The following is a 123,520-nucleotide window of genomic DNA, read 5'->3' as shown; positions in this document are numbered from 1 at the left end:
CCTACTAAAGAATTTAGTGTTTACCTTAGTGGCTGCACTGCCTCTGCTTGTAGCTTGTTTTATTTTCCGCCATATTACCCATAGAAAAGAGAGTATTTAATATAGTACCATTGGTACCGCACAATAGATTGTTACGTGGCATTGTGAACAAAAGTAATTTTGTATTTGTGGTAAAATTAATACTGCTTGCTATTAGCATTTTGATATTTTTGAATGAAGTTGTGCTACGGCACCGGTTAACCCTAGTATTTATAATATGGCGGGATGCGGTGACAAGAATAAGACTTACAAACAATTGTTTCTGCAGTCGTACTGTGCAGACTTCCCTTGGTCAGTACGTTCGCAAAAAGGTGAGAATTTTGCGAAATGTGTAGTGTGCAAGTGCGACGCAAATATTGGGCATGGTGGAAGGAGTGATTTAAAATTGCACGCAAAGTCATTGAAGCACAAAAACAATGAACTAGCTGAAGCTCAAGCCAACTCAAGTAATATAAAAACTTTTTCAGTGTTCCGAATGATGATTTGAGTGTAATTCGGGCAGAATGCTACTTCACTGCATTCATTATTGAGCATAATTTACCTGTTTCTTACCTGTTTCTGTTGCGGATCATGCCGGACATTTGTTTCGGATAATGTTTACAAAATGTGAAGTTGCAAGACGGTATGGTTGTGGATGCACAAAGACAACAGCAATTATAGGCAAAATGGCAAAACAACATGAAACGAGTGTATCAGATTTGTTAAAAACTGTTCCTTTTTCGGTGGCAACAGATGACAGCAATGATGAATCGAAGCTGTACCCAATAGTTGTGACCTATTACAGCAGTGAACTTTCAATTGTGAATTGTGTTTGGCTATCAGTCAAGTCGTTGAAGGGTTCTTCCACAGGTAAGAACATAGGGGAGAAGATTATAGCTACAGGTACAGATGGTAACATACCATTGGAAAATTGTATTGCTCTAGGATCTGACAATGCAGCAGTCATGACTGGTTCAAAAAATGGGGTTGAAGCTGTATTAAAACATCATCAGAAAAATGTCATAGTCTTAGGTTGTGCCTGTCATTTGTTGCATTTGGCTGCAGAGAAGGGGTCGAAGGGTCTTAAAATGAATGTGGACGAGATTCTGGTAGATATAACATATACCATTATTTAGACAAAAGCAGCAAACGGAAAGACAGACTGAAAGAGTTTCAAAAACTTTACGACACTGATGTCAAAAAGGTGCTGAAACATGTATGTACGCGCTGGCTTTCACTGGGTGTATGCTTGAAACAGCTAGTGGATTTATGGCAGCCTTTAGTTAAATTCATCAAGGAAGAAATTGCTGCTCAGGTAGCATCTAGTTCTGGTTCTTTAAGTAGCTACAGGATACCAAAAAAACTAGAAAAACAAACTGATTATGTATCGGCTAGTAGTTGTCAGGCCAGTACCAGCAGCCAGTCAGAAGTCAAGTCGGGGAAAAACAATATGCTTGATAATGTCTCTTCAAAATGGCCTTCACAAAAAGACCCTGTTTCTAAGAAGAAAAAACTACACGTGGATCAAGAACAGAAGAAACTTCTCAGATACTTTCACGGCAGGAAAGTGTGTTTATGTTTCTTACGGATGATGTGAACAAAGTCTGTTATTTCCTGTTACATGTAATACCACTTTTCGATACAGTAAATGTTGCACTGCAGTCAAGAGAGCCCCAAATTCACAAATTAAGAAATATGCTTTCTCAACTGTTGAAAGATTTTCTCATCAAGTTTGTTAAACCATTAGTTATCAAGTCAACCCCTGTGCATGATGTTAAGTAAGTAATACATCAGTAAATCAGAAGAATGATGTGGATATTGTTGTAGGTAGCAGTGGATTACAGGTTGTCTCTACATTGAAACCGGCAGAAAAAGTGGTATTCTACAGTTCTGTGAGAAAGTTTTTTCAGCTGTCATGTGATAATATTTTTTTTAAGTTTCCCTTAGAGAATGAAACTTTGATACATGCTGAAGTCGCAGACTTGAAAAATATTGAATCTGCTTCCTTTTCACATGTCAAGTTCTTTGTTGATAAGTTTCCTTTTATGTTGCTTGTGAAATGAGAAGAATCACGTGAAGAGGCAAATGATTTGCTCCAGGAACAATTCTGTGCTCTGCAAATAGAAAATGATCTTCCGACTAACCATTTTGATAGGATGGATGTTCAGTGGTCCACAATCGGCAAAATTGAAGGACTTTATGGTTGCCGCAAATTTTATAGACTAGCTTTCACTATGCTGTCAATTAAGTGGGGTAAAGAAAACTAGAACCACCTTCAGGGCATCTATGTAAGATGAGATTTTAAATAATATTCTTTTGGTAAAGTATCAGGCAGCCCAACAGAAGTGCTATGAACAAGATTTCAATGTTGATTTTTTAAAGAAGGCAAAATCCGCAATTCGTTTGTCTTTGCAGAAGGATCAGCATCATAATGACAGCTGTTAAATCTTTGTCACATAAAATATTGGTACTTTTTTTTAAATTGTTCTAATTTCTGTTTTTTGAGGTTGGCAGGTATGGATATTTTACACCCGTGCCCTTTGGTTTTCTATGAGGATAACATATTCCCAATACTATTGATTTCTAGCATCACTTTTCAGTTCTATGCAGTTTTATTGATAGTTGTTTCATGAGGTGAGGTTTCTGTTTTCATCTTGTGAGAGACAAGCATACAAAAAATTAATATTTTACAAAGAACAATAAACCTGAGTTGATGATATTGCAGTACGTACACTCTGCACCATACCTAAAGGATTGCTCCCAAAAAAAAATTATAATGAAAATTTTTTAGGGCCAGTTTTTTAAGTTTATTGAATTCACCAAATCATCATGTATTGTGTTCAACTGTGCCCCTAGATTTTTCTTCCCTCAAGATATTTGAAATAACAGTCCCCATGTAATTGCAGTGACAAACTCTAGTTCACCCTTAACTTTGTGTATTTTTATTGCAGTATTTCTTATCGTAAATGAATGGCACAGCCGAAAAGGGCCTCAGTTCAAGTAACCTAGTTTTGAGAAAAATGAATAAATCTGTCTCTAAGCAACCCGTTTAGCGTACCTACATTAATAATTCCTTAGCTAATATTAGCTAAACTGCTCGTGTGACTCAATCCCTTTTAGCATAGATAGTTGAAGCAATCCTATAACATGTGATTTTCATGCTTAACTCACTTTGCCAATTTTTTTGTGACAGGCCCTTTTAGCATGTGCCGATTCAAATAATCTTCCATCAGTTTATTTTAAAGAGGGAGCCTGTTAACACACCACTGGGAGCAACAACTAAGTACAATTTCTATCACCGCTGATATAGTAATAGCAGTACGTGATTGATGCACTGTGAAACAAATATTTTTAAAACATGTGACAACAGCTTGACAAAATTTTCAGGTGCTCCAGACTTCCCAATTAAAAATAAAAAAATTTCTAAATGTTGCTAGTGTGATGTAACTGCAATAAATATCAGAATTTTGTTTCTTATTGGTGGTTTGGTAATATTATAAATATATTTAGTTTATTTTTGAGGTTTCATTTAATAAATAGTAGTATGTATTGCAGATGAAACGTCAAAAAATATTTTATATTCTGTTGTTTCTTTGGTTTGTTTAGAGATTAAAAACTGCATATTCACAATGCAATACTTTGCTGTTGCATTGTGTTTTTCATGTTGCCTCGGTCATGCTATTTCGATTCCAGAATGACAGCCAGGCGTGGTAGGTGGCCATCATTGTCTTACTGTATATCTTCCAACTGAACTGTCAAACTCAACGGATGTCAACAAAGCCATGTGGGGTTTGTTTACTAATGGAATATCAACAACTATTTATTTTATAGATCTCTTCAATGATGCCTTTTGATAGTTATATTGGCAAATAACCTGTTTAATGATGGACTCAACAATTTTCTACAACACATCTTGGGCATGTAGTTTTTGTCCACATTCATTATCATTATCACTGTCTTGTCAGCAAGTTTTATTGTCATTGCTTATATATGATGCTAACTGCAAGGAGCAGTATGTGACAACCCAAAAGCCCAAGATGGTGAAATCTTATTGTTACAAGTGGGAAAGGCAGGTAAGAAGGATATTCCAATTAATTAAATACTTTTATTGATCTACTAATATTTACACAATTAATTTACAACAATATAAATATCTGCCAACAAATTAATGACACCTTCGTACGTCCACTGTTTACTGACCACACAGCTGCTTGGCTCGACAGTGGCTTTCTCTATTGTTTGTGACCATGAACCTCGTTCCCAACTCAGTGCTCGCTCCTTTGCCACACTGCAATACCGTCCCCTGATGCTCTGATCTTCACCCACTTAAGCTGTCGCTTGTTGCCAACTATCATTTCCAAAGGGGTCACTCAACCACTTCACTTCTCTCATAGCTCCAAGTATTCACCAGAATTGCACTCTCACCGGTATCCCCACCAGGCTCAGTCACTCAATCTCCAACCGGAGGTCAGCTACGTCTTATATACCTGGGAAGATTCGCCCTGGAAAGGTCTTGTAACCCATAGAAGTGTCGCGTCATCATACTAGTTAATGACTTAATGCGTTCAAATTGTGAATACAATTGAAATAGCATAAACAGAATGGGTCCAAAATTCCTTTCATGTACTTCTTTCCTTATAATTGTCAGGCCGGTCTGCATCTACAAATAACTTGGCTATAGTTAGTAAAAAGATGAAAGAGGAAGTCATTACACCTTCAATCTCTATGACATTCTTAACTTCTTGGTTAAAAAGAATGACTCAGTGTAATTTACGCTTGTGCACATCTTTCAGCCTCTGAATCATAAAATTGTAGATGACTGTTTTTCCTTGATTATAGAGAGCCCTTGCAACTACTCGGAAAACTAAATTATTTTACATGTTTGACCTTGGTGTCTGCTTTCAATAAGCATGCCATCTTTCATCAGATTGATTGCATCTTGACTTGCAAATACACTGCATTTTCCACCCATGGGTTAAGTTCCAATTTAAGCACATTCTGATGGGTGTCAGTTTTATTAGCTTAGCCCTGAGTAGAATGCTTGGCCACTTTCTGGGTAATATTGAATTTAAGTTCGTTTTCAATTCATGACAATTGTGTACAACTCGAGATGTTAGAAGCACCTAGGTAATTTGTGTAAGGTATTTAGTCATCTGAATACTTCCGAACATAGTTTTACAAGTGCGGGAGACAAGGCCGCGACGTGTGCCAGGTACTGGAGCAACTGGCGGCCCTGATTGGCCACTTACGTCACGCAAGCATACCTTCAGGGATTAGAGCTGGCCGGCCTCTGTCACCCCCCCCCCCCCCCGCCCCTCACGCCATGCCATAGGCATCCACCATCTGCATTGTTATATATCGCTGAGTGGCCTGGGAATTTCGCGAGTTTACTGGAGCCGCCGTGTGGAGTGGCGTGAATTAGCGCAGACACTTCAGGTCCTACTAGGATATAAACTGTGTTTGTAGCCTCATTTTTCCGCTGTTTGTTCCTCAAATTTCCGTATAAAAAAAAGTGAGTTTTTGTTGAATGAGGAACAGGAAATGGCTTGACATCGTCCCCGTTGCCTCTTTATAATTAATGAATTTAAATTTGAGGAATTTAGAATGTTACTCGAGGGCGGGGTTCTTTTCCTCGTGGCTGCAGGCAGGGACGCGTCGACAAATGACTGCCCGGGCTGTTTAGGCCACCCAGGACCCCATAACGATTAAAAGAACACGTTAATATAACTTGATTTATTAACACGTCACCTGATACAGTACGCCGTCACGTAACTGGCCGTATCATCGTCTTCCTTCTCATCTCCGCACACACAGACCTTGAATGGCGGTACTGATTCACGGTTTGCGGAATTCCCTAGAAATACCCCACCGAGGGTTGCAGGTTACCCTGAGAGTAGTAGTAGAAGTGATGAAGGCGCGTGGTGGGTCTGGAGGTTGTGGATAATGATACTCCGAACGGTGAAACAAAGGAATACTTCAATTAATTAATTAATGACCTAGTGGAAACACTGGAACTATCCAAATATACGTGCCTGAGGGCTGAGAACTAATGCTAACATTGATACCGGGGAAAAGAGTCTGACATGGAATTGTTCTTTAGGTCGGGAGAATCTGATACAGGTACACTGCTCAGATTAAATTAATATAGTTACCGAGAGTCCATCCTCGTAGTGGCGTGGGGGCACGTAAAGCTGGGCGCGGGCACGGAAACTCACTCGCAAGCGCGGCACGTCCCAGGAACTTATTTGTTATTAAGTCACTGTTCGCGTTTGACACAATGCTGCCCCACGGGGGTGAAGTTCAATCTCCTGACTGAGGAATACGGCGTGAAGCGCGGGCGCATCGGTGTGCTGCCCAAAATAATAAAAATTACGTATTACGCGAGACGACTCATGGCTGAGTCACACACAATTAATAAATAATCGCAGGACACGTCGTACGGTCGATTTAGGGCCAGCCGTGGAGCAGATGAAAACGGATTGCAATTTTTACCTATGGAAGCTACATGTTGGTTTTGGCGTGAAGATTGGAGGCTTCACGTGCGCGGAGCTGCCAACCCTGGTGAGTGCTAGATTGCGACTGACGACTCTCCCTGGCAACCCGGCTAGAAAGGGCTCGATTTCCCGCAGGAAGATGGTGCAGGCCAGTTTTGTGACACAAAAGCATATATCAATGAACATGTGATAATTATTCATGAATATTAAATACATAAAAAGTTTTAGTTGCCCAGGAAATAGTCCCGTAGGTGGGTCGGGGCTTGACGGGTGCGGCTGGGCCGGTCGTGGGTAGAGAGGGGTTCTTCCTCGTGCGTGCGGCTCCTATTGGGGGCCCTTGTCTACCTGTCACTGCTCGCCCCCCGGGGGGCCTGGGTGACAGTCGTGCAGGTGGGCGGGCGGTCGGCGGTCCCTACTCGGGCGGGCCATACCCATGTTGACATGCCCGTCCGGGGCCCCTGTGTCCCAGTTGTCCCCGTGTGACAGGTCCTGAGGGTCGGCTGACCCGTCTCTTCCTTCCCCTGATGACGGCGCTCCTGTGCAGCACGTGCGTTGTAACAACTGCCGCTTCTGGCGCGGGTACCTCCTTGAAGCTTCTCCCTCCCCCGTTTCTGTCTCCGGCTCCTCTATTGTTACCCTGAATGTGGACACGCTGAGGTCCATGTCCGGCAGCAACCAAGGTTCGTCGTGTTCGTCGGACTCAGGTGTGGGTGCCTCGTCGTCCGGGTGCCTCCTGTCATATATATTCATCTTGTCTATTTTTTAATTGAATTGTATTTTTTTTTAATTTGGTATAATTAATTGATTCCAGTCACTAATTTTTTTTGCTTAATTGTGTTCATAATTACTAAAATATTATGGCATTTTTTTGTTGCTTTTGTGCCCCTCTTCATTATTTACTTGCTTAAAATAATAATTTTACTGATGTCATAACTTGCATAGCTGCTGATGCAATGCCAGCACGTACCTCGACACATGTACCTCTCTCAACGCCACTACCCCTGATTTTGCCTCCCCGAGCTGCCCCATAGGGTGCTGGTGTGGCATCGGGCTGTATTACAGTCGCTCCGCCGAATATTTTGGCTAACCAGCACCCCGACCCCTCTTTCAAGCCAATCGGGGTGGGGAAGGGCCGCCTCTAAAGACTCGTCAGGTTGATCGTATGTTGGTGTTTTGTCCGGGCTAGCCGGACTGAAGTTGCTGTTCGTGGGACCAGAAGGGGGTGAGTCGCCCGGGTGCCCCTTCCCTGACTCGCTGGTCGATGTGACGGGGGGCGGCCCCGACCTTGGTGTTACTCTGCTGCCTGGCGTAGGGGGCCCCGCGTTCCTGGTCACGTCCCTGCTGAGTCTGGGATTGGGGGCTGGTGGCGGATTCGGGGTTGTGACCATTCGTAGGTTTTCCCAGTGTACTTTGGCCACTCGGGGTACGGACGGCGTAGGTGGAGGGCCCTGTCTTTCATAGGATCTGCCGTGGCGGTGACCACTTGGGGGCCAGCCCGGCGCAGAAATTTCTGGTCCCTGCCGAGAGGTGGTGCTGCCACACATAAACCCACTGTCTGGGGTGAGGGGGGCAGGTGCGTGTGTGGTTGGGGGTGTCGTGTGTGAGGAAATAAGCCTGCTCTCGCGACTGCTCCCGCATGGCCGCGATTTGTGGCCGTAGCTCATTCCCCCACAAATCCTTCGTGGCTGTGTTTGCTACGCGGCATTCCCCCAGGAGTGCCAGTTTCTGCCCCTGCACAAGCTCCACGGGCGAGTGTCCGGTGACGGCGTTAGTGCGCCGCCGCAGGCAGTACAATATTTTGGGCAGGTGCACATCCCACTTGGTGTGGTCGTCCCCCAGACGCAGCCTGAGTTGGGCCTTTATCTCTTGATTTCGCCTCTCCGTGGGGTTTATCGGGGGTGGTACGTGGGTGTTGTGTGGTGGGTGATGCCCTAGTGACGGCAGTCAGCTTGCCACCGCCTCCCCATTAACTGGCTCCCGTTGTCCGTTAGGAGGACCTTCGGGAATCCGTAGTGCGAATATACCTCCCCTTCAAGCAAGCTGGTGATGGTCCTGGCCCGGACATTGGACACCGGAAACACTTCCACCCAGCGCGTAAAGAGATCGGTGATGACCACGAGGAAGCGCTTCCCCCTGGGTGTCCGCGGGTAGGTCCCATGATGTCCAGGGCCAGGGTATGGAAGGGCTCGTGTGGTCTGCGGGGTTGTTGCTGCTCGACTCTGTCAGCCCTGAGGGCCTTGCACTGTTGGCTTAACTGGCATCCCCTCACATAGTCTCGTACATCACGAGCTACGCTTGGCCAGAGGAAAGTGTGGCATAGCGCCTCCTTCGTCTGCTCCGCCCCCGGGTGCCCGGCCAAGTCGTGGTAGTGAAAGAAATGCAGCACGGCCGGACAGGCGGCACCGGTCCCGTGAGTCCGCCAGGTCTCCATGTCGCCTGGGGCACGTGTTTGCAGCCCCCTCCAGATACCACTGAAAGGAACGGTGCCCCATCCCACATGCGGCCACGTCGGCGCGCGACATACTACCTGGACGAGACTGGCGAGGTTGTCCAGCCTGTCGACTTTAGGTCTCGTGGCAGGTTGGGTGGCATACAGGGTGGCGGTTCCCTCCCCTTAGAGGTGGTCTGGGGGGTTCCCCAGTGGTGGCAACAACGCCTCCCAAGTGCCCTCGTCTTCGAATTCGGTGCCCGGGTCGGGGTGATGCGACAGCTTGTCTGCCAGCTGGTTCTCCCGACCCGGCATGTGTTCTACATGGAAGTCAAACGTTTGTATGGTGAGTGCCCATCGGGTGAATTTGGACTTGCGCCCCTGTACCGAGTCCAGCCACTTGAGACACTGGCTGTCCGTTCTGAGGGTGAATAGCCTGCCCTCCAGGTGGTGTTGGTACCGGCCCATGGCCCACACAATCACAAGACACTCCTGTTCATTTTCGTGGTAGCGGCGTGCCGCCAGCCCAAACTTGGCACTGGGGTACTCCACGACGCGCCACTCCCCGTCGAGACCCAGCTAGTACAAGACTGCACCCATGCCCTCCTGGCTGGCGTCAGTCTGGAGATAGATGTGCTCTGCAGGCTGCAGGCGGGCAAGGGTGTGGCATTCCCTGAACAGGCGCTTTATGGTGTCTAGGGCGTGGTCGGCCTGGGGGGTCCACCTGAACCGGAACTTTGGCGACAGGAGGTCTGTCATGGGGCAGTGACGACTGAGAAATTGGAGGTGAAGCTCCGGAGTCAATTGAGCAGCCCCACCATTTGTTGTAGCTGCTTCCGGGTACGTGGGGGAGGTTTGTCCTCGATCAGGTCGAGCTGGGCTGGCAAGGGGCGGCACCCATCTGCGCTCACCATGTGTCCCAGGTAGGCTAGTTCCAAGGCGCCTACATGGCACTTGAGGGGCGTGCAGGTCAGTCCATGGCGGGCCAACAGTTCGAGGACCATGGCAAGGTGTTGCGCATGCTCATCCCATGTCCGCGACCAGATGATGACATCGTCCAGGTAGGCTGCGGCACACTTGCCCATGAACCCGTCCAGGATGTGCACCATCATGGCTTGGAAGTTCGCGGGGGCGTCCATCAGCCCGAACGGCATGGCGCAGAACTGAAACCTGTGACCGTCAGGCACGGTGAAGGCAGTCTTCGGCCGGTCCGCGGGGCAGACTGGCACCTGCCAATACCCCGATTTGAGATCCAGGGACTTGAAGATACCGGCCTCCCCCAACCCGGCTAGGGCGTCTGTGATGTTGATAGGTGGGGGTGGTGCGGGGATGGTGACTGTGTTGGGTTAAAATTCACGCAGAACCGCAGTGAGCCATCTTTTTTCTTGTCAATTACTAGCAGGCAATTGTAGGGCGACTCACTCAGCTCAATGATTCTGTTCCACAGCATCTTTGCGATCTGGACTTGTATCGCCTCCTGCTCCCTGGGGCCAAAGCTGAATGGCTTGACAAAGTGGGGCTCATGGGGCTGTGTTTGGATGGTGTGCTGTGTCACCGTGGTGCGGCACAGCATGTCCGTGGCGGCGAAAACCTGGAGTTGCTGGGTCAAAACTTCATTGAACAGGCCTGTGAACTCTGGGGGAACATTGTTACATAGGTCGGCTAGAGTGATGACAGGAGTCAGTGGTGGTGCCCTGCCCTCACTGATGCTGTACAGTGTCCTCCACCCCTGACAGCCTGTGTGTAGCCTGCCCTCACCTACGTAAATGGTGGCATCGTCCTGGACGAGCCATGGCAGGCCCAGGATCAGGTCGTCCCTCAGCTCCAGCATCACCAGGGCTGTTGTCTGACTGCACAGTCGTGAGCACACAAGCTCCTCGGGTGGCCAGCTGGACTCCTTCCTCTCCCTGCTCCAGGTCCGCCTCGGGCACCAGGTGGGCCGCGATGTTAGTGTGGCTAGCCTCGGTGACCACCAGGGCGTGGACTGGGTGGCCATTGAGCAGGACAGGCACCCGCATCAGCGTTCCCGCGTCGTCACCCGCTTGCCCCAGCCGCGGTGGTGCATAGTCAGGCCCCGCAGGTAAAGCCGGGGACGTCGAGGGCGCCAGTGGTGCGGCATCGCCCGCCGATGACCCGGTGTGGGGCGCTGATGGGTGGTGTGTGGCACCACCGCCTCGTCTGACAGAGGGCGATGGTGCACGGTCGGGCCCCGCAGGTGGTGCCGGGTGCACCGGTGGCACGGCACAACACACCGAACACCCGGTGCGGGGCGCTGACGGTTGGTGCGTCGCACCACCGCTGGTCTGACAGCTGGCGACGATGTGTGGGCTGACCTTGCGGGTGGTGCGGAGGCCATAATCCAGGAGCAGTAGCCCGCCGGTATCCTGCTCCATAATTGGCGTTTCCCGGCAGCATCCCGCCCGGCCGGCGGTTCTGCCACAGCGTGGCCCGGGTGGGGCACACCTCATGCCAGTGATACGCCTCTTCTCGGCAGTACCGGCATCGAGGGGCCCTGTCCTGCTGTCCATCCACGCATGGGTTGGGGCGCTCCGTCCGCTGGTTGGCGGCGTTGGCCGGACTCGAGGCGGGTTGAGTCGCGACCCCACGGTCTCGCGCCTCGCCCCCCAGACGGGTGGTTTGGGAAGGGGAGGGGTGTTCATGTGTGGCACCACTGCCCAGGCCTCCTCTGGTGCCGCCGTTCATGGTGGGGATTTCCCCTGCCGTCGGGCCGCGGCGTCCCGCGGGAGCAGTGACAGGTGCATGTACCTCTCGATCTCCTTCGCCAGCTACACGAAGTCTTCGAGCTCCCTGTCGACAGCTCCCCTCAGGTGCGGGAATAGCTCCTGCTGCATCAGCTCCACCGCTATGTCCAGCGGTGCGTTGGTCTGTCCGCCTGCGTCCAGATGCCGGTGTAGCCGCACTTTGGACCTGATGAATGCCTCTACGTCCTCCTCCACTCTGAGGCTCGCAGAATAATGTGCGCTGGCATTGGGCGCGCACAGGCGGCATTGAAACGGGCTTTAAGGCATGGCGCGACATCTCCCTACTCCACGTCATACTCGCCGGTCATGGTCCACCAGTCCAGGGCGGGTCCACTTAGTTGCTCAGTGACGCGCTCTGTCCACTCCTTCTTCGGGACGCCATGACTGGCCAGGCGGGCCTGGCATGCCCGGGTGAACTTTTCCGGGTCCTCGTACGTGTGCCCTGAGAACTCTGGCAGCTTGACCCTGATGTCCCGCCGTACCTCACTCACTACTGTCACTGGCGCGGGCGCGTTCACTCTGTCCTCGCAGGCTGCACACACGAATAAGCCATCGCGGAACTTCAGGAATTCGCCTGCCTCTGTGCATGTGCGGTGTCTCGTGGTGCGGCACTGGTGGCAGTAGGCCACTTCGTCTGCCTGGCGGTGGCACCCCACGGCGTGGCAGCGGCATGCCGACGTTACTCTGCCTTCCTCCTTGACCTGGACCCGTTTCTCCTGCGCACCGCACTGGTGTGTTGCATGTGTGTCGGCTAGCACGGTCCCCTCTGTTCCGCCTATCAATAGGCCAGTGTCCCACAAATCATCCATGTCAATCGCAACGTCTCTTCTTTGCATCGCGACGCGGCAGGCCGACCAGGGCGACGGGTCATGACGTCGCTGACAGGGCGTGAGCAGGTAGGGGGTTCGCCACCCCTCACACCCAGTTGGTGTTCGTGCTCGCTCGCTTCCTGCCTCGTGGGAGCCCATGGCGGTGTGGCTGCATGACGTGTCTCTGTTGACAGCTGATGCGGGGGTGGAGTGCGGAGGGGGTGTTGGCTGGTACGGCCTGGCTAACCTGGCCAGCGCGGCGCCGCTCTGTCGCACGGTGTTGCCAAGTGGCACGTTGTTGCGCCTTATCATACGCGAGCCCTTTGTCTGCTAATTTACACTTTTGTTTTCCGTGATTTTTGTAGTAGTCCATTCAAAGTTTGGCCACACAATTTATGCGACAATTTGATGCCGTCCCCGTTGCCTGTTTAGAATTAATGAATTTAAATTTGAGAAATTTCAAATGTTACTCGAAGACGGGGTTCTTTGCCTCGTGATTGCAGGCAGGAACGCATCGACAAAGGACTCCCTGTGCTGTTTAGGCCACCCAGGACGCCATAACGATTAAAAGAACATGTAAATATAACTTGATTTATTAACACGTCACACTGTACATTATGTCACCTGATACAGTACGCCGTCACGTAACTGGCGGTATCATCGTCTACCTTCTCATCTCCACACGCACAGACCTCGAATGGCGGTACTGATTCACGGTTTTCGGAATTCCCTAGAAATACCCCACCGAGGGTTTCAGGCTACCCTGAGAGTAGTAGTAGAGGCGATGAAGGCGCGTGGTGGATCTGGAGGTTGTGGAGAATTATACGCTGGACGGTAAAACAAAGGAATACTTCAATTAATTAATTAATGACCTATTGGAAACACTGGAATTATCCATATATATGTGGCTGAGGGCTGAAAACTAATGCTAACATCGATACCGGGGAAAAGACTCTGACATGGAATTGTTCTGTAGGTCGGGAGAATCTGATACAGGTACACTGCTCAGATTAAATTAATATAGTTACCGAGAGTCCATCCTCGTAGTGGCGTGGGGGCACGTAAAGCTGGGCGTGGGCGCGGCGGTACCAGGGCACGGAAACTCACTCGCAAGTGCGGCACGTCCCAGGAACTTATTCGTTATTAAGTCACTGTTCGCGTTTGGCCAAATGCTGCCCCACGGGGGTGAAGTTCAATCTCCTGACTGAGGAATACGGCGTGAAGCGCGGGCGCATCGGCATGCTGCCCAAAATAATAAAAATTACGTATTACGCGAGACGACTCATGGCTGAGTCACACACAATTAATAAATAATCGCAGGACACGTCGTACGGTCGATTTAGGGCCAGCCGTGGAACAGATGACAACGGATTGCAATTTTTACCTATGGAAGCTACATGTTGGTTTTGGCGTGAAGATTGAAGGCTTCACGTGCGCGGAGCTGCCGACCCTGGTGAGTGCTAGATTGCGACTGACGACTCTCCCTGGCAACCCGGCCAGGGAGGGCTCGATTTCTCGTGAAAAGTTACGGAGCGCAGGTAGATGGTGACGGCCAGTTTTGTGACACAAAAGCATATAAGTATCAATCAACATGTGATAATTATTCATGAATATTAAATACATAAAATGTTTTAGTTAATTCTCTTAATTATAATTGCATGTGCACTATGTTCATGTTGCGCATTGCCACTCCCGGCCGGGCACTCGCGCAACACAGCCGGCCGTGACTAAAGTGTCACGTCGTTCGGTGCACTACCCTACCCTACTCTACTTGGCACGCGCGGGCGTGTACGTTACTCTTGTCCTAATTCAGGTGTTGAGGACACATAACAGCATGTGGTCTCAGAGGGAGCACCGACGGCGGCATCAGACGTTCATTGCCTTAAAGGGGTTATTGTCTTCGCCGCTTGTTTAATCCTACCTGACTTTGATAAGAGTATAGTTTACAGGTTGATGCTGTATCTATGGCCGAGAAGCTATTTGTCAATTTGAAAAGGACTTTAAAGACATAATCTTTGTATTTGAACTTTTACCGAGACTGAACACCGTATAGAGACGTAGAAAATGAGGCGTTGGCTTGACTTTTTTCTGAATAGAGAAATTTGAATCTTACCTTGATTGCAACGAGTTAGATTTGTTTACCGACAATCGGGCATTAAATTGGTTCTACACCAACTTGTAAAATTAGAAATATGGACTTTGACTGTGCCGTATTCGTTTTTATAATCCATCACGTTAAGAGTATTGACAATGTAGACTCGTTATCCCAGATATTAAATCCAGGTTAGATCGCAGCCAACGAGCCTTTGCCCGTTTTTATAGGGTTTGTGTAGAAATGCGTGACTCGAACGAGTGCTGCGTTGAGCAAGATGGTGCAACTGGTGTAACTACACGTACGATGACTTCCGCCGGCGCGGCGGTTCGATAGTCGCTGCGCGCATCACGTAGCTCAACTATCGTTCTCTACTCTCTAGATAATTTTGCACACGAAGATGACATCTAGTGGGCACTCACCATTATGGGAATATCCAGTTTAAAACCTGCACCGCGCCATGGTTGTGGTTTGTAAAGTGTTTTTATAGTCTTGCATCAAATTAATAGGGTCGATGTGAGACTAGCTGTGTGAAAACATAAGGAACGACCTGAAATACCTTAAGGCCATGTGTATTACCTGGAATATTTTATTTAAAAGCATAAACGGTTTGATACACAAGGCCCCTGTATCTGCTGTGTTACATCCTGTGGTACTGCGTTTATCTCCGCGCCTCTTTAAGCAGATACTTTGATGTCGAAATTTCATTCTAAAAGATGGCCTCTTATCTGACATGGCCGTCACTGCGTGAGGACATGCGTAACTTTCCTTGCGTTCATGTCGAAACTGTCAACCCCGCAGGGTGCATAGTGAGGCAGGTACGTGGATGTTCCGCCCGTTGCACTGTGACATGTGGTCCATATCTTCGTCCCCCTTATATCCTGACCCTATCACAGAGAGTCAAACTTTGCATTTTAGTGGTATCAGATATGCCCCATTAATTATTTTGGTTCTATTACAGTTATTATTTTAAAGAAAATGTGTCATAATAAAAATATATAGCTGAATTAGCTAGCATTTTTAACCATGTGAAACTGCTACATTTGTGTAAGCGGCATATCGTGAAACATCTTTAACGAAGCAAAAATTATAATTCTCCACATATTGAAGTCTTTGATTAGTGGACAAACTGAATATTGTTGGCAGACCATGTGCAATAGAAAAATAATCCATAATGTCACATTCGTGTTTCGTGCTCTCCAGTGCCTTCATATTAAAAAACACATAAGAGAGAAATTAAATTTAGCCAATAACATTTTTACAAGTTAATAGTTCACAATGTAACATTACAAATTAATATAAATAAAATATGACCATTTTTAAAGTTGTGGGTGTAAATTTATTGAGATTAAAAGACTAAGAACAAAATTGTAAGAATAAAGATATGAAGGTAGAGCCTTTACAAATTTAAAATAATATTACATTAAATAAGATTAAAAATCAGTTGAATGATGCCCACAGCCAATAACCAGGAAGTCGTTTGTCCTGAAATTTTTGGTCACAAAGTCATTTGTCATTTGTCTTAAACTCGTTTGTCTTAAAGTCGTTTGTCCTAATGTTTTTGATTCAAAGTCGTTTGTCCTAAAGTAATTTGTCCTAAACTCGTTTGACTTAATGTCGTTCATCTAAAATAGTTAGTCCGAATATCGTTTGTCTTCAAATATTTGTTTCTGACGTCGTCCGACCGAAGGCCGCCTTAAGCCCGACCTGCAACCGCCAGCATCTGACCCTGGTAACGAAACGCATTCCTAGCCAAACCAACCCGAGTCAGGAAAGGCTCCTAACTCTAAGGTAAAACTGTTGCCACGACACTTAACCACCACACCGCTTGACCCCCACACCTAATTATTAGACGCCACTCACCAGTGATTTTTATATAATTTCCCAACCCCATCTGGGGAAAGTGCGACACAAGGGTGCCTGGATCACTCCTGCGGGAACGTGTTAATCTATGAGCGTGAGTGTCCCCCTTGCGGCCTTCCACCTTAATCAAGTGTAGTGTTATGTCTACCAAATTAGGCCTTCACATTTTTACGCATAAGCAATCACTAGAGTAGTCAACAAGTGACGAACATTCTCTAGCGTGACTTTGGATTTTCAAACATAATTTTATGTAAATTTCTTTAGCATAATTATTATAGGCCTTCTGTCGCCTAATTTGCCTATAAATAATTATTAATAGAATTTGTTTACAATCACAACTTACTCATGTTTCATATTTTTCGAATAACGGCACTTTAGGAACCTTGGCACGAGAGAGCGCTCACCCCTTCCCTCGCGCTAGGATCGTGCGAATCGCGAACCGGGGCGGACCTAGTGTTACACGGGGAGCTACATTTTCGTCTTCGCTGAACTGTTCATTCTAGTAACTATTAACTCATCGTCCTAACCCTTTTTATTAAATACCCCCCACGTCCTTTTACGGTGCAAGGCATAGCCAGGCCACAGGTGAGCCCGGCGGCTTGTAATTTACGGGATCGGCCGCCTCCAATCGCCACCCCAACCGAACTGGCGTTGACGCCGACCGCCGGTGCTCCCTCTGGTTCTCGCAGGCCATTATGTCACAACAACACTTACTCTTAAGTGCGCCGATCACGCCCGAGCGTGATGTCCGCCGAGTGTGTGAAAGTGCGCCGCGACGAACACCAAAGCGACGTCAGCGCCCGTCCGGGTGTGGCAATGCGCCTAATTAATTATATAATTATTCTGTCAAATTAAAAAAACTAAATTAATAACAATTTAAAAGAGGATTCATGTAAGGGAAATTATGTCTAATTGTCTTATAAGCATATATTGTGTAACTTGTCTTTAAGTCCAAAACTAGCCGGGTCGGTTTTCCCGCGATCCACGTGGTTAGGCGCGAGGCCGCAGGGTGGTCTCGCGCTCAGTTACCGTCGGGAGCTCGCAGGGGTCGGGTGCTCCGCGAACGTCGGGCCATCAACTTTCGCACTACATCCTCATATCAGCAATAGTGTAAGTCTTTAAAAATCCTTTAATCAGCTCGGCGCCGACCCCACTCAGTCGCACAATATTTCGTGCGACTCGTAACTTATTAATTTTTATCCCAACAGGGAATTTCACATATTTTACGTAATTCCATGTCCAACTTAAGGACAGCGTAATAGTGTTACGCAGTTTCGGCTTCATGGCCAATTAATTGTTATCATCGAAGACTTTTTGTAACGAGTGTCGAATGCTCACTGACTTACTTTCGCCTTTTAATTTTCACCATCTTCAACGTGTAATTTGTAACGTGTAATCTAACCGAATAACTTTCAATTCCAAAAGAGACTATAACGTGTACGTCTCCAGCTAGCGTATCTACGTAATTTTCGAGACATTAATATTTCGCCGCAGGTTAGATTGCAAACAATCCTGAACATAGGTATTTCTCTTTGTGTTAACGTGTCTGCATAAGTTGTTGCAACACAGAAGTTCAGCGACTATCCGCCAAATCCTTCATAGGGACAAGTAACCACTGTATCAGTTTGTAGATATTACTTTGCGACCTATCCTGGTCGCGCGCACTGTTTACGTTCAGAGATACGCGTGTCGCAGCGGTCAGACAACGGACGCGGCCAGTACCGGGACCAATAAGTGTATCGATACTGAATAAAGTGCAGTGTCCTGTTAATTCGTTTACCAGTTATTTACAAGGCGTCCTGGGTGGCCTGAACAGCCCAGGTAGGTTCCGAACCATGACGCGCTCCTGCCTGCAGCCACGAGGCCGAATCCCCGTTAAAACCCCTGAGATCTTTTTCCACGCTAATATTTCATTAAAAACTTAGACAGGCAGCGGGAGTGGTGTCAGCGTTAGGGTATCACGTAGGAAGCAGTGCCTTTCAACCTACGTAGTTGTACAGTGTAATGCAAGGGCGCCCATACCCGGGGGCAGGGGGGGGCCGTGGCCCCCCCCTAGCTTTCAGGGAAGGAAAAAAATATAGTGTAGTCAGGTGTTTTACTTTAAAGAAAATTATTTAAATTCGGTATTATGTAGAAGTGATTCAACACGAAGATATTATTGTATATCGTTTTTTACATGTCTATTTCATTTGTTATGTTAGTTCAAGCATTAGTTTCTGCTGCTGCGATATAAGGTGTTGTGTACAGGGAGAAAACGCTGTTCAAGCGCAACGCCCGTGGCGAGTCATTCCCCTTCGTATTCCTACCCAAGCTCGCGCGATAACACAACACAACAGATTTAGACCAGTCAGAGTTAGACGACGCGACAGTTGACATGTGCTTGTAGACGGCGAAATGTTTTGCTACTTTTTCGTCATAATAATGTGTATGTTCACAAATAACATCTCAAAACAGAGATTTTTCAATAGTCTTTAGGTCTACCTACAGTTTTATGCATCTGGTCTAGATTTAGTTTAGTGTATTCAGTCAGTATAAATAACTTAAGTGCAAATAAATAAGTGAAAAGTGTAAAGATAAAAACCATTGTTATTATGTAGTGTTTCTTAGTTTTCCTCATTCGTCACATCCGCTCAGAATATTCACAATTTTTAAGGTAAGCTAACACCTTTAAAGTTACTCAAATAAGAATTATTGTTCAGAAAAGTCTACAACGTAAAATTTATGTTGGAATTTTTAATTTAGAGGAAAACCACTTTTTCCCTTCAAAAGTGTTTAAAGGGATAAGGATTCCGCTACCTTCAGTAGACTCGAAAGCAATTTACACTGGAATCTCGATTTTACGTATGCTCACAGTCGCTTGGATTGCATTCGTAAAATCGTTATCTTCATAAAATTTCAAACACCCCACCCTGTGAAGATACATGTTATAATTTATTGAACGGAATATATATAATATTAAATAGTAAAAACAATGACTGCTGTCTGCCCTCTGCCCTCCCCTTATTTTTTTTTTAACATTCCACAACTTGCTTCATTGCACGAGTGATATAAAAGCGACATCACAGCGACTAAACACAGTTGCACCACGCATTGCATCATGTTAACTTTTGTGTGGTGACAGTAGGTTGTCCGACATGCCTTTCTTGGATATCTTTCCTTTTCGTAAGACGCGTGTTACTAAAATAAATTTATATTTGAGTTTGCAAACTTGTCCACTCCTTGCCAGAGACGACTGAACACAGACGAGACTATCCAGGGTCGGGTTGATGAGCTGGAAGAATTCCCTGCCTTGCATTTTTATGGACTTCACCTTATCATATTTATCAGTTAATCTTTAACAAATCAGCTTGAAAAATATTAATGAACGCACTTTTAGTAACATAATCGAGGAGAACAAGCACACAGTTCAGTGTACACCTGTACTGTTTCATAAAAGTGATCATAGGTAGGGACTGGAAAAATTCGCGGTTTCAATGACCACTAGGATAGACTAAACGATTCTCCTATGTACTCTGGCAACTATCACATGGTCATTGGCTACCGACTCGGGGAAACTGTTTACTGCGATTCTTATGATTCGATACTTCTTTTGTTGAGTGTTTGCCATTGGCTCAGAGTCCTTCAGGTAAATTGCGGTCCAATCACTGACGCAGCATTAAGCTAAACGAGTTTGGATTTCAGCCTGTCTCGAAAGGAATCCGCGAATTTTTACGGTCTTTAATCATAGGCTTATTTGGTGAAAAAAAACGCTGCTCTTTAACGACAGACATTCATTAAAAACACAGTACATTTTAGTGCGAGAAGCCCTTGAATTTGTGATAGCCATAGGGAATTATTTGTTTGTATAGTAAGTTAAAAAAAAGCTTAGTTGAAAATCCGCTCGTCACGTCTACTTGCTGCGTCACTTATACCATTTTTGAGCGTTTTTTACTGGGAAACCGATGCAGCGAAGGTAATTAATGCGAAAATTGTCAAGATAATGCCTAATGGCTTGGGTTGCTGGATATTAGCGGAAAGGAGAGGAAGTAGCTACTCAATATCGTTTCTTTCTCTCACGCTTCTCAAGGTTTCAAGCTCAGTTGCTATGTTCACGAGCTGGAAATGTTGGAATGGGTAAGGAATGTTGAGTATAGTTCATTTGCGGTAAAATAAATATTTTTACAGCCTTGGCATAATTTTTCAATCTAAGAAATTTCGAACTTTGCGACAAATAAAGTGTACCTAGTCCATTTTTTCTTTTCGATTTTGAGTTTGATGCCGCAATAACTTATACAATATTCACTAACGGTAAATGGCTGTTGTATTAGCTTTAAAATATGAATACGCTGTGCATTAAAAATTAATATCTTTATATGTTTTCATAGTGTTTTTTTAATTTTTTTAAAAATATATTTTGGTGTCAAATTTTCCGAATTTTAGATGGTTCCTGAAAAAAATGTATTCGTAAAATCGCGGCTTCGTTCAGTCCGGGCTCCGTAAAATCGAGGTTCTAATGTACTCTTAATTCTGAAGTTAAGTTCTGAACATGTTATTTAAGGGTTTATCAATGCCGTATTTACGCGCAGGCTATCTAGGCTGTAGCCTATGGGCCCGCACCACAAATGGGGGCCCGCACCACACGACACGAAAAAAAAAAATTATACTGCGATGTGGATCTTCTTATATTCTTAAAATACGCGTCGACATAGTATGTCCAGTTGTTTTGTGTGGATTAATTGCGCCGAACTAAACTCTTCTGTGGAAAGCTGATATATGAGTTATGTCAGCATTTAGAAATTTTCGATTATTTTCATTGGTTTTGGTGTCACTTAATTCCTTAACATCTAAATACTGTTTGGTTAAATAGTCTAGTTTAATAATAAACTAATTTTTTCTGTGCTTTACTACTGAATCCATCTGTGCTAATTTTAAATGATAAGCAATTATGATTCATATCGAAACATAGTAATATTCATTTAATTGTGAAACAATTTTTGACTGTAATTATAAGCGTAGTTCAGGTGTTACATTTAAAAACAACTGTTTTCTGACTGTGATAACATACTCAAATCGTTTCTCTCCCAAAGTTGAATCTTTTGATCAACACGTTTTAAACTTTATAATTATTTTAATTTAATTTGTACGCGACATTTATTTAGGGGTAAAGAGAGCAATTAGTTGAAGGACTGTATTCTTGATATCCGTGTACCCGAGACGCTTCAAAAGTATAAGGACTCTATTCCTGCATTTGTGTTTCTAAAAATTCATTTGTTTCAATAAAATAGTTAATATTTAATTAATAAAGTAGCCAATAAAGATTTTTTTATGGCGAATGAGTACTGTGGTCTATTATTTTAGTAACAGGACAAAAAATTTTAACAGGGTCAGAACTGGAACTATTTTATGGCTAGTAACAAGCCGCAGTTAAGTCTTCCAAAATATTAAAAATACTTCATACCCCTAAGTCTGGCCCCCCCCCTACAAATTATCATATGGGCGCCCTTGGTGTAATGTGTCGTGTAACTTCCTTTGTAAAATGTCGTGTCACTTCGTATGTAATTGCAAACATTCGTACATTGCAGGCTATGCCCAATTAGTGCGCGCTGCGCAATTAAAAGACGTCTCAGAAAACCAGTGTACATTATTTGTAGTAAGTACCGCCGACGATCCTAGTAGACCACGCAAGGGGCGAAACACCCACACCCACATCATGTTTAGAGCAGTTAGCCTGGCGCCCACCTGGAGAAACACCGAAAAGCCACATATCTGCTAGGACACATGCCCGGTCTCGAGCACGAGACCCCGGGCGACGGCATTATAAAGTCGTTCGACCTAAAATCATTTTATTTTAATGTCTTTTGCCCTCATTTTTAGGACAAACGACCAACCCTTTGTTGCTTTGGGGATGCCAATTTTGTGCTCACTCACCCATGGCACTGTAAAGTCATTCGGGCTGCGTGGGGTTGCATCGACCCCGAATGTGTTCGCTGCAGCTCGTGGAGCTAACATCCACCAGTAGACGACACGTGCTTACAATCACTGGTAACGAGCCGGGCTTGCTCGTGACTACACACCTGCATATCATGCGCCATGAGACTAGTGCCACCCGCAGACTTATCTACAATAGAGCAGTGAAGCAACATTATTACCAGTGACGTGTGCTACAATTCCATTATTACTTATCGGTGGGTGTTCAGTCACATAGGGCGCCCAACACAGTCTTATAAGTGACCGATGGCATGCTTTGAAAACACTCAATGACTGTTCTCGTGTTAGCTTCAACTAAACTTAAAAAAAAATTCATAATATCAGCATGCAAACATTTCATTTCAAGGAATATATTAAAAATATTTCGTTGTAAAACTGAAAATTGCTAGAAAACATAACACAAATGAATGAGAAACCTTAAATGTATTTAATTCAAGATATAAAAATTAAACTTTTGAAACTATACTTATGTTAAATTTCTTTAAATAATTATTCATATATTATAGTACTTTTATATACATTGTTCAAATTAATCGTTGAGTTGTTCAACTTTAAATTTAATTGTTATTATTATTATTTCAAATGGTTGATTGGTTCGAATTGGCATATTCATCTGACAAACATTCATAAGTGGACATTTCGTAAGCAACATTAAGGCCTACAATGTATATCACACCAGCAATTCGTTTTGGTTTAGGTACGTGAGTTGAATTTTACAGATGATTTGAAGTAATTAAAAGTTTAAAGAAATTGGTTCCAACTGCACAGAGAAATAAATCAAAGAGAATTATATAAATTATCAATAAACATGAACAAATATTTTCTGCGAAACAGGTTAACATTAATTTTCATAGCAAATAATTACATGAATTGTAATTATTTTAACTGGTTATTTAATCATATGATGATAAGAAAATATTGTTACAAACGCGAGAGACCAGACCGCGATGCCATGTTCGGAGCTGGCTGGCGGCCTTGGCAGGCCACTGGCATCACACGCCGGGTCACATGCGTTCCACTGACAATAGGCATGCCACGCGCGCATGCCCGGATTACAAGGGTCGTCGCTACTCCCCTCCTCCCTTCGCAAAAGCACGTCGTCCTGCCTCGGCGCCATAATCTATCGCTGAGCGGCCTTGGGAATTCCGCGGGCCGCCGCGCGAAGTGGCGTGAGTGCCGAGTTCCGAGCGGATTTCAAGCGAAGGGAGGTGCAACGTCGACGAAGAGGGAGAGAGAACCTACCTCCCTCCCACTTGAGAGTGTTGCTATCCGGAGTTCGGCTGGATCGTGAGAATGCAGCAACTGAGTGGCGCGAGATTGTTTGTGAGGACAGGTGTGTGGTTAGGGGTGAACCACTGTTTAGCTTAGCTCCAGTGAGGAGTGCAAACTGCAGAACTTGACAGACATTGAGTGACTTGAGGATAAACATTTTTAATTGCCAGTGATTTGAGATCGGACATTTTTTAGTAAAATTAATTAGTAATAATGTAAATGTTAGTAATCAATAAAACCTAATTGGTCTATCCCTTACAAACCCAGTTTTCCTTCATTATAAGTCAATATACAGGTTGTATCAAAATTCATGTTACAACGCTTGAGAGTAGAAAGCTTTTATTATTTGCAAGCATTTTTGACAATAAACATGTTGCCAGAAATGCGTAGTTATGGCCCTTTAGCCCCAGAAAGAGTCAGCGTAGGCAACTCGTAGAGTGTTATGTTGTGGATGTGTGGGCGTTCGAGTAGAGATATAACCTTTTTAATCGTGGCACAGATTTTAATTTCACTCTGAAATTAATCACAGCTTCGACTTTGTTTCACAACATTGATATTGTTGCATATGTTTTAACGATGTGACAGCCTAAAGCAACAGCTTAAAAAACACGCCCACCTTGAGCGACACAGAGGTGGCAACGGCGAATCATGTTTTCACGGATAGACTGGAGCATGTGTAGAGTCGACCTTATGATTTAGAACGCTTCAATGATTCGCTGTGTAAGCTCTTCTACCATTTCTACTGGTGTAGCGTAGATAAGCCCTTTTACGTAACCCCACAGAAAGAAATCTAACGGGGTTAGGTCCGGTTTCCTTGGCGGCCATGCGACAGGGCCCACTCGTCCAATCCATCGGTTTGGAAATGTTTGGTTTAAATACTCTCCCACTTGCAGGGAAAAATGAGGTGGTGCCCCGTCATGTTGGTACCACATCACATGTCGGACATGCAATGGAACCTCTTCAAGAATACCTGGTAGTTCGTTCTGAAGGAAGTGGAGGTATCCAGCGACGGTAAGTCGTGGCGGAAGAAAAAAAGGCCCGATGAGTACGCCGTCAACAATACCGGCCCACACATTAAGTGAAAAACGTTCCTGGTGAGCTGTAACACACGTTGCATGCAAATTGCCAACATTTCAAACATGAATGTTGTGCGAATTGAGAATAGCATCTTGAGTGAACTTAGCTTCATCGCTGAATAAAACCGCTACCTCGGGGTTCCTCAATACTCTTAGAATGTACCAATGAGAAAAGGTCATGCGACGACCTGCGAGCCTGCCGGACCCGTGTGTTGCAATTTTTGAAGGTGGTACGGGTACAAGAGTTGCTCATGAAGAACTCGCCAAACAGCCATTTTGTCAGCGTCCATATCGGAACCTTCTGCCCTTGTGCTTGTATCCGGACTCTCCTCAAATCTCTGAAGTACATCTTCAAAACTGGGAGTACGAACCCTGCGTGGAGCACCAGCATTTGGTCTTGTGACGGCACATGTACCAGTATCACGCATTCGTTGAGTAAGTCCTGCAAACATGGTGTGAGCTAGAATCCTACGACCCGGATATCGTTCTTCGTTCAGACGACGGGCGGCTCGTCCATTTTGTCTAGCTTCCCCCGTAAACAAGCAGCATGTCTGTGTACTCACTAAAAGTGTACTCCATTGAGCTCCACTAAAACGTCGCCCTTTTCAGAACCACAGCGAAAGAAATGACACCACGAGTTTGCTTGTACGACAGAACAGTCAACGACAGACCACCAGTGATATCAAAACACACTGCGACACTGCGGTGTCACGCTGCGCAGTGCTATGGCACGGCATGAACGGAAGAAAATAGGTGAGGGCGCCATCAACGGAAGTAAAAAGGGGCGGGGGTCAGCATTCGACATCGTACAGTCCTCTCGAGCGCTGCCCGGCGTCGTAAACACGTAATTCACCACAGCATCGTCTGTCTCGCACAAAGCCCAACGGGTTGCTTACGCTGACTCTTTCTAGGGCTACAGGGGCTTAACTACATGTTTCCGGCAACATGTTTATTGGCAAAAATGGTTGCAAATAATAAGAGCTTTCTACCCTCAAGCGTTGTAACATGAATTTTGATACATACTGTATTATTAAAATAAAATATGTTTTGCCGTCACCCGACCTCTGTGAAAGGTCCGGGGGGTACCTGACGGGCGCTACGGGCGTCGCGATGCTCTTGTTGTCCGGAGGGGCACCAGGCTAGCGGACTGCTAGGCCGTTGGTGTGGGGTCGTGGGTACTCTGCCCCCGCTTGCTGCGCCAGGTACACGGCTTGAATGTAACCTGAATGGTTCTACCTTGACTGTGAAGGCCGCTCGGCCGTGTGGAGGACGGGGAATTACGGAAAATGATATACGAGTTGGCGAGAATACATTTAATTTGGGAGTTTCACCGGGGGTCCATGTGGGTACACGGTACACTCTACAAGTCCGCTCCGCGGTTCAGTCCCGCTACAAAAATTCTCACCAACACTAAACACAACACTACGTGACAATGGTTACCGCGGCAGTCTCGCGGGACGTGGGTCGATGCTCGCTGGAGACGGCCAGCGCCGAAATTTAACGGGTGCAGGGGGGGGGGGGGGGGGTTGGTGGTCGATGAGCGGGCTCCTAAGTTCGGTGAAACACTTACGTGAGTGATACGATCTGCAGCAGCGCGGTATCACGATGAAGACGGTCGGGATAGGCCCGGTTCCGTAAAATACGCGCCGAGTCGACGTGGGCAGCTATGAATTAATAAAAGGTTTAAATTTAAAGATTTAGTACAGAATAAAATAATCAAAGAAAGAAAACTTGGATGCTGCCCACGGACACACGTCTGTTCCCGGCGCGGAGTGGTTCGAGACTGCCGAACATGGCCGCCTCGCAAGGAAGAGAAACTTTCTCTTCTTTGTGAGTCGGCGTCAAAAAACTTATATTAATTGAATTTACTCTATGACCAGTTAAAACATGTTCCAGGTGCCCAATTAAAATGTAGCACCTGGTAATTGGGTGCTTAAGGCTTAACAATGATTTAATGTATTTAATTATTTAAATTGTGACATTAAGTTGGCGACTGTAAATTTACTAACATATTGTCCCACTGTGAATTGTTTTAGAGGGATTTCTCCTATTCTGCCTTGATCATAGTCACGGCCATTTTAATTAAGGCCAGTGGCCGCGGTGACTGTTAATGAGGTTTGTTGTCTATTGGGGTCACGCCCGAGGCGCTCGCCTGACTCAATCCGGCTGGGCAAGGGGCGCGCTCCGAAAACGGGATACGGTACTGGCGGTGCGGAGCACGGGCTTAAAGGCCATGGTCGGTACGACGTCAGTTTAAATGGAAATTATTATATATTTAATTTTATTGACTAAAGAATAAGCATATTCGTCTCGGAAAGAAAAATTATATTTAATAGTTACCAGATTTTTAAGTCAGATTTATATTACAGAAACAATTTAAAAAACGAAGTAATGGTATGCCTTACATTCCCAAAATAATTTCATTTAAATCGATTAAAAGTATGTGCAAATTTTGAAAGTAAAATATAATCTGACAAGAATGTTGGTAATTACTCAACTTGCCCTGACTGTAGAAAATTAAATACTTTGGCTCTGACATTGTACCTCCTTGCCTCTTAATTAAAGCCTGGTTCCCAGCCCTGTCCGCAGCTCGCCATAGTAGTATTTGTAATGTCATCTCTGTTCCATGGCATTCTGGCATCCTGTCTTCAGTCCCGCCCGGGCCATCACTGAGGCACTCCATTGCAAATATCTCTTTTATTTCCATTTTACTGTTTATTCTCTTTTGTATCATTAGTGTATTTTGTAGCGAATTGTCACTGTATTCCTCTGCTACTAAATCTGCCTGCCTCCTATTTGCCTTATTGTCATGCACAGGACCCCAACACGTGCACCAACTTGTAGTGCACTAAGTTTTCACTGCAGAGTTCTCCGCGCGGGTGATGTCCTCGGTCAGCAACACTGGGCCAGACAGTCCACTCCAGCCTCAGAGCAAGAGGCTCCTATTTCCACCGAGCTGGCCCCAGGCAAGCAAACATCCAATTATAAATCACACAGGGCCGTGTGTTGTACGTGAATACGTGTATGTAACAGGTAATATTTCTTTAAAAAATATCAAATACGCTATTTTATGTATGTTATAATCATGTTTGAACACTAACAAGTTGCGTATAGGACATTATATATTATTGAATATATATTTTAACATCATATATATTCACTGTAACTATTTTGCAGTAATGTTTTATATATGCAATCGATAGATTTTGACGAGAGCTGACGATTTAAATCCAAACGAATGTCGTAGCTTCTCCGAGTCAAAAGTTATACTAAAAGTAAATATATAAACGTAGCAAAAAGACCTCAAAATGGCGGCACTTCCCTCTCTACAGCGCGCGATGCGTCAAAGTCCTCACATAGCATAACGAATTTTTTGATCCTTTTGCTATCTAGTGGTGTAATTAAATTTTGGAAGGAGATGATAGATATGTAGCTGCAATATCAAACTGTATCCCCCGAATTTGTTATCATTCGTTTTTTGAATTGCCTTCCACTATGGAAGCAATTTTAAAGACGTATTCGCGTCAAAAATTCGGCTAATTATAATCTATGTTAGATTAAAACCTTAACTTATAATTGCGGCAAAGTTAAAAGTTATTTCTGTGTATTCAAACCTTACAAAGTTTCCAAATAATTTTAAAAATCCTAATTTTTACCTGACGTTTAAAATGAATCTGTTTATTTAAATATACTTACTTTTATTGGAAACTCCCATTTAATCCAATGCTAATGAGGGAGACACCTACTACTTGCACCGTAAGTTTGCAGGCCGCCGTGTGTTTCACTAAGCCGACGAAACACACCAAGGAAAAGGATAGGAATTTGCCACACCTATCTAAATGACCAGCCGACCTCTGTAGCGCAGTCGGATACAAACCGGCTTACAGTACGAAGGTTTTTGTTTTTGATTCCTGGGTAAGTCATGGGTGTAACATATTGCCGTCGTCCGGGGTCTCGGGCTCGAGTCCCGGTGTGGCTCCTAGTGGGAAAAGGCGGTTCTTGATACGTATGGTCCGGGTGGGCGCCAGACTAGCTCGGTTCTAGTCGTGAATTTGGGGTCGTGGATGTATGTGCCCCTGCGTGGCCCACTAGGGCCGGCGGCGGTGTTGCGTGAGATGATGTTTAAATAAGAGACGTGGAGTTGAGGTGGCGGTGTCGTACCTTTTATTCATAGGAGCGAGTCGTACACAATACAACACTCTACAGAGGTCCCCGGGGGGGGGGGGGGGTTTACTCGTTATTCCGTGGCGCCGTATTGTTTGTGTTCCGCGTTACGTGGGCCTCGGCCGCTGTTACGTCTCGTACGTCTCACTGGTTACGCGGGTAACGTAATTTCGTAACACAAAGGGGGGACACAAAAGTACACTGAATTAAGGGGGTGCGCACAAGTTACGTGGCACTCGTTACTCGGGTAACGTAAGCTAGTAATACAAAATACGGGACACAGAAATACACTGAATTAAGGGGGCGCGCACAAATTACGTGGCACTCGTTACTCGGGTAACGTAAGTTAGTAATACAAAATACGGGACACAAAAATACACTGAATTAAGGGGGCGCGCACAAATTACGTGGCACTCGTTACTCGGGTAACGTAAGTTAGTAATACAAAATACGGGACACAAAAATACACTGAATTAAGGGGGCGCGCACAAATTACGTGGCACTCGTTACTCGGGTAACGTAAGTTAGTAATACAAAATACGGGACACAAAAATACACTGAATTAAGGGGTGGATGGTTGGAGACGGCCAATCCCGTATACGAATGTCTCTGCGCGGGTGTTGTGCCCACTGTGGGGAAACACGCACCGCAATTAAAGTTGTCCAAGCTCCCTTGCGGGTTTGTGGTCAGCGCCGTGCGCGTGGCCTTAAGTAAAGTTCTGTGAGTTGCGGGAGGCGGCCCGTGCTGTATACTGAAGATCAACCCCGCTGACCAAGTGTGGTGCGGGGTGTCTTTAAACTGATGCGGTCGGATTAGGTCCTGGACCGAAAAGGGGGACCGGGTACTCACGGAGAGGTTAAGTAAAAAAATGGGTTCTGTTAATTAGTGACTATATTTACCGGACGTTACTTTCGATCAAGACAAAGGCTATTGCCCCTCCGTGGGACGTAGGTCCGCCCCGGTCCGTGAGCTGTGCTGAACTGCTGAACTGGCATGGCGTCCGAGGGAGGCTCGGCCTCTCTTGCGCCAGGTTTGACCTCATTACGCTAGACTCTAAATGGGTGTGTCTGGAAGAGACTTTATTGTCGCTAAAATCCTAATTTAATGTTCCAGGAGGAATGGGTATGGTTCTTCTCTTGTCTACTCAGGTTTTCGCGGGTTTGCCTTAAATCGCTGTTCGGCTCGCCTGACTCGGGTGGGCCATGGCCAGGGGTGTGTTCCGTTAGCGGGAGCGTATACTGGCAGGTGCAGGTTGGGCTCTGGGGTGGTCGTCGGCCGGACGACGTCAATATTATACATAATTATATTTGATTACTATATTATGATAACGAAATTTGAACGAGGATAAATTGACTCTTTGGCTGTTGGTGACAAATTGTAGACAACTTAGCAGAAAAAAACTATCTATATGACTGTGGTCTATATCCTTATCTTGTCTATGGCTTAATTTGTTCGAAGTTGAATGTTTTTTTTTGTTGTAAGCCATGGTAGAGTTTTTTTTTTGTTTATTTATGAAATATTGAGTGTTTGTTTGTTAACTCAATTTATGTCGAAAATGTTTGGTGTCAAGCAGGTACAATTAATTTGATCGTAAAAGAGTATTTTTTGTAATAAATGTAGTAAATTTGTCGTTTAGTCTTAATTTATTTCTTAATCATTGTCAAATTACTTTAAATATTCGTAATTTTTCCTTTCAAATTGTGTAATTATTGAGAAAGGCGCACCCGAATAGACGCCAACAAAAAAAATAATTCTAATATAATATTAATATCTTGACATTTTTGGTTATTGTGAAAACGGCATTGTGGCATGTCAAGTTGTTTACTGGTAATTTTTTTCCCTTCAATTTTAAGTATTAATTTAGCCAACTTAACCTAACCCACCTTTGTTAAAAATATGGGTAAATCTGTATTGTACGGATTAGCGCCAAAAAAATCGTACAAATATGAAATAACTTTCATTATATGCTCTTTTACGTCCTCTTTTCAAAACCGCCTGCGGAGATTAAAAATTCCAATTACTTTTGGAGATATCGCCGTTCTTATTTTGCAATACAAGCCCTATGTAATCATTCAACAGACGCCATTTTATATTTTGCCGTGTGTGCGTGAATGCCTAAATAACAGAAATTTTCCATTAGGTAAGGTTAGTTACATTTAAAATACTTCAAAATAAACGGAAATTAAAAATACCTAATATCAATTAATTTTACTTGTATAGATTTAAGTATTTATAATGTAACTGACCTGACCTAACAAAACGGGACAAAGGTAGATTAGGTCCGGTCAGCTACAGTATAAATACTTTGAAACTGAACGGACATTAAAAATAATAAAAATTAATTTTAATGGTTGTTTAGTTTTAAAGTATTTATAATGTAGCTGACCTGACCTAACAAACCGGGAAAAAGGATGAACAGTAGGAACTCACGTAATTTTCATTTTACGTGATGTAGTCGTTCAACTACGTCGCGAAAAAAAAAAAATCATACTTGTAAACAAGCAACAATGGTGAACGCGGGAAGCCTACGATTCACTCATCTTTCTGGACATACCCGAATACTCACGTTGGCAAGCCTTCTTTCAACAGACGAGAGGCAAACACCCGATCGTGCATCTTCGGTTTTTTTTTTGTTTATTGTAAATAAATATGCAACTCATGAAAACTAATGGTCAATTAGGTTTTGTTAGCTACATTATAAATACTTCAAAACATTGTGGATGGTTGATTTGGTTAGGATAGCTACATTAAAAATACTGTGAAACCATGTAAACGGTTTCGTAGCGCTGGATAGCTACATATTAAAAAGTTATTTGCTAAGCAACCATAAAATGATTTTACAGTTTTTTTAATGTAGCTATACTTACCTATTATAACCAACCATCCACAGCGTTTTAAAGTATTTTTAATTACTTCTTGCTAATTTTAAGAAAAGAAGGCTTGCCAACGTGAGTATTCGGGTATGTCCAGAAGGATGTGTGAATCGTAGGCTTCCCGCCAAACGCCGCATCAGTGCACATCATGAAAATTAAAAAATTCCATATCTCCTAAAGTATTTGGAATTTCTGATCTCCGCCGGGTTTAATGAAAAGAGGAAGTTAAAGAGCACAGAATAAAGGTATTTTCGGATTTTTAAAATTTTTTTTTAAAAAAATCGCCAAAAAATGAATATTAAAAAATTCGATATCTCCAAAAGTAATTGGAATTTTTTATCTCCGCAGGCGGTTCTGAAAAGAGGACGTAAGATAGCATATAATGAAAGTTATTTCATATTTGTACGATTTTTTTTGGCGCTAATCCGTACAATACAGATTTACCAAAATATGTAGTTGGGCGGTATTTGCGAAAAAAAATGTTAAAAATACGAAAATACTTTATTCTATGCTCTTTAACTTCCTCTTTTCATTAAAACCGGCGGAGGTAAGAAATTCCAAATACTTTAGGAGATATTGAATTTTTTAATTTCATCATATGTAGTTAAGCAGTATTTGCGAAAAAAAAATGTTAAAAATCTGAAAATACCTTTAGTAGATGCTCTTAAACTTCCTCTTTTCATTAAAAGCGGCGGAGATAAGATATTCCAAATGGTTTAGGAGATATCAAATTTTTAAATTTCATCACAATTATACCAGTGCATTCATGTGGCATTCCGCATTGTTTATTGTTTACGAGAATCTATTTTTTTATTGGATAATGATGTCACGTGTTTGATCGTGATAGGCGAGAATTTAAATGAACCAATACGTGATTATTTAGTTCATTTATTGTTTTAAAACGGTGTTTAATTACCGCCTCCAACTTAGGCGAGTTTTTAATGTTTCTAATTTTAAAGTTTTTTTTTATTGTTGCACAAGTAATAAGTAACAAAAAAATTTTACGTGAGTTGTTACTGTTCATCCTTTGTCCTGGTTTGTTAGGTCAGGTCAGTTACATTGTAAATACTTTAAAACTAAAGAACCATTGAAATAATTTCATATTATTTTTTAATGTACGCTTAGTTTCAAAGTATTTATAATGTAACTGACCTGACCTAATCGACCATTTTCATTAATTAGGCATTCACAAACACACGGCAAAATAAAAAAATGGCGACGGTCGAATGATAAACACAGGTCTTGTATGCATAATAAGAACGGCGATATCTCCTAAAGTATTTGGAATTTCTTATCTCCGCCGCTTTGAATGAAAAGAGGAAGTTGAACAGCATCTAATAAAGGTATTTTCGGACTTTTAACATTTTTTTTCGCAAATACCGCTCAACTACATATGATGAAATTTAAAAATTCGATATCTCCTAAAGTATTTGGAATTTCTTACCTCCGCCGCTTTTAATGAAAAGAGGAAGTTGAAGAGCGTCTAATAAAGGTATTTTCGGATTTTTAACACTTTTTTTTTGCAAATACCGCTAAACTACATATTTCCCCCACCTTTCACTTTGTTATATTTGCCTTATATCGTAGAAGCAGCTACTAGGTTTTAAGAGAGCGGAACAAGAGGAAATAGCAGATGTGCATACTTGCTTTTTCACTTAAATTTTAAAAAATTTCTTCAAGCGTTGTGACCCCTCGCGAACAAGCAGACGGCAAAAGAGTATTAAGGACCTGACACAGTGAGCCGATGAGCTGCTGTGCTGACCATCTGTTGGTGATTTGGCCTCTAAACTGCATGTCACGTGACTGCAGATTGGCAGTGCAGAGCCATGTCAACGTATTTTGTTAAATTTAATCCAGTCAGCCGACGATCACACTTTGTACCCTTATGGTCATTATAAATGACTGGAACCGATCAATTATGTGTGTAGGTACAGAAATAAATCTAAGTTGATAATTATTTTTAATGAAATAGTTTTTGATATGGTAGTAATAAAATACAGAAAAACATTCACTAATAAACTTCAGAAAAAATTTGTGAGCGAGTCTTTCAGTACTTGCAAGATATTTGTAACTCTAACCTCGGTAACGAGCAAATTCATGTGTTCTCATCTTACAAATACACTTCTAGTACAAAACTCAGGCACAAAACGTAATGTAGAATTATTTGCTGTAACTGCTACATTGAGTATTGAATCATTTGATTTGGCAGATCTAAATTTTACACTACCTATATATTAAAACAAATCTTATAAAAGCGAAAATGGCTAGAAGAAATACTAATTCCAAACTTTGGACCTGATTTTCGACAAAGAATTTTTATTTAAATACTGCCCTTCTTGTTAAAATTCATTAAACTATAAGTTGGCTTTTTGAACTTTGGTTAGCGCCATCATCCACAGATGGCAGCACCATGGTTACACATTTCTGTACAATGTGACTTCTGTTCCATTCATGCAACTACTCCTACTAAATGCTATGTAACGAATACTAAGATGTTACACACAAAAAATTCTAATGCAATGCCTACAGTGATAATCACTCTACCACCAATTGTATGCCAGTTGTACGGTGATCTAGGTCTTTAATCATCGTTCTATGTTTCAGCACATTCTGTCCTTTCGCACCAATCTCATTTGGATTTATTCTGGTGGTCCGGCTGTTAACCGTGGCTGCCAGTTCATATTACTGTGCTGTCAGTGGTTTAATTTCACTCAGAGTTTATCATTACTGTCAGTTTTCATGTATATACAGTCTTTCTTTTTTTCTAGCAGGTGACATATCATCACTTTTTCGCTCATTCTTCATTAAAGACCGTCATTGTACTAAGCTCATTGGCAGAGCATGAGGAGTTAAATTATGCCATGAGAAGCTGTGAGGATGGAATTGGTGATTGGCAACAGCACGGTGGCTAGCAGGCTCATGGGCTCATTGTGCTAGGGGCTTTAATGTCTGTATATCCCAGGCCCACACAGACTAACAATGGTAAAAACAGTTGCTTGTCATAAACGACTTGTACATTTAGGTATATTAAAACCATATTCAAGTAGACATTTTTTTTTGTTAAAATCATTAAATTTAAAGTCGTTATTTGATATACTTGACAGAATATTTTTGTGTACTGGACACAAAAAAAATTAAACTTTGTTTTCACAGATTCCACATTGTATGTATTGCCTTCTTAAGTTGACTGGGCATGCTAACATGCTTTTAATGTGTTTCAGCTGAGTCAGCAAGGATGGCGCTGCCTGCGTTGTCTAGTTCAGCAGCGATCCCTGTCGTGCAGTCGTAGTCTGCAAGGCATCTACGAGCCTGATTACCTGGATGTGAGAACACTTGGATATCCGTCTAAAAATGTTGTTGTCTTTTGAGATTGCTTAGAGGGCAGCACACACATTGCAAAACCCTACCAGAATTGTATTTTCAGTTTACAAGTTCTCATATATAAGAATAAGACTTCATTTCTTATAAGCTACTACTAACAGGCTAACACCAAGACATATGGTAATATAATCTGTCAAAATTGCTAAGCTGGCATGACCATGGTCCTAAACGTTCTGTATTAAAGGTTGTACTAAACTTCTAAACTTGTAGGCAGAGCAATTATAGGAGTTTAGTTATGCAGTGAGAAGCAGTTGGTGTAAGTTTTTTAATACACAAACTATTTTTTTTCTATGTCCCCTGTTGAAAAATAAATTTGTTCTGTCCGGCTCCGCCCATTTTTATAAATTTCTCTATGAAAATCTGGAATTTGGCAAATACTATAAAAATGCAACTTGGTTGGTGGGTCAGAGCCTTAAAATGACAAATTTAAACATGACTTATAAACAGGGGTTATGTGGTCACATGTAGTCATTGGACTTAAGATAACACTGCTTTCTCGCAAGGGTGTGATTTTTTTCTTGTAGAAATTGAAACCAGACATCCCAGTGTACAACGCACTGAACATACAGATGAAAGGCTATGACTTTCCGGTGTTGGAGAACTACCAGAAGTTTGTGCACAGCATCGCAGAGTCTATGGATATAGAGGTGGAAGACAGGTGAGCACTCTATTCTTCTAGTGACTAATGACAGAGATGTGGATTTTCATGTTTTCGATAACACAAATTTTTATTCAAATTTTAGTGTGTTTATGATAACACATTTTTTCACTTCTTAGAAAATACTAAGATTCCACTTCCAAAAACTAATAATACCAAAAACGTTACGTTCAAGAATAAACTTACATATTTTATGTGATGGATGGGTTCCGAGATTTGCAAGAATATTGATTAATGTCTGCATGCATGGTTTTTCCAACCAGTGTTAGGTTTTTATCCTTCCGTATCATGTGTTTTAAAACAACGAACCATCATTACAGATAGTAAGCTTCAGTTAGGGATGGGTAATATTTCTGTCACTGAGACTTTGTCACATTTACAACGCTGTTATAGGGACGAGCCATGACAGTCTTCGAAGTCATTGCTTCGACTTGTTGCTCCTTCACGAGCAGATGGGCGTTGAAAATTACATACTTAATAGTTCAGATGGTGTTTTGAGTTCTCTATGTGGCATATTGTTTGTGATGAACAATTTGGGTGATAAGTCTGCTGCTGTGATAATTTTTTTCTTATTTTTGGGCATGTTGTTTGTTTACATGTTGTAAGATTTTTATTACGTTTATGAATAACTGCACACATGTGATCTACTAATGTGATGTCATTCAGATTTAATAAGCAAGTACTTATAATTGCAAAACATTGAGATTTTTCTATTATCTTTAAATTTAATATACCGTATTTACTCGTGTATAGCGCGCCCTCGTGTATAGCGCGCACCACGATTTTTGCAACAAATTCCAAAGAAAAAAATTTTTTTTCCCCATAAATAAATTTTACTAACATTTTGTGGTACCTGTACGTGTGAAACAAATTAATAATTTAAATTAATGTGTGGTGATGCGTCAGGAAAATACTTAAACTCTGCTGTGTAGACGGAAGATAATGAAGCGCTGTATCGTCACAACTGGTAAGTGGACTGTAGAGATGGAGGGAGGGAGGCATGAACGTGACGCGGAGGACTAGATGACTCACCGGTAGCAGCTGCGACGAGGAAGCGAAGGAAGTGGGAGGGGGAATGGCGACAACATTCTCTCTCTCTCTCTCTCTTTTATTTTACTAGCTGCGCTGGCTTTCTGTAGAGGGGGAGGTCTAAAAATAAACAAGAGACGTGCGAGCTTGCGCGCGCACGTGTGTGTGTGTGTGTGTGTGTGTGTGTGTGTGTGTGTGCTGTGAGCGTTATTGTGTGCGAGAGACCAGGTTGCGTGCCTGCGCGCGTGCGTGTGTGTGTGTGTGAGAGGCCTTGTTGCTTGTGCGTATGTGTGGGGGCTGGCCAGAAACGTCACCCGTCACCCGGCAGTTAACGACTTCCACTCCTCCTCCCCGCCACACCCCCTCATTTTTTTTTTCCGTGTATAGCGCGCATCCTTATTTTTTTCCTTTACTTGAGGGGAAAAAAGGGCGCGCTATACACAAGTATATACGGTAAATGTATTCCAGAAAATGATCTACATAAATAATAGTGAACATTGGGTAGTGTAGAAGAAGTAAGCGAAAAAATAAACAGATGGGATAGCAACTTTGTTTTATACTATTTAGAGAAAATAATTATTAATTACATTTATATCGTAACCAAGGGGAAAAAGTGATAGATTGAGCAGTGATATTTTCTTTATTCTAGTAGATGTTTAAAAATTACGAAATATGGAACCTCTAAAGTTGCAGGATCATAGAGCAGGTAAAACTAATTATCATCTTCTATTGCAAAATTTAGTCTTAGTTTCTGTTAACAATCCTCCATAAAAAACACTTGTTAAAATTTGTCCCTTTAAGTTTTTATTATACTCATGTTTTGCTGTTTTGCATTTCTAGCAGTTCTGTGAGGCCAGGAAAGTGTCTCACGGTCACTGTATTTGCGTTGCAGTTGGGCCTTGCCTCCGCAGCACCTCCAGATACAGAGGTACAAGCCACAGAGCTCCATAGTGGACAGCGAGTACAAGCTGCTGGTCTACGAGAGGAACGTGCAGGTGAGCTAGTTCCCAACATTAGTGACATACCAGTGTAGTTGTTTCAGTATCAGCAGCGGAGTTCTGATTTAATTGTTTCCTGTCGGTACTTAAAAAACTGATACCCCATGGAAAAAGTATAATCATTTCATCCATTCAGGTGTCACACATACATAGGTATTTACTATTTATATTTACCTGTTTATTTCATAGTCATCTTTTACTCCAATGTTGCTGTAATTTAAAGCTATAATTGAATATTGGGTTTTTTATTTTGTCAAATGAATAATGTGTATTTTTTTGCTATGCACAAATTTTATGTATTAAAATACTTTTTTTTTGTCATCCATGAAAAATCTTTGTAATAAATAATTGACTAATTGTATTAAGGTACTGACTTATTAGTTTATTACTTAAAAATATAGGATTTCTAGACTTGCACCGTAATTATTTTTACAAAAGGTATTGAATTGGTCTTGCATCAACGACGAGGTTGTTAACAGACAAATGCAGCCAACGACTTCGTAGGAAAAGCGGGAAAGTAATCAACCTCGGACTAACTAGGTAACTAGGTGTGTGCCAGAGAAAACACTGAACAGGAGTTGAAAAGTGTGGAGTGTAGCTGGAACGTGCTGTGGCGCAGGTGACGGACCTGCCCTCGACAGTGGCGGCCGTGTTCCTGGAGGTGATCCAGGCCGTGCTGCCGGAGGGCGTGAGCCTCAGCGTCCACGAGCACCTCAGGGAGCACGAGGAGGCGAGGTTCGTGCCCGACCAGCAGCTCAAGGAGCTCAAGACCGAGCTGGACTCGCTGGGTGGCCCGGTCGCCAAGAAGAAGTAGCGGCAGCGTCCAATGTCGTTGAGATGTTTGCAAGACGATCCGTGGTTTGGTGGTGAAGTATTGTTCCTTACTGGTCGTAACTGCCGCGACCGCAGGAAGCTCTTGATGAGACCAGCGGTACAAAACCTGTGGCACGGTGATGGCCAACTTCAATGTATTGGAGAGCCAGGTATATTTTTTTTGCAGTAACTTGAGGGGCAAAACACACATTATTTGCTATTAATTTTTTTGTATGTGTGTTTTATAATGTGTAATTATCCTGTAGGAAAACATAAGTGATTAAATAAGAGTAATAAATGAGAACTTCGGAGCCTGCGTGCTAAGTCTACCATTTTATTGTTAGGTCTCTGTGTATGTCAGGTTTAGCTACATGAAGGATATGTGTCAGCACAGCATTGGAAAGTATATTCCTTGTCTTAGATATTCTGTTTCATTGATTAAGTAGTTTCGCAAATTTACGTATATGCATGAATTGAACGTATAATCTGTGCCAATTCTTTAAAAATTGATAAGGTTTTTGGCAAAGCAGCTTTTAGAACTCAATATGAACTCTCAATAGTCACACTTCAGTTCACAGAGTAAGTAACCTATTGATTTTTTAAGTAATATGGTTGACATTTCTCTATGGATGTTCTGCACAAAATGACCTTTTTTTTTTTAACATCTTGCATATTGGAAAGTAAGAGAAGCCCTTTAGTTCCAATGCAGATTTAAATCTACTAGGAAATTTTATTTTCAAACAAAAAATCTGATTCTTATTGAACAATTTCACATACAGCATATTCTGACTGAAGCAATGTAAAGAGGGGAGATTGTTTATTCAACTTTAAAATTTTAACAAAATATAATATAGACTTACCCCTAACATTTCTTTAAAATTGTAAGTAACTTTATTGTTTATATTTTGGTTGATATTTTGATATTTAGTGCCAACTGAATTTATTTTGAGGCAAAATTAACACTGAGATTTAGCATATATTGAGTATAAGAACTATAAGTTAAGAGTTCTCATTTTTTTTGTAAGCACAATTTACACTATTTACCATACTTTTAAAACTTGGAATAAAACTTAAAAGAAGTCTTATCACAAAACAAAAAACCAGTCAGTAATAAACCAGGTATTAATTAAAGCAGTTATGCCCCAATAACTTGTTCATTATTGAGCATGTACTAAGACAATATATAATGGTGGTGTATGTGTAACTGTCATGCTTCATGTTTGATTAATGATTACTGTGAAACCTCGTTAATACAATATTGGTTAATACAAAATCCTCGTTATTACAAACCTGTTTAAATCCCCAGCAACATGAATAGGATCTTCAGTATTAAATAGTTTGTTTATTATGAAATATTGGATATTATGTAATTCAAAGTTCTACTGTGACCCAAAACTTGTTTTCGCGTATATTTAATACCTGATAATACAAAGTTATTTTGTATTCTTGTCATAAAAACATTCAGGGCATCTTCAGAAATAGATATTACTGATGCCTTTTTAAAAGAAAAGTCTTGAATATGATTGCACAGCGATATTGTACGACTTCCACATGTGAAATACCAAAGAAAATTTCAATGGACTACTGTATTTTACCAAATCAACTTCTAAAATACTATTATCTCGTTTTATCATGGTTTTAAACAGCGTACATCGGCCATGTTGAAACACAACAGTTTCACTTTCACTTTCACAATGAAAAATATGTATAAAACGAAATGTAGATAAAGTAAAGGACATAAATAATAATTATGTCTAAACTCCCTACGAATTGTGTTTTCTCATTGCTATAAAAAATTCATTTTAAATATCACAGTGAACTGTGAAGTGATATTAAACAATCAGCAAGCTGCCGCCATATTGGTTGGAATTAGAAGAGTGCGGGTGCCCTGTGTAACATATTGCCACATTTTGGGGAATCATTACTTGCCCCCATAAAACAACCCTAATCCTCAAATTATCTTCAAAAAAAATAATAAAATAATCAAATTTAATTGTATTTTCCCATTTACGTCACAAAAAAAGATGGTGCTGCCATCTCTTGTCGGCCGTATCGTAACCCCGCCCCTTAGTGATGCAAGGGCCAATCGCAGCGGTCCCTAATGATTTTCATCGTTTCCTTTATTGTTTATTAAATTAAATATAATTTTATCTTCGTAACTCGATTGCATTCGAGTAAAAACTAAAATATTAATACGAATATAAACATCCAACGCTTTATATATACACGGTAAATGCTAATAAATTGGCAAACTATTAAAATAATGCCATTTACAGCTCTGCATTTCAGGCCGATTGGTTGCCCGTTTATTTATAAATTTTGACGATAATCATGATGTATATAATTTTCTAGGCACCTTTTTATTAACAAAAAAAATGTTGACATGTTTAAATACGTAGTTTCTTTAATAAACATGTTAGTTTTCCGTAAACCCTAATACTATTTCATATTAGTTGTCTTTAGTTGTAGGCCAAATGGCACGCTGTTGACATAGATAAAGCTTGAATTTTCCGACGTGAAATATATTTTATTCCTGAAAATACTGTGAAAAATATTATTCCCTGCCGCTCTAATTTTTTCCTGTTAGTCGGGATCCCGCACACCCTAGTCATCCAATATACGTATGTACTAGACTGAAGTTGGCTTATTCTCCAAAATTATAAATTTGATGGTGCCATGTCTTATTGGTCAACGTATATAGAGATGCTGAATTTTATTTACGTCACTAAAAACTTGGTTTAACATGAACAGGGTCACATTTATTTTTTCATATTAAAATTTAATGGCCCAATGTTAGATTTTCAGCCTTTTCCGGTATATTTTATGTAGTGTATGTACAAGTTCGGCAAAGTTAAAAAACATAACCTAAAATGGAAAATAAAAGAAAAAGAAATGATTTAACCATTGAAAAAAAGTTAATGCTAATAAGGGAAGTAAACTTAGGTGAAAAAACCAAAACCTCCATTGCTAAGGAGTTTAATGTCCCACTGTCAACACTATCATTTTTTTATGTAGTTTTCTAATACTTAAATAATTTTTTTAATTATTATGTAAATTGTTTTTCAACTGCATATACTATATACAAATATTGAAATATTTTCAAAATCAATTATAAAATTTGTGCTTTCATTTGTTGTTGTTTTGACATATGTAATGTACACATTATGGAAAGGTATGGTTATTACAAACCTCGTTATTACAAAGTGGGTAAATTTCTGTCCCCTCAGGTTTGTATTAAGGAGGTTTCACTGTACTAATGTAATTTTCTCGGGAGATGTTACTGTAATAATTTTAATTATTTTTATTTATTTGTTTTGTGGTGTGGCATTTGGTTAGTGACAGTAAAAAAATAGGTGGGAATTTAAAGCCAATAAATGCTGCTTTACAAACAGTGATGTACTCATTTGCATGTGTTTGCTGGATATTTATGTGGGCCTTATTTAAGAATGCTGAAGACTTGATTCAGCCAGATGCCTTTTGGCCAGCACTGCTATAGCATGTAGGTATATTATTTGTATTGTTTTCGGGGTTAACATCTTTTTCTTAGTGACAGGAGGCTAAATAATGCCACTCATTCAGTAAAAAGTCACTTATAGTTATAGCTTATAGTCTCTGTGTAGTTAATTGTGTGCATTGAAAAAAAAAGTTTTTGAATTCTAACTTAAATACATAATTCAAAATAATAAACAGCTAAACTCTTAGTGTTTTATCCCATAATTGTCGCACATTTTATACTAAAATCAATTTTAAATGCAATGTTTATGCAAAAAAAAAAATTATTTTTTTTGTTACGTTAAGTTATTCATAAAAACAAAATCCATTCATGGAAAGTATGTTTATTTAAAAAGTGGCGTATATAAATGCATGCCGAAAACCTTTCTTCAACTTTAAATAGAAAAACTAAATGTGAATGTGAGCCTGAACTATAGCATAACTATCATTGTAGTACACACCACAAAAGAGTGCGGGCCAACAAATGAAGTTAACTCGGCACTCGACAGAGAGCGTGCGTTGCACACAATCGGCGAGATATCAGTAACGATATTCAACTACATGCGCACACTCTATATGGGAAGCAACATAACCAAACATGTATGATGCCAACTAGCGCCAGCTACATTTTTATAAGCGGCACACCTTGGCGATGCAGACGAACAGATAAAGGTTATACCGTTTAAAAACATCTTTAAAAGAAAATTTACACATCAGACAACTTTACATTTCCGTTAATAAAATAAGTAAGTGGTAATGTCCGAATAAATATTAGATTTCTACTTTAAAACACATTGTTTGAAAAGATATCTACACAAAGCGCTCGGAATCTAATAGCAGGACCAAAAACATCATTAAACGTTTATGTGAGAGGTTTTTTTTATCCAAATTTTACGCCCTAAAATATAGGTGTGACGATTATGCGTGTGCGATGATCCGATGATTATACAATAAAAAATTATGTATGAATAGGAGTTTGTGGTTTTGATTTTGTGTAGTTTGAAAATTTAAAAAATGTATCAATGGACTTAAATTTTCTTTTAAAAAAATTATTTAATTGTTTAGTTTATTTCTAAATGTGGCTGTATTTAGAGTCCTAAGTACATATAAATTATGTGCAAAGCCAAAAGTTGCTCAGCTTACACTAGCTACAGCAGGACAGTAACGTAATGACACAGCAGTGACGACTTATCTGTTCACTGAGTCCCTCATCACGTCACAAGGTAATAATCGCCATGACCTTGCAACTCCGTCCTCTTCCCAATTGTTTACTTGACTTCATGCTATTTGCCTAGAGGGGGAAAAACTGTCATGTCTGAGGTTAAAGAGGATTTATTCTAAAAGTGCTGATCTTGGTGTTTTAATGTCAAAATATGTTGACCATGTGGTGCTTGGGTATGCTGTATGTAATTACACATACAATCATTATTATAATGATGTTATTAGAACAGTACGAAATGCATAACCTGGCTGTGCCGTCAGCACTATTTGGTTTTGCAGGGCTCTGCCTACTACTTGGCTCCGTCCCAATCATAATGTTTCTATCCAACTATAGAGCCTCGTTTGCAAGATATTTGATTCACACAATATGTAGAGAGTGTTTCTGTCAATGCATAGCAAAGCATCGCACAAACACAAATTTTCATGGCTAAGACAAACATTTCTCACACTGTTGACAGCTCCATTTGTGTGACTGTCAACCCTCATTGTTCTTAATAATCACAATTTGGTAGTTTCACTCCAAATTCTTTAAGTTTGGTTTTTCTATTGTTATGAAAATTATGTGCAAGAGAAAATGAAACAAACAGAGGAAGACCAATCCCACCATGAAAAGCTATGAATGCTACCTAAAGATTGTTATTCAGATAGTATGTGATCAGTAAAAATTAGGGATGGGCCAGTCGAATCCTCGAATCCCACCGAATCTCTAGTATTCGAAAGATTCGAAATTCTAGGAAAAATATTGATGTAAATGTAGTACTTTAAAAACTTAAATGCTTACAATTTACTTGGCCTGTTTACGTTTTCCTTGGAACACATTTTATTGAGGTACAGTAGAACCTCGTTAATACGTGGTGGTCAGGACCGAGATAATCACAGATTACCGAATTTCGCGGACTAGCGATTAAAAGTCCGGAAGGTCTTGTCAAGCTTCTCAGACAGCGGCGTGCAGCTGGGTTAAGGCCGTTCACGGTAAGGGCCGGCCGTCTTCGAATTAGTGTCTCGGCTTAAAAAAATACAGCACTGCCTAGCCATTAGTTCACGGTCATTTACAACAGCTGAAGAGAGAAAGATAAGATCGTGCTGACCTTGCACCCCCCCCCCCCCTCCCCCTTGGACAGCCGAATGCCAGCCAGACACGTCACTCGCCAGGCGCCAGGCGCCTGCCGTGTGTTGGCGGGTGGAAACAAACAAAGGGAGACGGGAAGCAGAAGTCAGGACATCCCCCTCAAGTTTAAAGAGTGACAAATGTGACAGCTGAAAGGGGGCGACACAAAGGGTCGGTACAAACAGCGTTGCAGAGTTTGGCGGCCCACGCGCGATGGCGTGTAGTGTTTGCCGGCCTCCTAGCCCAGGAAACAAAGGTTTCAACCTGTGAAAAATTTGTCCAAAGCTGAATTTTTGCACAGCGGTAGAGTCGACTATGCTTAATAACATACCGAAAGTTTACCGCTGTAGACCTTGTGCGTATCACTGAAAATTTGCAGTTAAATCCTAGATGACAGCGACTTGCAGTAGTTCATTAAAATGTTTCCCATTTTTGCACTTTTTACCGTAGACTCTCAATAGCTATATGAAAATAATCTTAAAGCACTACTTCTCACATTGATAATGAATAAAGTTCTAAAAGTTAATATTAAAGGTAAGAAAAAAAATGTTAAATTAATGAAATAAGTTTTTTTACATCAGTCAAGGCAATAAAAAGACAATTCACTTACAAATAAAGGGTCTTACACAAATATTTCTTTTACAAAAGTTGTTGTATAGTTCTTAAGATTTACAGGTACATATCTCTCAAAAGTGTAGCTTAATTTATAGGATCACTAGAGACTCCCGAGTTTATCAATGTCGTCTACGCACTGCGACAGAGCCACAGCCGCAAGCGCTGTGGCCACTCTCACTCCCACGAAATCGAAGATTTTTAATCTTTGTAAAATTTGCTCCTAACTGAAATTTAAAACAGTGGTAACATTCAAGTTTTTTTAGCAACATTTGAAATGTTTACCTCCGCAAACCTTGCGCGGAACACCAAAAACGAGAAGATAAGTCCTAAATAATACTTTATTGACCACTCAACAATATGGCACTATAACGTAATTACTATAGTATACTTTCAGAATAGCAAACCAAAACTTACTCAAAACATTATTATCAATGATTAAATTTAAAAATCTTTCACTACGTTTGACTAAATATGATATTTATTCAATAATATTAGAAGAGAGGTGTTCTGAAAAAAGGGCACAAACGAAAATACGTATTACAAAAACACGTAGAGCCCGATTTGAAAACATTAAATAAAAGTAGTTGCAAAGTTCTTAAACTTTAAATTAGTTTATTTGTTGAGAGCTTGGTACAATGTGTCTGACCGCTAAAGCGATCCGAGCCGCGTAGTGTGTACTACTGCGATGTTGTCGAAGTAGGCTCGGGTCGGGACGAATTTCGCCGTAAAGAAACAAAGGTTTTTAATACATGGAAAATTATCCCAAAGAAGAAACTTTGTACAGTTGTAGAATGAACGTTTCTTGGTAACATATCAAAAGTTTACCGATGCAAACCTTGTGCGTCACGCCAAAAACGAGCAGTTAAGCCCAAAATGTCAATTTTTTGCAACGATCCACAATAATGGATATTGCAAATGCAGTTTATGGAGTAGACTGACAGTATGTAACCCAAAATAATCTAAAAACATTGCCCTATCTGAGTATAGTGATAAAAAGTACGAAGTTTAAACATCTTTCTATAAAATAGACAATTTAAATCATTAAAGTTAACGAATTCACTTTCATTCAATTTTTAGGAAATATAAATACATTTTACATAAACTTAAAGAGCCCAACATGGAAATCGCTTAGAGTAAACGTTGTTGCATATTTATTCATCTTTAAATTGGTATATTTTTTAAGGGTCTCATACAATTAGTCTGACCGCTGAAGCGATCCGAGCCGCGTAGTGTATACTACTGCGATGTTGTCGAAGTAGGCTCGGGTCGGGACGAATTTCGCTGTAAAGAAACAAAGGTTTTTAATACATGGAAAATTATCCCAAAGAAGAAACTTTGTACAGTTGTAGAATGAACGTTTCTTGGTAACATATCAAAAGTTTACCGATGTAAACCTTGTGCGTCACGCCAAAAACGAGCAGTTAAGCCCAAAATGTCAATTTTTTGCAACGATCCACAATAATGGATATTGCAAATGCAGTTTATGGAGTAGACTGACAGTATGGAACCCAAAATAATCTAGAAACATTGCCCTATCTGAGTATAGTGATAAAAAGTACGAAGTTTAAACATCTTTCTATAAAATAGACAATTTAAATCATTAAAGTTAACGAATTCACTTTCATTCAATTTTTAGGAAATATAAATACATTTTACATAAACTTAAAGAGCCCAACATGGAAATCGCTTAGAGTAAACGTTGTTGCATATTTATTCATCTTTAAATTGGTATATTTTTTAAGGGTCTCATACAATTAGTCTGACCGCTGAAGCGATCCGAGCCGCGTAGTGTATACTACTGCGATGTTGTCGAAGTAGGCTCGGGTCGGGACGAATTTCGCTGTAAAGAAACAAAGGTTTTTAATACATGGAAAATTATCCCAAAGAAGAAACTTTGTACAGTTGTAGAATGAACGTTTCTTGGTAACATATCAAAAGTTTACCGATGCAAACCTTGTGCGTCACGCCAAAAACGAGCAGTTAAGCCCAAAATGTCAATTTTTTGCAACGATCCACAATAATGGATATTGCAAATGCAGTTTATGGAGTAGACTGACAGTATGGAACCCAAAATAATCTAGAAACATTGCCCTATCTGATGATAGTAATAAAAAGTACACAGTTTTAACATCTTTATATAAAATAGACAATTTAAATCATTAAAGTTGAGAAATTCATTTTCATTTAATTTTACGGAAAAGTTAATACATCTTACATAAATATAAAGAGCCCTACGTGAAAATCTCTTTCAATAAACGTTGTTGCATATTTATTCTTCTTTAAATGGGTATATTTGTTAAGGGTCTCATACAATTTGTTTGACCCCTGAAGCTATCCGAGCCGTGTAGTGTGTACTACTGTGAGGTTGCCGAAGTCGGCTTGGGGTCGGGACGAATTTCGTTGTTAAGAAACATGGAAAATTATCCCAAAGCAGAAACTTTGTACAGTTGTAGAATAAACGTTTCTTAGTAACATGGCAAAAGTTTACCGATGTAACCCTTGTGCGTCACACAAATAACGAGCAGTTAAGTCCTAAATGATAATTTCCCAAACGATCCACAAAATTGTGTTTCGTAAATAATTTAATAACTCTATAAATACTTTTTTTTAAGTAGGCTCCCAGTATACAGCAAACTTGGTTTGTTCTCAAACGCCATACTACTACGGTAATAGGAATATGAAATCACTACAGACAAGATTTTGTTCTGGTGAAACCAGAGCTAACCGAGAAATGACCGAACGTCTCGGAAAGTTGTGATATTTGACGATATTGCGCGAGTAGCACACCCGTACGTGACTAAAGAGAATGGATAGTTTCCTTAGCCGTTAGGATTTCTGGTACGAACACCCTCTCACAGGTAGCGTCATAAAATACGGTCAAACTCTTGCAAAACCATCCACCACCGCTCTTTGCCACTAGCAATCCAACGACGTCAGCTAGGCGCTGCACTCAAATACATTAACTTATTTTAAAAAAAACAATATGTAATGCTACCTATACATTTTACAACACAACTCGTGTTTTATTTATTTTCTGAAAAAAACCCTATTACTATAGGAATTGGTTTTTTAAGTGAAAAAAACTCAGAGTACATTTACGATGTATCGTTTTATTCTATTTTTATGTAGTAAACTGATTTTAAAGAAGTAAATATATAATTTTTAATTTTGTCGAATACTGGCTACATTCAAATCTTGCATTGTTCTGATCGAAAATAAAACGATGTATCAGAAATAAAAAAAAATTTTGTTGCTAAAAAATAAATTTTAGTAATAAAATTTTTTAAACAGAATAAATCCATGCAGATATAAAACCAGAGGTCCTCTAGAGTTTTTCATTTACAAGTTCCAAGCAGAAATCGTTTATTGTTAATTTTATTGTATCAAAAAACATTCATATAAGAAAAAAAATGCATATCTCATTACATGTAACATACACCCTCTCATATGAATTAGCTATGTTTTAAGTGATCCCTAAATAAGACCCAGTTGAATGAGTGTCGCAGTATGCAGTGTGTCGGAATGCCGCGCTGGAACGGCGGTGGCCGTGAGAGATCAGTACGGCCGCAGTACACTGCAACGCTCGGGCCGCTTTAATGAGCCAACTAATTACGTTAGACTCTTTATAAATATACTGTCTTAAAGCTAAAGGTATAACCAAAAACATTTATTTGGACATTTTTCGCATTGGACTCTTCAAATTGGTGTAAATAGTATTTTTATCTGAGTGGCAAAGATAAAAAATAATATGTCATGAATTAATCGCTTAATATCACATCTTTAATATTAACAATTTATGCTTTTTACAACATTAATGGCTGTATTAGAGTCTCAAGATTATTTTGGTAGTTTTATGGACAGTCTAAATGAAAAACTGTACAAATGGGTAGCATTGGACTGATGTAAGTCGCTGTCATCTAGGACTTAAATGCAAATTTTCGGCGATACGCACAAGGTCTACAGCGGTAAACTTTCGGTATGTTATTAAGCATAGTCAAATCTACAACTGTGCAAAAATTCAGCTTTGGACAAATTTTTCACAGGTTTGTGCCTTTTTAAGTCTTGGTTTCCTGGACTATCCGGCCCGCGTGACGTTAATTTTAAGCGCTGACAATTTTTACTTCTTTTTTTTCTTCTCTTTTAAATTGTCCCGGATTATCCAATTCCCGAATTAGCGCTTCACGGATTAACGAGGTTCTACTGTATTGTACTTTTAATTCGTTATTATATAAAAAAAATTATGAAGCATGTACTGATTTGAAAAAACTTACTTTATATTCATGAACATGGATGCATTGTCGCTATATTGGCATTAAATAAGGCATAAATCACATATGTATTCTCAGAATATGCTAAAAAATAAAATAAAGCACATTTAGGATCTAGACTAAATATGAATCTTGTTTTTTTTTTAAAATATCTTTACCGAGAAATCTGTTACTTAGTAATACAACAATAATGCCGACTTTCATCACAAGTTACGGTCACACATGTAGTAATAACAATGAAATAATGACAAATTAATACATTATACAATTATTATTTTAATCGCAATTAAATTTTAAATATTCTGATACACATTCTATTTATGAATTTTTTTAGGACCAAGTTTGGTTTGTGTAGACTACCAACGTTAAATTTGTACTATCTGAGAATTCCATGATGGCCAACCAATGAATTTGTTAGCCAATCATTTTGAGCAACATAAAAAATAACTAATATTAATATAAAAAAAATTTAATGGGTAAACTAGAGAAAACACCCGTCACTTTTAACTTTGGGGATATTAATCACTATGCTTTAGTGAGGCTTAATTTTAAAAGACGCACGACAATATTTCTTATGGCCTAAAACCATTGAAGCCAAGATGGTGCCTTTCAGTTTCCATTAAATATTTCAGGAAAGCGTTTACCTTCATTTGGGACTTTAAACAAATGTCAAGTTGGTAAACAACAAAATATTGTTCCGTCGGTTGTTGAATTTCGTTTTCCGATTTCCGTGGATACATGAATCACTGTACTCACAGATAATGCCTGAATGCCTTAAATCCACCAAGTCAGATTCTACAGCAATTGATGAAGTGACCAGATTCTTACGTGATCCTACAGTTAACCCAGAAATAAACATTCTCGAATACTGGAAAACTCAGTCTGCGTGTTCACCCAGGCTACATAAACTGTCCAAAAAATATTTGTGTTCACCACCTGCGACAGTGTTCTCTGAACGTTTGTTCAGCACTGCAGGAAACATATGTGACCAAAAACGGAATCGTCTTGATCCAGACCATGTCAAAATCCTTGTTTTTTTAAATAAAAACTTAAACGGTTAAATAATTCTGCATAGTTTAATTTTTTCTCTTAACTTATAAATTATTTTATAATTAACCCTTGAAAACTGGATTTGGATTCGAGGGGTGGATTCGAGGTACTGTTTGGGATTCGGATTCGAGAAAAATGGGATTCTAACCATCACTAGTAAAAATAAGAATTTATATTCAGTTCATCTAATTCTCACATAACAGTGTGATGCTACCCGCTTCCACCCATTTAATTATTTTGTACGTGACATTAAGACAAGACACAAGTGTTTTGCAATCATTTTACAGCTATAAATTAGCATAAATAACATTATAATAAAGATAATTAAACCACTGGATCAAGAACGAGACTAGCTAGGGTGACTTTAGAATTGGGAAACGTGTTCTTGCTATTTTATGAACTTGCCCCCACAAGCAAGTACGTGTAATCGCACGTTTACTTTTTGCTAGCATTCCTACTTACTTCACTAACAGTGGCTGCTCACAATGTGACATTTGTTGTAGTCATTGCCAACCTGCACCATTTTGCCATTGGTACACAATTACTTTAAATGATAGTCAGTTGATTGCAAGTTGTCCCTGACAGAATTTAAGGTTTGAGGTTGCCCAGTCTGTCTTTCATTGGCTGCAATGATAAGAGCTGTGTGGTGGCACTGCTGCGCTTTTAAGAGAGATCAAAGGAAAGTACAACTAACTAAAGTTAGTTTTACGAGGTCTAAGTACTTTGTAGTAAGATGTGCTGCCTCAAGGCTGTGAGAAGTGGCCACTGCAGTGTCTCGCCTCTCGGGTTGCACCTGTGCCGGAAGTTATCGCTGTGTGTGTGCTACTGTCTCCATGCTGAACGGTACTTGTTTTGAGACTGAGGCTGAAAACCTTCATGTATTCCCGATTTCCAAGTATTGACTCTTTATTCATGTTCACAGACATAAACTAAAATTGTAAAATACAAAACTCAAATGTTTGCTTTTGAATGGTTACTTTGAAATGTATTATTTGTAAAGGAAAAGAGTTATTATTGTCACTTTAATGTCCTGTGCTAATCTACAATAGGCTGGTTTAAAACTTAAAACTAAAACAAGGTTTAGAGCCGACACTGAAACACAGCATGAGGAAAATCACTTGTCTTAGAATTTGTCAATTTAATTTGACTACATTTTAACTCTTTATTAAACTGCTGCAGTTGATTAATAATGGTAATAGTAACTGATTATTTCTCCAGTAATGCAAGCAGCTAAGGATATTTTTCCCATTGCAAAAGTAAAGAGAACTTTTTGTGCATGTGATACAACAAATTCTCTGATGAGAAAATAAGAATTATTCTATATAAATCTTGGAAAATATTCTACAATGAAAACACAACATAATAAAAACTAGTATTTTGAGCAAAAATCTAAATGCATACTAATTTATTGCCAAAATTACACACTTTTTTTTTTTTTAGCCATTTTTAACATAACTAAAACATAATTTCAAATTTCCATGTAAATACACTCATTAGTAGTTGAAACAAACACTTAAAATATGCAGTTGATGAACTAAGATTTAAACAATTTTTACCATAAAAAATGAGCCCTCAGGTGTCAAAGCAATTAATTTTAAACTAAAAATATGTACATAGGAACACAAGTACAGGTATACTTATGCTGAGAGCATACAGTCAGAACAGGATTTCAAACTTATTAATATTATGTTTGCATACAGTGCTCATTTTACCTATAAGTTCAAACAAGCCTTTTTGATGAACAAAATTAGACTCTTAAGACTAATGAAATCCATGGATGAACATGTTTTGAGTAAAATGATAACCAACTATGCAGATAACGCTGCTAAACACACAAAAATTATTGAAAAAATTATGATGCAGCTTGCACTACAACACATTAATTTTTTTACCATTTACAAGAAAAGAATGTTGTTGTGATGAAACAGTGATAATGTAACACTTCATGAAGTTGTGGTTAAAATGCCAATCCAAAAAACTAGATAAGCAATTAAAGCGTTAGTGCTGAGCCAGAGCTTATAATACCAGATCCACCTGAGCAGAAATTTTTATCAGCCAATACGGAAAACTGGAATTTTCATAGTTAAATAATTTTTTGTGTCCTTTGCACATTTAGATACATACCTTGCCTTCATTCTTACGACAAATGAAAGTAAGACATTTTAAATGTTTGCAAGTGTCTCATGTGTTGGGTGATGAGTACAGCTGGTGTTTCTCAAATTCCTGTTATGGTGTCATAACAAACATCTCTCATGCTGCAAAATAAAATAAAAAGTGAAACTAGGTGTAGGCCTTCTAAAGACTTGCTGAACTTCGTCTGAAGCTGCTGTTGAGTAAAAATGTCTATTTTAAAACAGAAAAACTGTGATTAAAACATTATATAAATATGTAAGGAAGACATCAACCGAAACCTGAGAGCATACGAATGCAGGCAATCACAAATTGTTTGTAAATTTAATTCACACAACTTTTGACTTTCTGGAGTGCAAAGTATAAAATATTTATTGTTTTGTTTAGTAGGACATTAAAATAATATAGTCCTGTCGCTATGCCCTGAATGGAAGTGGAAGTTTAGTGTTTGGTTACATTTTCTATATAAAGTGAAGTCAAAATTGAAAATTTCAAATGGATAGTGGGAAGTTTATATGGTGGGTATAAAACCGAAGAAACACTGAAATGCATGTCAGTAACGCAACAAAATTTGCATGAATTACCAACAAAATTTATTTACATACTAGTGTATTATTTTTACAGGGAAGTAAAGAAAGTAAAAAAGTCTTGGTTAAAAAATATTATAATAATTAAGTCAATATAAGCAGCAATATCTGATACATCAAAAGGAAATGCATAAGGTAACTAGACTTCCAACACTGCAAATTGATATGTATTTTATTTATGTATACAGTATTGCAGCAATGCAGTGATAAAAGGTAAAATTAAAAGTGTAAACTATGTTAACAACAGAAAAAATTAAAACCAGAAGTCAAATTTTTTACCCCCACTGCTGATACTGTTATGAAGGTTTAGTTAGGCCTTAGTTCCAATAACATGGTTTATTGGGGTTTATAAAAAAATCCATATATGTACAACTTCACAAAAAATAATAACAAAATCTTAAATTTTTCACTTCGAAATAGGTCAAAATATTAAATCATAAAATCTTGGTTCTACTCATCAATATGTTAATGCCTTATATATGTTTCGGCGAGAAACTAACCTCTGGTAGGAGAAATAATAAGTGAAGACAGCCGCACATCCGATGATGGCGACTGACTCAATGACTAATGAGACCAACCACACATTCAGTGGCTGTTAGGAGTGCTCAAGTAGTCGTGAAATACACCCATAGTTACATATTTACAATCAACAATGTATCTACTACGCATTGTTTAAGCAGTTCATCAATGAAACTGTGATCGGTACGTACATGATAAAGTACGTGATGATAAAGAAAAAATTAGATCTTTTTTTGATAACAATATAAAATATTGGCTCTACAAATGGACAGCTTACTATTGTTATAAACTAATGATTAAACACTTGTATAAGTTTTTTGCAGTTGGTACATTTTAGGTAATTGACATCTAGTTTTACCTTGCTGTAGGCATTGTATGTTTACTTTATTGTTTACATAAATCATCAAGCTCACCTATTTTTTCCTTTACTTTCTTTATTTTCTTATTTATGACGTATATTACCACCTTCAGTTTAACCACTACTCAAAGAAAAGTGGAGCTACCTTGCACTTCAACACTTTCAAATTTTCGTTTTCATGCAAAATATATTAATTTTTTTTTGGTTTTACCAATGAAATACCGTGTTTTATCGCATAATCGTCGCACATTTTATACCAAAATCAAGTTTGAAAAGTAGGGGTGCAACGTTTATGCGGAAAAAAAAAAATTTTTTTTTGTCAGGTAAAGTTACATATTTATAATAAAGGGGGTTGTCTGTAAAGTCGGTTTACGGACGATAATTTTATGTGATAATGTCATAAAAAAACATTGATGATAAATTGCATACTTTTTAATTTTCAAATATTATTACAGTTTTTGAGAAATTTAATTTAAATTTGTTTAAAAATCACAAACAATTAGTTATAAAAATAAACTGAAATCAAATCAATGTCAATAAATTGTTAATTTGAAATGACAAAATTGAACAAATAAATTAAATTTTTTAAATTGCTGCTTTTAAAAGCCCGCCGTAACCTGTTTGATATTAAAGAAGATTTTCTCGCATGGTGGTTGGCCGGTTCTTGCAAGCTCGGCTCAGGCGGAATGTGACAATGAGTCATGCTTTTTCGTGTGTGCAGCCGGCGTTCATCGATTTATAAGACATTATCACGTCAAAACAAAACCCATTCATGGAAAGTACGTTAATTTAAATAGTAGAGTATATAAAAGCACCCCGAACAATTTAAATTAATAAAATAAGTGATACAACGAAAACCTTTCTTTAACTTTAAATAGAAAAACAAAATGTGAATGTGAGCCTGAACTATAGCATAACTATCGTCGTAGTGCACACCACGAAAGAGTGCAAACCAACAAATGTAGTTAACTCAGCTCTCGACAGAGAGCGCGCGTTGCATGCAATCAGCGAGATATCAGTATCGATATTCGACTACGTGCGTGCACTCTATATGGGAAGCAACATAACCAAACATGTATGATGCCAACTAGCGCTAGCTACATTTTTATAAGCGGTACACCGCGGCGACGCAGACGAACAGAAAGGTTATAATGTTTAAAAACTTCTTTAAAAGAAAATTTATACATCTGACAACTTTGTAATTCTGTTAATTAAATAAGTAAGTGGTAATGTCCGAATAAATATTAGATTTCTACTTTAAAACACATTGTTTTATATGGAAAAGATACCTACAAAAAGTGCTCGGAATCTAATAGCGGGACCAAAAGTATCATGTGACATTTACGCAAGAGGTTTTTTTTATCCAAATTTTGAAGCCCTAAAATATAGGTGTGACGATTATGCAATAAATGAGGGTACTTTTAAAACAGTTAAATGGTAATATTTAACATCTTCATTAAAAATTTACCCCATTAGTACAGATAATCCTTAGATAATGTGTAACAATTCAAAAGTCTTAAGAACTTCTAACTATGAATAAAATTACAGGTGCAAGAGCCATTTTAAACAATTATTCTTAGAGAAATTAATACATGGTATTTTTTAAATACCATATTAACATATGTACTTAAAATCCTATACTTGTTCACGACTAAATGAATCACTTGAGCTCGGATACAGAGCATATGATGCATGCAGAATGTGCTTCTGTCAGGCCAGGTGTCAAAGTTTGCAATTTTGTTTGCTTAATTTGGTTTTATCGTTTATGAATGTTCCATCTTAAATACAGTAGAACCCGATTTTGCGAACACGGATTTAACGAAAACAGCGATTTAATGTAAAGGTTTTCAGGAACCATCAAAAAAACACCAATTTATTAAAATAATAATATATATTTCCAAAAAATGAAAGTAAATTGTAATGGAATCTTATTAAAAAATACACTCTGTGGTGTCAGTAATAGAATGGAGGTACTGTATATTAATATGTGCATTTGTATCATCTGTCCAAATACGAAAAAAATTAAAAAAATTGTTCAAATTGCTTAAAAACTCCGGGTGCTGTAACTGAATTGCGTAGGTGCGTGCCATTGCGCGCGCCTGGATAGATAGACTGTCCGCGACACATGACGTCATGAAAGGTTTCTTTGTCCGCATCCCCCTCCCCCTCCTCTATCCCGAGCTTGACTCACCACATTATCTTCCAAACACGCCCGCATAGTAACAGTGCTATAATAATCCCACGTTTCCAAATATTCCCTTTCCCATCCTCCAGGTTCATTTAACTTGTGACTACGTCACACCAATACGCCATTATCATTATTCTCTAGAGGTGTAAAAGTAACAAAAAAAAGTGTACCCGTATGTATTCGTTACTATAACAATTAGTACTTGTTACTATCGTATCACGTTACGTTACTCGTTACTTCTGATACCGCATAACATGCTATGTTATGTTGCAGCAACGAATCGAGTCGTATTGCGTACGCGTACAGTATGACGTCGCATAAATAATAATAATAAATAGAATATAAACAATTTTTTTGTTAACCAAGAAACAATTAAATCTCATTAGAGCGGCTTTTTTATATTATCTCTTTTAAGATAAGAACAAAAAACCTGAAAATACACGATAATAAAAAACAATTCATACATATTTCTAATTTGTAAACAATACTTTCTTACGTTGTTTCTGTTCCAATCTCAAACTTTGTCTACTCTCACAATACCTTTAATAAACAGTAAAAAACTTTGACGACGAATTTCCAAATTATACATTACTTAATAAACAAACATCGTTCTTTGTATCGAAAATTCACCAAATATGCGCGCGCATGGGTAAAACATACGAAAAATGTGAGTAACAAGATGCAGCCGTGTGTAACGTTTCGTTACTCGTTACTAGATGGCGCACCCGTTACTCAATACCGAATACATACGGTTTGCTACAGCTCTATTATTCTCAGTAAGAGCTTTGTGCGCGGTGTTTAGTTTTTGGAATACGTTTTTTATAAGTGCTGTGCAGCTCAGCGAACAAAGAGAGTCAGCCGGCGGCCACGCCGCGCCGTAACAGCAGCTGACCGAGTACAATGACCTTTCTCCGTGTACGGCGCGCTATTGACGGTAATTTTACATCAATTTGCGGCCATTTTTTTTTTTTAATTTTTTACTGTGACGCAATGTGTATGTAGATCGTATTTGTTATAAACGCTGCAGGTTGCGACTTGTATTTTAATAAACTTTAATGTATTTCTTACACTTTACATATTTTTTAACATTTTATTTTATGCTTCATTTTTCATGGTTTCTGAAAATCTGTATGTACGACCGAGGTGTACGTACGAACCGGGGGCCGTACGAGCGAGATCAAAAACGTTGAAGATGGAAAGTTGACGAAGTCTGAGATAGCACGGCAGCACAAGATATCAGCGTCGACCCTGTCTACGATGTGGAAACGTTGGGACGCGATTATGAGTGCGGGGGTCATTGAAAATCGGTAAATCGGATTTAACGAAACATTGATTTAGAGTAAACATTTTCTGTAACCATAGCACTTCGTTAAATCGGGGTTCTACTGTACCTATGAGTACTACTATTTGACATTTCAATCCAAATATGTCACCCTACATAATAGTATTTGAACAACACATCAGTGCCTGATTCCATAAACTCCTCACATTCACAGTTTCTGTGGAGTAAAATATCTAAAATATGTAACCATAACTAAGATCCAAATAAAATTTCTACAAAATTAACAAATAGTATTACTTAACAACAAAAATCATAGTTACCCATGCAGCATTGATAGTTTTACCCTGATTACACAAAAATATTTACAAAATATTACAGTAGCATTAACGAAAATTAATCAGAAAACTATTGTCTAGTTACAATTATTATAAAAATATATGACATGTAGGTCTTTATTTTCCATGTATTAGATCAGATGATATCTTAATGCCAGCCTGAGCCAATAATATAATATCAAAATTACGTACTGCAAGAGTTGTATGTAAAATCAGCATACATTATGAGTGCTGATATGAGTTTGATAACAACGCACAGCATTTTCAGCTGAAGTCTGGTGAACATCACTATCTTGTGTGATGTTTCTACGTCAGCTGGCCACAAACTTGGCTGTGTTATTACTTTGGTATTTTTAAAGATCACAACAAACTAATGTCATCTTGTTTACACACTTCAAATGTCGTAGAATAAGAAGGCGATGGGGTAACGTATCACAAATGCTACGAGAGAACACACCACCTGAAAAAAAGTTTAGATTTTGATATTATAAAAACTTGTTTCTATAAAGATCATGATACAACAATTAATACTTTTTTTTTTAAAAAAAAAGCTGAAAACCATGTGGAACTAAAAAGAGAGAAAAAATATCATCTTAAAGACATTAATAAGAACAATAGAATACCATATTCATTCGAAAATAAGACAACTGAATGTAAGACGACCCCCAATTATGAGTCAAGGTTTCAAAAATATTAATTAACTCCCCCTTTTCCTTTCCTTGCTTAATAGGAAGTCAATGCACTAATCACAAAGTTTTTTTTTTTTCTTGCCCAAATCTCAGTGAGAATTAAAAATGCTTAACTAATATTTAATGTCAATAATTCTTTCATTCAATATAAATAATAAAATATAAAAATTCTGTAATTTTAAACACTTTTTTCAACATTTTTACAATACAACTGCTAATCAATTTCCTGATTCTTCATCGCTGTTGGTTATAAGATGACCCCTGATATTTTGGATGGTCTTTCAACGAAAAACTATTTTCTTTTTTTTACCCATGAATACGGTACAACATGTTGCAAAATGTTTCTAACTCAGATTGTGGTGATTCAATCAAAAAATTGATGATAATGATTGAACTGGATAACTGAATGATGTTTCATTTTACCATCAATGGTTTAGGTTTCAATTACAGAACATATTGCTAGTTTTTTTTACCCCTTCAAAACTTTTGTATTTCATAATACATATTTTTATTCCCAGCTTTGTTCGAGATATATTTTGGTTGAGTGATTTTTTTTTGGATAAAATGAGTATAAGTCCAGGCAAGATTTGAGTAACAATCATAATTTCCTCCTTATGTAATAGTAGATAAATTATGTTAGTGCCAATTCAAAATACTGATTAAACAATGAATTTACTAATTATATAGTTCTATTTCAAGCAAAACAACTAATTTTACTAATCATTAACCAGAAAGTAAAACAATGTATGTCCAAGAACCTGAAAAAAATTGACTTTTAATGTTTTAATTTAAGTTTTTTAGATCTTATTAGTATGCACCTTAGCAGACATGCCAACATGCCAACAGTTATGTATCAGTCATAGTAGTAGTAACAATTTTCCTTGAAAGTTAAGCTTTATGAATGGTTCTTCATAAACTACAATTTAAGTTTAACTTTAGCAAATATTTAAAATTTTATACATGTTGAGAAAAGTGCATGGTTGTAGCTTCAAAAAATTTTCTTTATAAGTGTAACCATTTTATTTGCACTTGTTTAACTTGTTTTGTGATTCTACGAAAAGTAAAGTTGATTTGATAGTGCCTTGCACATTGGAGACATTGCATTTTGTGTTTGATGATTGCTTCTAATTGCGCGATAACCAAGAGTTTTTTTTGGTTATTTAAACGAAATAAATATATTTTAGTGTTTAACCATATATTTTGCAAATTTTCGTTAGCATGGAAAAAGAAAGTTTTAATAGTGTTTTTGAAAGCGTTTATTACGGCTCAACTTCACCTAATTTGAAATTTATTTAAATATGGCATCCTTGTATTTGTATTAAATGATGGCTTGAAATGATGTTTAGTTTTTTATTTTGTTTGGCAATACATATCTAGATGGTTTGGAATACATTGTAACTGAAGGTTATCGGTAGCTGCGAAGGGCTTGGGAGGGAGGGCCCACCTGCAGAGCCAGCAGGTGCCTGACGAGGGACTCCTCATGCATGGGTCCCCGCCACAGCAGCACCAGGTTCAGCAGCGTCAGGTTGCTGCACTCCACCTGGTCGCCGTCCTCCCCCGCCCCCTCCTCCACGTGCGCCAGGCGCAGCGCACGCAGCAGGCCCACGCTCGCGCGCCCCAGCACGCCCTGCTGCGACAGCCGGAACCTGGTCGTGCTCACCTCCAGCCGGTCCGTGCTGGCGTTGTACCTGCCGGCGAGCAGCCTGCTTCCCTCACGCTCTTTGGCATTTGTGCTTTGGTCGCAAATTTTGTCAAAAGAAATTTACTAAATACAATGTCACATAAGTCATAATATTTAACAATTGTGTGATTCTTCACCAATATTAGATAATGCTACATAAAAAGCAAAAAAAAAAAAAAAAGAAATTGTAATTAATATATAGGATAATCCTTTTAATAACAGTTAATGACTAGTAAACTTAACACTAACTGACATGGTGTGTGAAACTGATCCTTAATTCATAGTGGACTAGTTTTCGGAACATTTGCCAGGTCTCGTTGCGACTAATGTGCTGAGGATACTGAGAAAGCACGCATTTCTATGTCGTCCATGGAAAAATTTTCTATTATCACAAATGTTTTTTTATTGTAGCCACAGTAAACTAGATATGAAATAACCTGACATTGCCCCCAACCATTTCCTAACACTCAAATGATATAAACTGTTCAAATTATTTTACATTTCCTACAAACAGGCCTTTTGCACTAATTGTCCTCGATTCCCATAAAATGTTTTGGCAGTGTTGAATGATTTTTGCACATAATACACCATTGCTTGATCAGTGGTCACAATTTTTTTTTTACTTCATTCTTTTAATTAATACTTTAATGTTAATTTTTCACTCTATCTTATGATCTTTTAAATGTCTGAGGTCAGTAAAGATTATTTGATAACTTAAACTAAAAAATATACTAATAATAATAATATACACCAATCCCTCAGCACATATTCAAATTGTGCAAATTCATTTAGCACAATGTTAATTTTACTGCCCCAGTCTTGAATAGCACGTCTGTAAATTTCAGTTAGCATGAAATTGCCACAGGCAAAAAATAAAAAAGGCCAGCATGATGCCACGAAGTCTGCTTCAACTCGGTAAACAACAGATGTGCGTGGCACACAGTTAACTATACGAGAGGGGAAAAGATGCGTGCAAAGGTTACGCTATCAGCTGTTGTACAAACATCAGCTATGGCAAGTTCAGTTGCAGCTATTGAGTGTAAATGACCAAATGTTTTTACGTCAGCACATTCCGCGCATATGCCGCCAGGCTGTATTGCTGTCGCCGGCCACAGACCGGGATGATGACCTTCAGTCTAGCCAATAGCAAGGAACTCGCTTCACACAAACACAAAGCAATGTTTGCTCAATGTCTGCCGGTAACTGTACGTGCACAAGCACCTGCAGTTGGAATCATATTGGAATCACGGCATCCAAGTGAGAGCGTAATGCATCATTTTCAAGTATTTGAGACAAAACTAGAAGTATTACAGTGTGCAGACTATCATGAAGGTCAAACTTAATGTTGGTTGCACTTTAGTTTTAAGCAAGTCAAGTCTACGCACAATCGTACAAAATAAGTACTCTTATCATATGTTTATATAAGTCTAATGCCTTTGGTTGTACTAGGGGGAATATATTTGACATTACTGTAGTTACCTGAATAGAAATGAACAGATGATTCACATGGAGAAGGGTGTTAAATGATTGGTGCAATGAAAAAAAAAAACCACGGGCCTGACAGAATTGGTGTGAACCAGGTGGTAATATGTTAATAAGCACTTTAATTTTTGAAAAATTAAAATATAAATATCCTGACAGTAATATTAGTTTCACTGCCAGTAAAGGATGGATTGTAAAGTTAGTGGAAATGTACGCGACATGCCCAGGCGGGCAAGTCGGCCAGCTGATCGACAATAAGTACATAACCACCTATCACCCGTTGCACGGTGTTGTATTTTTCATACAAAGTATTCAATGGTAGGCTTATAAATATAAATGGTGTGACGTATTTATCATTCAGCGTTATTCTACGCATTTAAATTACGTAAAGAATATTTTCCTACACATTTTGGAACACATTAAGTAAATTAACTTGCTATTTATGTAGGCTAATGCTTCAGAATATGTGATTTCAAATAACACAAACATTCTTAGGAATGCATTAGTCAAGCTAAATGAGGGATTGGTGTACAGGAAATTCTCTGTAAATTTTGCATTTAAGACCATAAGCATATTTATTGGTTTAGTTAACCTAGGTGCAAAGTATCATAATATAATGTAGAGAATGAAAGGAAACATACTCTAATTCCATATTTTAAAAAAGTCACTAATGGAACCACCATATCGTTGCTTGGCAAACAATACCACCTAACATTTCAGTAACTTTAAATTTAGGTGGTATTGTTTACTAAGCTAATTTTTTTACTTGAATATAACATACCATAGATTTTAACACACACTTTGTGGATCCTCAGTTTACCCACAAATTAGATACACTTGAATTAATTAAAATAATTGAATGCTTATTCTAGTACAGTAGTTCCTGTAGTAGTTTATGAACCCCACACTGCTGCCAAGCATGTGTTATGTATACTGTTACTGGTCGACCTTAAATAAGAATGTTTTTTTATTTGATTATGTGATGTTTGACAAGCTATTTTACAAAGAAAAACTTTGTGTTAATGATATTGCCTATGGGTGTATGACATCATCAAAAATGTAAGCCACACCCTATTTTAAAATGTCAAAAACTCAATAATAGGTGTGTATTAAAATTAAAAAATTCGGTTAATACAAGATTCCATTGATTGTAAGTTACTTTTGAACTCAACAAATGGGGTAACAATAAAAGGTGTGTCTTATAACCAAGTAAATCAAATCAGTATTTTCTTTCACAGTTATTTGGTGAACATGCTAGTGAGCCATTGCATGACTTTGTGACTGACATGCTAGCGAGCCAATACCATGACCTTGTGACTGACAATGCATATGATTGCTGACTGCTAAAATTTAATGAAATTTATAGGCTTAAACAAGTTAAAAAAAAATATCTTTCCTGCGAGAGAAACCAGGAGCAGCAACGCACCTGGGCAGCCTGTGGCGTGGGCACGGGATAAAGTGAAACAGCTGGGGCACGGAGTACAGGAAGTTGGCGACCTGCGGGATGAAGAACAGCAGCAACATCTTGCTGAAGTGGCCGAGGATGCCCACCACCGCGAAGGTCATGCCGGAGAAGTAGCAGAACGTGTCACCCACGAACACTTGTGACGGGTACCTGAGGGACCCCACAGACAATGTTGTTCTGGAAAGCAAATCCTTGTACCCATTTTACTTACATCGTAGACATATTTTTTTACCATTTTGAATAAAACAAATTTGAAGCAATGTCATAACGTTGAATTTCAACGTTGGTTCATAACATGCTGTAAACGTGATGTTTACCTCTTGTAGTGACGTCGTCCGACCAAAGGCCACCCTAAAGCCCTACCTGCAACCGCCAGTATCCGACCCCGCTAACGGAACGCACCCCTAGCCATGGCCCACCCGAGTCAGGCGAGCAACGGAACAAAAGGTAGAATTAGAGACCATTCCGTAATTAACCAGCCACCGCGATCCCTGTACATTATAAATTAAACATATTTTAATGATAACATCACTTTTAATTAAAAACCGGTTCAAGGGAAGTGCGATATAGTAGTGCCCGGGTCACTCACGTGTGAATTTTTAGTAATACATTTGTGAGTGCTTCCCTTGCGGCCTTCAGCCTAAATTAAATAAAGTAGTCTGTGACGTAATTATGACCTCCCCATTTTTGTGTATAACTCGCTACTGGAGCAGTCAACAAGTGACTAACAGTCTCCAGTGTGACTCACATTATTCAAACTTAATTAATGCAAACTTGTTGAATCCAATTCCTAAAAAGTATCTCTGTATTAGGTTAATTTTTATTATTTATTGTGTAAATTTAGACCCACTTTCAATCTCTTATTAATTTAATAATTTCCGAATAACGGAACTTTAGAAACTTTGGCACGAGAGGACGCTGAGCACTCCCCTCGCGCCAGGGCCAGACACCAGTACCGAGCTACTCGCAGACCGGGACGGACGTGCGTCCCACGGGGAGTCCTCAACTTTTGTCTTCACCGAATTCACTACTGGTAATTATAGTCATGCTTCAAATACTTTTTCGTATTTAACTCCCCGTGTGCACTCAGTCCTTTTTACGGTGTAGGGCCTAACCCAGCCGCTTAAACGTAAACTCCCCGCACAAAGCATTACGCGGGGCAGTGCAGCATACGGCATGGGCCGACTCCCACTACCAAAGACTTTGGGATAATCACGGCAACAACGACGTAAAGACTTTTGATAAATTTAATCGCGAGTCGCGGGCCACACAGGTGGACCCGGGCGTTGCCGTTCGCAATTTTCGGGATTGGCCGCCTCCAATTGACCTCCCCCCTCAACCTCAAATGGCGTGAGGATTTATTATTAGTGACGGCGCGTCAGAGTGCTCAGTGTCAACCTAAGGTAATTTGTGTAGGGCAAATCAATGAGCATAGTGTAACTGTAAATGCAAATGTAACTGTCAATTTCTATTAAACGTCCACTCCGCACACTCCGTACGCGACGTGTATACGACAGTGCAAAACTGAACCCGTTTATGTTATTTTGTGAACTTCCCTAATCCAGCCAGGAATCAGCGTGCTATGCTGTGTAGGGCCAGTAGTGTATCAATAGCTAGGGGTCCCTCCCACCCCGACCACTGCCGCCGTTCCTAGCGGGCCACACAGGGGCCTTCGCACCCAACGACCCAACTTGTGGTTAGCCACAGAGCTAGCCTGACGCCCTCCTGGACACATTTTCAGTAAAAAACCAGCCTTTCCACTAGGAACCACATCAGACCTTGAACAGGAGAACCCGGATGACGGCATTTGGCGCCCGCTGCTTGGGGCGAAGACAGAAAAATCCAGATTTTCTTCACGTTCATTTAACAAAAACGCTCACGAAAAACATTTTTTTTCCATCTATCTGTCCATTTTTCTTTCCGGCCACAGTGCGGACACTGGACGACCATCTTGCGCAGGAAAAGGGGATTAGGGTCAGACAGGCCGGCGCGACGAGGCGAGGAACAACCCCCCCTCCCAACGAACATTCCGGCCCAGCACGTGACGCGGACCACCGTCACCATCCACACTCCTCCACACTCCTCCACCACTGCGGCCATTCTCTACCTCCGCTTTGTGCGGCCGTCCGGGCGCTCTCGTCCGCCGCTTTGCACGCCCATCCGCATCCCAACCTGCGTTGCGGCCACTCTCGACTGCCACTTTGTGTGGCTGTCCGGGCACTCTAGGCCGCCGCTGCGCATGGCTATCCTCACTCCCCCTCCTCCACCGCGCCTGTTTCCGTCCTCTGCTTTGCGCGTTTGTCCGGGCGCTCTCGGCCACCGCTTCGCACGCCCGTCCACATCTCCGCCTGCGCCGCGGCCATTCTCGGCCTCCGCTTTGTGCTGCTATCCGGGCACCTACCCAGCTGGAGACAGCACAGCGCCACGAGTGAATAAACGAATCGACACCGCGGAACACGCACCATAACAGGAGCACCATGTGCGTAGAGATGTATGCGGACGAATGCACTGGGTGTTACTACCCCTGCCCGAGTTGGTACTTAGATGGCAGGACCGCTGCTGGGTACGAGTGCGGCTACTGTGAAGAGTACCGCATATACGGGGTGACGATTTGTGGAGCTGTGTCGTGTCCAAGAGGAAGTAGCGTGGGCTACCACTGTGACGAATGTGCCGGCCTATGGCATTGTCACTGTACCAGCGAGCTTGAAGGGACTTTGTGGTGCAAGTCCTTCACCTTCATGTGCACGCAATATACCGCCCACCGAGCCACCCAGGTGTGGTATCCGGCAGCGACGCTAACAATTCCTCCCCTACAATATGCCTCGACGCTTCACGACATCCAGACGCCACTCACGCAGACGCATTACGTACCAAGGACGCCATCCGTTGCCGGAACAACATCCGCACAGCATCTAGACGACTCCTCACATACAACACGGACTCCAGTATCACGAAAGCACGTCACGACATCTGCACCGTCACGTGCAATGTCTCCAATGCCTACCGTCCCGACGCCGACCTCAACATCCTGACGCCGGCAACCCTGCTCCCGCCGCCTCCTGTCCCGGAGCCACCAGCCTCAGCGTCTCTCGTAGACCTGACGCCTCCCGACACAAGTCCGGACACACCGTCACCAGCGAGACCACATTTCGTCGACCTTATGCCACTCATCCCGACTGTGATGACGCTTGACCCGCAGAAGCCAACTGAGCGACGGACGATGCCGACCATCCTGCCACAGTCTGCCATGTTGTCCCGAACCCGCCTCGTGTCGGAGACACCTCCCGACGCCGAGATGGCCTCGCCACCGCACCTGACCGCCATCACGGTGCCATGAAGGTCCATTCCGACGCAACCCGCATCGTCACCGTCACACGACTCATCACGGATGCTGCCACACTCGGCGCCGACATGTCGCGCCACATTTTCGCCACCGCCTGGCTTCGACGTCATGTGGCCATCGTCACTACCACCCGAGTGCGCAGTCACAAACGGGAAGCTGTACGACGCAATGTCCCGGGCCCTGACGCCGAGACACCTGAGCGAGGCCCCGCCGCCTGGATTTGCTCCGCGGTGCCTGCCTGGCTTCGAGGCACAGTCGGTTCAACCCGCCAGAACAAGTCAGATGCGCACGATGCTGACGCCATCTTCGTTACCACCTGACACATCAAAAATGCCCGAGACGCCACGCTCACTCTGCAAGTCGGCAACCTTGGGACGCCGCACCGTGGTGTCACCGCGGCTACTGGGTCACCTGAGCTCCCTGCATCTGCCTGACGCAATGCAGGTCGACGCCACGGCACCTGGACGCCCGACCACCCCGCCACCGCATGTGACCGTCACCCGGACTTTGACACCTGTCATCCGTCTGTCACGACGGGCCGTGGAGCGCCCGCATGTCGGCGCGGCTGAGCCGGGCCGTGCAGAGCGCTGCCCGCGCTTGCCGCCCGCCTGACCTTGGTCACCGCTGCCCCTGCCGGCCAGCACCCTGGCCAGTACCGCACTGCCGCACGCTGCGAGACACCGCAACCACACTTGGAGCAACTATCACCCCTCGAGAACGAGTCCGGGGAGGTCCTTAGGGCACAACCGCAGAACGACCATAGCGACGCAACCTCCATGGTGACGGAACTGGATGACGAGGACGCCTCTACTCCAAACCCGCCCGGCATACAGGAACGGAAGAGGAGGCTGTACCCATCCACGCCATACCAGGCGCCGAGGGACCACGCCAAACCTTGGCCAGCACCCGGGTGTTCGACGTGGGACGCATTGCGACCGGAGCGAAGAGCCTACCAGCTGCGACCACTGCGAGCACCACCTGGGTGGAGGTGCTGCCGAAGCTAGGGGTGCCCCCACGTGACGTGGCCACTAGCGGCGCAAGGTCGGGCTTCTCAGGGGGGGGGGGGGGGGGTTGACTTCGTGGCTCGTCACAATGCAAGGGAGAAAGTCAAAGTTCACCAGGTGGGCCATGTCATTGCAAAACTATGACTTTCATGTAGAGCATGTGCCGGGGAAAGGCAAATCAATTAGCTGACGACCTGTCCAGGCACCCCGACCCACACGCAGAGTACGAAGATGAGGGGAGCTGTGAGGACCTGGTGCCTCCACAGGGCCACCTGCTGGCAGACGAGAAGGTCCCCGAGCCAGCTACCCTCTTGACAGTGACACAGCCAGACCCCATGCCCGAACCTAGCCCCGCTGACACGCTGGACGCCCTCTTTCAGACAGTGTAGCGGGCTCAGCTGGGTGATGCAGATACGCAGGCAGCAGTGGCGGAGTGCGGCGAGCGTGTCATTCTGTTCCAGCGCTGTCTGAAAGGGGTGCTACAGACCCGGGTGCCAGGCAACATGGAAAGGTGATGTACCCAGGTGCCAGTAGCGGCGCGAGTCAAGGTTTTACGATTTTTCCACGACCACACACTAGCAGGACATCCCGGGGCCGAGCAGACTCTGGAGGCCCTTAGGCAGATGTTCTATTGGCCCGGAGTGACAGGGGATGTCAGGAACTACGTCAGGCAGTGCCACACCTGTCAACAGCGGAAGGTAAGGAGGACGGAATGGGAGGAGCCCCAGCGCCCCTAAGAGCTTTCCAGACTATTGCCTTGGATATAATGGGTCCTTACCCCAGGACATCCAGAGGGAAACGTTTTTTAGTAGTGGTGACAGACTTGTTTACCAGGTGGGTGGAGGCTTATCCCACCTCAAATGTTAGGTCCGGCACCTTGGTGTCATTGCTGGAAGGTGAAGTGTTCCCTTGTTTTGGGTACCCGAAGGTACTGCTCAGTGACAACGGATGTCAGTTTCGAGGTCACAGGTGGAAGGTGGCATGTGGGAAGAGGGGTGTGAAGCACCACACTACACCCACATACCACCCCAGGGCGTACCCGACCGAGAGGCGAAAACAGGAAATCAAAGCACAGCTTCGCCTCTGGTTGGGTGACGACCACAGCAAATGGGACATACAAATTCCGAACTTACTCTACTGTCTACGACGACAAACCAATGTTGTCACGGGGTACTCTCCCGCGGAGCTGGTGCAGGGGCAGAACCTGGCCCTCCTGGGAGAGTGCCGGGTGGCATCGGCAGCAACAGAAGGAGAGTGGGGAGAGGAACTTCGGGAGAAACTAAAAGCTGTTAGGGAGCAGGCCAGGGCAAACCAGGAGAGGTATTTGCAGCAACACACGCCGCAGTCTAGCAAGCCCCCGAACAAACTACGTCCAGGGGACCTGGTGTACGTCCGCCAACACCCACAGTCCTCACAGGCCAAGAAATTTCATGCCGGACTGGCCCCCAAATGGCAAGGATCTCGACGGGTCATCCGCCAGGCGGGGCCCACGCCCTACTTGGTACAGACACGAAGCAGCCGACCGGCAAAAATACACCGGGACGACCTGCGTATGGTGGCCGGGGAGACACCACTGCCTCGGGCACCAAACACAGGGGAGGGACAGACCACTTCTCCCCCTACCACTCCAATCAGGCACCACCCGACTGCCGGAACCTGGCACAGTGCAATCACGCCGCACCCCAGCGCGCCGACCCATCCGCAGCCAGAGCGGAACAACGTGACACAGAGAGACACGCCCCCAGACCGGGACGGGGGACCCAAACAGAGCCCTGACGTGGGGGAGCAAGTCCCTACGGGCACAAAGGTAAGAGAATCACTCCAGAACCTGGCCCCAGCGGCTACGAGCAGGACAGATGCGATGAGGGGACAGATGTTGCCCGTGGCGTGCACGGAATTTGATACGAGAGAGCGGGACGAAACTGACGAGGGCACGACGTGCGAGAGCACAGACGCCGTGGGGACGGACTCGAAGATCCGGATTCATCACCACACCAGACTCTGAGGGGGCCGACACAGAAGGGAAGACACGGGCCCCACTCTGGCCTTTGGACATGAGCCTAGCAGACGCTAAATTCTCTGACAGTTACGGAACCAGACTCAGAGGAAAATGAGACGAGAGAGGAGACGTGGGTCCCACGCTGGCCGATGGAAATGAGTCTGACAGACGCAACATTCTCTATGACAGTTATGGAACCTGGCTCTGAGGGGGAGGAGACGGAGAGACACTACCCACAGCAAAGGCGATGTAATGCGAGGCGGACGGGCTGTTCCAACGAGGGGGAACACTGGGAGGAGATACAGGAATTAGAGACGGATGAGCCGGCAACCCTCGTAAAGCGGGAGGTTCCCACCCCCCGAGCCAGGAGACTGGCGAAAATTTCACCTCCACCCCCAAGGCTACACCTTCCCCACCGGCTGGAGCAGAGCCGATGACGGGCTCTCGCCCCGCACGGACACGGAGAATTCCCGCGTACTTGGGGGATTATGAGTGCTGCCAAATGTCAGTATCACTGCAAGGGGACACGGTACCCCGGGTTAGCATACAGCACTGGCTATTTTACTTCGTGTGGAACCAACATACTACACCCCTCCCTAATGAGGGGGCACACACTTGTTTCCCTTACCCCCCAGTGCAGTGGCGTGTGAATAAATGAGAGATTTTGGCGAGCATGACAGTCTCGTGGGAAGGGGGGGGGGGGGGCATTTGACGTCGACCCAAGTGTCGACCCAGCTCTCACAGCCCGTTATGCCACGCCAACGCCTTCTCCTGCCATGTGTTGTGTGTGTGCCGAATTGTTCAGTGAGGCTAGGGCAAGGGGGGGGGGGAAGAGAGATCCGCGCGCACCAGGGGAATCAACGGTGAATACGTAAGGACTGGACGCTGTGTTACAGCAAGACATATGATTGTAAATATTTATTAACATTATTTTTATTGTAAATATTTAATTCTCTCATTTGAAGTGCTTATGTTTGTTCTTATCATGTGACATACTTAACATGTGATCTTATCGTGTGACTACGTCACACCCGTCTGCGACACGTCAGGGGCGGTGCGGGACGTGGGGGAGGGGAAGGGATGAGCCGTCGCGTGCCGTGCCGCAGCGCGGAGGGGAAGTCAGTCATTGCCAGGCAGGCGCGAGGAGCGGTCGTGTCACGAGAGGAGTCGTGCCTCGAGACAGTCGCTGAGCTGTTAGCCAACCAGGAGTAAGTTGATCGCGACGCAGGCATAGGGGCAGCTAGGTATCAGCTTCCTAATTATAGCTCGTTCTTTTATGTGGCGAGGAGTAGTGGCCTCTATGGATCATATATTTTCTGGCGGGGCATTTAGGTCTACAGGCAGTAGCCCGTGGCATAGAGTGTTAGTGTCGTGCTACCTATCCGGGTGCCTCTGAACTACCGGACTTAGTACGGTGCAGGTTAGCCCGAGCATAACATGGAGTATCCAGTCAGGGGATAATCCCTCGTGTCGCAGCGCACCAACCAGACTGTCGCAGGCGGGGTTGGAACAGCCCCATGTACAGGGCCTTGTATCAATAAATCGGATGTTCGTCGCGGACTGGTGGATATTAATTCTACGTCTTAGCTTGTCCCTCTCTGGCCACACTGGCCGAACCCCACTCTACCTAGTACAACTGAGCAACCGGGCGTCGAGCGACGGAGGGTGAGCGGAGCGACGACAAAATCTTGTCACTTGAAAAAAACGACAATACAAATACAAACTTAGTTTTAGTGTTGTAATGAGTTTTAAAATGTTTCAGGTTAATATTTTAGTAATGGTATAGAAGTATAACTTCTAACATGTGCAGAAATGTTTTAGTATTATCTGTTTAATGAATTTTAACCAGATGGACAGTATTTAAATAAAATCCCTTGTCGAAAATCAAGTTCAAAGTATTTGGGTGGCGGAGGGGGGGGGGGGGTTACGTTTGGTGGAGGGGGGGGGGGGTTACGTTTGGTGGAGGGGGGGGGGGGGTTACGATTTTTCAAGTCTTTTTCGCTTACATTGGAGCACTTTCCTATAGTTTCAAATTTCAGATTGTTTTGTATTGCCATCTGCAGGTGGTCGTCGTCCGTCCGAAGGCCATAAAGCCCGGCCTCCACCCGCCAGTATTAAACCCCGCTAACGGAACGCAACCCTAGCCCAGGTCACGTGAGTCAAGCGAGCCGACGACGTCGGTGAGTGTTTAAATAGATTACGCCCGTATGCCAACTCCACCAAACAACTCTTATGCTTCATTAATTACGGGGAGTAATTAAGTGATTTTTAATTATCAAAACCCTTAAGAGTGAAAGTGCGTCGTAGGGGTGCAGTGGTTTTCCCCGTGGGAAACCGCAATTAATAAACGTTCGGAACATCCCTTACGGCCTTCCGCCAATAATTAACAACAGCATAAATCAACCTAATTAACCTCCCCGTTTTCACCTGCAAATAGCCACTGGAGTAGTCAACAAGTGACAGACAGTCTCCAGCTTGACTTTCTATTTTCAAATATTATTAATCTCAATTTTATTATAGGCCTTCCGCCAACTAATTCAGACAGATGTCATTAAGTTACGAGGGTTCTAGAAATAATAATAACTAATTATAATTATAAATTTGGAATAACGGCACATTAGAAAGTTCGGCGCGTCATGACGCTTCCTCCCCCCCCAAGCCGGCACAAAGCGGCAGTAGAGTTTTACTCACGGGCCGGGGCGGACACGTGATCCCGCGGGGAGACTTCAACTTTTGTGCTACTGATCTCTTCATACTGGTAAATATTATAATTCATTAAAACCTCTTTTTTCCTCTCCCCGCGTGTCCCCGTGCCCTTTTCCGGTGCAGGGCTTAACCCGGCCGCGTTAATTTTTGCTCGTCGCGCAACAACGGTTCGCGACGCAGTCACCTTACGGTCCGGGCCGACTCCCGCGAACAGAACTTAATTTAATTCGTCGAGCAGACACCTGCCGGCTCCAAACGTAAAGACTTTCCTTTTAATATTACCTTCGTGGGCCCGCGACTCACACAGGTGAGCCCGGGCACGAAGCTAATTGCAGTTTATCACGGGAGTGGCCGTTAACCCACTCAAACTCTTCGACGACCCCCAAGCCCATGTAGGGATCTTATTTGCAAGTGCCGCAACGTAACACGTAATTAATTATTCAGTGCGAGTGTGTGTAGTGTCAGCGTATTTGTCCAGTGTAAGTGTATAACTTGTGCCCATCCACACTTTGTGAGATGCGGGATTAAAAACCAGCACCTAATTAACGTGTTCTTTATTTCATAGACGTCCCCTGAACAGTTAGGAAACAGTCCTCTACACTGTTTAGGGCCAGTGCGTATTAAAAGCAGGGACTCCCTTCCACCATCAACAGCCGCCGATCCTAGTGGAACACGCAGGGGCAAAAACCCACGACCACCTCGGTTAATACTCAAATTAACCTGGCGCCCGCCGGAGATTTCATTAAGAGCCACTAACACCACTAGGACCGCCCCGAGTCTCGATCACGAGACCGCGGGTGACGGCAAGGTTATTGTGACAATCAACGTTAATGATTCAAGTAGTGAGTTCTAGCAACTGGCAGAGAAATTAAGTTTGTGATTCGCATCTAAAATTTTGATATGTACTTGAAAAGCGATCGGTATGTTCATCACGCGTGGCATTATTATTATAAAGAATTCTTTAAATTTCGTGTCTGAGTTTCGTATTATAAGATTATTTGCATCATACACATGAGAACACATGCATTTGATAGTTACCGAGGTTAGATGTTTACACATCACTGGGGAATGCTGAAAGGCTCACTCACATATTTATTTTTTAATATTTGTAAACCCAGCCTCAGATCATGCTTGGGAGTCTGAACTATCTCTTGTCTATGGCTGCGATCCAATGTGCAACTAGTAGCAATTTAGGGCGCGGTTACACGGGAGTCTGAACTACTTCAGGTGAACATGTTCAGCTGTTGAGTGTGGTTACACACAGTCTGAACATGTTTCGTTCGAGGCCATTTCCCATTTAACTTAAACAGGTTGGCAAAGTAGTTCAGATCGACATATCTTCTACATTAGCCTCTGATTGGCTGTTTAGAATATAAACAGTCTTTTGCAGAAATTCAAGATGGAAAGTGTTTCTGGCACAAGTTCGAGTAATATTTTACCGAATGCAACAAAAAAAAATCAAAAGATAATTATATATATTTTTTTTAATTGATCCTGACCTTAATTTTCTTAAAACTGAGATAGGTACTCTCGCTCAAAAAATAATAATAAATAAGTTTAAAAATTTTACTGTGCATGTTGTTTGAATTCCCGATTTGTAAAAAAAAATATTGAGCAATATGAAAACACATTCCATTTCTGCTGATAATGCTGTATAAACAAGTGAGAAAATCCCGCGTTTCCTGGATACAATTACAAAATAGAGATCAACAACACAGTCATTCGTTGACAGTAGACAATCGGTTTTAGAGCTAAACACACTTTTCAGCAACTACCGTATAACCGTACACTTTCGCATTTGTAAACGTGTTTACTTAAAACATGTTCACCTGAAGTAGTTCAGGGTCCCGTGTAACCGCGCCCTTACAATTATTGATACAATTTAAGTCCTCATATGGCCATATTTACTTAGAGGATTCTGGTTGCTGGTTCGAGCCATTGACCAATACAAAAGAAATAGACTAGTATTTAAGTCGACAAATTGAAGTCTTTACCTTTCTATTACTTGAAAAAGAGATTGAAAATATAAACTTTTACAATAATATTTGGTAGGGATGGGTAGTTCGCGAACTACCAGTTCATTTTGAACTGTTCTGACGAGCGAACTAGGTGACTAGTTCGCTGTTACCAAAAACAATCGTTCTTTCGTTCTTTGCGTGTTTCTCGTCTCCTACTCTGCTTGGTCCTTACTGCGCATGCGCGAAAGATCCCCCCCCCCCCTAAAAAACATTGTCAAACAATATGCCACGTCTTTCTTTCTTGCTTTCTTCCCTCTCTTACGTTTGTTCTTTATTTGGTCTCTTCCCCCCCCCCCCCCCCACCCTTTTTCTATATTTCACCATCGCTTCGTCGTTCGTCAGTTCCAAGTACTGATCTGAACTACGAAGACCGAAGAGAAAGGGAGTACATATACACACTGAACTAGATAGTTCAAAGACATAGATAGTTCACACAGTAAGTTTATTTAATTGCGTAGTTAGGCTGTCGGTCATTATTTTCGTTTCGTTCTTTCTTGCGCAATGATGTATCGTTTGACGATCGTGAACTCTTAATTTTTATCTAATATTCTTTAGACATTTACATTACATTTTGGCATTAAAAAACGTGTCACGTAAATAAGTGTAATTACGTGAAAATTTCAGATAGCCTATACAATCTGAAATTAAACTTTAATTACACATAGACCACACATTAAAAAACTACACTAAAATTTAAAGAAACATAATAAAACTTACCCAATACGAAAAAAATCAGCTTAGGTTGTCACAGATGAGAAAACACTATACCATTATTTTGTTTTGTACACAAGTGAAAATAAGCACATTACTTGCAGAAAATAAATTAATACACATTCAAAAATGTAAGAATTGTGTGAAAGAAAAACAATATGATAGTCGTTCATTTGTAATGGGAGATATTGTTTACAAGCATCGGATTACTGTGTGCCTCTTTTATTTATAGAAAAAGAAATGCCCATAAAACAAAAAGTCTGTAACGATTGTGTTGGTGTCATGTAGGTATGGAATATTTTGGAAACCGCGATACAGTCCGCGACCGATGTAGTTCAATAGAACGGTTCCTAAAGAACTAGTCTTTGACGTGACTAGTTCCGAACGAACTAGTTCTTTCCAAAGAACTATATTTCCCATCCCTAATATTTGGGTTAACCTTGTAATTTCGATATTCAAGCAATTTAATACTACTTTTAATAATTAATTGAACGAAATACACTACTTTCCAGTGCATTTCACTCGCGATTTCGCAACTGCTGTTAAGTGTTAAAATGTGAACTAAACGAAAACAATGAACGGGATCGCTGATGCCTCACCTGAAGTTTGAGTAGGTACTACTATTCAATTTGCTCTATGGTAGGAGGGGCCGGTTCCAGCTGGTAACAATTGCGTGGCGCTGAAAATGATAATAAATTGAATCTTTAATTTTGTTTTTCAGGAACAGTTATATAAATAACTATATCAACAAAATTTTGCGACGTAAATGGGTTAGTAAATTTAAATTTTTTACTTTGACTTGGATTTCTGTGAGTAGGCCTAAATATAAAATATTATTATAAGATAATTTTTCAAATGAACACAGTGTCCCTTGCCCACAATAGCATTATTCCTGAAATAAAGATAGAATGAAACGCATATAACCAGATATTGAAGTCTTATCAATGTTATTTAGGAGGTTAGAATTTAAATTTTCTTCACTCGTACTGTTATTGCTTTTACAAATATTGTTGATGGTTTGTTACATACTTATGGTGCCATTTTCACACCACCAGGTGACTACTGTTAATACAAATTTACAATCTGTAAAGTTTTTATCTTTGCCATACCAAGAACCTACTGCTAAACAGGATGTACAAAAGTTCTTTTCAGAGAGTAGTAGTATTATTCTTCCAGAAACCACACATGACCCATATTTTTATACCATTAATTCTACAACATGTTTTATTCTCGGTACTGAACTGGGTTACATGAGGCGTAGAGGTAACATAACCAGATGTGAATGCAAGAAAGGCTGGCATGGTACAGACTGTGGGCTACCAGAAGTAATGTGGCGAGCATTCATGGCATCTAAGCGGAAAATTCTCCCTCGTCGCCGATTGCAACCCAGAAGGGTCATCTACGGCTTCCCTGTAATCGGCAAAGAGACACAGCTCGCGGAGATCACACTGCATGAGTTATTTAAAGTGGTAGATCTTTATGTGGTGTGTGAGTCAAACTATACTAGGCTTGGAGAACAAAAGAAACTTTACTTTAAAAACAGGCTGATGAAACACTTTTTGAAAGGCACTGAACACAAAATACTATATCTTTCAGCTGATGTGTATAAACAACAATCAAAAATTACTTCTGACACATATTTTAACCATTTGGAAAGAATTGTGTGGTCCAAAAGTATATCAACAATCAAGAACCTGCACAGCGATGATCTGTTCGTCGTGATGAACGCTTACGAAATACCGAACGCCAAAGCAATACTGTATTTGAAGTTGTACGACGGGTGGCCCCAACCAGTCGGGTTCAGGCTACGATGGTCTGCGTATGGGTTTTTCTGGCAGCACCCAAAGAAGACAGTGGTGGTTCCCAGGGGAGCGACTGCACAGCTAATGAAAGACCTGTACCACAGTGACGCGGGCTCTCACCGTGGAGACAAGGATCACAGAACATGGCGAGAGTTTAAGATGGTGGTGGGGGACCTGAACCACTACGGGGGGTGGTACTGCAGCTGGTGCCTCGAGCCATCGGCCATCGTCGACACGTTGGCACAGACACCACCAAGCGCCAGCCCCGTGCTGTGGTCCGCTGGTGACCACAAGGTCGTGGACTCGCGTTACGTTGAGGACCTGATCGGGACGGGCATCTGGCTGGACGGTAAGACACCCCTGCTGCGCTGCTACCGACATCGAGACCCCTACTTCGCTCCGGAGTACGTCATGAACAACACTTGGATGTACGACTCTCTGATCACCAACTTCTACAGTGACATTGATTACAACTAGTGGACGTGCGATGGGAATGTTTACGTTCTGTGCTGTGATTTGAGCTAGTTGTGAAATACTGCTTACGTGCCTGCAGATCAACTGTGATTAACATTATTGTTTCTATCTGTTCTAAAACCAGTGGTAAAAGTCTGCAATCAAACATTATAAGGCCACTGTGCAACAATCAAATTTTAGTTACTATATTAGTAATTATTACCCCCACACCTTTAAAAAATTACTTCATATATAGTGGTACCTAACCTGAATTAATAAATAGGTCTTTAAAAGCCTTCCAACTGTTTTAAATTTACCACTATCCCCCATTTTAATTTTTCTATTACTTAGAGCTGGTATAAATTTAATTACAGTCTCCTCAAATCTTGTGAGCTGTATCTCATTTACCACTGGTTACCCTGTCATATACTACTTGTGATTCTTGCAATACTCCTAGCATTGTTTAAATGAAAACCAAAAAGCACTTTAAACATCCAAAAGTTCTAAAATGTTTTTACAATGGCTGTGATACTAATGTTAAATGTTGTTGACTTTAATTGTTCAAAATTTTAACAACTTTACTAGCAAGAAAGAGGTGTTAGTGATATACTAGTGATTTATTATTGTATACTACCCAGTAATCAATGTTCCTAATTTTTTCCATCCTGCACATTTTAATACAATGTTTCCAATATGCATATTTAAAGGCCTCGTATGTATTGTTGCAGAATTTATTTATTCCATAAGAGGAGTTAAATACTGTGCTAGTGTAACTTGTGTTGGTTTTGATCAGGTAGCTGGTATGCATGTGTGTTCTTTGTAGCAGGACGTAGCTAAGCAATGCATGTAGGTTAGCATGTGTGCTTCCAGAAAGTATCTTCCGAATATGTATTACAAGCATTTTATTCTGGTGAGCCTGGATGAAAGGCCTCTTTGTTTCAAATAGCTTGAATGATTTTTTCTTTACCATACCAATGAAGGCAATTAACACTTTTAAAGTCAATTAAGTGCAAAATATGTAGGCCTATGGTATTCAAGAGTAAGTCTCATGTATTGCAGTAAAGATATTATTGGTATCATTTTTAAGAAACATTAACAGAAAATATTGCAATAACACACTCATGTTATAAGTGATTAATGCTGACCCCCATTGTTATAGTAATGAAACAACTAGGAATAAATCAAGATTTTTAGGTATGCATCGTGTACACAAGTTCCACACTGATCCCATGTAATTAGCTGTCTATTGAGAAACCATGCATGTTTTGGGATCTGTCTACTTGACTTCCTTGGCAGTATAGGGAAATTCAAGTGACATTCCAGCTCTTTTCACATACATGAAGTATGATGGTATATAATATTCCAACTACATATAAATAGTATGAACCGTTAAGGCCCCCACCTACTTGGGCACATATACAATGTGCAGAGTTTCCGAAACAACCACGGAATTTGAAAACTGCTCATGATACCAGAGTAGTCTCTGTTTACGAAAAGCATTTAAATAATTTTCAGGCATGAAACATCCGGTACAGATTCTTGAAAGCACTCATGGGACTTGCATTACACCTTTATCTTCATTTCCCTATCATATTACGTTATGGTCACCAGCACAACGAGAAGACTACGTGCCAGTCCACAGCCTTGCGCTTAGAGGCATACCACATTAGAAGAACATGCGAGCGTCACACTTATCATCCTGCCTCAGCACTAACACAAACACACCCCTGACTAGGAAGGTGCCTTAAGTCATATCTCAATATCATTTGTGAACTGATGTGGCCTCTTGTAAATTGGTTCAGTGGCCTTGTGTGTGGAGAACACACAAGCCAAGTCCATCTGCTAGGAAACATCTCGTCGAAGTGCACATACCTGCAGTACTACAGTGTTTGAGGACGACACTTGTAAGGGCTCAACCCGTGGCACATAGTGTATGATCCGTTCGCAGTAGTACATCCACGTAGGTGTTCCGATCCATCTTTGACAATAGCAGTGAATAACCTGGTCTTGCATTACACTACCCCACAGCTTTTGTTTTGGGACTAATCTGTGCATGTTGTGGCTGTGAACTTCACCAGAGAAATGGGATGTTGCCCTTGTCAGTGAAAATAATTTTTTTGTGGTGTCGATGCCAGCGCTACCAACTTCCAGGCATACTCATCAGTAATCACATTTATGCACACAATAAAACATGCGTAATACAAACACCAAATACTACACTCTACAAAAAAAAACAATAACTCCAAGGCAGTAACAAGCTGAACAATCCATTCAATAATTATAAAACAACACAGCTTTGCAGACAACTTAATGTTTAAAAAGGTAATATGTAAGTTTCGGAACAACATTTGAGGTACTTTAACAAAAGGTTGCCCTTCCTATTAAATGATCCACTTGAGCTAGCGATATTTATCAAATGATAATTCACTATGTTCCATTGTGTTTTTCTGTTTCCGTAATAAATAATACAGCGAGTTCTGTAACTGGAAGTCTAAATCTGCAATAATTACGTAAAATCAGTATTTTGTGGTAGCACTGCAACACAGGCGAGAAATTGTCTGTGGAATACTGATGTGCTGTGAGGCTACCAGCTTTTAACTGTTGGGGTAATCAAACCCCAAACTTTTAAAACTTTTATGAAACACTTCTGTCTGGGTGGATGTGGAATTATCACACACGCTAAGCTTGACAAGTGGATTTCGCTGGGACTTCACTAAACCAGTTTTTAGAAGATGCTCCTTTGTTCTTTCTGTCCTATCTCGACAGTTATAAAGTAATATCTTTAGGGCTAAATCACAAAGTTTGTCTTACAGAGCCAGACTATAAAAATACTCACTTCCTAAACAACTGGCTGAGTAATGTAACATGTCTTTGTATGCTAAATGTTGGGGGAAACCAAAACTCATAGTTTCTCTACCATCTTAGTGGAATTACTTGTGGTATGCAGAATATAAATTCTTACCATATTTATTTAAATTCGTGTAGGAACTTTGTGGACATTATGTATGTAAAGTAAAATAAATGTAAAATGTTTGTTTCAATTCCAACATCACTGTAAAGCTATATTAAAAAAAGTATTTTTAGATATAAGTGTAATTATTATTGTTACCTGGTTAGTTACCATTAGAATTTACTTTTCAATATGTCATCTTTTCATACTAATATGTTAGAATAGTTTCCAAACAGCAACTGACTTTTGTGTACCTCAGCACTTAGGTTATAATTGATTCTGGGTGTTCTGATGTGTTCAGATGCCTGAGGTCCAGAACCTCTGTTGTTAATATATTGAAGCTAGAGACAGAAAGGCCTACAATGGCACGGCCACCAATGTTATTGGTGGACTTTCGTCAATTGAAACTCTATCCTTTGCTTTGTCCCTGTTTAGCAAACAAACCATAAAGAAATGAAATGATTATTCATGTCAGTATTGGTGGCAATCAAAAATTTAACATTTTAGCAATTAGCATTTGATTACCGGCTCTCTGCTCTATACATGTATGTATTAGTAAACTTTTCATAGTGTATATATCATATCTGTACACTTTTTAAATCAATTTCTGAACAAAAATCACAGCTTGTTAAATGGGAATCAAGGAATGTGTTCATGTTCTGGTGTACACTCATGTGTCTAAACATCCTAACATGACATTTGATTGGCGGCTGCTCTCTCTCTCTCTCTCTCTCTCTCTCTCTCTCTCTCTCTATATATATATATATATATACACACACACACACACACACACACACACATATATATATACATACACACATACATACATACATACATTATCAAAATTAACTAGCTTTAATGAAATGCTGCTACACTGTGTCTCATGATGTTTGCTATAAGACAAATGCAAATCACATTTCTTTAAATGCATTTTTTTTAAATGAAAGAATTTAAAATATACAATGTACACAAAAATCAGTTTGCTAAGTACCAAACAAAACTTTAAGTGTTCAAATATTATCAATTTCTCAGATGTGCCAAATTGTTTTGTAAGTTGACAACAAGCATTTCTAACAACAATGGGTAGAAGAAACCATTAAAGAGAGATGTACAAAAATGGAGGTGTGATCTTATTCAATAAAACTGGTGAACTAACAGTGGATTGTTACCCTATGGTAGGCTGAGAATTACTATAAGTTTAAGCTGCCAACATCCTGATATTCTTAGGGCTGACCGTACTTCCCATAAATTGTCCCTCAATGGGACAATCAAACATGTCTTCTTTTACATTTTACTAATTTCTTCTTTGAATTAGGAGTAAAAAGTTTATATATATATATATATATATATATATATATATATATATATATATATATATATATATATATATATAAATAAAATCTTAGCCTGAGAAAAATATTAGAAAAACTTTTTGAAAAGAGTTTTTTTTGCTGCTGTCAGATGCAAATAAAATGAAAAAAAATTCTACAAATAATGCTATTAAATAGTAAGAATACAATTTTTTTTTAAACTTTTTTTTTTTAAATTTTTTACTTGTCTCCCCCCCCCCCAAAAAAAAAATAAAAAAAAATAGAAGTCACGTACGTACACTACCCCTCAGGCCACGCAGGCTGACTACGAAGGTTATTTTTTATATGTGGAATGTTGGTCAGGATAATGCTGTGCAGATCATTACTGTAAACACACCTTCATGTAAAATCTAGTACACACAGGAATATTTTGTGAACAAGAAGGCTTTAAACACACAGTCCCACAAAGTGAATGGCTGCTAAGTATACAAGTCACCAAGCCAAATCAATATTTATTAAGGCACTAGATAATGTGATAGAGATATTGTCATTCTTGTATCAGCCTTATGTAAGCAAACAGTAAACATTTTGTATTGGAAATGTATAAGAGTTTAATGTTAGTTTTAGATTAAATTTATATTACCTAGATAAATTTTAAGAAGCATCTCAGCACTTAATAATTTTAATATAAAGAAAAAATGTATGTGATGATTAAGAAATGAGGGTACAAAATGTAAAGAGGAAACATGCTGGAAGAAGCTAACAAGTCTCAGTAAATACGGGCCTGTAAATGAACCTATTGCGAGATGTGCATTAAGCTTTCCCAAATCTGTTAGCTGTACCATTCATAAAGTGCACCCTCATCTGCTGCCGTGAGAGATGGTTCCACTGAACCTCCTCTGAATGGCAATGTGCCGTCCACTGCCTCAGATCAGAGTATTCTGTAATAGTTTCAGACACTTTGTGCCTTGCTTACAAGGCAAGGAGGAAAACATACAATAAGCTTGGCATAAACACGTCAGTATAGGATCTTGAAGAATGGTTCATTTCTAGTCCTAAATTCACAAAATGTTTTTTCCACTTTTACAAGTTTACTTTTTTGTACCATCACTTCTGGATTTATATTTCCATACATCTTTGTGTGAGGCCCTTTTTTATTTTTCTGTGAAATTTTTCATTAGTGGCCTTCACAAATTTTGAATTAAAAAAATAATCTGAATTTTGCAAATTGTATGCATTTTACGTCATTTATTTCACAGTAGCTATTTTGTGAGTTTATGTTTAGTGTACTGGTTTTGTATTATTTTCCATTTATCTTCACTATGCTGAAGGAAGAAGCTAGTTTGTTCTAGGCTTAGGTGGTGGAGAAAAAACTGCCAAAGGTTTTAAATGGAGAAATCAGTTCTTAGCAAATCTACTTTATTTTAATTATATTTTAACAACACACAACAAAATAAATACGTATAAAATGTCTAATTTTAATTCCAATCCATTACAACTGCACTGTTAGCAAAATATTTTAATGAATATGTAACTTATGTGTGTTAGTCTAATATGTAAGTGAAATATTAAGTATTAGCTACTTAGTCAAGCACGTGAGTATTCTGCTCATGGTGGCAATTAAAACAAAGAATAGCAAAGTAAGTTAATTATATACATTGTTTCAATGAACTACCTAAAGTAACTGGTTAAATTCACATAACTTGCACACATGTCCTTGTCAGAAGTGTACTTCCTAACTTATTTCCTGTTACGTTAACGCTTTGATAAACACTTTATACAGTGTGCTGTTGGCATATTATGCTACCTGTGCAACAACTCTGGAAGTTATAAGCTGCTGGGATACTTTTTAGTTTTTACTCATCCCTCTGCCTCAGTGTGGTCATCTATTATAATGGCTTGTTTTTGAAAAACCTAACATTTACTGAAACATACTTTATGGTAATTAGCATTTATGAAGTTCTAATGTTCAAACCCATTGCATCTACTTTGTAAATTTAGACCTGACGAAATTGAGTAAATACTACCATAAACAGGAAAGTATGCAAGTGGGTGGGGGGGGGGGGGGGGGGAGATGGTGGCATTTTAACCCCTGCTCCCCAAATCTTAAAACATTTATCACCACCAACAAATAGAAAGAATTTGAAAGCAAACAGCACAGGCAAAATAAATTCCACCCTCCACCCATCCTGAAATGAAATTCTGTGTATACTCCTTACTATAAAGACCAACAGTACCAGCAGATGTGTTACAGTTTTGTCTCAATTGAAGTCTTGAAATAGTGAACAAAGTGTTATTTATACCACCCCAGAACGTTTGGAAACCTATTACTGCACACCAACTTCTGAAGGAACATGGCACAAGTGCCAATACTGGAGTGATCTGATTTTTATATCATGCCTGCTTGTTGGCACATCTTAAAAAAACACAAGGTAAACAGATCTGATACCAGCTGTTCATACCTTGTCCTGACAGGTTTGATTTCGTTTCCGTTTCAAACTCTCCCATGCACTCTGATACATTAGTGTAATAGCAATGACTTTTATTAAATATAAATATGGACATACTGATATAATTACAGGCAAAATGATCACATCTGATATTTCTGATGCATCTTGCTTGATTGGCTGTTAGGGAAATCCATCTAACGTTTGTCTCTTTATGATGCAGGATTTTATAGGTCTAAATTTTAATTCAAATTCCCACTGTTAAATTAACAAAACAATGTAAACAAATTATACTTTTTTTTTTTTATAAAACAAGGGCTGACTATACTTCATAAGCTCTCAAGGCACTTAGCAATGTACTGTACAACTGATTTTTTATTAGTATCTATAATGCTATGAAAAAAAATACCTGGAATCTGTATGTAAAAAATAGGAAATGAAACTAAAACTTTCTTTGGAAACTTTTTAAAAAAGTCAGGTTATTTATTCTTTTAAAGGACCTGCAAAAACTAAAAATTGCTTCCAAAACCTTCGGATAATTTTGGCCAAGTTAAGTTGGAGGGTTATGACGACACCAAAAATGTTACTAGAGCAGCCGTGTTTGACAAGTTGGACTGCTTTAACTTACATTGAATATTTTGTATATAGAATAGATTCTAAAATTTGTAGGATATTTGGTGGAATCAGCTAATCAGAATTGTGCCTAGCAAAAATGTATATGATGAATGTTTCCATTTTTTGAAATGGGGAAGGATACATGAAAAAAGATTATGAGCAGGTAAACTATGTTTTTAAGAGTGTTGTCTGTAAATCAACTTTTTAGTATAGTTTTATTATAAAGTTTGAGCTAGCTCTGTCAAATAATTAACATTGATAATTTGACCGGGTTAAAACAAGTTTTAGGTTATCTGTCCAACTTAATTTTATGCAAAAATTTGAAAACCTATGTTATGTCCAATAACACTCGTAAAAATCTTTATTATCAAATTTAGTGTGACAGGGTTTTAACAGAAAAATAACTTTTTTTTAATAATTTTTTGTTGTTCTTTGTCACATATTTCAAAGTCTCTTATTAAAGTTATTTTAAAATAAGATAACTGAGATAGTAGAAATGCTTACGTATTTAATTAAAAAACTGCACTAAAGAAGTAACTATGTACTTTTTAACTTTCGGATTATGTACAATAATTGCGTATACCTTGTAGATAGTTATTTAGAACCCTTTCAAAAACTTTTGAATGAACATTTATTTTGTCATCAGCAGAAGCATACACAAAGTTTCATTTTGAAAAGGGGGGTGGGGGTTAGAACAACTTTGCCCGCAGTGTGCTTTCAAATTCTTTCCATTTGATGGTGAGAATACTATATTTCTTTAGGATTGGGGGGGGGATATATCCCCCATCCCCTCTCTTGTGTATGCCCCTGGCCTTCAGTGAAACATAACCATTGCAATCAGAATATCGGAATATTTACAAACTGTGCTATTCACTGTCAACACAAGCCATGCAACTAAGATGTATCATGTAGCAATTCTCTATCTGTGATGTGTGTTGGTTAAAAAATATCTTCTAACAATTTGTGTACAGTTTCTGACACATGTCTGAAGTGTCTGTTATGAGTTGCCTTTGTAGTACAGTTTCTGACACATGTCTGAAGTGTCTGTTATGAGTTGCCTTTGTAGACTGATAAAAGTAAAACAAACTTATCTTAAAAAAGACACAATTTTGTTTACAGTGTAAAATATATGTTAATGCAGACTAATATAATGTTTAATACTAAGGTGTTACCATCAACACAACTGCCTGCTTCTGTATTATAATTATAACCTTATGTTTGGTTAATATATTTTGTTGTTGATCAAGTGAAATTAAATCTCAGAGAAATTAATGTGTAATGAGCTTACCTAATTATCTCAATACACCAATGAGAATGCTAATGCATTTTTTAAAACATATCTTTAAAAGTGTGATATTATTATGTTTGTGTTATTTACACATCTTGTATATATGTTGCTCAATAAAATAAATTATAACATGACTTGAAGTTCTACCATTGTTAACATATTTCATTCCTACCAATTAAAAAAAAATTTAATCCAGTAGTGGTTGGTGAATTCAAAACATGATTGTCCACACAATGTACTGAGACATAAAATGTTTCTCCAAGAATAAGTAAATATTTTGATTGCAACAAAATCACTATGGTTTCAAATATTAAATTTAAGGATGAAAATGAATATCAATTAATAGTATTGGAGAACAAACAAAAATTGACAGCATTTTAGCCCACATATTGTCATAGACTCCCAACTCCTAGCTACTTTATATATGATACAGTGGCAGCGAGCTAATACAAGTATTTAATCCTGAAAAGCTTCAGGTTACACTAGCACACATTATAGTCTAGTCTACAATAGTCAGAAATTGTGGGTAGTAAGTTTCCTTCGCCATCTGCCCCTACCAGAATGTGTCTACAACTGTGATATCCGAAACATCAGGTTCCAAAATTTACTCAACAGATAGCATTAAATAATTTCTTCAATTTTTCAATCTAAACAGTTTGGAGGCTACCATATATTTGCTACATTATGTACACATTAAGGTCAAATTTGGAAAAAAATAAAAATAAGTTTAAAATATATAAAATAGCTTTGAAATGGAATCTGTAAACTTACTGCCAACTCCTGCCTTGATGTCAAACGAATCATTTGGACTAATAAGTTCACTCCATCTTTCCAATAGAGGTTTTGATTGCGCACATATTTGGATAGGTTTAATTAATTCAAAAAAGTGTTGGCTAGGACGGTACATGTAAAACATTGGAATACGAAAGCACTATATTCTATACTAAGCACTAAGCGAGTTCATATAAGGAACATGTAGTTCCGCTAAGTGCAAAGGCAATGTTCTTATTGGTAGTGGCAGTTACCCAAAATTTTATTTTTAAAAGTTATTTGTTACAAGCCCTTTACTCTGAACAATAAAGAGTCAGAGGCCAAGTTCTCTTACCAAAGCTTTAAAATAAATAAGTGGGACTTTTCCAACCTCCTAAAATTATTTCAGTGGAATTCATTGCTGCAAGTAATTATGTGCATTTGTATTTAAAATGGCTTGTAATGGTTACAGGTTGAGGTTTTATACAAATACACAACATAACATTTACAACTGTCGAGTGAAACCCACAAAAACGTGTGCACATTGTGTGTGTAATAAAGCACTTTACCACATATACTTTCTATAAAACACACAGGTTTCTTACTGCAAATTTGTCAAAATGGCAATTAATTAGGTAAATAAAAATTATGTTTGTGTGTATGTGTGTATAGGTTTCAGCCCAAAGGCTAGTTTGTTCCCAATCAGTACTGAAGTCTGTGTAATGACATTGTGTCATTGTGACGTAGTGTCGAGCACTAACAACTTTGAAAGCTGATAGCACTGTCTCTCTGTCTAGACTCGAAGTGCCAAAAAAGTGGACTGCATTCATGAATGCTACAATGAGATCACGAAAGCCCCTACGAAAAGCAACTTAACGCCAAAATACCATGCATACAACTGATCTGGCAATGAAGTGCCACCAGAACTTCTGTGGGTTTTGGAAAAATAATAAATTGTAATAACGCTTGACACTCGCCTCAGACTTTTTATGGTACATGATAAATTATGTTCATAACTAAAAACATGTCCGACATTAACTTTACTTCAACTTCAGATTTGACATGTTAATAGTAGTATTAATATTGGATAAGTCTTTAAGACTGAAGCAGTGAAGGACAGAAGAGGAAGATTTGGGGGTCAGAATACCTCGTTCCCTTTTCACTCATAATTAATTTCATAGTTTAATCTACGCTACATTTTCTTTACTAACTGGCAATATTATAACATGAATGTTATACACTTATTATATGTGTTAGTTATAAAATTGTCAAAAGAATAGAATTGAATCAGTTCAGCAAATGATTTAGAAAATTATGTCAAAGTACTGTTGCGATATGGGGTTCGTAAAGGATAGCCTTTTTAAAGAATTTTTATTACTACACAGTTTTATTTATTGCCACTTTTTACATCACTTACAAATAGTTATCTAAAATGCCTGATAATTAATTAATTTAAAAATGTTACTTCCCCAGTTACTCTGTTCTTACACACTGCACGCCTCGCTGGGCCGCACCTCTGGCGCAACTCTCGCCGCAGCACCCCTCGTGAACCTCTGTCGCGGGACTCCGTCGCCGCACTCCACCGTCGCCGTCGCACCTCCCTTCCACGAGGACCCAATTGACGCCTCGCTCGGAACTTTGCTTGGAACTCCGCCACCCCCACGACACTATTGCCCGGAACTGAATTCTCCGCCCTGGAACCTTCGTCCAGGGACTTTTCCGCTCTATCGCCCGGAAAATTCGCCGTGGGAAAACTCCCAACTCCACTGTACTAACTCCGTGCCCTGGAACCTTCGTCCAAGGACTTTGCCGCTCTGCCGCACCCGCGGCACTATCGCCCCGGAAATTCCGCCGCGGGAGAACTCCCGACTGAACTCATCAGAGGCCGGCATCCTCGACTTATATATTGGCCAAGGCGCCACTTCTAGAATTCACAAGCGTGGCTGGGGCCAGTCGCGTTATTCCGCGCCGACCCGACGGCATAAATCTCTCGAAACACATGTCGGCGGCTCCCAGGTGGCGCGCGGGACTTCCCAGCTGCGAGGTGTCAGGTGTCTAGCTATCAGCGCCGTGCGGGGAGTGGAGCGCTGGAGGGAGGGGAAGCAACAATCCTTGTAATCTTCCAGGCGCGCGCAGCGCATCTCATGTTGCGGTGGCCACATGACGTCAGTGGCCGTGTGGGGCTGCCAGCCAGCACTGCACCTGCACGTGTCGTGGCCTTGCTCAAGTTCGTAACATTGCCCCCTTCTTAAACCTGTTCATCCCGAACAGGTAACACTGCGCTGTTGTGAGTCATGCGGCGAAGCCATCCTACGCAGCGGGCAGGTGTACTGAATATGGCCTACTTCCTGACAGATGTAACATTGCGGCCATCCTCAGACTCTTCGGGTCCGTAGGCCAGCTTTGCGGTGACTATGGGTCTCGCTCTTCCGCACCTGCTGCTGTGGCACTTCTCTTTCCATTAGGCAACCCCGCTGAACACGTTCCCATTCCGGGCACCTCCCTTGAGAATGCCCTTGTCGGCACGCAGAAACAGAATACCATAGTCGACTTCCCGTTCCTTTAACCAGTGAGCTACTACCCTCCTTAATCCTGCTGTCACATCAATGTCCTTCCTCCTTCGGTTTCGTCACACGACTCAGGCGGTCATGTTGGACATGCCCTCTTTCTCGACACGCGTAACATCGTGGGCGACCTCTTCACCGTCGGACCGGTAGACTCTTCTCCTGTTCGATCGTTGTCTCACAGCGTTGTTCTTCTCCCTTGGGCTTCCTAACATGATTTGGACACTCGCCCCGGATGTGTCCTAGTTCTTTGCAGACGAAGCACCACTGTCTTCCCCTTGTTTCCTGAAATTGCGATCTATTCAACAGCTTCCTCAGTGCTCCAAGTATAATCTCTTCGTAAGTATCTGAGCGGCTATTCGCTTGGTGGTAAGGTTATAACACGGCCTTTCTCTCTCTCTGATACTCATTTTTTTTGAGGTAATGCAGGCAGCTTCGATTTCCAGGGCGTGAATCAAAGCTTCGCAGCTCTTCTTGTGTCGGCCCAAACAAAGAGTTTGCTGAACCTCCGCATCTCTGAGCCCATCTATAAAAGCACTAGTGGCTAGCTGCTGGCGGAACTCTGTTGGTGCCTCTGGGTAGGCGAGGTGCATGAGTCGCTCGATGTCGGCTTCGAACTCTTGGAGGGTTTCCAACGATCTCTGTTGACGTATTCAGGGCTGTTCTGTAAACCTCGCCCATGTGTCGGTCGCCATACCTCAGCTCAAGGGTCTCTACTAATACCCGATATTCTTTCTGGTCTGGAACTGGTATGGTCTGCAGCAGCTCTAGTGGGGATCCTCGCAGGGCCAAGACAAGTGCCGTAGCCCTTTTCTTCATCGTCCCAGCCATTTACTTCAGCAGCTGCCTCAAACTGTCGCCTGTAGACAGCCCACGACGATTGCACATCAAAGGTGGGTGACTTGAATTTTGGGTGACCGGTTGCGCCTTCCACCTTCACATCTCCAGACTGCTCCTTTTCGTAGCCGATGCAGCTTCCTTGATCATCCGATGGCACTCTTCAGTTACAGCTGCTACTTGCTGTTCGGTGGTCTGCTTGAACTGAGCTAGGTGTTGTGCCATCATTTCTTCATGTTCGGCTAGCTGTTGCTCTTGTTCTGCAAGATGCTGCTCCAAACACTGCATTTTGCCTTCCAAATGGATGCTGGTTTCATCGATGGTCTTTTTAATTTCTTCTTGGTTTTTCTTGATGTCCTCTATCTCTTCCTTCATAGTTTCTTCATCTCCTCTTGGCACTTATCAATTTTATTCTTCATTTCTTCCTGGCCACTCTTCATTTCATTCTTTCTTCCTGGCTACTCTTCATCTCGTCAAGCCTATTTTCCATTTTCTCCTGGCTACTCTTCAGTTCTTCCTTGTTACTCTTCATTTCATTTTTCATTTCTTCCTTGTTACTCTTCATTTCTTCCCTGTTACTCTTAATTTCATTCTTCATTTCTTCCCTCATTTCAGACAGGAATGCCATTAAATTCTTATACTCGTCGGCAGCCATATTTCTTGTCCACATGTACTACAAGCCTAACACTAATGTCTTAAGACGACACTGTAATTTCCTCTATGAGCTAACCAAAACCCCTACTAAACACTAACACTTATTTCCAAACTACTACACTTAAAACTAACTACAGTTCGTAACACTTGTTGCAATCTCAAAAATCTAATTAAATTTTAATTCACTATAAACTAATCATAAATTCTTTAAATTAGGGCTATCCCACTTCTGACACCAGAAATGTTGCGATATGGGGTTTGTAAAGGATAGCCCTTTTAAAGATTTTATATCACTACACAGTTTTATTTATTGCCACTATTTACATCACTAAAAAATAGAGTCTTCTAAAATGCCTAGTAATTAATTACACTTAAAAATGTTGCTTCCCCAGTTACTCGGTTCTTACACACTGCACACCTCGCTGGGCCGCACCTCTGGCGGGACTCTCGCCGCAGTACATCTCGTAGATCTCCGTCGCAGGACTCCGTAGCCGCACTTCACAGCCGCCCTCCGGACTGCCGTCGCACCTCCCTTCACCAAGGACCCACTCGACGCCTGGCTCGGAACTTCGCTCGGAACTCCGCCGCGCCCGCGACACTATTGTCCGGAACTGAATTCTCCGCCCTGGAACCTTCGTCCAGGGACTTTGCCGCTTTATCGCCCATGAAATCTGCCGCGGGAAAACTCCCGTCTCCACTGAACTGACTCCGCGCCCTGGAACCTTCGTCCAAGGACTTCGCCGCTCTGATGCACCCGCGGCACTATCGCCCCGGAAACTCCGCCGCAGAGAACTCCAGACTGAACTCATCGGAGGCCGGCGTCCTCGGCTTATATATCGGCCCAGGCGCCACTTCTAGAATTCACGAGCGCGGCTGGGGCCAGTCGCGTCATTCCGCACCTACCCGACAGCAGAAATCTCTCGAAACATGTGTCGGTGGCTACCAGGTGGTGCTCGGGACTCCCCAGCTGCGAGGTGTCAGGTGTCTAGCTATCAGCGCCGCGCGGGGAGTGGAGGGCTGGAGGGAGGGGAAACGACAATCGATGTAATCTTCCAGGCGCACGCAGCGCATCTCATGTTGCGGTGGCCTAGTGACGTCAGTGGCCGTGTGGGGCTGCCAGCCAGCTCTGCACCTGCACGTGTCGCAGCCTGGCTCACGTTCGTAACAGTACATTAGCGTAGCCTTTTAAAAATTACAAGCAAATACACATCCCCTGCCCCTTATGCAAATTGTGCATAATCCACTGGGCTGGTGTGTTTTAAGCCTTAACATAGATTTTTGAAGTGAAAACATCTATGGGAAGGTTTGGATAGGTAGTAAATTCATGTAAGTCGTCATCGACATGGTCACGTGACGTGTTAACGATAACATTATATCTCTTCCTATTAGTATAACTTATTGCGCTTTTAAATCTTAAGTATACAATTACTGTACAGTAAAAAGTGAGTACAAAATATATTAATATTCTCATATAGATATATAGTTTGAATAACGAAGAAAACATAGTCTTTGTAGCAATATAACCTAAAAATTAATAACATCATTATTAATTTTTTTAATACCTACAAATACTATGCAATGTGTATTTTATAGTAATTTAGGAGTTATTTTACTAACGTGATGAAAAAAATTTGTTGTGTGATAATATATTTTCGTAAAAAATTGCGAAAAAGTCTCTGATTTTTATCAAAAAATATTTTCTTATGTTACACAATTATATTACAAAGTTAGTATTTCTTATTTCAAATTATATTTGTATTTTCTTAATTCTATTATTAATATTAATAATAGTTACTGCTATTATTATTAATTCTATCACCTGAAGTTTGTGAAAAAATGTTGTGTACATTATACATATTGTTATTCTTTATAAATATCTATTTTTAATATTTTTTTTAGATCCTCTATTTTGTGTGGAAAATGGTGTCTTTGTAGCAATATAACCTAAAAATTAAGAACATCATTATTAATTTTTTTAATACCTACAATGCAATGCATATTTTATAGTAATTTAGGAGTTATTTTACTAACATGATACAACAATTTGTTGTGTGATAATATTTTTTCGTAAAAATTGTGAAAATGTTTTCACTTCTGTTGGCAGTCCTCATGACTATAGGAAGGTTTGGATATGGAGTAAATTCATGTAAGTTGTCATCAACATGGTCATGTGATGTGTTAATTTTTTTATATTTCAAGGATAAAACTTAACTTATTATATTTTTAAAGATACAATTTTTAATTTTATCTTTATTTTCCAAGGAAATTTTAACGTGATTGTGTGGTACATATTGCGAGTATTGGATATTTTTTAGTAGGTAGTTTAGTTGAGGTTATGTTTTTTTCTTTTGTTTATTTATTTACTATGTGAATTTCTTCAAATGTCAGGTTGTTGATTTATTAGAGATAATGTTGATTATTTGTAGATTTAAGTTAGTAATTTTTTTATTCTTTCATTGAAAAAACTTAATTTCTTCTAGTTTTAAAGTTATTATTGGTAGGGGTAAAACTTACGGGTTCGCATCACCGACATGCTAGTGATATAATACCAAAATCATTTTCTTGCTTACATTTGATGTAGAAATGATATCATCTAAAGGCCCCCACACACGTCAGTCCAAACCATCAGTTCGGACTGTTCAGTCGGAACTTACAGTTTGGAATGAACTGAAGCTCTCTGCACACACGATCAGTCCATGCGCTCAGTTCGGACTGAACAGTACGAACTGACAGTTTGGACTGAACTGAAGCTTTCCCCACACACGATCAGTCTTGTGGTTAGGTATTATTTTTAATGTTGTTGTGGTAATCTTTACTTTTGATGTTCCACAAACATTCATGTTCATGCCACAACTCTATAAAATAAGCAAGAAAATCTTTCGACCAGGAAGCCATTTCAGAGGAATAAATCTATTTCACGATAAACACAAACTATATATCTCCCTTTTCTATGACACAAACCTAGAACTAAAGCAAACAAAGATTATATAAACAAAGACGTCTGCTACGAAGCTCAGCTGTTGATTAAATGGACTGATTGCTTGGACTGACGGAATGTCTATACCCCCACACGGCAGTTCTGACTGTGGGCTTTCGAGCCCACAGTCCGATTTGATGGAAAGTTATCAGTCCGTCAGTTCAAACTGTTCAGTCCAAAGTCCTTGCACACACATGGCAGTTCTGGCTGTTCAGTTCCGACTGTAAAGTCTAAACTGTCAGTTTGGACTGATCGTGTGTGGCGCCCTTTACACATTTAAAAACAAAATTTTAAGTTTTCATTTCTGTTTACTTTTTTTTTTTTTTTTTTTTTTAAAGTGATGGGTAAATTCAGATTGTGAAATCGATTGATCATCATTTCAATGGAATCAAAGGACTCAGGCTGACATTCTGGAGCATAATTTATAGGACAAATGTGTGACGTATTCTTCAAGTACACTGTTTTAGTAAGAAATTAGATTCATAAACTACATACTTTACAGCTTCAACATGGTTGTAAAAGCTCTCAAAGTTAGGAGCTAGTATAATCTCTAAACTCACACTGAACTACTAACCGTCTCGTATCCAGCACAAATGGCGGACACATTCAATCTGTTTGATAGAGTGCTACACAAGTACATGAACAAAATGTTTTCAAACCATTTATGAACCATCCAGTAATGAAAAAAAAATTATGTAGCAGCAAGAACCATCTTCTTTTAACCATCAGGCAGCTAGCGTAGAAAACTATCCAATATTATTTCTGTATCAGAGGCATTTCAATGATACCAACATAATTATTTTACTCAGCCATGTTAGAAGTGCTATCAATTCATGGAGAAATAACTATGACCAAACACTAACCATTCATTTACTCCTTACATCATTAGTTATCACTAGCGTGAAAAACATATCCAAGCAAACAAATCACTGTGCAAACGAACACTGTACGTAGTTTGTATTTTATATAGTTTTTAAGCCAAAAAATGCACAAAAAAAACCAGACATGGGTGTTTTTAATACATAGTTATTTGAGATAATTTTCCCCTAGTTGGAATCTACATCTATAAATAGCATGGAAGTTGCTATACGGACAGAAATGCTTATCAGTTGAAAGTGTAGTATAAAATTTGCTTTTGTTGCTGTCATCAAACAGAATAATCACAGAGCAGTCACAAGAATATTTTGTAGACACCGTTTTTATTTTCTACGACTTCTTTGAATCTACTAACTCTCTCTCTCTCTCTCTCTCTCTCTCTCTTTCTCTCTTTCTCTCTCTCTCTCTCTCTCTCTCTATATATATATATATATATATATATATATATATATATATATATATATGTTGCTTTGGTTTGTATTAAATGACTTTGTAGTATTCCTAGTGGCTGTTAGTTGTGCCACTAGCAGCCACTCACATGAGGCTCCAAATTATTGTCTCGCAAACAATCACAGCAGTGAGGGTTAAAACAAATTTTTTCATGAATCTACACTACGTTATCAAGCTATTTATAAGTCGTCCATCTAGTAAGCACCACGGCATTTTCAGATCTGTAACCAAAACAATCATGAATGTCAGCGTCAATATTCAATGGTTTTGTAATTGAAGTGGGTTGATTATTCCCCGTACAGCAGAACCTCGAAACTATGTATCACATTATTTTAATTGGGTACTGAACTTGATTCGTCAATATTTAGATTACGATTTCCATCCTATCAAAGGAACGACAGTGGTTGAGTTGTTAGATCACTCACCTTTCACCAACACAATCCAGATTCGATTACAGACAGGATAAACACAAGTGGAAAACGTGACTGACTTTGCCATGGGCTGGTGGGTTTTCTCAGGGTACTCCTGTTTCCCAGACACAATCAATCCATCAATGCCACATCCTCACCTCATCACTCTTAATCTCCTCTAATAACCCAGATTTCATTAAGATGTTAAGCCCCGATACAGTTATTTTTCCCATTCACTAAGGAATTTAGACTAACTGGCTTTCAACTGATTAATCTGAGTTTTTTTACACTTTATCATGCTACTAAGCTAATTATATTACTTTATTTACTGTGTCAAAGGAACATATATAATAAAATAATTGTAGTTTAATTGTACAAAAGAAATAGCACTGATTCACATTGCATAAATTTATGTATATCAGGTCTTTAAGGTAACTTAAGAGATACTCTGCCATATATTTATTAGCTATTAATTCACTATTAAGTATTTTTAATTACAAATCTATTAAAGCTGTTATTAGTTACAATTGTTAATAACAAACAGAGATTTACTTCTTCTTTAAATAAAGATAAGTTTGATAGCACTATCTGATGGAATCGAAATCGAAGAATCAAATCCCAAATATGAGAAACAAAACTGGAATTAGAATTGACATGTTTTAGGAACCAACCCACTTACACTTGGGTAACATTTGTCGCGGATCCGAGTGACGAACAAATGGCTGCAAGTTATCAAGCATACAGTGATTTCAGTCCATGCAGAACAATACCCTGAAGTGTTAACTCAGCACAACTAATAACAAGCGACCACAGGTTCACAATTCCATACACAAAATTCTGAAATATAAAAACCTCCCAAAACAGAAATTCAATTGTGTCTTGTTCTGAGCACAATTAATTATGCCTTTTCAAGTGACGTCTAAAATTCTCACACTACGCAAATAGTGCGATGTGGAAATACTTGCAGGAAAGTCACTATACGTGTCAGGTTGCTAAAAGTTATGACCACTGTTGTGTTTGTCTGAGGTATTGGCTTAACATTATTTTTGTTGCTCTTGTGCTTATTTTTGCTAAGCAAATCTAAAAAAGAGTGCTTCGAGATGCTGGAGATAGATGATACCTTATGTTATAGTAACTGCTACATTTATTTTAATAAGTGATAATTTTTGTAATGAATTATTTGAGAAAACTAACGAATGTGTTTGAACTCACTGTTAAATTGTTTAGTGAAACAAAGTAAACTAAGAACTAAACAGGAAGTGCATCTATGAATGGATGGTGTCTTAAATGCAAGTAAATACAGTACTAAACAAAAAAATAAATAAATTAGTTACCTAATAAAGTTTGTACTAAGTATGTATTTTATGGTCAAAGATAAAAATTATAGCTTGCAAATGGAAAAAAGTTGTACTAAGTACGTAGTTTACAATAAAGGATGAATATTAGATTGTAAATATTGATATGTTACAGAAAAAAAATTGGTGCGTGTACTTATGTACACGAGTGAGAAGTTATACTTCTTTGGCATCATTAAAAAATAGTTTTTAATTGCATGCAAATAATTAATTACAATAAAATAATAAAAGGGCTGGAAAAAGATAGCCAACACAGTCAATAAAGTTCAGTTTAAATTTGATAAATTAAATAAATAAAATTTAGAGAATAATAAATATATATGACATAATTTGTACTAAATATTATAAGATACTTAATTTTAAATATTTATTATTGATTATTTAATATTTTAAAAGAAATTAAATAAATTTAATAATAAATTCAAAAATTAAATTTAAGTTTAATCATTTTTTAAATATTTATTATTTTCTTAATTTAAATTTCACCTTTTATTTTTATCAAAAAGTTTTCATTAAATTTGTTTATTTATTTTTATAAATAAGTATTTATTATATATTCAATTAAATAATAAATATTAAAAATTAATATTTTAATTTGATGTCTGATTTTAATTTTTATCGCAAATTTTTTATTAAACTTTTTATTAAATTTATTCCTTTATTTTGTAAATATTAAATAACCAATAATAAATATTTAACATTAATCATTTAATAATATTTAGTATTAATTAAATTAAATAATAATATTTTAATTTATATCAATAGATAATACATACAGATAGTTAACCTCAATTATATTGAAGCACATGAAAAAATATATAAGCATAATTTTTTTACTAATGTTTACGAATAATAATATTAATCAAAATATTCAATTTAAATCACTACTGAATATAATTTATTAGCACATATATAATTCGCACTTGTATGAAACTAAAACACGTGTTGTGAAAGTAGAAACTAGAAACATGTGGATAAATATTATAAATATGAAAACAGTGATCAGAGGCGACGAGCGTGCCAACATGCGCGACTAATAGAGGTTCTATTTCTAGGTATTTTGTTGGTAGCTTTTTTTCGAGACTTAATGAGCGGTTTAGCGGGCAGCTTCAACCTGTTAAATTTGTGTTACAGTGATGAGCGCGCATCTTAAAATTTCACTATTTTTTCATAACACGCCTAAAGAAGTATAACTTCAAAAAGTCTTTAAATAAAATTTAAATACTAGATTTTACAAATAATACATAAATAACAACCCAACATTTTTTTAATGCCATTTTTTAAAAAAAAAAATCTACAAAGGTATAAAAGTTTGGAAACTACTTGTTCAAATCAAAATTGACGTGCCCTGGATTCGAAGTCAGTGTCCTAGGCGCCATGGATAGGATCACAGAGAGCCCGGACGTCGTAGGGCGTGACAGGTTTATAGTGCCTTATTTCTTACCGGGGCGTCAGGTCAAGAAGGTCCTACATGCGTGCGACCGTAAGGGGAGCTAAGAATCCTCTGGCGACCGACTATGTGCGCGCTCGCTGCGACGACCTGCCCTGCCATTCGTCAGTCCTCCACAAGTATCACCATGCCTGGCAGCCCCGGTCTTAGCAGTATCCGTGATAGTGGCTAACCATAACAAGTGACCAAATATTCTGCGCTTATCCAACTAAAATTCTGAAATATAACAAATTTGTAAGTTAAAAAAAAAAAAGAAAATGGTTTCCAGGAATTCAGACTTGACATACGGGACGGTGAACCTGGGCGCAAGCGAGCAGATGCACTGACCAGTTGAAGCGCAGCAGGGCCACGGATGTGGCGAGGTACGGCAGCATGAAGAACAGGGAGAACTGGTGGGTGCGCCACAGGCCGCCGAACAGCTCCACCAGGTTGAACGCCGCCACGGAGCAGGCGATGACCACGGACTGGCCCACCTCCAGGCCGTTCACACCGGCCAGGATGTTGATGGCGTTGGTGCAGAACACGGCCAGCATGCCCATGTACACGTAGAACAGCCAGCCTGCAACCACAGCAGCCAGCGGCGTGCTAACTACAGTTCACTGCTCATTCGCTCGTTCGAGGCGTGCTACTTTCCAAGACAATTCATTCAGTTAGTCCGGAACAAAAATAAGCAGTCCACAAACTTCTCACCCTTACTACTTTATTAAAAGTCACCTGTCCACACTAACAACAAAACATAACCATTTTATACTGTGCTAGCTGACCCGGCAAACTTCGTACCGCCTAACAGTCAACGAATGTCATCTTAACTTTTAGCTAAACTTAATTTAGGATTTTACTAACACAAATAAATGAATACTAAAAATCTCAATAAAAGTACAAAAATCAAGTACAGTAGTCTCCCTATTAACCGCGGGCGGATGATCCGCGGTGCGGAATATCCGCGCATGCTACGAAAAAATACAGCACATATGTAAATCTGTATTTTATTACAAGTGAGCAAATTTAAACTCTACTGACGAGTGTATTGTGTGCAGTATACAGTAAAACGCCACAGGCGAGCCCAGTGCGAAGGCGCAGATGACTCACGAAGCGGCTTTGCAACACATCGTCGGACTGCCTCACTATTTAGAGGAACAAGACGACGATGCGCAGTTGGCTGAAAATCTTATGCTGCGGAAATTCAATCAAGAATTAAGAAAAGATGTTTCCAAAGCAAGAAACAAAAGCAAGTGACTGATTTTTTCAAAAAGTTTCAAATTTAAAGAGTTGTGCTTTTTTAGTGTCTAATGAAGTCTGTGAGTACGTACAGTATGTACTGTATCCTTGTTACGAAGTAAGTACCGAGCACTTTTATGTTTACATCACTGAAATGTATTGTATGTTAAGTATTCAGTAAAATACTACAATTTTAGCATCATTTAATAATTTTTACTGTTAATTGTAACTTTTACTGTACATAAATTTGTAAATTTTTAAGTTGAAATAATGTTTTCTTTTTTGTTTCCCATTTTCGGCTCTTTTGCGGATTATCCGCGATTTTCACTATCCGCGGTGGACCCGCCACTTAATTTCGCGGATAATCGGGAGTGTACTGTATTTCAATGGCGTGTCAGCAAGACATCTGCTTTATTGAAGCTATGTATTTTGCTGCATGGGTTGCACTCGGGTTGATTCTCTTCAGTGAAGCACTTTGTGATATACGACATTTTTCGTTTGCTCGCTCACTCAACCATTTGTTATTTTTGTAGTTAGCAATGATGTTCGGGAACACTTTGTTGACGAGCTCGTCTTTTGAGGAGATGAAATAGCAAAAATTCGGAGGAAATGAAATAATCTGCTCTGGTGTTTGAGAAGCACGAAGTTAGGCCATACTAACGCTGCGCTCTTCTGTTGCGCAATTTCATGTCCTTCAGTGGATTGATTCGCAATGTTTCGAAGCCTAATTGCATTACAGCATTGTTATTAATAATACTCGCATGATAAGATTTATTAATAACACTCTCACAAAACAAACAAATCAACCGATAACCTTTATACTTTTTTTTCAAAACAAATAATTGACAACACGAAACAAAAAAAAATTACTCTCGCGACTTACAGCTTATATACTGACAGGCAGCGGCACTGGAATGTTCCAAGAGTTTCTCATACATTCTGTGTTTTCAATCTAGTTTTCTTTTTCTGTGGTAGTGCTGTAGTGTTAATGTGATTGGGTGATTCATTTTAAATAATTATAATGATAAAAGTAAACAATAAATCCCAAAATGGGTAAAAACAATTGTCCCAAACATGATGACGACAAACGATTTAGAACTTTTAGTTTTTCTTACTCTCTCTCTACTTTATTAGTTAGAATAACTTCGCAGCTATTGCTTAGCGAACATAGAGAAATAACTCTCACAGTTTGTACGTCTGTAACTTTGTATGTCTATGGCCAACCTGCATGACAAGAGTTCCAAAACAAATTTATTTAGAAAATATTTTTTTTCTGTGAATTTTATCAATATTTTAATAATTATTCTGCTATTCGGGGCGGAGACGAATCCAACAAATCAGAGATCATTAAAATTGGTCCAGTCGTTCTTGAGTAATAAATGGTGTAACTAACCCGACTTTGTTTTATATGTATAGATATTAATTTTTTTTTTCCAGTAAAATTATAAAGATGTACGATAATCTCACTAAACCACTAATCAGTAGGGACAAGATTATAATATGGTGAATTGTAATAAAACCAAAATAACACTGAAAAGCACGCCCATACACCATATACAGTAAACTCATTATCCGCGCATGGTACGAAAAAATACAGCAAATATGTAAATCTGTATTTTATTACAAGTGAGCAAATTTGAACTCTACTGACGAGTGTATTGTGTGCAGTATACCGTAAAATGCCACAGGTCTTGTCGGAACTCACACAGAAGGCTGGCATGCGTAATTATTCAGTAAAATACTAAAATTTTAGCATCATTTAAAATTTTTTACTGTTAATTATAATTTTTACTGTACATAAATTTTTAGATTTTTAAAGTTGAAATTAATGTTTCCTTTTTTGTTTCCCATTTTCGGCTCTTTTGTGGATTATACACGGATTTCACTATCCGCGGTGGCCCAGCCACTTAATTTCGTGGATAATTGGGAGTGTACTGTAACACAGAAATTCAAGTTAATACACCACAAAGCACCGAAATGCAATTAAAAAAAATGAAACTAATAATTTTCAATAAAAACTTAATCTTAATAACAAATACAGAATCTTTAAAAACTTAAATTCAATTAAATTAATTTAATTAGTCTTATGTTTTAACTACAATTTAATAAAAAAAAAAATTGGAAAAAGTTAACTTCTTTTAAGTTTTGCAGCTGTTATTAGTTACTCATTTTTACACTATGACCACAGAACATTTTTTCAAACACAGAAATAATTAACAGTTTTATTTTTCTTGTTCAGAAAAGTTAGACATGCTTATTACAAATCATCATATTGAAAAAGTGCATTATATGTATCAGTTGTAAAGACGTGGTTTTGGAGAAATTAGTATCACGGGATATTAAAGTATTATATTCGTTCAGTAATGTGCTATCTGTTTTAATAAACAGATTGCTATCTCTTTTTCTCTAGTGTAAACGCACCTTTATGAATTTTTTTCATCCTCCAAAACCTGTTTGGTTGTTTGAATCAAACATTTATTTGGAGAATTTTTTTTTTTAATTACTCCTAAATATATTAACTTTGTATGGATTCAATATTTGTCACATTAAAGGGAGTAAAACAGATTTTTCTGTATTTCAAAACCTACATACATTTCTACCCTTTTGGTCAGATTTTTTTTCCATAACAAACTCAACCAAGATTTTCCATGACCATATTTTATGTATGTATCAGTTTGGTGATTGGCTAAAATTACGGCAGTTATTGTATCCGCACATGCACGCACACACATAAGAGAGAGAGAGTTTTGAATAAATCTTGTATAAACTTTTGAGTTGATTGTTTTAAAACCTTGAAATCTGGTCCCTGCTGACGAAGCAGGGCAGTGGGAGCAGTACGCACCCAGGTCGACGGTCAGGCCGCACCACTGGCGGAACGGCTTGGGCACCACGACGCTGGTGGAGTTGAAGTTGACGTAGTAGACCATGAGCAACGGCAGGGACGCGATGGTGGCCACCAGCAGCTTGTGGCGCCACCGCAGGTCCAGCACGTCGTCCACGAACCCCAGCAGCAGCATGCAGCATATGGACAGCAGGGCCGCCAACATCTCCACAAACTGCGAGCACCCCACTGCCTCTTTGGATTCCTGAGCACTTCGCCACAGCTTGCAATACAGCTACCAAATTACCATGGGGGTCCTTAAATAACCGGTCAACTAAATTAAACGCTTTTTAAGAAAATTGCTGTACGACGTTTTTGCATCACAGGAACGAGAGAAAGCAAAATATTTAATAATGAGCAAATTTCATATAAAACCAAGGTACTATTTACAGGGTTTTTTTTTTTTTTTTTTTTAGGTTAGAATGCTGAAACCTTTTGCGAGATAATCTCCACGAGATTTAAGTGAATAGTGTTGATATGTTTATACATGATGTGTAAATACTATATATGTACTGAAGAGATGTGTCAAAAAACCTGGCAAAAGGATGCTGGAAATTTTAAGTTTTCTAAATTACAGTACCGATAATTTTTTATTTCAGGACTATTATCACTACCTATTCTCTAGTTTCACAACTTTTGTGACCTGTGCACAACCTGATAACACCTTCTGGCTCGACATGCTGTAGGACCTAGCCTCAGGCACTTTCCGAGGGCAACATTCCTACACTGGTGTAGTTATTATGAAAGTTGTAGTCACATGCTTGAAATAATTGGCCCTTTTATCCCCAGTGATTACAGACCAAAAACTGTTAATGAACATTACAATATGAGTGAAGGCTTGAAAAAATATAAATTATATCATGCCAAAAATTTTAATATTAAATTGGAGAAAAAAATTTAAAAATCCAACATGAAGGGGATAAATTTCCCTAAATATACGTAGGTACTATGTTTTCTTATTGAAAATAATAATGACATAGTGATAATTCAAAATGATTCTTTGAAACCATAGTTTCTTCCATTTAATGATAAACTAATAAATCAAAATTTCAAAAACCATTCATTATGACTTTTGAAATGATTTGTACCATTTATAACCAAATACAAACTGATCTCAGAGTATAAAAAATGAACTTGAATATACGGCTTTTTTAATATAGATACCCTCGAAAAATAGAAGTTTTAAATTTCTTCCACCTTCTATTCTCTTAGTGAATATTGTGTCACATTCACTAAATATCTTACAGTAATTTTTTTTTATTTATTTAGTATACAGCATGCCTAATTTTAATCTTGCTACCCCCTTTTGCAAACAGCGATTTGGTGACATTTGTTAACGTATTGGAAAGAACATTTCATTCATGACACATTAGAGATGAAGAAATTTTTTTATTTATTAAATTTCTGCTTATTATCTCATTATATTGAAATTTCAGGATGTCTACAAATAAGTACTTGGTGAACAAAATTAAGGACTTTTTCAGGACCTTTAAATAAAGTTGTCTTACCACTTCTCTACATCATAGATTATTTTATATATAAAATGCAAAATTAAACATAATGTTACGAGGTGGCTAGCAACGAGGCTAGCCATCCAGTGGGGGCGTCACGCTTCGGGAGGGGCGCGATACAGGTAGTGTTTGTCCCTCCATTACCACTACACGTCTCTTCCGATTAGTGGTTTTTCGAAAGAGTCAGGGTGGCCTCTCTCCAACTCATCTGGGGGATTCTGCCTGCCCCCATAGCCTGTCTGCGTGATGTGGCATAACTAGAACACCATTGTTCTAGCAGCTTCGAGCGTTAAGTTGGGGATTCTGATGGTGCGGCACTTTCCAGGACGGAACTTTTCGCAGGTATATAAGACGACGCTGACCTCCGGCTGGAGAAGTGAAAGGGGCTGGTGGTGACACCAGTGAGCGAGTGTGAGAAGGGTACGAGATCGATGAATCTTCAGACTAATGAAAGCGGTTAGTGACCCCTTGGCGAACGATAGCGGATGATGGGTTCAATGTGCGAAGATTGGAGCTTCAGGGAAGAGAAGCATTCGGGATGGTTTGTGTGTGCGGCGGACGCGTTGCGGTTGTCGATACAGAGGTACGCAGTAAGAGACAAGCAGTAGAGAGAGTCCCTGTCGAGCCAAGCTCTATTGGAGAGAGTAACAAGAGGACATTAGTGTGATTAATTTGTGGACAGTCATTTACAAGAATTAGTGTGATTATTAGTTAGTAAATAAAACTACATTTAATTAATAGGGCTATCCTTCCAGAACTGTTCCTAGTCAAAGGTCTGCTTTTTGTGAACTGTATATCATCTTGTGTTATAATTGCTGACTACACCAATGTACAGTATAAGACTTTCATCCAGTATTTCATGGTTTGGAAAATTCTGTAATCCAACACCAACCAAGCTGCTCGTACTCAGAAATTTTCAGGTTTATTCCAGCAATTGACTTTGACCGCCAAGTGACATTACTGTTCTGACGTTACTTGTTTGTTCAGAGTTTATCGTTGCTGACCGTTTACGTTTCAGTAATGTTTCCTGCTTTCCAGTGGGTTACATTTTGTAATTCTCCCGTACATTTTCATAATAATAATCTTTTGTAGAAGATATTTCACACAAACATCCAATGTGAAAATCAGAAACCTTTTTTAAACATTCACACTCATCTGCATTTTTTCTATTGAGTAGCTTATTATAACGTGTTTTAAAAAGCATTGTACTCTATATAAATTTTTCCTTGGCATGTCCGTTAAATCTCTACTGACATTTGATAATCCGGCAAACTATAACCTGTCATGGCCATGGAGGATGAAGACCTTTCAATATATTTTTTATTTAGTGTTCATTACAATTTGCTAAACTTTTGTTTATACTGACTACCTAATGACATTCATTACAGAGCCAGTAGCAGACTGAAAAATTTGAGCTAGGGTATATTTGATGTATTTAACTCATTGGCATTAACCATATTTTTATATAAAATGGCACATTCAATATCTCTGTGCAAACTTGAACTGGATACAAAAAAATTAAACTAAATTTTTAGGTTCACTTCCAATAATATTGTTACGTTTTGTTAAAATCTCACAAAAAATGACAACCAGCTATTTAAAAATTATTTACCAAGCAGTAGAAAGACTTAAATATTTTACCTCATTATCTGTCAGATTAACATAGTTTTTTTCTGTGATGTGTTGGTTAAATGGCACTGGAATGAAGAGGAAAAGTGTGATGAGGAAAATACATCCAGTCACCACACCTTGTGCTTCAGGTCTGCAACACAACACAAGATAACATAAGCTAAAGCCATTTCAGAACTGCATACTGTAGAAACTCTCAAAATACTAAAATACTGGAGAGATTTTAACACTTACTAAGGAATGACTGGTAGCAGAAAAAAGGAGGGAACTATCATGACAGCGATGGCCGGGGATAATAAAAATCACCAACTGGTAAGATCTATAATGCATTATAGGAGAAATTAATTTCAGTGTAAAAATTGTTGTGAGAAGATATAAAACAAGAATCAATGCAGATAGATAGCTGTATACTCTGTGCTTCCTCCAGTTGTGCTTTGGCTAACAAAGTGGTGCAAAATATGATAGGAAAAAATATACTTCCATTAAAAATTCTAACTTTTGCATTTTTATCATCAACCAACATTTGTGACATCAAAAAACACCATTTCAGATTTTTTTTTTTTTATTCTTTCAGATATGTCCTCAAACTCTACAATTAATAAACTAACTGTACGCCTACCTAAATACCATTTATATAATGAACAATTAATATAAATTTACATATATAACTAAAAATATATTTACACTTTTTTTTCTTCAGATTATCATTCTGAGCAACTGACTAAGATAATTTGTCTCAAAGGCTTAATAACGATTTTTCTGATATTTCCAATACTTACATGCGTTCTTTTTTAGTTTTGCTCATATCAATGCCGCACAAATTAGCTCTGATAAACATATCTTTCAGGCGAGGAATTGTTTTCAGTGTAGCAAAATATGCTGCTACTGACATTAAAGCATTTATAACAACTGGCCACATATTACTTATTATTGAGTCTTTATAGTCAAATAACTACATGGACTGAGATTATGACTCCTGAAGCGCTAAGTTGTCAACATCACACGTGCTCTTGGTAGCAGTTCAAACTAGTTTGAATAGTACTAGCCATGCACTTGTGTAAACAGAGCTCCCTTAACACGTCACCCACCGACTGAATTATTCGGCTGTCTGCTAAACTGCTTGTTGACTGTCGCTCAGCTGTTTACGTATTATCAGGTGTGATAAACCACGGTCAGAAAACAGGTAGTAACAATCAGTTGAAAATTCTTTAATGAAACCAATATTATTAATCAGTTATTCAGTTTTTTATTTATAATAGCATCTTACATACTTCACGATAATATTTATATTGTAATAAAACGTACTTGGTGTTCATTAAATTTAATGTGGACGTTGGTACTGAAGTGATTTAAATCTTTCTGGTCATGGCGGCTTACGTGTTTTCCTGTACTTTGCAGAAAACATTTGATTACTCAAATGAAAATTTTTACTGAATATGAGTGTTTCTCTCTTCAACCATTTGATATAATTTGGTCTATAATATATAATGGTGTGGTTACGCGTGGTTGTTAGCGTTTTGATTGCTGTCGCTTCATTGAATATAATACAAGGCATGTGTCCAATGGCAATACCGGTCATGTTTATATAATTGTTTTTGGCTGTTAACATAGAATCCGTAGGGAGCAAAGTTTATTTTATGCAGAAAACAGACTGATGTAAGAAAACCAGAAGGAGTATTTTTTAGTTTACGTGGCCAACACAATTAAAGAATCTAGAATATTTCCTGTCTTGTAAACAATTTATGGAAAAAGCTACAAATAAAAGCGAAATGGTGAAATTGTGTATTCTTATCCCTTTACACTACTTCATTACTTATATTCAGCATGGCCATGGCCCCTCACATGTTGTATTAAGAACCTTTTACTGTATATGTAGCTTCTTTTGCTTAACTCATTCACCCAGCACATCTCTTCCCATGTAGCCATTCCTTAGGAAAGGTTATAGGATACACGTGGAAGAGGAAGAATTATTATTCTCTTTCATTACTACATATGTGAAGGAATGGCTGGAACCTGAAATAGCACAGACATCTGTTGTGTGAGTGAGGTCTGACTACCTTCATGTGTGTCCACTGAAGTTAACAGAATTTCTCATAAAGGTTTGGTAATACTAATGTACATTTTTTAATATTGGCATTAACGTTTATTATATCTTGGAATCTGTTTATAATTGATACAACGATAAAAGTGCATTCCAAATAATCGGAACATTATGAAATGAGCTTTTCTGCAGTCATTTGTGTCAGCAGCAACAATAAGTTCCAGTTGAGGAGAGCATGTCAGTAGTTTCATATATTAACGTCTTTTCGACTCAACTAACACTATTCTCAGGAATCCTCAGATCAGCTGTAATGCACTGTCAGTACTGATTAATGACTGAATTTAATGCAGAGAAAGTGTCCTGTTGTAGACGTGCTGGAGCGAGAGGGCTACCTGCTGATAATCGGCATACTGTCAGCGCGGAACAACACAGAGCAGCGGCAGAGCATCAGAGACACGTGGGCCAACCTCGTGAAGAACAACATGAAGTACTTGTTTGTGGTTGGCGACCACAGCTGCAGCATCCCTCCTGAGGATCGAGTCAGCGAGTATGACTGCGAGGAGTGGAGACCTCCCAAGATTGAAGGCATGCTCACACTAGCAAGGGAAACATGTAGGGAAGGGGTGGCCTACCTTTAAATAGCAATTTAATGTTTAAGTGAATCATAAGGTAATATGAAAGAATTTACACGTAAGAAATGTTGGAAAATGTTACCCCGAAAAATTAAACCACTAGACCAACTGAAAACCATTTTCTTGTTATATCCAGGTTATCCTGGAGTTTTCTTATCCAAGGTTGCCTTGATCCTCATAAACTCTGTTACTCCAGACTCTTTTGTAGGTATACCTATGTTATTTTGTATTTTATATTGTCTTTTACAAAGTTTTATGCTATTCAGGGTTTGGTAGGGGCCTATCAGCAACTGAGTATGATATCAGTTAAATCACAGCTGTAGCAATTGAAAAGTGTGATAAAAAAACTAAAATTTTGTATGATGCCGTAGGATCTCATGTTTAATTTTTATTTATTTAGCACACAGGTAGTGATTTTCGGTTGGGAGTGGCAAGTCACTTGCTAAGACTTGGCGAGCTAAAAGTGTACCTCAGGCCATGTGTTGGTCACCGCTTATCTAGTGTTTATCAAAAGACTCTTAACAAATCATAGCTAGTATCTACCTAAACACAGTATCATAACTGGAAACAAAGGTAGTAATTCTAGGAGAGTGAATGTTCTGAATGTACGTACAGAACTAACTTTTGCAGTTGGAGCATCAAACCACTCATCTCAGCATCTGAGAGGGCCTCAGTAATTGTTCAGTATATGAGTCGAAGGCTGGTGGTTCATGGCTAGAAGGAACTTGCGACTGTATTTGTATACTGGTATAATTTATAGATATGATTGCCAGCATTCCCACGTCTGGCTGTGAAAACGTTTTCTGTGCTGCAAACAGTATTTCCAGAACAAATGATTTATTATTAGGGACAAGATTTTATTTTATTTTTAAATCTAATTATTTCTTAATGCTGTTCTATTTATAAAGATATTGCAATTTTAAACATATAAGATATAAAATATTTTGCAATATTATTTTCACGAAAGCTGTGTTATTTTGATTATGATGAAAACAGAAATTTTAAATTAAATTATTGTTTTATAAACTTCCAAAACCAAATTACATTATAAATTGGTGATTTTCAAGTACACAGTAGAATCTGTAATGTAAAAATAATTTGGTACATTGAGTGTTATCAATCTGGGAACAGAATTAATTGCCACAATCTACTTGGACTGAATGTTTAGGTACAAACTTAGTCCTAAAACAAAAGTATTTATTGCATTTTGAGATTACGTAATAACATTTCAGTGTGTTGAGTAACTTTTTTAATAATTCCATGTTTGTCATGACTTAACTTACATTGCAGTTTTAAATTTTATAGTGACTCATATTTTAGTGTTATGATTTTAACCCAATTCACCACAAAATCTTATCCTTGCTTATATCTCCTGACTCCAAGGAGAGGCAAATGATGCCAACTTCACAGGTAAACTTGGGTCATAATTTCATAATAGGCTAGTTTACCACATGTAAATATGCTAAAAATTGCTTTAACTTAAAAAAAAAAAATTAATTAGATATATCAATCCCAGCTTGACCCTTGTGCAAAAGTGAAAGCAATGTCGTTAAACTAATTTCAAGAAAGGGCCAAATAAAGTGCATAATAGTTTACTACAAGCCACACATACTTATTTGAGTTACCTACCTTTCTAAGGGCAGATATTCACCATATTTATTGCTTTTTGATCTATTACTGGACATCCCGTTCGGAATCCTTTAAGCAGAGAAATGCATTATCTACAGCTGTCTCAAATAAAGTAGCTAAAGATACCTTCTTCTTGAAATCAGGTGTTTGAGTGCTTTAAAACCATTTTTAATTGGAAACTGTTCCATGGCTTTGTTGTCCTTGTCTTTGATGTTAAGGAGAAAATTGAGTCGACGATAACCCATTTACTGTAATACCGTTCATGTCGACTTTTGGATTCAGATACATTTCACAAAACTTTGTAAGTTTCCTTGCCTATTGCCAAAATTAGAATTAACTGATTCTTTTCACAGTCTTCTTTTTCAAGACACCATTTGCAATGAAGGACTGTTCCAACTGTTTGAGGTACAAACCCAAGGAATACTTTTCCGAGATGATTGTCTCCACTATCATATTCCCCCGATATTAGAAGTTTAAACTTAAGTGAACATAAAATCTCATTCTTGTCGAAGTAATGAGTAAGGCTCTGCTGTTTTACACTGTTGTACACAGCTTTACATACAGCCATTTGTACTGTAGTGCTGCCAACATATGACAGTTATATTACGGCAGTGGTTCTCAAACAAATTAATACAGGCGCATCATATACAAATTTATGAGAAATGTGTTATAATAATTAAAGACATTGTTCAAACAAAAACCTGTAGAATGGTTAAAATAACACACAATCAGTGGCGAGGCTTGAGGTTTACATGAGGGGAAGCAATAACTCCGTTCACACCAAAACATGATGAGGTTGGGGGGGGGGGGTCTGGGGGCCCTCCGCCGGGAAAATATGGATTTCAAGGTACAAAATGGTGCTATTTAAGTAGTTTTCTTAACTGAACATTGACTATTCCACAGGTAGAAAAATTGACATTTTTTTTAAATACATTATTTTTGAAAAATAATGATTGACTTACATTATTCTGATAGTAAAATACCTACTCTACATTACTTATATACTAAGTGGGAGTGTAGTATCATCGTACGCCCACAAATCCCCCACGCACTGCCAGCCAACAGCCCACGGGAGAGATGCGCGCGCCCCGAGAGACGACCGCCGACTGAAACGCGACATCGCCACCTGCCCTGCCGAACTGTACCGGACATAGCCGAAGCAGTCGGCGGAAAATTCCACCGTCTGCTTCGGCCATGTTCGCTCCAGTTCGGCAAGAAAGCGTTACCTTCGTAGCTTCTACCGCGTATTTTTCCAGCCAATCCCCTCCCTGAACCTTTGTACCATGCCACCCCCCTTCCGAAAGGAAACTCCTGCGGCAGCCTTCCTGCTGAAAGCGATCCTACCAGCGCTTCTAAACCTAGCAACGCTTCTAAAACAGCATGTTTTTGTGTCAACGAGTTCTTTTTTTATAGCGCACAGCGCACAGTATTGGGTCCCAAGAAGATAGTGTAAAAAATACATACACCTAACTGCACGAGCCAAAGTAAAATACTATTCTGAATAAAATATTTATTTAAAAAATACAATGTCTGGAAACTGCCTGGGCAAGCACTGCTTGCCTTGCTTGCCCTGACGAGACGCCACTGCACACAATAATGATATTTTAACAAAAAGAGTGGTACGCCTGAAGTGAAATGGTGTAATCAAATGCAGGGCTGGTGCAAGGTAAATTGGCGCCCTAGGCGAAAAACCTTAATGCCCCCCCCCCCCCCTCCCGGCCGGACACCCCAAAAAATTTTTCCTTGCCTCAAAACACATCACGTAAGCCTAAGATTTTGTCAACAATCAAATGTAAGCAGGCTTGTGTTTTTTTTTTTTACTTATTACAAATCATAAACAGGTCACCGTGGACTTTAAATAATTACTTATATCAATATAAACATTCCAAACAGTTCCACAAATCCATTTTCATCTAGTTTCAATAATCTTTATACATATTATATCTAGGGACTGGAAAAATTCGCGTATTCAATGACCTCCAGGATAGACTCTACTACACTCTACACACTCGGGCAAACTTCACCTGTTCATTGGCTGCTGACTTGTGAGGCGTCTCATTTGGGGGACTCATGATTCAATATTGCTTTTACTGAGGGTATATAATTGGCCCACAGTCCTCCAGGTTAACAGTGAACCAATAGCAGAAGTTGCATAAAGGTACAACTATTTGCATTTCAGCATATCGCGAAATGAATCCGTGATTTTTTCCGGTCTCTAATTATATCAGCTGTTATGTGTCGTGCTGCGCCGCCCTAGGCGGTTGCCTAGTTCGCCTATATGGACGCGCCGGCCCTGATCAAATGACTATATTTTTATATCTGGACACATAGTTTTCTGGAGTACCAGTATGCCGTGGCACACACTTTGAGAACCACTGTTTTAGGGTATGGGGTTTATTTTTACTATATAATGAAACATCCTAACAGTTCCTGGGAAGCAGGAAAACTAGGAAAAGTGATAGCAAGGAAAAGTGAGAGCATAGAGGTTTTGTTGCTGAGCCGTGCCTTGTGTTCCAGACATAGCGAAGGGAGGGGAAGTGTCGAGCAGCACGGTGAACCACGCGATGGCGGACCACGCAGCGGCCTCGCCCCCCAGGAGGGTGTTCACGGGCTTCACGTTCCGGGTGCTGCACGCGGTGACGCTGCGCCGGGTGAGCGTGGCCCGGCACCTGCTGTCCGGCTCCCGGGCGGTGAAGGTGACGCTGAGCCCCGCGGGCGGCGGGCCCCCGCTCCTCGCCACCACGCTCACCCGCGAGGACCTCGCAGCCAACCACTCCCTTGCCGTGTCCCGCTCCGTCACCCCGCACCTGCTGAGCAAGGGCTTCGAGGGCTCTCTGGAGCTGGCCGTGTCCGGGGGCCCCGAAGGCCTGTGGGCGGTCGGCCACTTCTGCTCCTTCAGCTGGAACATGGACAACGGCGTGGTGGCGTTCCTGACCGTGCGCACCTCGCCCGGGGACCAGCCCGTGCCCTTTCGAGAGCACCTCTGCGCGCCGCTCGCCATGGTGTTCACCATTTACGGTTAGCACCTCTTGCGTCATCTTGTATTTGGAGCTGGTGCATAGTTGCCATGCGAGTCCTCTCTTAAACTTACACCTTCCTACTGCATGTCCAAATACATTTGGAACGAAGGACTGTTCTCACACTCTAGTGTTCAGCCAGTAAATTGACAGCATATCAGAGCATGTAGTGCCTTCTCTTTAACATCTTAAATAAAAGGTTCCGTGATTGGTATTGGTTCATGCACATTGGAATGAAAAGTTTGTATAATCACAATTTTACATTTCCAATAATGTAATACTACATTCATCGTGGTCAATGCATGCTTGCTACACTGGTCAGACTATCCTGATTTCTCGATGGTTTTGGGAAATCACTCCAGGCAACTGCTGGAATGACTCCTTATATTATTTATAGATAGGCAATGACTGATTGCTTCCCCAGTTTCCTACACAGATAAAAACTTTCTTTACTTTTACAGATTCCTTTGAAAATTAGTTGCCAACAAATTGTTTGTAATACTACAGAAAGATATTGTTACTTTGTGCAACACATGACTATTGTTATTTTCACATATATGAAATATGTTTTTCAAGATAATACTAAGTATTTCTTACGAAAATTAGCATACATTTTATCTTTTAATTGATGTTTCATTCAAGCATAATTTTTTTAAACCATGGAAGAGATAATCTAATCATGTATATAAATATACTCATCACTGATTGTAATTTTGTATGAATTCTGTTTTCATGCTCTTACAGTGTAATATTTTCATTGCTCATTGCTAACATGTTCATCCTAGCATTGCTGCCGAGTCCGTGGTGCAAATAGTGTATTTTGGACAATTTTTATATGTAAATATGTAAAGTAAGCCTATAAAAAAGTACCCTCTTTTATCGCATAATCGTCGCACGCGCGTAATCATCGCACCCATACTTTAGGCCGTCAAAATTGGGATAAAGGATTAAATTGATCGCTAATAGATGTTGTAGCATTTGAATTGTAGCATGCTAATGTTTGCTGCAAACTCTATTCAATTAAGCACCTTCATTTGAATTGCACTGCCAATATGGTTGCCATTCTGGTGTATATTCAGTTGAATCCACAGCAAGGAAGATTATTGACTGACCAGAAACAATTAATATGCAATGTAGTTTTTCAAGAAGTTCTTCATTAAAAACTATTTTTGTCACTTTTTTTCACGCACACACACACACAAACACACAAAAACACAAACAAAATCAGAAATAACTTTAATTTGCTCAGTATTAAAAGAACGTGGGTTTTTGATAAATATTTATTGTATATTAAGTTAAAGTGTGTTATATTCATCATTTTTCAATGAGCACCTTAAGTGCCTTACAACTAGCTAGTATTCAATAAATGGGTTTTTATTTTGTTTTAATATGCTCTTTAACGTGCACAGTAAATACTGGAAAGCTATTCAGGGAACGGTTTACAAACAATTTTAACTATTGGAGGTTCTGGGACAACACATAGCATATGACCGGGTAAGAATCCAAACCCAGTATTACCGAGAACGCTATTTTGTAGTGATGCAGTTTTTTCCATGTTAATATACAAATTCACAAATATCTTTAATTTTACATTAATTTTTGAACGAGTTTTAAAACAACAATTAATGAGCATCACACCTACATCTGCTATAAATATAGGGTTGCTGTCTTAAGCCCATGGATACGAGCTAACAAGGGAAGTACTGCACTCCAGTTCAGGGACTTTGTGCATAGGGGTGATGTAGCATCTAATGCACTAGCCTTTATAACCATTAGCTACATGTGCCTGGACCTCAAACACAGAAAACAAAAACAGCTCTGGTCACACTACATTGTTATTCATGATCATTTACATTCAAAATCAAGTGTTTGCAACTAAATACCTTCTTGATAACATATATGAATTTTAACTAAATCATAACTTGGCTTGAGAAGTCTGTATGGAAAAATTTTCTTACTTTTGTAATTTAACTGTTCTACTCATATTTACATGCTTAGTCTATTTATCATGTCTTGAGCTAAAGAAGTATATGTTTAATATTTTATTAATTTATTATTACCCGTGGCTTTGCTTGCGCAGTTTAAGGGTATTGCTTCTGTTTTACCATTTTAGGAAACATTTTTACTAAGGAAACAGAGAAAATAAATTTTTAAAGTCTATGAAGGATTTAATTCATTTAAGAATTTAATTCATTTAAGAATGATATTTATTCAAGCCTATTTTTATTTTTTAGTATAGATTATCTGATTTTATAACACACTTTAGTCAATGACTTCATTTGCATGGACTTCAGATTTGGATCCAGAGGGGAATGAATAAAGAGGGAAAATAAAATATAAAAAAAGAGAGAGAGTTGAGTCTGATTTTGTACTGCAGTTTTGCACTTCGTTGACATGATATAGTCACAGAATTCATAGTGTATCTTGATACTCATAATTTAATGCAATATATTTCTGTAGACAACTTTTCACCAGTATGTTTGGGCACTTGATACAACCAGCATATAGCTGACCATGCGAGAAGTATGGAGTAACCAAATGAATTCCTGTTATATTCAATGGTTGGCCCTGTGACTAATTAATTATTGTAAATGCTAACTTATGTGGAAATTGCAGCCTCTTAAATTGTAATGGCAAATTATTGGAAATTATTGGGATGTGGAGAATCAATGCGCTCTCTCTATTTAGCTGCTTCAGTGAGAATAGTCCCCTTAATAATGTTTCTCCCCAGCTCTGTGATGCGAGCGTGGGGTACCGTCGCACACTCTTGGTGCATAAAAGTTACGCATCAGTAAAACTGGGACACCAAGCATTAGCTCCAGATCGTGGGAAGGCAGGTAACCTTTAGGCAAGACGTGATGGGCGCACAAAACAATAGCGTGTTTCAAATTCAAGGCAACGTCATCTATTGATGAAATTCAAAACTAAACTGTTATTAGCGCAGTTAGTTCGCTAGCTGCCGCCATCTTTGCTAAACAGACGGGTCTCACCAAGGAGGTGGATAGAAATGCCAGACCTAACTATATGACCATGTGGCGGATATAGAGAAATGACACACACTCACTGTATGTCTATGACTTGCCTTCTATGATTTTATATTATAAAATTGAATTTATCTCTTTTTCACTCCTTTAGGGATGAAATTTCATAATTATATGTAGCCTGTGTGTTAATTCAGGATATGAGCTAGCTGTGTGCCACATTTCATTCAAATCCATTCAGCTGTTCAGGCATGATTGAGAGTAACAAACTTTCAAAAATCCAAACTTTCACATTTATAATATCAGTAAGGTACAAAAATTTCATACAGTTTTTTGCAATATTTCTATTTACCGATCCAACACCATGGTCGCCTAGGTTTGCTTTAACACAACTCTAAACGGGTGGCCCATTTCGGCACGACTAAACACGTGTTAAATATCACATAAGGTATCATGTACAACAACAGGAAATCGGACCACACTTGATGGTCAAAATACAATCAACACCGCTCTCCAACAACTGGTTGTTGGGCCAATAATTATGAATTATCCGACACTGTCGGATGCTGTGTGCATGACTTTTGTTCAAGTACATTGATTTTCATGTCATCCAATTTCTTTGTTTTGTTATGTACGGATACTTTTGTACTATGCAAACGGCCTGAAGGATAAACTAAGCAAGCTCACTACTATATTTTAAACACTGATTAGCCAACCATGATATTGTCCTGCCATGTGAGACACTTGTCTTGTCACTCTCTTGCATTTTGTGCTGAAATTGCAATTTTTCTGTCATGTCACTTTTATGTGGCACACAACTGTAGATTGTATTGTGGTGCTAATATGAGGATCTTTGCTTGCTGTGTACCGCTCATGGGTCTCTTCTACTCGTAAATGTGTGTCACTCGTGCTGAACCAAAGCAAGCAGGGCGGTGTGTCGTGTCCCGTAGACCCTGAGGCACTTGTCCTGCACGTCAAGGAGCGTTCCGCGCGCCAGGACGCGTGGAACGGCAAGCTGCGCAAGCTGAACCACGCGCTCATGTCGGAGATGGCTTGGAAGAACGACATCTTGCTCCTGGATGTGGAGGACACGTACAGGAACCTGCCCAGCAAGATGCTTGCCTTCTATGAAATGTGAGCTTGAGACCCTCCATCCTCCACAAGGCCTTGAACAGCTAGCAGTTGGGCTCTGCAGTTGATGTGTGACTTGCTGTTAGCTCATTGCTTTGCTGGTTCTAAAAAATTAGATGCAGTTCAATCATTATTCTCATGTACCACCATCATTTTTTTGCAAGCTACTTTTAAGTAATTAGCAAAAACCTGTTACATATTGAATATTCATTCTACTGTTTCAAATTTGATTTGTATCCACAAAGTTTATGGGATAAAATTATATGAATATCCATCAGGCTGCTTTACTATACCCAGTGGAGGTGCACAGTATTCATAATAGTACTCATTTCTGCCTTCCTTATTTTGTCTAATCTGTCATAGTTTTGTAGTAAACGTACACTACTTGCATCATGCAAATTTTTTTAATTTGAAGACCAAGAAGTCAAAACAGAACTATGTGGTGCCTTAACTTAGGCACCCAGAATGGTTGATTTTGCAGCAGGAACATTTGAAGTTGGGATAGGCCAATAAATTCCTTAGTTTTCGAAGGAATGAACATTCCTGGAAAAACGATTTGAAGAAATATATTAAAGGAAATAAATTCAATTAAAATATTCAACTCTGATAGTGATAACCTCTAAAGTACACCAGGTAATTTTTTTTTTTCTTCATACCTATCCTGTTACTATTACCCAAGATATTATAATTTAACATGTACCTATTGAATAAATAAAATTACAATATGAATAATTTTGGAAACTTAGTTTGTAAAACAAACATTTAAAGAGTTGAATGTTTCAACACCTTAGTTAACATTTTTATTTCTTGTGCATTGTATTTTTTTTACCCTTGAGACCTAGATTCGGTTTTTAGGGGTGTATTCAAGGTACTAGTTGGAATTTGGATTCAAGAAAATTGGGATTTGGCCCATCATTAATATTTGGGGTTACTAACAGCTGACTCAATTGAGCTAATGTGTATGTTAATGTATCCGATTATCTTACTGCAAACACAAGGTTTTTAAAATAGCACGCCAACTGGCAGAAGGAGCTCCCTGCGACTACTCAGCGCACCTAGTGGCAGGTTTAGACGCAAATTGTTATTTTCCGCATTTCACTATGACTGTTGGCGAGTTACAGCCGCTGAAGTGAGCATGTGTACAAGTCATTTGTCGGATTGGTGCCAAAGTGACAATGAAAGAGCCCAAAGAAAAATGTGTGCGAGTGAAATTTTGTTACAAGACAAAACTTTTTTTCAGAAACATTTTATTTGCTTAGCCAAGCATATGGGAAGGGCTGTATAAGTCACACTCATTGGTTTAAGTGTTTTGAACACAGCAGAATGTCTGTTGGTGATGATATCAAGCCTGGATGACCTTCCACATCAACAGATGACCATGTTGAGAGAGTTCATGTTGCGATTCATGGAAATCGTTTATCTGTTCGAGAAGTTGTAGACGAAGTGGGCATCAGCGTAGGATCATGCCATCTAATTTTGAGTGACAAACTTGAGATGCATCGTGTCAGTGAAAAATTTGTGCCGCATTTGTTGACTGACCATCAGAAACATACTCGTGTTAAAATATCAGCCAGGAACTGCCAATGCCAATGAAAACTTTTTTAAGAACATCATAACAGGTGATGACACTTAGGTTTATGGCTATTATGTTGAAACGATGGTGCAGTTGTCGCAGTGGGCGAGTAAAGGGTATCCTCATCCAAAAAATGCACGCATGAGTTGGTCAAAGATCAAAGAGATGTTAGTTGTGTTTTTTGACTGCAGAGGCATTGTCCATCAGGAATTTGTACCACATGGTCAGATGGTAAACAAGGAAGTCTATCAGGGAATTCTAGTGTGTTTGAGGGATGATGTGTGCAGGAAGAGGTCTGAATTGTGGGGAAACCAGACTTGGATGTTGCATCATGAAAATGTACCGGCTCATGTGTCGCTCCTTGTCCTCAGCTGTCTGGCGAAACATCACACTCCCGCGGTACCCCATCCACCCTGATCTCCGGACCTAGCCCCAGCAGAAATTTATCTGTTTCCCAAACTTAAAACCACGTTGAAAGGACATAGTTTTTAAATCATAGATGATATTCAGGCCAATGCGATAAGAGACCTGCATTGTCCCAGAAAGTGCGTTCCAGGAGGCTTTCCAAAAATGGAAAAAATGATTGTAACGCCAATGGTGTTTTGTAAGTGGAGACTACTTTTAGGGAGACAGTGCTTAACATGTTGTACAATGAGTTACCATATAAATATGTTATAACAAAAGTTCTGATTCTTTGTGAACATACCTCATACATACTGTAAAAAGTTGTAGCGAAATTTCATGAAGGTTTAAGAAATTTTACTTTTTTTAGTACATACCTATATTTTGGTACAAACTTCAAGCGAAACCAATTACATTCACTGAATTTTATATATTAACAGATTACTTCTCATGAATTGAGTTAAGTTTTGAAATTAAATGCTGATTAATTTCATGATTTTAGCACTGAAATTTGGTGCTTTATTGTGTATTAACTTTACAGATGTTACTTGACATTTTTGGTTATACTTTGCAAATGAGTCCTATACAGCCAATTATAATCTGTGCTGTGCCACTCTGTTTCACACCAACTGCATTCTTATGCAATGTTAATTCATGAAAATTGTAACCACTATGAAAAATGGTCCATAGATATTTTGTATGATCATCAAAAGAATGCAGGATTGAGCAGTTTAAAGTGGTAATTCAAAGAGTAGACTAGCATTATACTGTGTTTGTTATGTGTGATAAATGATAATGTGTTAATGAGCAGTAAATATTTTTTGTGTGAGCATGTGGACTCCAGTAGCCCCCAAAGTTTTTCAAATCTTAATCTGCTCTGGTCTCATTGATCTGACTCAGTAAGTTTCCACTGTACTAATATCGCTGCTTTTATATTTTTACATTAAAAAATATTGCAATCATTTTAGCTTTTTAGTGGGCCATTGTTACAAATATACAAATATCCAAACTATAAATATTACTTAAATGTGTATGTTGTAACTTAAAAAGAGTGTTTAAAAGATTATCTTTTCAATTAAAAATTGTTGATGGATGTGTTTTGGATACCGTTATTTCTTTTAAACCTTGATTTTTAAGTATGCGACTTTTTTTGTATTGGATTTGATTCCCAGGAATGGATTGAACCCAGATTGTTTGCATGTAGGAAACATGGCAGATGTTGCCATGGGCTGGTGGGTTTCCGTAGGTACTTCCATTCCTCCAGCCATTCATTTTGAATGCTACATTTGCATCTTATCACCTTCCATAGTCTCTAATGACCTCAGCTCTACTGTGCATTAAGTTCCATTTATTCTTGTTTCTATTTTCCATTTTAGGGCCTACAAAGAGTTTGAGTTCTCGTATCTGCTGAAAACCGATGACGACACGTTCGTGGACGTGAAGAAAGTGGTGAAGACGCTGGAGGACCTTCAGGAGTCCGAGGAGACGGACATGCATGCGAGGCCCGGCCCGTGGATCTGGAGCTGCTTCCGGGAGTTCTGGCCGGTGCAGGCGCATGGCAAGTGGGCGGAGCCGTCTTACCGCTCGCTCACGTACCCCCCGTTCCCGTGCGGTGCGGGCTACGTGCTGAGCCGTGACACGGTGCGGTTCCTGGCTCTCAACGCCCGCGAGCATCTCCACGCACGCTTCCAGGGGGAGGACGTGTCCCTGGGCATCTGGCTGGCGGGTGTGAACCCTGAGCGGTACGTGGGCGGGGCGCCCGTGAACGGGACGGTGCCTTGCGAGTGGACGCACGGCCGCGACCGGTGCACGGCGACGGCCTGCAACAAGGCTCAGCTCAGCATCGTGGAGATGTACAACACTTGGAACTTGCTCAACCTGTGTGGCAACATGTGCGCGTGCACCTAGACCCTGCTCCTCTCGCTCCCCCCGGTGAGCTGATAGTCAGTACGTGACATCACCATTTGTGTGTTGTGGGCCCTCTTGTTCCTGCCGTGGGAAAGTCTTCAGCATTGCACCCGTGAAATACGTCCAAGGAATGTTCAAAACTCTGTAAATATTGCAAACAAAACCTGCTATTTCCCAGTTTATGTTTGAATTTCTTTTTGCTACTGGTGCAATGCCCTGTCATTTGTGAATATCAAAACAAAGCTTTTTGAATTGTATTTATTTAAAAAACTTTATTATAATATAAATATATAAATAATTATTTTCCTATAGAATTTTTTAGATGTCACATTCATTCTTGTTTTCTGTCATAAATTATTTATTTTTATTTTATTTTATAATGATTAGTTTTATCTTGTTTCAGTATACTCTGTGAAACATTGTTATTAAGTGTAAAAATATTTATGTACATAAGAGAAAAAATACAGTTGGTGTAATGACAGTGTGAAACAGTGAGACAAGTATTTACTCTATGGTATATTTTTGAACACCTTTGTATACTGTGAAATGAATAAATTAAAATAGTTTGAACTGCACAATATTAAACAACTGTGAATGTTTTGCTGTTGGCTTGCTTTCAGGATCATGTTATCTCCAGCAAAGTAGTGCCAAGGTGTCTGCCTTGCTCAGGATGAGAGATCTGATAGCAGGCAACATTAAGATCGGGTTTATAAACTGTGCTATATATGCATTATTGCAAGGATGCAAAATTCATGTAAGGCTATACATAAATGAATGGTCATTTATCATACAGCCTGATATTTGTAAGATGTCACTAACACTGTAACTTGAAATTGTTTAAACGGTAAACTAATTTCTTTCTTGGGCTCTTTTTATAATTTATGTTTATCATAAAATATGTGAAATTCTTAATAATTTGATTTAAAAGTGTTATCAACTTTTACTGTGCAAAAGTTGAACAAAAATGAACTGCTATGAACTGCAGCCTTGAATACAATGACATTTGCATTTTTGAAAGTGTTTGGAATCATCACTTAAACTATAGAAGGCAGGAATGCAAGCCTAAATGTGAGAATCTAAAAAGCTGAGCAAAGCTTACATTGCATTTTTGCATCTTTCGTAATTTATAAACAGGTATCCTAAAATGTAGATATTTAACTTTTTGCATCTTGCAAGTTTTGCTTTTCTTGGGTAGTTTATAAACCTAGCGTAAGGATGACACTGAATCATGCATAACAAGCCTCTTCACCTGTATAATGATGGAACCAAACCCTTGTTAGAATGTGAGGCATGACTAAAATGAACTTGAAGGTTTTCTGCACTAACCATAACAACTGGACATTGTGTGTAAAATGTTTCATACTAAAAAAATTCATTAAAACACCAGTTTTTGCCATTAAGCTGATATAAAAAAAATAAGTCAAAATCTAATGATAAAGTAAACTTGTATACACAAGTGTAAAATTTAGAGGCACTTTAACACTGTTGTTAATCTGACAGCTGTCAAAATTCTTGAGCAGGTTTGAATAAATATTTTTACACCAACTACGTATCTGTAAGAATTTTATATTCAGCCCACCCAGGCAGCCACCTTAAGCTAGTTTCTAGCATTTATTTATTTTGTTCTAAGTTTCCGGTAGCCGTAATTACTGAGCCGCTGTCATATTCCCATTCCGTGGCATGGTTCAGTTTATGAGCGTTGAGTCAGTACCCAAGTTGTTCGGATACCTCGTTGATCTTGAATGTGTAATCTTGTGTCATGTTCTCATATTGTTTGGTACAGACACCTACTGTGACAATTTTATTTCTTGTTCCAGCCCACCATTCAGACGTTGCCAGTGTTCAGCTGATAAATGATAAGAATAAATTGTATTCATACTCTGCATTACAAATACACTTTAACCAAACACTTAAAATGCAGCAGTGAGTGCGTGGATCAGGCTATTGGGAGTGAAAGGGAAGAAAATCCTTCAGAGGCAGCTTAAAGTCGTGGAAGAGTAAGTTTGGAGAAGGACTCCTTGCCACTGGATAGAAGCCCAATTGCAGATTGAAGATGACTAACTTATGAAACTTCATCTTTTGCTGAATGCATAAAAATCCTGTAGGAAAAAAATCATCCCCTATGTTTTATTTTCTGGTATTATTATTTTGCACCTTGAAAGTAGCGAAAGTTATACACATTTATCATGTGTGTGGGTTATGATGACAAAATTGTCTTATTAGGAAGGAAGCCTGCAGAATCATTGTGTCAGCTTTCTGGTGGTAATCTAGGCTGTCTCAGCCACTTGTGATGTTATATTCACTTGTTAACCTAATGAATTAACCTTTTGATTTAATGGACATTTGATGCAGTTTTAACAGATTTATTACATGTTTACAGGGGCGTAGCCAGGGGAGGGGGGGTTTAGGGGTTCTAACCCCCCCCCCCCTCCTTAGCCACCATTTTTTTTCTTTCTGTCGCAAGCAGAAGCTATAAGTTTGTGACGCCGTGACGGGTCTCAAGTTTTCAAATATCTTGCACCTATTGTATTTAACCAGCGCGGTAATTATAAGCAGGTGGTGACTGGGTAACTCTTCAAGCTAAAGCTAATTATTTCCAGGAATAGGCCAGTTCTGCTGAAACCCAACCATTTTTATTACTTTTTTTATATTGTCGAGCTTCGAGCATGATTTATGATTTTGAGTGGACGTGGACAAGGCACTTGGATTGATTAAAATAACTTTAATTAATTTCTTACTTCATCACTCAAACAAATTTTTTATTAAAAAATTAATAATATTTTTACCATTACAATATTTAAAGTTAAGTACCAAAAACTGCTCAAATAGCA

General features: G+C 39.8%; 4 protein-coding genes across 6 annotated transcripts; 3 read left to right on the top strand and 1 right to left on the bottom strand.

Annotated features, from left to right (window-relative positions):
• Positions 1–30,356: 30,356 nt before the first annotated feature.
• On the top strand, positions 30,357–39,013 carry LOC134530929 (large ribosomal subunit protein mL48). The gene is made up of 5 exons (XM_063366246.1): positions 30,357–30,518; positions 35,040–35,141; positions 35,724–35,857; positions 37,779–37,881; positions 38,504–39,013. The coding sequence occupies exons 1-5, from the start codon at positions 30,408–30,410 to the stop codon at positions 38,696–38,698; spliced, it is 645 nt and encodes a 214-aa protein (XP_063222316.1). The 5' UTR covers positions 30,357–30,407; the 3' UTR covers positions 38,699–39,013.
• A 7,788-nt stretch (positions 39,014–46,801) lies between these two features.
• Positions 46,802–106,489, bottom strand: LOC134530928 (UDP-N-acetylglucosamine--dolichyl-phosphate N-acetylglucosaminephosphotransferase). 2 transcript variants are annotated; one of them, XM_063366245.1, is made up of 7 exons: positions 106,155–106,489; positions 105,388–105,508; positions 102,197–102,410; positions 98,464–98,695; positions 63,129–63,317; positions 59,984–60,227; positions 46,802–46,973 (listed from the first exon to the last, which is right to left on the bottom strand). In XM_063366245.1, the coding sequence occupies exons 1-7, from the start codon at positions 106,292–106,294 to the stop codon at positions 46,929–46,931; spliced, it is 1,185 nt and encodes a 394-aa protein (XP_063222315.1). In that variant the 5' UTR covers positions 106,295–106,489; the 3' UTR covers positions 46,802–46,928. The 2 variants fall into 2 exon arrangements, with proteins under 2 accessions (XP_063222315.1, XP_063222314.1); XM_063366244.1 differs by lacking the exon at positions 46,802–46,973 and adding an exon at positions 51,827–58,310.
• LOC134530930 (beta-1,4-mannosyl-glycoprotein 4-beta-N-acetylglucosaminyltransferase) lies at positions 75,324–85,965 on the top strand. Its single transcript, XM_063366248.1, has one exon. It carries the CDS (start codon positions 75,893–75,895, stop codon positions 77,225–77,227), a length of 1,335 nt encoding a protein of 444 aa, XP_063222318.1. The 5' UTR covers positions 75,324–75,892; the 3' UTR covers positions 77,228–85,965.
• A 258-nt stretch (positions 106,490–106,747) lies between the features above and the next one.
• LOC134530927 (UDP-GalNAc:beta-1,3-N-acetylgalactosaminyltransferase 2-like) lies at positions 106,748–123,064 on the top strand. Of its 2 annotated transcripts, none has more exons than XM_063366242.1 (5): positions 106,748–106,926; positions 107,786–108,001; positions 112,195–112,695; positions 116,626–116,809; positions 120,158–123,064. In XM_063366242.1, the coding sequence occupies exons 1-5, from the start codon at positions 106,863–106,865 to the stop codon at positions 120,687–120,689; spliced, it is 1,497 nt and encodes a 498-aa protein (XP_063222312.1). In that variant the 5' UTR covers positions 106,748–106,862; the 3' UTR covers positions 120,690–123,064. The 2 variants fall into 2 exon arrangements, with proteins under 2 accessions (XP_063222312.1, XP_063222313.1); XM_063366243.1 differs by lacking the exon at positions 106,748–106,926 and adding an exon at positions 106,934–107,031.
• The last annotated feature ends 456 nt before the right edge of the window (positions 123,065–123,520 follow it).

The sequence above is a fragment of the Bacillus rossius genome, chromosome 3 (assembly GCF_032445375.1).
Source record: "Bacillus rossius redtenbacheri isolate Brsri chromosome 3, Brsri_v3, whole genome shotgun sequence".
NCBI classification, from domain to species: Eukaryota; Metazoa; Arthropoda; class Insecta; order Phasmatodea; family Bacillidae; genus Bacillus; species Bacillus rossius.
Note: the sequence above shows the minus strand (reverse complement) of the source record. Positions and strands in the feature narration are given on the sequence as shown.

Coding starts and splice junctions, on each gene's coding strand:
- LOC134530929 (XM_063366246.1), top strand. CDS start 30,408: ATGTTTTTTTTTGTTGTAAGCCATGGTAGAGTTTTTTTTTTGTTTATT. Junction 30,519..35,039: donor AAATGTTTGGTGTCAAGCAG/GTACAATTAATT, acceptor AATGTGTTTCAG/CTGAGTCAGCAAGGATGGCG. Junction 37,882..38,503: donor TCTACGAGAGGAACGTGCAG/GTGAGCTAGTTC, acceptor GCTGTGGCGCAG/GTGACGGACCTGCCCTCGAC.
- LOC134530930 (XM_063366248.1), top strand. CDS start 75,893: ATGTTATTTAGGAGGTTAGAATTTAAATTTTCTTCACTCGTACTGTTA.
- LOC134530928 (XM_063366244.1), bottom strand. CDS start 106,294: ATGTGGCCAGTTGTTATAAATGCTTTAATGTCAGTAGCAGCATATTTT. Junction 63,318..98,463: donor GCCCTGCTGCGCTTCAACTG/GTCAGTGCATCT, acceptor GGGGTCCCTCAG/GTACCCGTCACAAGTGTTCG. Junction 58,311..59,983: donor GGCACCTGCTGGCTCTGCAG/GTGGGCCCTCCC, acceptor ACTTTTTTTCAG/GTGGTGTGTTCTCTCGTAGC.
- LOC134530927 (XM_063366242.1), top strand. CDS start 106,863: ATGGTGTGGTTACGCGTGGTTGTTAGCGTTTTGATTGCTGTCGCTTCA. Junction 108,002..112,194: donor GAGACCTCCCAAGATTGAAG/GCATGCTCACAC, acceptor CTTGTGTTCCAG/ACATAGCGAAGGGAGGGGAA. Junction 112,696..116,625: donor CATGGTGTTCACCATTTACG/GTTAGCACCTCT, acceptor CGTGTCCCGTAG/ACCCTGAGGCACTTGTCCTG.